Source organism: Hoplias malabaricus, chromosome Y, assembly GCF_029633855.1.
Source record: "Hoplias malabaricus isolate fHopMal1 chromosome Y, fHopMal1.hap1, whole genome shotgun sequence".
In the NCBI taxonomy this organism is placed as follows: Eukaryota; Metazoa; Chordata; class Actinopteri; order Characiformes; family Erythrinidae; genus Hoplias; species Hoplias malabaricus.
Genome location: NC_089820.1, coordinates 29467781 through 29591087, shown reverse-complemented (window position 1 = coordinate 29591087; position 123307 = coordinate 29467781). Strand labels below are relative to the sequence as shown.

Here is a 123307-nt window from a genome sequence, read left to right as displayed (position 1 = left end):
ACCGCCTGCTACTGCAGGAAAGATGTTGAGTGACACACAAACGGACCAATCACAAGCCTGCTATTTTGGCATGATGAGGAGGAGGAGGAGGTAGATAGCCAATCAGAACATAACTGCCAGAATCCCTCAGAGGCCAGATAAGTGCACTAAATTTATCAGACTCTCCGTTAACTTCTGAGCAGGGCGTCTGTGGCTGAGACTCGACTGGACTCCTATCGACCATAACATTGAAACCACCAGATTTTGTTTCACCAAATGGACTGTGGCCCCTCACATTTCCTCCAGTTTTGATGGAAACAAAGGATACGTCACCAGCGGGGGGCGCTGTGGGGGCTGAGGTCCAGCGTGGCTGTGTCTGAATTCAGCTCCAGAGCCAGAGATAAACAGACAGCGTCAGGACAGAGTCATGGCTAATCCACTGTTTACAGCGCGGTCAGATCACAGTGAGATATGATACACATGTGGAAATGATGCAGAGTTCGGAGGCGTCCTGAGGAGCTCGTGAACAGTGGAGAAAAGTAGCTGGCGCTCCTCGAGTCGCTCTAAACTCAGCCCTGAAGGACGTACTGTTCTTTGGTCAGAGCTAGGAGTGAACGTTTCTGGTTTGTAAACCAATTTATGTTGGTGGAAACGCTCTAAATGGTTCCAAAAGATTTGCAAATGGGATCCAAACCAGTTCGACATTGGTGGACAAGGGCTGAATAATAATAATAGTAATTACTTCAGGGCAGCACGGTGGTGCTGCAGGTAGTGTCACAGTCACACAGCTCTAGGGTTCAAGCTCCACTGACTGTCTGTGAGGAGTGTGGTGTGTTCTCCCTGTGTCTGCGTGGGTTTCCTCCGGGTGACTGTCTGTGAGGAGTGTGGTGTGTTCTCCCTGTGTCTGCGTGGGTTTCCTCCAGGTGACTGTCTGTGAGGAGTGTGGTGTGTTCTCTCTGTGTCTGCGTGGGTTTCCTCGGGTGACTGTCTGTGAGGAGTGTGGTGTGTTCTCTCTGTGTCTGTGTGGGATTTCTCCGGGTGACTGTCTGTGAGGAGTGTGGTGTGTTCTCCCTGTGTCTGCGTGGGTTTCCTCCAGGTGACTGTCTGTGAGGAGTGTGGTGTGTTCTCTCTGTGTCTGCGTGGGTTTCCTCCGGGTGACCGTCTGTGAGGAGTGTGGTGTGTTCTCCCTGTGTCTGCGTGGGTTTCCTCCAGGTGACTGTCTGTGAGGAGTGTGGTGTGTTCTCTCTGTGTCTGCGTGGGTTTCCTCGGGTGACTGTCTGTGAGGAGTGTGGTGTGTTCTCTCTGTGTCTGTGTGGGATTTCTCCGGGTGACTGTCTGTGAGGAGTGTGGTGTGTTCTCCCTGTGTCTGCGTGGGTTTCCTCCAGGTGACTGTCTGTGAGGAGTGTGGTGTGTTCTCTCTGTGTCTGCGTGGGTTTCCTCCGGGTGACCGTCTGTGAGGAGTGTGGTGTGTTCTCCCTGTGTCTGCGTGGGTTTCCTCCGGGTGCTCCGGTTTCCTCCCACGCTCCAAAAACACACGTTGGTAGGTGGATTGGAGACTTAAAAGTGTCCGTAGGTGTGAGTGTGTGAGTGAATGTGTGAGTGTGTGTTGACCTGCGCAGCACTGGCGCCCCCTCCAGGGTGTATTCCTGCCTTGTTCCTAATGGTTCCAGGTAGGCTCCGGACCCAGCGAGACCCTGAACTGGATAAGGGTTAGAGACAATGAATGAATAAATATTAGTTAGAACTCATATAGGGCCTTTCACAAATACAATCACAGAGGAGGAAAAAAAATTCTAGACACAAAGAAGGAAAGAGAGAAATTTTGAGCAGAAATTTGAAGATGAACTGAAATGAAGGGCAGGAGGACAGTTTGGGGACAGCAGCGCTGAAAAATCTACCAGCCGTTGTAGAAAGTCTAAAAGAAGGCACAGTAAGAAGTCCAGAGTTAGAAGATCTAAGACAATGAGAGGGATGATGTGAAGAAATAAGATCAGAGAGACGTGTAGGAGCCAGACGGTGTAGAGCCTTAAAGCTTAGAGCAAGACATTTGTACCTAATACAAAATACACTAGAGGAAGGCAATGCAATTGTTGAAGAACAGGAGAGATACAAGCTCTAGACTTGGTGAAAGGAAGAGCCCCAGCTGCTGAATTCTTGACGTACTGGAGACGGCTGGTCAGTTTTAATTGGTAGACCAATAAAAAAGTGAAGTACAATGATGATGTTTTAACATTTAGGCTGTAGGCCTCCTGTGATTTCCTGCACCAGGACGTTAGCAGCAACCCTTTAAACTCTGTAAGGTGTGGGCCTCTATGGACTGCACTGGTTTTCCAGCACGTCCCACAGATGCTGGATCAGACTGGAGATCTGTGGAATGTGGAGCACAAGTCAATGGCAGAACCTCTTTCTCGTGGTCCTCCTGCAGAAAGAGGCTGTAAAGGTATGCACTGTTTAGGGGGGTGGTCTTTGTCAAAGTAACATCCAGATGAATGCCAGAGCCCATGATTTCCCAGCAGAACATCCACCAGAACATCACACTGCCTTCCCCGGCTGACCTTCTACCCACAGAGCGCTCTGGAGCCATTTCTTCCCTAGGTCACGTGTGTTTTGACTGTAGGAGAAGCCGCGTTCTCCCCCTGTGTAAACAGCACCTGTTCCTTTAAATGATAATGAGCCGCTCGCTGTTCACCCCGACCCCGAGCGCACAGCAGTGAGGAGCGAGGAGCAGAAGCTCTGGTTTTTAGCCGTTTTCACTCTGTTCTCTTTCTTCTCCGTTTTTACGCAGTGCCCAAATTATGGCTTTTGAAATCTCTGCATATCTGACCTTAAAGTAACAGTATGTATGTAAAATCAAAATTATCAAAGTCATTGTGATGCTCCAATTAGTAACTGTATTTTAGTATTAGTAATTGTAACTGTAGCAGGAGGATAGGTAAACACCCCCCCCCCCCTTTATCTCAGGACAGTGCTGTAAAAGTGAATTAACCTGCTGTTCATTGCTTTTAGAATTTCAATCATCCTCCCAAACAGGACTTTTCTGTATTCACACACACACACAGACACACACTCACTCACTACTGACTTAACCCTATCTTAGAACATGTCTTCCCCTTAAAATATAATGATGTACCAGCTGGTGGTCCCCACAACGAAGACAAGTCCCCACAATATGAGTGTGTAAACACACACACACACAATTTGTCTGCTAATTATCCTCTTCAGAAGAAAACCAGCACTTACGCTCTGCTTTCAGGAAATGTCTGTCTTGATGTGTTTCTCAGTGTGTGTCCTGAGCCCCCGGAGGCCGGATGCAGGGGGCCTACTGCGCCGAGGGGGCAACTTCAACCCAGGACCCACAGAGACATGTGACTCCCTCACTAGATTTGTCCCTGTTGTACTCTGGATGAGAAACACCTGGAAAAGATGCGCTGCCAGGTATCGAGGGCTGAAGAGAGTTGGGGAGGTGGGAGATCTACAAAGAGAGAGAGACTCTGTTAATTGGAAAAAGCGCTGAAAGGCTGTTGGGGTTAGTTTTCATGTGTGTTTTGTGAGTGTTAATAAACAGCCAGGTGCCAGGGCCATCGTGTGTTTTAAGAGGAATGAGATAAGCTGCATTATTATTTCACACTGAAGTTGATAACATCATCAAGCTTTCATCAAAACCCCACAGCAGTGTTCTCCGCCCATTTAACAGCGTCTGTTCCTTTAAATGATAATGAACCGCTCACTGTTCACCCCGACCCCGAGCGCACAGCAGTGAGGAGCGAGGAGCAGAAGCTCTGGTTTTTAGCCGTTTTCACTCTGTTCTCTTTCTTCTCCGTTTTTACTCAGTGCTCTTATTTCTCCGCGCTCGTTGTGTCTGTTTTGCTTAGTTTAACCTCGTCTTTGCGCTCTCACATAAACACGGGTCCAGCGCTGTGATTGGACAGACTCAGACGAGGGGGCGGGGCCATTCTAAAGTCTCTGCACTTGACGGCTCGTTTTAGCCCGTGTTTTTTTACTTAGGCAGCACACAGAGAACTGACTGGTGGTCTGTGCTAATATTGGTGATGCTAATGAAACACCTACAATTGACACACACATTCATCAGGGGATGGAAACACACAGTTATTACTTTCCTAACAATTTCTTTAGGAACATATCCATCGAATGGCTGCACATTTATGACTTTTATTATGGTTTCACTTCACTGAGAATCTGCATCAGAAGCAGGAACTGCTGAGACTCTTACACAGCGGCATCTAGTGGAGGTGTAGCCACAGTACAGCAGACACACACCACTCGTATCTGTTCTTTAACTCTCCCTCACACACACACACACACACACCTGTAGACAATTTTACACATTCACCAAGTCACTCACACGGTAACTCACGCTCTCACACCTGTGGAAAATCTCACACACTCACCCGGTCACGTACACACTCACAGTTTGGACAAATTCACACATTCACCCACACTTCATTTCGAGCTGAACAGGAGGGAAAGTTCTTTTTCCGTGTTGTGAGCTTTTTAAAAGGTTGAGGTTGAAAGGACGCTCTGTGAAGGAAGAGTTAGGCTCCTCCAACTTTATACGACCACTGCGTCTGTGTCCAAGACCTCAGACACCCTGCGACAGCGCGGAGGGAGGAAACATGGCGAGGTGGATTTAGCTCGGCTCATTAAAGGTGGACTGAAAACGACTCACCCACTCCGTCGAGACCAGGCACAATATTCCATTCATGTCCTTCCTAAACAGCAGGAACGTTTTAGGGGCAATTGAGCAATTTATCTGCATATAGCCTCCGCGAACAGTGGTGGCACTATGAGCTATTATATCATTCTGGTCTGGGGAACAGAGAACTACACGCAGTTTGCTGAGAGAGGCCTTTCCTGAGTGTTATCTTTAGCCTCATTTACGTCAGTCCTCGCGAATTACTCCCAAACTGCAATTAACAGTGTTTTGAGATGTAGGTCAACCTTGAATTTCAGGCCTGTGTTACGCAGGATCCTGTAAATCATGGACACGTTTCTTCAGAAATATTAGCACCTGAACTCTCCTGATTCATTCACATTCACTGATTCATCCCTTCACACAATCGGACGTGTTCATTTCCTGCCTGTCTCTCTGTAAGCCCTTACACAGCCATAACATTATGACTACCTCCTTGTTTCAACACTCACTGTCCATTCTCTCAGCTCCACTGACCACACAGGAGCACTTTGTGGTTCTACAGTCCGTCTGTGGCTCCGCATACTTTGTTAGCCCCCTTCTCAAAGTTCTTCAGTGCCGAGGACCCCTACAGGGCAGGTACGGTGCTGCAGTGGTGGCTGTGTGTTAGTGTGTATTGTGCTGGTGTAGAGTGGATCAGACACAGCAGTGCTGCTGGAGTTTTTAAAGCCTTCAGTGCCTCTGCTGGACTGGAAATTGCCCACTAAGACGACTTTGTCCTGTGTTCAATGATGAAGGACTAAAGGATGACACATCTGCATTTACTTCTACTGTGATTTATCTGTACTTTACTCTCTGGAGGTCGACACTAGTCTCAAATGAACAGCTCTTCTCTTTATGCATAAATATTCTGTTTATCTATCATCGCTGTCCACTGAAAAACACGTCTCCATGTTTGTGGATGTTATTTTACTACATACTTTAAACACTGCTGCTGTCCGTCACACTGTAGGAAGAATTCCATGACGAATGAACCAATGGAAATGTTCCCAAATTACTTAGAACTTGGAATAAAATCATTTTACATTGACTTCTATTGAAAGTCTACTGAAATCTATCTGTCTGTGTATCCACACTTTTTCCTCTAAACAGAGGTTGTTAGGACTGACCAATCTAAATGACCCCCTGCCCTTAAAGCTCCAAACCTATTGTGGCCGTAATCTATCAGATCCTCACAGCGGTTCTCCATCAGGGAGTGTAAATTCATCCCTGTTGATGAAGCCAGCCCTGGTGGTGATGTAGTGTATACTCCTGTGAGGGAGAAGCTGAACTCGGCTGTGGCCCACATTGTGTCGAAGCCTCTGACCTGCTGCTGACCTGAGTGTTCCAGGTGTGTTCCTGATGCCACCTGCTGGTCGCTTCCATGAAACACACTCTGAGAGATGAGCTGTTGTACAGTGAAGCCATAAGAGTCTCTCACAGATCCTGTGATTCTGGGGAAGCTTCAGACTTGAGGTTAAATGTTTATTTATGGTGTGGCATCGTGGTACTGTAGATGGTGAACGGGTGAGTGTGTGACACTGTCCATAGGTGTGTGTGTGTGTGTGTGTGTGTGAGTGACTGGGTGAGTGTGTGACACTGTCCACAGGTGTGTGTGTGTGAGTGACTGGGTGAGTGTGTGATACTGTCCACAGGTGTGTGTGTGTGTGCGTGTGTGTGTGTGTGACTGACTGGGTGAGTGTGTGACACTGTCCACAGGCGTGAGTGTGTGAGTGACTGTGTGAGTGTGTGACACTGTCCACAGGCGTGAGTGTGTGAGTGACTGTGTGAGTGTGTGACACTGTCAACAAGTGTGAGTGTGTGAGTGACTGTGTGAGTGTGTGACACTGTCCACAAGTGTGAGTGTGTGAGTGACTGTGTGAGTGTGTGACACTGTCCACAAGTGTGAGTGTGTAAGTGACTGGGTGAGAGTGTGAAACTGTCCACAGGTGTGAGTGTGTGTGAGTGACTGGGTGAGTGTGTGACACTGTCCACAGGCATGTGTGTGTGTTGTGGTTGTCATTTACCCTGTGTTTCATAATAATACCCCAATAAAAAAATAAAAAAAATAAAGTTATAATTTCTGGAAAAAGGGTGACCATAAAGGAGCACATATTAGACTCTACACCAGCACAACACACACTAACACACCACCACCACGTCAGTGTCACTGCAGCGCTGAGAATGATCAACCACCACATCTCACCTGCTCTGTGGGGGTCCTGAGCGCTGATAAAGGGCTGTGGTGTGTGTAATGTGTATCGTAGCATTGTTTTACGAGGGCGAGTCAACGAACGTGCTGCACTCAGAATCGACGTGGGGTCTCATTTATTATCATACGCTTAATTCCAGTCCTGTTAACCCGAGCTGACTAATGTTTTTAGACAAAAGCTGTTTCCATTTCTGCAGGCGGATCAATATCCCTGATCAATATTGATTTCCTCATCTGCTGTCCTTTTCCTTTCCTCCGTCAATTGCTCCTCCCTTGGCTGAGCACTCTATCTTCTGGCCTGAGTGAATAGGTTGATATCATCCATCAAAAACACATCCACCAGTTTTCTAGCAGAGCTGCAGATTTAAAGGCACCGTATATGATTCTGGAGAACTAAGTCCCACCTAATGCTTGTGTTCATTCAAACGTGCAGCATCTTTTAAGGTGGAACGATGTGTTTGACCAAGAAGCCGATTGAATCTTGTTGGTGTCTGAGGTGTAAGTTTTTGTTCAGTGTTTGAATTATCACAGAAATTTGAGCGGTTTAGTTTTGTAGCACGTTTACACTGTGTTTACTTTCATTTACTGTCTACCGAAATTTAAGTCATTTCCACCTTAAATAATGTCACTGTATCAGCAAAAAAAGTCAGTGTTACCCACCTATGCACCAGGACTAGAGCAACATCCTCTTCCATTTTCAAGCTTTTCAAGGTTCTGAGGTCTCTCCACCAAACAAACACATCCAGATTCTATTTCTTCAGACCATCTTCACACTTCATTCATTATCTGTAACCCTTATCCAATTCAGGGTCGCGGTGGGTCCAGAGCCTACCTGGAATCATTGGGCGCAAGGCGGGAATACACCCTGGAGGGGGCGCCAGTCCTTCACAGGGCAACACACACACTCACACATTCACTCACACCTACAGACACTTTTTGAGTCGCCAATCCACCTGCAACGTGTGTTTTTGGACTGTGGGAGGAAACCGGAGCACCCAGAGGAAACCCACGCGGACACGGGGAGAACACACCAACTCCTCACAGACAGTCACCCGGAGTGGGAATCGAACCCACAACCTCCAGGCCCCTGGAGCTGTGTGACTGCGACACCTACCTGCTGCGCCACCGTGCCGCCGATCTTCACACTTCAGACCAAGCTATTACTTTATGTCCCTTTAACAGAGCCAGGGCTGTGTACAACCAACAGACATTTTTCTAGAGCACAAACAGAGCCAAGAGCAAATGGTGAGGGAACATTCTTTGAATTTTATATAAAAAAAAAGGTGCATTGGATTAAAATTGTGTACATCACCTTTAAGCAGCTGGAAGAGTGTATTGCCAAACGTTTGTGAACACCAGCCCATCCAACATTTCTTCTGAAACGAAAGGCATTAACATAAAAAGACTAAACATAGGCGTGCCTTTAATGTCTTGTACGACTCAAAATAAAACTGTACCTCCGCATTTAAAGTAGCAAGAAACACCCTCACACACTCACTGGTGTGTTCTCTCTGTGTCTGCGTGGGTTTCTTCCAGGTGACTGTCTGTGAGGAGTGTGGTGTGTTCTCCCTGTGTCTGCGTGGGTTTCCTCCGGGTCACTGTCTGTGAGAAGTGTGGTGTGTTCTCCCTGTGTCTGCGTGGGTTTCCTCCGGGTGACTGTCTGTGAGGAGTGTGGTGTGTTCTCCCTGTGTCTGCGTGGGTTTCCTCCGGGTCACTGTCTGTGAGGAGTGTGGTGTGTTCTCCCTGTGTCTGCGTGGGTTTCCTCCGGGTGACTGTCTGTGAGGAGTGTGGTATGTTCTCCCTGTGTCTGCGTGGGTTTCCTCCGGGTGACTGTCTGTGAGGAGTGTGGTGTGTTCTACCTGTGTCTGCGTGGGTTTTCTCCGGGTGACTGTCTGTGAGGAGTGTAGTGTGTTCTCCCTGTGTCTGCGTGGGTTTCCTCCGGGTGACTGTCTGTGAGGAGTGTGGTGTGTTCTCCCTGTGTCTGCGTGGGTTTCCTCCGGGTGACTGTCTGTGAGGAGTGTGGTGTGTTCTCCCTGTGTCTGCGTGGGTTTCCTCCGGGTGACTGTCTGTGAGGAGTGTGGTGTGTTCTCCCTGTGTCTGCGTGGGTTTTCTCCGGGTGACTGTCTGTGAGGAGTGTGGTGTGTTCTCCCTGTGTCTGTGTGGGTTTCCTCCGGGTGACTGTCTGTGAGGAGTGTGGTGTGTTCTCCCTGTGTCTGCGTGGGTTTCCTCCGGGTGACCGTCTGTGAGGAGTGTGGTGTCTTCTCCCTGTGTCTGCGTGGGTTTCCTCCGGGTGGCAAAATTGGAGATCCAATGGCGTTTTGCCCAAGTACTTCTCACTCTGTAGAACCAGAAATCCACTGGGTGAAGTCAGATCACATCCAGCTCCTTCTTCATGGGTGTTTGGAGTTAGGGTTAGGGTAAGGGTAAGGTTTAGGTCGTACTGGAAAGAGCCGGTTGTAATCCAATGAAAACACAATGAGGGAGGAGTTGGATCACACCCAACCTCTCCCTGTGGATTTCTGGTTCTGCATTTTAGCACTTTTCCATTCATAGTTCAATTTACTAACGTTTCCTTTATTGGGTTGATTTGTTATCCTTTATAAATAAGATTAGTAAACAAATGTATTCCAGCACAGTCTCAACATTTTCAGCATTTAATCATTTTATATCAGGCTTATACTCATTCTTATAGTTGTTGGTAATATTTGTATTTGTTTGTTTGAGTCTTGGTGTCTCAGTGAATTTAAAATCTCCTTTAAAAAAGGAGTTATGGTCCACTAGTAGTGGATGGGAGTGGACCGATAAATGCTCGCTGTCTGGGTTTGTACACTGAAATAAAACTATGCAGTGTGTGTGTGGTTTGTTACAGGACTGAGCAAAGACTCTTTATGACTTTTATCCTCACCGTAAAGTGAACTAAATAAAAGAAAAATTGTATTATTTCAGCCATTCAACACTAGCCAAGCACTGCATGTAATGACTAGGAACAATAGATGGCGCTCTTGGAGCATTAAACATTACACCTTCATTTTGCCAGTGACTGTGTGTCTTTTATTACTTTAGGATTTTGGCTGCTGTTGTGTATGAGCTGCAGTATGAAATATTCCATTGCACACAGTTGTGTGTCAGCTGATGTGACAGATATGGGCAGTTTGCATTCTCTGCCGACACAAAACTATAGCATTGCATTAGTGGCAGTTTGAAAAGAAGCAGTTGACTGGCCTCATGCGTTTTAGAGGAAACATAAGATACTCATCGCTCTCTTGAGGCCCGTGGTACGGAGTGATATTGGGGGAGATCCTGTGACATGGACATTATAGAGGACTAATTACAAGTAAAACTTGAACTAAATAATTAATCGATAAATAAATATGTTTCAATTCCTTAGAAACCAATCTGATTGAGGTTGGACATATTTCAGGGATCATAAATATTTAGAAACCACAGTTTAGATGCATTTTGTGCTGATCACACATTGATATCCAGTCACTTCAACCTAATCACAGCGTCAAAACCTTAGCCCCACGGACACATCTGTGTGTAATTGATAAGGAACTGAATAATAGCCTAAGGTAGCTCTTGTGATTTTAGACCACATACTAAAGCAAGAGTGATTTTAGTTTGGAAAATAATTTCTATAACAAAATCTGTTTGACAGAGTGAAGTTTCAAATGTCAGGAGTTTCCAATTGTAGCCTGAATTATCAAAAAACAAAAAAATGTCGTAAACAGTTTTAAAATGGAACTTTAAAATAGTTGCTACCAATCAGAGGCAGCCGGAGCTGTGCTGTGTACACTCTCTGACTCTCTGCCTCCATGCGTTGGTACGTGTTTACCACTGAATATAGACTTTATGAATTATTTCAAGACAACAAATGTGTTAAGGGATTTTTACTTATTTGCTGCCTGTCTGTTTCTGCCTATCATCACTCTAATTCATATCTAATATTACAGCAAGACTGTAATCACATGAGCGTGGCTGCGAAATCCTCACAGCTCATATCTGATCTCTGGGATGGTGATTAATTCGCTTCCCTAAATTACCCCAGGCTCTGAAATGGCTTCATAATTACAAATCTGCTGTAATTGAAAGGCACACAGCAATTATACACTCTGTAAATAGTAGGGTGTATTCAAAGAAAGCCACTGCTCATTGTGATTTCATATTTCAGCAAGTTGTCCACTTCCCAAGCAGAGACGCACGTAAAGACCTCCACTACATATTTAAGCACTTCTCTTGGGACTGTTCATTAATTATTACAAAACATGACAAATCACGGCTGAGCAGTAGAAGAACCACGTATGAAAACTTTCAGAGACACAGCTTAAGCTTGAAATGACATTGTTTGATCCCCTCTGTTTAAAATAAAACAGTTGTTTTAAGCTTTTCTATTTTATTATTCTGTATTTTTCTGTTTAATAACATGTCCGTGTTTACCTCCACTGCTAGGACCGGACAAACAAGCGGTGCTGAAAATGGACATGGCTGATATGTGGTTCTTAGTTGCAAGGGTTCAGTAAAAGTAATAAGAAACAGCAGACAAGCTTTGTGTTATTATATTTTAATCTTAGGATTTGACGTAGTTTGCTGGTTGAAAAATACGTCTTATTACTCTACAGACCACACTCTCAAACTAAAAGAAATATTCTCTAAAGTCTACATCAAGCAAAAAGACTCAGGACTCAGGAGTTAATTTATCATGATGTTTATTGTCTGTGCAGGAATTCTCAGTTACACTGCTCAAGGAAACTCTTATTGCTGCTGTCCAATGAAAATCCCTCTTATCTTTCAATGGAAGCCAAATTTAAAAAGATTTTATTCCAAGTCATTTTGGAGCATCTTTATTGGTCCATTCATTATGAAAATTTCACACAGTGTGAAGGACGAATTACATTTAAAAACGTAGTAAACGAAACATCCACAAAAATGGAGAGATGTCATTCCTTTCTTGAGTTATTCTGTATTATTCTGTTATGGCCAAGAAATTAATAAATAGGAAAATATTAAAAAGGAGAAACAGAAAAATGAGAGAAGCAAATGAATGAATGTATCATGTACGGTGTGCAGTGAAGACACTGAAGTGTGCATTATGAAACATGTAGGGTTCTCCTGAAATGACTAAGAGCTTTTAACCACAAAAAACAAAAGTCCAGAGTAAGGTGTCATATACATAGAGTGCATGATACAGTCCAGGGTTCTCTCTCTCTCTCTCTTTCTCTCTCTCTATGTGTGTGTGTGTGTATGTGTGTATGTGTGTGTGTGTGTGTGTGTGTGTGCTGGAGCTTATCACAGACAGTCCCTGTGCCAAAGCTATTTCTGAACCTTGTTGTTCTTGAATTCACACCCTGATGCAAGGACTGTGCAGAAGCTCACATCTTTCAAATGTTTGTGGAATTCAGGAAACGTCTGAATATGGCGGGTTTAATGCTAGATCACCTGAAACCCCTTTTAAAATAACAACAGTGCAGAGTCTTTTTTGATGTAAACAATAAAACATGAGATATTCAATGATATATATGACTTTTAATATGACACCTGCTCATTCAGCATTTCTTCTGAATAGAAGTGTAAAGAAATAATGTGTACATTTGCTTCAGCATCAGCTCCCACTTGTCTTGGAAGGCTTTATAATAGATGTTAAAAATGTAAAATGTAAGTTCACAGCATTGCCACCTCCTGTTTGGGAAGCTGATATAGACATTAATGATATAATAATCAATATTATAATTGTACAGTACATATTTTTAAGAATACCTGTGCTGAATTAGCAAAGTTTCAATGTGATTTGTATTTCTTTTGCATGGTTTATTGCACTGTACACCCATGCTGTAAATTTAATAAGTCTGGATCTGTGTTGTGAGTGGTGTAGACTATATACAGTGTGTGTAAGTCTGCATCTGTGTTGTGAGTGGTATACACTGTATATACAGTGTGTGTAAGTCTGGATCTGTGTTGTGAGTAGTGTAGACTGTATATACAGTGTGTGTAAGTCTGCATCTGTGTTGTGAGTGGTATACACGGTATATACAGTGTATGTGAGTCTGGAGCAGTGTTGTGGGTGGTGTAGACTGTATATACAGTGTGTGTAAGTCTGGATCTGTGTTGTGAGTGGTGTAGACTGTATATACAGTCTGTGTAAGTCTGGAGCTGTGTTGTGAGTGGTGTAGACTGTATATACAGTGTGTGTAAGTCTGGATCTGTGTTGTGGGTGGTGTAGACTGTATATACAGTGTGTGTAAGTCTGGAGCTGTGTTGTTAGTGGTGTAGACTGTATATACAGTGTGTGTAAGTCTGGAGCTGTATTGTGAGTGGTGTAGACTGTATATACAGTGTGTGTAAGTCTGGAGCTGTATTGTGAGTGGTGTAGACTGTATATACAGTGTGTGTAAGTCTGGATCTGTGTTGTGAGTGGTGTAGACTGTATATACAGTGTGTGTAAGTCTAGAGCTGTGTTGTGAGTGGTGTAGACTGTATATACAGTGTGTGTAAGTCTAGAGCTGTGTTGTGAGTGGTGTAGACTGTATATACAGTGTGTGTAAGTCTGGATCTGTGTTGTGGGTGGTGTAGACTGTATATACAGTGTGTGTAAGTCTGGATCTGTGTTGTGGGTGGTGTAGACTGTATATACAGTGTGTGTAAGTCTGGAGCTGTGTTGTTAGTGGTGTAGACTGTATATACAGTGTGTGTAAGTCTGGAGCTGTATTGTGAGTGGTGTAGACTGTATATACAGTGTGTGTAAGTCTGGAGCTGTATTGTGAGTGGTGTAGACTGTATATACAGTGTGTGTAAGTCTGGAGCTATGTTGTGAGTTGTGTAGACTGTATATACAGTGTGTGTAAGTCTGGAGCTGTATTGTGAGTGGTGTAGACTGTATATACAGTGTGTGTAAATCTGGAGCTGCATTGTGAGTGGTGTAGACTGTATATACAGTGTGTGTAAGTCTGGATCTGTGTTGTGAGTGGTGTAGACTGTATATACAGTGTGTGTAAGTCTGGATCTGTGTTGTGAGTGGTGTAGACTGTATATACAGTGTGTGTAAGTCTGGATCTGTGTTGTGGGTGGTGTAGACTGTATATACAGCGTGTGTAAGTCTGGAGCTGTGTTGTGGGTGGTGTATACTGTATATACAGTGTGTGTAAGTCTGGATCTGTGTTGTGAGTGGTGTAGACTGTATATACAGTGTGTGTAAGTCTGGAGCTGTGTTGTGAGTGGTGTAGACTGTATATACAGTGTGTGTAAGTCTGGATCTGTGTTGTGGGTGATGTAGACTGTATATACAGTGTGTGTAAGTCTGGAGCTGTGTTGTGGGTGGTGTAGACTGTATATACAGTGTGTGTAAGTCTGGAGCTGTGTTGTGGGTGGTGTATACTGTATATACAGTGTGTGTAAGTCTGGATCTGTGTTGTGAGTGGTGTATACTGTATATACAGTGCGTGTAAATCTGGAGCTGTGTTGTGAGTGGTGTAGACTGTATACACAGTCTGTGTACGTCTGGATCTGTGTTGTGAGTGGTGTAGACTGTATATACAGTGTGTGTAAGTCTGGATCTGTGTTGTGGGTGGTGTAGACTGTATATACAGTGTGTGTAAGTCTGGATCTGTGTTGTGGGTGGTGTATACTGTATATACAGTGCGTGTAAGTCTGGATCTGTGTTGTGAGTGGTGTAGACTGTATATACAGTGCGTGTAAGTCTGGAGCTGTGTTGTGAGTGGTGTAGACTGTATATACAGTCTGTGTACGTCTGGATCTGTGTTGTGAGTGATGTAGACTGTATATACAGTGTGTGTAAGTCTGGAGCTGTGTTGTGAGTGGTGTAGACTGTATATACAGTGTGTGTAAGTCTGGAGCTGTATTGTGAGTGGTGTAGACTGTATATACAGTGTGTGTAAGTCTGGAGCTGTGTTGTGAGTGGTGTAGACTGTATATACAGTGTGTGTAAGTCTAGAGCTGTGTTGTGAGTGGTGTAGACTGTATATACAGTGTGTGTAAGTCTGGATCTGTGTTGTGGGTGGTGTAGACTGTATATACAGTGTGTGTAAGTCTGGATCTGTGTTGTGGGTGGTGTAGACTGTATATACAGTGTGTGTAAGTCTGGAGCTGTGTTGTTAGTGGTGTAGACTGTATATACAGTGTGTGTAAGTCTGGAGCTATGTTGTGAGTTGTGTAGACTGTATATACAGTGTGTGTAAGTCTGGAGCTGTATTGTGAGTGGTGTAGACTGTATATACAGTGTGTGTAAGTCTGGAGCTGTATTGTGAGTGGTGTAGACTGTATATACAGTGTGTGTAAGTCTGGAGCTATGTTGTGAGTTGTGTAGACTGTATATACAGTGTGTGTAAGTCTGGAGCTGTATTGTGAGTGGTGTAGACTGTATATACAGTGTGTGTAAATCTGGAGCTGCATTGTGAGTGGTGTAGACTGTATATACAGTGTGTGTAAGTCTGGATCTGTGTTGTGAGTGGTGTAGACTGTATATACAGTGTGTGTAAGTCTGGGTCTGTGTTGTGAGTGGTGTAGACTGTATATACAGTGTGTGTAAGTCTGCATCTGTGTTGTGAGTGGTATACACTGTATATACAGTGTGTGTAAATCTGGAGCAGTGTTGTGGGTGGTGTAGACTGTATATACAGTGTGTGTAAGTCTGGATCTGTGTTGTGAGTGGTGTAGACTGTATATACAGTGTGTGTAAGTCTGGATCTGTGTTGTGGGTGGTGTAGACTGTATATACAGCGTGTGTAAGTCTGGAGCTGTGTTGTGGGTGGTGTATACTGTATATACAGTGTGTGTAAGTCTGGATCTGTGTTGTGAGTGGTGTAGACTGTATATACAGTGTGTGTAAGTCTGGAGCTGTGTTGTGAGTGGTGTAGACTGTATATACAGTGTGTGTAAGTCTGGATCTGTGTTGTGGGTGATGTAGACTGTATATACAGTGTGTGTAAGTCTGGAGCTGTGTTGTGGGTGGTGTAGACTGTATATACAGTGTGTGTAAGTCTGGAGCTGTGTTGTGGGTGGTGTATACTGTATATACAGTGTGTGTAAGTCTGGATCTGTGTTGTGAGTGGTGTATACTGTATATACAGTGCGTGTAAATCTGGAGCTGTGTTGTGAGTGGTGTAGACTGTATATACAGTCTGTGTACGTCTGGATCTGTGTTGTGAGTGGTGTAGACTGTATATACAGTGTGTGTAAGTCTGGATCTGTGTTGTGGGTGGTGTAGACTGTATATACAGTGTGTGTAAGTCTGGATCTGTGTTGTGGGTGGTGTATACTGTATATACAGTGTGTGTAAGTCTGGATCTGTGTTGTGAGTGGTGTAGACTGTATATACAGTGCGTGTAAGTCTGGAGCTGTGTTGTGAGTGGTGTAGACTGTATATACAGTCTGTGTACGTCTGGATCTGTGTTGTGAGTGATGTAGACTGTATATACAGTGTGTGTAAGTCTGGAGCTGTGTTGTGAGTGGTGTAGACTGTATATACAGTGTGTGTAAGTCTGGAGCTGTATTGTGAGTGGTGTAGACTGTATATACAGTGTGTGTAAGTCTGGAGCTGTGTTGTGAGTGGTGTAGACTGTATATACAGTGTGTGTAAGTCTGGATCTGTGTTGTGAGTGGTGTAGACTGTATATACAGTGTGTGTAAGTCTGGAGCTGTGTTGTGAGTGGTGTAGACTGCATATACAGTGTGTGTAAGTCTAGAGCTGTGTTGTGAGTGGTGTAGACTGTATATAAAGTCTGTGTACGTCTGGATCTGTGTTGTGAGTGGTGTAGACTGTATATACAGTGTGTGTAAGTCTGGATCTGTGTTGTGGGTGGTGTAGACTGTATATACAGTGCGTGTAAGTCTGGAGCTTTGTTGTGAGTGGTGTAGACTGTATATACAGTCTGTGTAAGTCTGGATCTGTGTTGTGAGTGGTGTAGACTGTATATACAGTGTGTGTAAGTCTGGAGCTTTGTTGTGAGTGGTGTAGACTGTATATACAGTCTGTGTAAGTCTGGATCTGTGTTGTGAGTGGTGTAGACTGTATATACAGTCTGTGTAAGTCTGGATCTGTGTTGTGAGTGGTGTAGACTGTATATACAGTGTGTGTAAGTCTGGAGCTGTGTTGTGGGTGGTGTATACTGTATATACAGTGTGTGTAAGTCTGGATCTGTGTTGTGAGTGGTGTAGACTGTATATACAGTGTGTGTAAGTCTGGAGCTGTGTTGTGAGTGGTGTAGACTGTATATACAGTGTGTGTAAGTCTGGAGCTGTGTTGTGAGTGGTGTAGACTGTATATACAGTGTATGCTAAGCACTGTGAGCTGAGTAGAGCAGAGGAGACCCTGCCCTCGCTGTTTATCGCCTCATTGACGCGCTGAAGCGAATGGGAGCAAGAGGCTTGTCTCTCGCCTCCAGAGGTCATTCCGCCCACAGCTGCCACTTGTTGCCAAAAAAATCCGCGCACTCGCCGCGAAAACACACCTATATATAATTTTATTTATATTTCCACTTCTCTTTTTAATTTTTCAAAGCTGAATTTAATCGCAGTTCGTCACGTCCATGTTGAGACGGGAATCCATCGCTTTTTGACTTCTGTCCGAAAGAAGGGATCTTTTTTTTCCTTTTTTATTTTTTCGTAAAACAGATTAATTGCCTTTGACGGGAAAAGCATGGTGGACAACGCGAGCATAGCAACTAAATCTGCACTGGTAAGAACCTACTTTATAAGGCTGAAAGTCTTATTGGTGAAGAACGGTGTGTTTTATCCTTGTCTTTAAACTTTTCATCCGCACGTGTTGAGTGTTTTCAGTTGTGAAAGGACACCACTTGAAAAAGTGTTCAATTCACACGCTTCAAGTGTTGTACAGCCGTTTCAGACGGTTTTAATGGTCTTACATTAACTTACAGGATGTTTAAGCGAATATGTACACGTCTAAACGAGTTTAAATCAACGAATAACTTACTTTATCTTAATTTACCGTTACAATAGATGGAGAATAAGTTGCTCTCTACTGATCACTCTAGCAGCAATAAGCACTTTACATTACTTTTTACACGTTTTAAAGGGTGATATCTCAGTAGTTAAAGCGTGTCCCCGCGTTTCTGACCGTTAACGTGAACTATCCTCAACCACAACAAAACCACACTATACGGTTTCCAACTGATTTAAGTCACATATTACTCATTCTGAACATTATTCGCAGTGTGTGTCGACGTTTTACGTGAATACGTTTAAACAAGGCGTAAAAACAGACGCTTGTTGAGTTAATGTTCTTGTTTTAACTGTGACTCAACCCAACTCAATTTTTTGACGGTTATTTTTCTGCTCGCGCGCGCATGCCTTTAACCTGTAATTGTTTAAAACTCTGCTCTCTGATATAAAACTAACGCCCCGGTCTTTTATATTTTCTCTTTTTTTCTCCAGCAAGCGTCCTTTTCCTCCGCGGACAGCCTCCCGCTGCTAATCCAGTCTTCGGGCGCCTCTCACGGCCACTTTCCGAGCGCTTCACCCCAGCAGCAGCAGCAGCAGCCCCACGGTGGTGGTATGAAACTGGAGGCGGTTATGGAGAACCTTCAGCGGCAGCAGGCGGCGAGACTAGCCCTGGAGGAGAAGCTCCGGCAAGCGGAGAGAGACAGCGGCTTCAGGGCGGCGGTGGAGAGCCACATCCATCATCAGCAGGCGCTCGCCTTCCGCCGGTACCACGCTTCCGTCCGAGCCGCGGAGAGGCACCGAGCCAGCGGTGGAGCTCAGCGCTCCGACACGGACGAGGACCAGGACCCGGAGGACTTGGAGAACGGCGGCCAAGAGGAAGACGACGACGACGACGACCTCGGGGAAGGCGACAGCGCCAACGACGCTGATTTAGACGAAGAAATGGAAGGAGTGGACAGTGTCCTGGCGCATTATCCGCCTCGCCACAGCCTCCCGTCCCCGAAAAGCGCTCTCTCTCTCGCCCGAGTCCCGCAGCCTCCGTACGTCACCGCGCCCCGGCAGCCCACCTCTCCAAGCGGCCTCACCACCCACACCCACCCGCAGCAACAGCAGCACGAGTGGACCTACGAGGAGCAGTTCAAGCAGGTAAGCACCACAAACTGAGACTCAGAAGTAAGGAAAAGTAGGATGAGGGGCTCTTGGGTTGCGTTTAACATACAATTTCATTCTCCAACAAGAGTGGACACGGATGCTTTTCCAGGTTAGCCGGATACATGACATTTAAACAAACTTCTTTTCACTTCTGCTGCATTGTTTGGAGGCTAGTGATGCACAGACTTGCAGGGACAAAAAACCCCAGAAATAATGGAGAGGATCCAGTTATTTAGAACCCCAGAAACTTGCCTGTGCTGTAAAAAGCCATGGCACTTGGTCAGAAACACTGCTTTCCTCTATGACCATAATCACACTAACACTTTCCATAAACAGAGGATATACAGGTAGATATCAGGTAATAGGGGACGCTTGAGGAAACCTGCGCATTCCAGTTTCAACCCATGCATGCTGCTGCCTTCTCTGTAAACGGCCAACTCGGCCTGTACATGCACGAGGCTCTCTGTGAGAGTAGGTTGCCCTCGGTTGTCTTGTAAAAACATGGCTTAAAGAGATGAGGACGACCGTGAGGGTAAATTCAGGAATTGTGCAACACACAGTAGTAGAGTCCCAAATGCTGCCTTTAATCCACTTCTGCAGAGAGAGCGGTCATTTCCATAAGCAGTGTATACCCAGGTATTACTGGACATCAGGGGGCAGGGGGTCCTTGAGACCCAACTTCACCTTCTATAAACACAGTAATGTCCTAAACAAGAGTCAGAAATGCTATCTTTGTCCACGTCTATAGCGACAGATAGCTTAAATATAGCATCGTCAAAGTATTATAAGACATCAGGTAATGAGAAGAGGCTTTCATCCACAAGCACAAGACCAGCCAACCAAGTGGCATCAGGTATTTAAGACGTATGAGAAATAGCCCAGATATAGCACTCCCAGATAATGAAGGACACAGAGTAGAGCACACTATGGCATGTGTAGTCGGGATGTCTGTGTTTATTCACTGATCCAGAGACAGGGACGGTTTGGGATAAACGGGGAGAAATGATGGAGCATTAAGTAACAGAGAAAGCTTGGCCTAGTCCTTTATTTGATACGCGAGAGTCCGAAGACAGGTAAAGCGCAGGGACGGGTAACATGAGACCCTTTAATGATCTGGGGCCCATTTTCTATTCCCTCAATTCTCAGCCCTTTTCTGTTTGAAGGTTCTCTTTCTCTCTGCTGCAAAACATACAGTAAACTCCCACCCAACTCCCAAATAACACCAGACCCAGAGAAACACAGAAATAACGTTTAAAATTCGTGGAGTAGATCACTTTGGGGACAGCCAGTAAATGTATAATGTATAAATAATACCCCTTTTAATGTGGAGGAAAATACATACGGGATGGACATCTCAAATTGGACTCATGTGCTTTACTTTAATGGAGCAAGGCTGATCCTATAATAAACAAGTTATTTAAATAAATGCAGCATGCATCTTTCCTTTTTTTGCCGGCACATTAAAGTCTAGTTTATTTAACTGACTCTTACTGGTATCTTTACTTCTCAAATGAGCAGCCGTACGACGTGTCTGTCTCTTATTAACTGGTTCCTGTCCCTGTTCCTTACTAACTTACATAAACCCCCCCTCTGTCCTTTATCCCTTAGCCTTGAATTCAAGACACAGGAAACACCTCAGCCTTATTGAAGCTATGGACGTTGGGTTTATTTGGTGTATGCTGTACGCCTTAGACACGTCTCTGCATCTTTCTTTAGCCGCCTCACTCTTAGGAATGTTACCCAGGACACGCTCGACGTGGTGAAAGTGCTACAGCTGAAAACTATAGCATTGTTTCCGTGCGAGGCTCGCACAGCTCTCTTTATTGTGACTTTAACGCGCTTGAAATATACCTCAGCCGACAAACAGAAAGACGGAACATTTCCAGAATGTCACCGCACACTGGATCTACACGGAATAAAGTTAAATAGAAATGAAACCTCTGTCAGTGGTTGAGCTATTTCCACTGCGGAGGAACGTCCGATCTGAGAAACCCGAGGTAACTGTTACGTGGGACATGGCGGTAATGGCACAGCAGAGTTATGCACTTCAGTAGTGTTGGCATAGTGCTCCTGTAATCTCCCCCAGAAGATAGCTCAAGTGTATTCTCTGAGGATAATTTAGACTGATATAATGAGCTCTGAGCTCTTAAGCTAACACAGATCTATACAGAGTGGGCCTGGATGGACTTTTCATTCTTTATTTATGACAGATCATTCAGAGCCATGGCTAAATGAGATATGTACATTAGGGGGCTGCATTAGTGAATGCGCCGGTGTAATTTAAGGCGTGGAAATGCAATTCAAACAAGGGCTCGGGCCTTAATTGAGGCTCATAAAATGGAACAGGATGATAGAGGAGCCTTCTCTTTGATTCGCACATGAAGCCAACTCTCAGAGGAAAGTGGACAGCGGAGCCTCGTCTATTTACTCATTGAAGTAATGTATTAAAAACACAGGCAAAATGTTAACTACATAGGTATAATTTAACTTTAATCTCAAAACATGTCTAATCCGTCAGAACCAGGAGGAACTGAGGGACAGGGTTTTACATCGTAGTAGTGGGAGATCAGTGAAAGCCTGTTAACAAATGACAAAAAACTTAACAAAAAAGAAGACAGACGGCTGTTGCACAGAAGTGAAGTGGCATGGCCTCGTCTAATCAGCCTTAAGATATTTCCACAAATCAAGTCACACACAGGAACAATGAAAGGATGCTGCTGGCATTTGGCAGACTCCCTGGAGCCAGTATACTGCCTGTTTTGGACATTGCAAAAGAAAAGCACATTTAAAGGCTATAAATGCCTCTCTGAAATAAGAACAAGATGTGGCTTGAGGGGGGCTTTGGTGGGACACACTGCTCTGGACACTGCAGTCTCATCTTTGCGTTCGTGACGGTGAATATCTGTGTTTTTAGATCTGAAGGGTTCAGCTGCTGTTTCACAATTGCGTGAGATTTTAACTCTGTTTTTCTAATTAGTGAGTAACAAACACACATTATTCCTTTGCTCCCTTGTGTCTACATTCAGACTGTGTTACTGCTGTAGAGTGGTGCTGTGTACATTTTATTCCAATTCTTAATCTTCACAGTCCAAACAAAATAGTAACTTCACAGGAGGAGGGAAAAACCTTTAACTGTCAGTGGAAGTCAGTGTAAAAAGGTTTAATTCAGAGTCGTTTTGGAGCGTTTCGTCATGAAGTTCTCACACAGTGTGAAGGACAGTTGCTGTGTTCAGACGACGTAGTAAACTAAACATCCTCAAACATGGAGATATGTGTTTTCCTTAGGCCAAGTGGTATGTGTACATCTTAAACAATGTTTACCTCAGATATTGCCAAACAAAACAGAAAGGAAAAAAGAGAAAGTGTGAGGTGACGCGGGGGAAAATAAGTGAGAAGTTTGTGTGTAGTTTTGGCAGCAGCACAGAAAACTAGACCCGGTGGCATTCCAGTCTGGCTCCCGCCCAAAAACGCTGGGATCTCCCTCTCTGGCAGCACGTGTGTGTGTGTGTGTGTGTGTGTGTGTGTGTGTGTGTGTGTCGGCTCGCAGCCAAGCCATTACGAAACAAGAGCAAACTGCATACTTCAACACAATCCAGCCATACAAACGTGCACGAGTGTGTCCGCAAAGAGCCTCGTCCCCTGACACACTTTCCTCTTTAGTCTCAGGCTTTGGGAGGACACTGACGGCTAGGTTTCTTTAAGGATCACACTGTTCAGGTTTTGACTTAAACTCTGTGGTTTTATCATTAAATGAAAACAATGCCGTGTTGATTTGCCTTGACCCTGATGCATGTGTGAAAAATAAATCATTTAATTGTGAATTAAACATGTAGTGTCACTGCAGTCTGCTGCAGGTTTAAATAACACCCAGAAGGTCAGTGTGTGTTGGTGTATACTGCATTATCTGTGCATCTTAGTCTCATTGCATTATTCTGGAAGCCTTTAAAACCAGGTAAAATCGTCCAATCAGAGCCTAAATCTGGAGAGGAATGTGTACTTTTTCCCCTCAGTGAAGCAGACTAGCGTTTAACGGCTCAGTCCGGTCTGAACATTGGGTTTGATCCTCCTGCTGCTCCTGTCGTCCCAATGCCATGTTTTACAAACATGAAAAACTATCAGAATGGCTTTTCCCCCATAACCCAGTCTCTCTGTGGGCTGTGGAGGGGGCTGGGAGGAGGCGGAGGGAGGGGTGGAGGGGCAGGGAGCGTCGGTGTATGGTTTCACTACAGAAGCCTGCAGAGAGGAGGTTTGTGTTTCCCTCTTTTGTTTGCTTTGCTAGATCAGGGCTAATGGCTGGCTTCTTGACTCCGAAAGTGTTAACTCTGAAACGAGGGCAGCGCTTGTGCTAGGATTAACGAGGCTGTGCATGGGTTTTCTCCCAGGAGTAGAGTGAATTAATGAAGTATATGGGACATTGTGTATGTATATAACATATATAATATATATTAATAAATATTACTGCTGTCCAATAAGAACAGGAATAGCAAGTTTACTGCAGAAGGAAAAGACCTTGATTCTTTCAACTGAAGTCAATGTAGAGGCCAAAAAAAAATCTACAAAAATGAGAATTGTTGATAGTGGCGATATATAAACGTATGTTTGTAGATGAGTTGATATCTGATCCGAATCATCAAACGAATAATATATATTTACATTTTTTTATCTGGTTTGAAAACTCTTTGTTTTCACTTGACCTTTCCTTCTCCTGCGCAGGAGGATTATTTTATAATTCACCGAACTGTCCCAGATATAAACATTTTATTAAATAAATATTTTCCTAAAATATAAACACCATGGCTATTTTTATAACACACTGATCCCTCTCCTCTGTTATATATTCAACACGTAACCGCACACCAGATTACTCAGTACAGCAGCAGCCAGCAGTGACCTCACTCACACTGTGAGGAACTGGAGGTGAAGCTAAACATCTTCTGGACAAAAAGGGAAATGAGGCAATTGTGAAATCGCTGAAAGGAAGACAGAGTTCCTCCTCGGCCAGGAAGACCAACACGGGCTTTGTGATCAATTATGCCGTGTTATTGGGCTGGGGCTTGATGATACACTCTTCTTTGTTTTGATGAAGGAACATGAGTGAAAACAGAAGGCAGAGATGTGGTTTGTTTCCTTGACTCAAGAATCATGAATGAAATCAGAGCTGAATCAAAGGCAGCAGCATCCAATTTTTGACGTGACATTAAAGGGTTAAACGACCCGTCCATGACTGCTCTCAAGTAACACGCCTTGTGCCAATTTACACCCATTAATATCTTGATAAAGTACCCGCTGGCTGCCTTGGGCTTAGACACACACACACACACAAAGCTCAGCGTCAATACTAGAAATTCCTTCTTTTTTTATGGCGCTCCCCTCCACCCCGTGGTAGCCCCTCCTGGACGATTGTGGAGCTAAGGCTGTACCTTTTGAGTCCGGAGATCCATTAAGTCACTCAGCATGGAGCCTCTGTCAAGCTGAAACACATGCATGGAGCAGAAGCCTCCATATGGCGAGAAGGTGGTGATATTTTTTTCACCCTGCAGCAGTAGCGCTTTGGTATGAGCCACAGTTTCCCCCAACAGCTGTGGCAGTGCATTTTTGAATGTGTGCCATCACTAGAAATATTTAAAGGTACATATTTTGGAAAAATCCCTTGTTCATAGCAAGCTCACATTAGTATAGGAATCTAGAGCCCACCAATCCACACACTGTAAAATTAAACAACTCAGTCACTGTATAGTGTGGGCTGCGTAAGTCTAAAAACTAACTTTGTGTTGCTTTTTAAAGCAACAATATGTAGTATTTTTTACCTTAAAATTATTCATTCATTCATTATCTGTAACCCTTATCCAGTACAGGGGCGCGGTGGGTCCAGAGCCAACCTGGAATCATTGGGCGCAAGGCAGGAATACACCCTGGAGGGGGCGCCAGTCCTTCACAGGGCAACACACACACTCACACATTCACTCACACACTCACACTTACGGACAATTTTGAGTCGCCAATCCACCTACCAACATGTTTTTTTGGACTGTGGGAGGAAACCGGAGCACCCGGAGGAAACCCACACGGACACGGGGAGAACACACCAACTCCTCACAGACCTTAAAATTACAGCTTCAAAATCATTATGATGCTCCACTGGTGAAACTGCACTATGTAACTGAAGGAGGAGGGTAGCCCCGCCCCTTCCTCTCTTATCCCTTGATTTTTACGGCATGATGCTTTAAAAAGTAATTACACTCTGCAACTGGAGGGACAGCCTAGTGTGGCTTTAAGCACTGTCCCTGCCTTCTTGTCTGATTCTGTCCAATCACAGAGCTGGACCCACATTTATGTGAGAGCACAAATACGAGCGCGGAGAAATAAGAGCACTGAGTAAAAATGGAGAAGAAAGAGAACAGATTGAAAACGGCTAAAAACCAGAGCTTCTGCTCCTCGCTCCTCACTGCTGTGCGCTCGGGGTCGGGGTGAACAGCGAGCGGCTCATTATCATTTAAAGGAACAGGTGCTGAAAGCGGGCGTTCTGAACAGGGCTGTTTACACAGGGGGGATAACACTGCTGTGGGGTTTGATCCTTGTGGTGTTTTGACAAAGCAGGTCATAGACTTTTCAGAACTGTGTTGCACTGTGGAGAAAGGGCAGAATGTGTCTTCTTTAATAGCATTTCTGCTAAGCTTACCGTTTCAGTTTTGTAAAAGCAGGGTTTCTAAAGAAACCAGCCATTGTGAGGAAACCTTCCACACCGTTCTCAGATCAGCAACAGGAGCAGCGTTTAAAAACACCACCTGAAGAAAGTGCCCTCGTCACTGCTCACTCTGTTCTGTTTTAAGTGTGTGTTTGTCAAGGCCTGGCTCTTCGAGCTCTGTCAGTGAAAGTATGCATGGAACTTTTTTCACCATACCTCAAGCAAGGAGTGCCAATAAAATGCCTGTGGCCATACAATGTGCCATTGAAGCTCTTGTGTTTTGTCAGTAAAGGGCTCCTTATTCATGTAAACATGCGGAGGCTGGCTTGTTTGAACAGTCTTACTCAGAGCGCTCGATTTTATTGGTGTGAGCCCTGGATTTCTGCAGCTTCTTAAGATGACTGTGTGTTGGCCAGCTCAGAATCTGTGCAGATGGACAGTGACTGTAGTTCCGTATAAAGGTTTTGACTTAATTAAAGAGGTGTTGTGGTAGCTAGTCTGAATTTACCAAGGAATGCTAACAGTGGTTGAATAATTTGTCTTCTGTCGTAGCCACAAAGCCACAGTGCTTTATCTTTCGAAATGCAAAAATGTATTGTGTGATTAGTTGTATTTCACTGCCAACTCTGTTGTTGCTTCTCTGGCCTCAGCACTTGCAGAAACTGCACTATGTAACTTGAGAGAAACCACTCTACCTTCCTCTCACCTCCCTCTGGATTTCAGTACAGTGCTGTAAAAGTCAATTACACCCTGCAGCTGTAGGGGGAGCTCAGGAGCAAAAGAAATACCAACTTTTACCTAGTGTTCCTTTAATTCTTGAGTGGTCTTGATCAAAAGCACATATCGGTCAGAGACATTTTTTGAAGCTACAGTGGGATTGCTTTCCCATGTCTAACTTTGTTGAATAAAGTGAACATTTTCATATTTAATACTATGTTACCATAGTTACCATAAAATGAAGAGGAAGAATATTTGAATTTTGAATTACAGTTATATGACAGACAAAAGGGCTTTGAAACTTATTACAGAAAGGTGACACTTTGATTACCCACAGTATACAGTATGTTTCCACTCCTCCTCACAGCAGCAGTGTGTTTTACATTGTGCACTGTAACCCTTACCTACAGCTAATGGTGTCCAGTGCTTTTTACTTTTCTTTTTTTTTGTTTGTAACACGTTTCCAGATCTCTACCTTTATTTGGAGAATGAGGTGTGATTCTGAACAGCTCATGGGCCACATGGCATCATTAGCTGGAGTTTAACAGCGTGAGAAGCTGCGTGGTTTCCTTTAAAGTTCTTTACTATGAATCACGGGTGTTGTAGCGTGATACAGATTTGTACAAGGCATGTCATTAAGCTCATAATGAATTACCGTGCCCACTGCGCAGCTATGGCTCAGCGTTTTTTAGAGTGAGGTAACACCCAAGGCAAGGTTTTATAGCTTCAGAGTAGGGCACCTGTGATTACAGTCATTTTGAAAGATGTAATGTTCATGTAATGACACACAGCGTAGGGCTCATGTTTTGAAAGGTATGCGGTTCCTGAATGGGAGTACAATAAAAACAGTTTGTATTTGAAGGCCAGGTCTTACAGTGGAAGGGATGCTGCTGTTGTTTCTCTGTGATGTTTGAAAAGGGCTGGAGCGCAGGCGAAGTGAACGAATGTTTTTTTTTCAAACCTGTTTCTGTTGACTGTGACATTGTTTTGTTTTGTATTTGTTAGATCCCTCTTACAGTGAGTCTTTAATGCACTTTAGCCTCTACTTGTACATAAACAGTTACATGTATATAGGGGCAGTCGTGGGTTAATGGTTAGTTCGATCCCCTCAACTGACAAAAGGACTGGGGGCTTGGGAGTGAAGGAACAGCACTGTGTCCTCCCTCAACATCCACAGCTGAGGTGTCCTTGCCCAAAAACCCCCACTACTCTCCAGGTGCTGGGACAGATGCCCACTGCTCTGGGTGCGTTATATTTAAATGTACAGTACTCTGCAAAACCAGAGAGACCAGCCTTTATTTATTTAATTTACACTCAAAATGACCATTAAAGTATCAGCAGAATAAAAAAAGAAAATTACACAGAAGCATTAGGAACGTCCACTCTGCTTTATTTACGGCGGCTAGGGCCTTAGAGAAAATGGATAATCTGCAGCGCTGGGTTGTCTTCTCACAGTGGACGGATGGAGAGATTTAACCCTCTGTGTTTCTCCTGATGAAGAAAGCTTGTGGTCTTTATTTTTCATTTATTTTTATTTCTGTTTTCTTCTTCTGTTTTAATGGAAATAAATGATTTCTCAGAAATGTCTCCTGAAAATGAGCGATTTTTTAGTGGAAATTAAACAAACAATGACTGCTGTGTGTTTTGCACCGTGTCGTATCGTATGTTTAGAGGTGAATATTTTACTCAGTCAGTGTTTGTCCTTTTTTTAAGCCACAGCAGTGTTTTCCACCCTTCACCCGACGTGACCAGTGTGGTGTATTCTGAGTAACGTTAAGGAATAATATTTCAGTGTTTAATCCTCAGTTTGGACTGAATTGATTTGCTCACAGTAGAGATATAAACAGCCCCTCAGTGCGGCATGCTGCGGTCAGGACGCTGGAGCAGCTGAGGCTGCATGTCATTGGTCTCGCTCCATATGGCCTCGGTGTCAGCATTCATTAAGGCCACGAGGAGTAACGTAAGATAGACAGGAATCAAGCATTGAGTGTCTTAGGTTTAGGGTCAGCATCAGATATTCACATTTCCAGGATTAGCTTCTTCTGGGCTTCCACAAAAACACACACACACTCACACACACGTCACATATGCACGCACTTACACCTAAAAATCATCACGTCTTTTGTAGTTCCATAGAAAGACATTTACACCTAATGAACATTCTCTTGGATATTTTCGCCTCTGAACTTTAACTTTTGTTTTCAAAAATTTCAATTTCAAAAATTTCAAGAAGTTTTCCTCTTTATTAAATCAATCCAGAGACATGATAATAAACTTGTTTATATTAAGATAAAATTCACTTAGAAGCACGTTGACAAATAATCTATAACTAACCTTTGAACAGGTCTTTCCACTTGTTTTAATAAGCTACATGTGAGAAATAACTGTGCAGGTTTGGTGAAGTTTGAGTGGACGGTACGTCGCTGTGAGAAACTCTATCCCCAAGGTAGCCTTTGCTCCAATTCCTCTGCTACTAAATAATGTAAGAGATTTAGGGTAATCTCAGCCTGGGCCATTCACTGTGCTTCAGAGGAACAGTCGTTGTAAAGATCAGATGTAACATAAGTCAATTACCTCTGCTAATCCCACTGGCGGAGCAGGTCTGTTTGTTTTGATGATGGAGCAGTCGGATGAATCACTTTAGCATCTGGTCCCTTCGCACTGTGTAGAGAAACAAAGACCAGGGAGGAGGGGATAGAAATAGAGAAACACAGAGCGGAGAGGAAGAGAGACAGGAGGAAGTGTTATTATTTTTGTCTCTGAGAGCGTGGCCTCTTTGCACAGGTTTCAGGAGATAGATGTGTAATGAGCAGTGGAAATGTTCTTAAACGTCACGTCGGCTCATGTTTTCTACTTTTACCCGTCCTGTCCTTTGAGCTTGAGATACAGAGCATGTTCAGCTCCAGGTTTCTGCACAATTTCAGTTCTGATTCTGATCAGAAAAATAACAGACAAATAGCTAACATTAACAAGCTTTGCATTTATTCACCAACAAAACAAATGCATCACGCTTGTTTCAAATGTATTTTGTTGTTTTTTAGTGTCTTCATGGTGCTTCATGGTGATTGAGACCGATGATAAAATGAAAGTGTGTTCTATGATTTATGAACAGTACTCAAAAGACAACAGTAAAATCTGGCACATGGTCTGTTTATTTCAGTGAAGATAGTTACGTCTCATGTAATAATTCAAATTCTTAATCTTTTAAAAAGGACATATTCTCATTTTCCATATTGCAGGGTCTTAATATAATATCTGTGACCACAAGGATCAAACCCCACAGCAGTGTTCTCCCCCTGTGTAAACAGCCCTGTTCAGAATGCCCGCTTTCAGCACCTGTTCCTTTAAATGATAATGAGCCGCTCGCTGTTCACCCCGACCCCGAGCGCACAGCAGTGAGGAGCGAGGAGCAGAAGCTCTGGTTTTTAGCCGTTTTCACTCTGTTCTCTTTGTTCTCCGTTTTTACTCAGTGCTCTTATTTCTCCGCGCTCATTGTGTCTGTTTTGCTGAGTTTAACCTCGTCTTTGTGCTCTCACATAAACACGGGTCCAGCGCTGTGATTGGACAGACTCAGGCGAGGGGGCGGGGCCATTCTAAAGTCTCTGTACTTGACATCAGAAGCGGAGCAGTATCAGAACGACTCGTTTTAGCCCGTGTTTATAAACAGATCACAAAAACTGATTTAAAAAAAAAATGAAATGTCCCTTTCACTTGAATTAAAATGGGAGCGCTGGTTATAATTGCTATTGAATGTTGGTAAAGTCAGGTATTTTCTCACCTACACCTTGTCAGACTGTGAATATTGTTGCCTCTGTGTCCACTACTGCCTGTGATTCGGACTGTGCCCTTGACATGTGTTCAGTCAGGGAGAGACAGCAGGCCGGAGAGGAAGCTGGGAAATTCAAGTGACGGTGGCAGCTCCTCATCTCTGATTCAGAAGGTCAGTAGTACACCTTCCCAACCCTCTTCCGTCACTTATTTCTGACTAACACTCCCTCGACCCGAACCCTCCCCCCTCTGCTTCACAAAGAGAAACCTCTCAGTGTCACCCCCCACCCGAAGCGATGACAGTCAAGAGGACTAACAATAGCCCAAATCCTGTGTCTCTCTTGTTCTGATGAGATGGTGAAAGACGATACACCCTTCTGATGCGCTCCAGTGTCTCCTGCTGCACTTCAAGCACTTCCCAATATTTAAGCATAAATCCAAATAAAACCATGGCTTATCTGTGGTTATCTCAGCTTATCTCTGGACAGTGCCGCTGATCATGTTACTGAGCGGTGAGGCTGCATAAACAGGTAGCGCAGATAAACAGGGCTGCTTTTTTTTTTGCATGCAAATACATTAAACACTGGAAGAAGGCTATTGTTCCGCATGTTCTGCTGTAAAAGGATTTAACCCAGTCCTCTAACCTTTCTGTTAACTCTAATCCCTCACTCTGACCGTGTACGCTTTAGTTTCAGGTGATAAAAGGCTGGTTCTGGGTTCAGTTTCCATGTATTTTTTATTGTGGAATGTCTAAAGGCATATTGAACACATGGTGTCGAATTAATGATGCTACATGATTCATTATTGGTCTGCTTCCTGAGTGAGTGTGTGGAATCGTCCCCAGGTCTGTGTGTGTGTGTGTGTGTGAGAGAGAGAGTGACAGAGTGAGTGAGTGTGTGAGTGACTGGGTGAGTGCCTTGTGAGTGAATGGAGCCCTAACCAGGGTGTGTTCCTGTTACTGTCATTGCTCAGTGATTTGATCCCACCACGACGCTGATCACGATGACGCAGTTACTGCAGATGAATGAATGAATGAATGAATAAACTTTTGTTGGATCACATTCATTAAAATATTCACAGATACAGCCCCTCGGCACACAGTGATATAACATTGTGACTGGACACAGATCCTCTTTGCTTCATACAGCATTCTGTGAGAGAACAGAGCCACTCTAGTGGACATCATCTAATGTGCAGATGAATATATTAGGCATTTATACACCTTATTAATAACAGAACAACACCCCCTCAGTGTCAGGCTGTGAGGGGTTCATTTAAATTTCTCTCTTAATCTTTTGAAAAGTGAATACAGCGCTCTGTTAGCGCTCTGTCTAATAGACGTTCTCTCAGAACGCAGACAGACTAATGCCTCCGTGCTAAAAGATTTGCAGGTCAGTGAAAGAAATGGAAAAAAGGGAGGGGGACAGTACCTCGGCAGCAAAGAAACGGAGCACAATTAATAGTGAAAACAGCGACCAGCCGGCCGAACCCCAGAGGCTGTTTGTTTAACAGATTTTCACCCCGCACCCCGTTCCTCTCCAGCAGCTGTAGAGAAGATTTATCAGGTCTGAGGGGAGCGATGAAGCATTTGGAACGAAAAACAAGCGCATGTTACCCTTGGCACGATGGACGCTGCTTAGTTTTGTTGTTTGGCTGATCACAGCTGACAAAGACAAGTCACTTACTCGAAAGAATCATGATCACAGCAAACACAAACAAACAAAACAAAAAGTGAGGAAGTCTGTGTTTTAATGTCTGCTTCTAGAGAGAAACATCTACACCTCTGTGGGTTTTCCTGTGGGGACAATTCCTCAAGTGCACGTCCGGAGAGGCAGGAATGTTTGATTTCTCCAGAACACGGCCGCAGTCTCGCTGAGCGCATTGTTTCACATTCTGTCTGTGAAAATAAACAGAGCCGGGCACGGTCATTTATTTTTGATGCTGTCATTACCACAGACACAAACGTCTATTGTCTGTGCCTCAGCGAATGCAGTAAGGATATTTGTTTTTTAGATGATGGTTTACATCGGCGACAATGCAAAGTGAATTATAGCAAGTGCTTTTGTTTTTTGAAAGAAAATAAACGAGATTTCTTCTCAAAAGTAGAAGAAGAGCATGTTGGGAAATGAGACGTCTGCTTATCGTTTACCTGTTGTCTGCTTAAAGTCCCATTTTCTCAAACTGATATTCTATGTATGTGTTATTTATTTCTTACCTTCCCCTTCTTTATTCAGGGCAATGATGTCATATCTTTCATTTGATCTTCCAGCTGATGGATTATTTGAGTTGGGATCGAAGTAAAGGAGGGTTTATGACTTCAGGTGTCAGAGATTTTGAGCTCTTATTTTAAACCAGTTGCAAGGCTTGTGTCCTCTGGGACTGTCTTGGCTCACTGTTAACAAGAGTCTGTGTCTTAAAAGGAGGAGGACTCACTTGGTTTAATTGAGTTAAAACCCATATCCGTGGACATTGTATCAGTAATACACCCAGCTCACGGCTGGTATCCAGCAGCCTGCAACAAGGGCAGGGAAGCAATCAGTAAATTTAGATTGAAGTCCACTGAAAATCAATACAAACTAGATACATCTCCTAATGTTGTAGATCTTTGACCAATTAAGACAAGGCAGTTGTATTTCCTCACGTTTTCTTTTTTTAGCTGTCTTCCCGGAACCGTACGAAAGAGACCGGGTGGCCCATGTGTTAGAACCCAGTTCTATAAGAACTCAAATTAAACTGGCAACAAGTTAAAAGGCCTTACATTAAAAACAGACTGTCATCTATTGTTGATCATGACATTGGCCTTGGCAATTTGCAAACAATCCCACTAACTAATACATTTATTAGAATAGAATTGCACTTCTGCTCCTCGCTCCTCACTGCTGTGCGCTCGGGGTCGGGGTGAACAGCGAGCGGCTCATTATCATTTAAAGGAACAGGTGCTGAAAGCGGGCGTTCTGAACAGGGCTGTTTACACAGAGGGAGAACACTGCTGTGGGGTTTTGTCTTTGTCATTTCATTAAGACCCAGAGCTGTGATCACTTGAGCCACATTTACAGATGAAGTTATTGATGGGTGTTTTGATGAATCAAGGTTGTTTTGCAAACCGTCAAAAAAAAGGAAATGCTTTTTGTCACATGAGGACAGTCCGGTCTTTAACATGCTGCAGTGTTGGTTCATTCAGTAATGCGTCTTTAACATACTGCAAGTCATATCATACGTTGTCATTTGCAGCCTGTCCGTATTAAACTGCCTAAAACTGCAGCATCTCTCTGTGAAACTTTCAGCCACCCTCAGAGATAAATATTTCAGACGTCGGGAGCCGAACATGTCTGATCATGATTGACTACGCTGCTGAAAAGCAGGCGGTTCTATCAACAGAGGACATTATCCCCATCTCCTAGGATAAGGCCTAATGACGTTAAATAGAAATTTGACAAGGTAATGGATTTGTTTTTCCTTCCTCCATCCCCTTCTCTTCCCTTCGGTGCCCATGACAAACGTATTTGTGCAGAAAGGAACTTAGCAGGAAAAGGATTACTCAAGGTTACTCTCAAGGGGGATGAAAGATCAATATTGACCCTTTTGCCCAAAAAAAAACAGAAAAGGAAAAGAAATGAGAGAAATCCAATGGAGGCTTTATAATTTGGCAACGAGTCAGCACTTACGCAGAAGACGTGGGTTCTCGGACAGCACTGAGTGGATCGTAAGGACAGGCCCCTCTTTAGGGGGTGATCCCTGACCAATAAAACTTTATAACAGATAGGAGAGAGGAAGTCGTTTGTGGAGGAACCCCACTGAACGAGCAGGAGCTGAGGTCCTTTTAGCCATCATCAGGAATATATATTTTTATGTGGCCTGAAGTGAGACTTGATTAAAAGAGGGCAGTAAAGTTGAAAAACTGCTATTATTTAAACGCTTGTCCACGCTAATGGTGGGCATCGTGGTCTAAAGTAAACACAACTTGGGAAACATTAAAGATATTATCAATATTTTTATAGTCCTTAAGTTCTTCTCCTGCCTGTAGATTAGTAACAAACGACTGTCAGCGTAACCACAAAACACTCAGAAGGTTTCGTTGATATAATTTTCCCCAGTAACATCAGTGTATCTTCATGTTACTGTCCACACTTTGAGTTGAGACCATTTCAAGAAACACCTTGAAGTATTTTTGGAAACTTTTTGACTTTCCTCAGTCCTGAATAAGTGCATTTACTAGAGCAGGGTTAACTCTTCAGACGTAGCCCACCACCGTGAACACTCTGAGAAATGGCGCTCCTGTCCCTTTAAGACAGCAGAGCAACATGATCCTCTTTAATCAGCATTTGCCTCTGTGAAATCTAACATGGGCTTGCTGACACTTTGTTTCTGTTTAGCATAAGCAGAATCTGATGACCTTTGACCTACTCAAAGCCCCCTCCCCCTCTTCCAGTTCGCCATAAAACAACGTCCACAGCTCATAGATTCCTCACTAGGTCAGAGATCATTAGCAGGATCAAAGCGTCAGAAGGAAAAGAAGGTCAGGGATGGCACACACATGGCCACGGTGGCGGGCGCAAATCTGTTATAGCGCCTCATGACAAAAGCATGTGTAATGTACGTTGAAAGACTTTATCTACTGAGGCAGGAAGATGAGAACGAGAGCCTGCTTTCCATGAGGCCAGCATGTCCGTCACTCTCAGCTACACCGCTGATCAAGTTAGGGGGTAATTTTAACGTATTTAACAAGGAGAAGATGTTGGATAATAAAAAACAAACACGATTGAAAGGTAAAAACCGTATATTGTTAAAACAGTATATTATGAGCACGTTACATTGCTGAGTAGTTTATTAAGCAGGTTACAGCACAATCTACATGGCAGCTCTAGTATTGTCATCGCACTTCTTTTGTTAACTCCAAGAGAAAATGTTTTGTCCACTCAGAAAACCTGGACTCACGTTCCCCTTCTTCAATTATTTAGGGCCAGAGCCATAAAGCTCTTATTTAAGGGCTTCTTCAGTCAGGTTTCATTATGTAGGCTTAGTTGCGGTCCCACAACAGTGCGTCGTCATGGTGGAGGGGTGTTTTATTATCAACACTACAACAAAGACTGGGCAGTCTGGTGATCAACAGAACAGTGTCCACCGATTCACTGATAAACACAGACTGAGTTATTCTCACTAACGAACTTCACGGCTTTGTTGCAGACCGGCACTTACTGTTTTCTGGGTGCTGCATCTTCCTTGAAAAGTAAAAACCATGTGTTTAAGTGATTTCAGATTCTAATTTCTGAGCTTAGATGAGAGATGCTTTAAAAAAACACATGAAAAGAGATAAGAACTGAGTTTTCATTTGTTTCAAGTAGAGCTCAGTTCTTTCCTAATTGTCCTATAACTCCTCAAAACCAAAACAAGCCGTGTTCCTGTTTATATAACGCCCTTCATAATCACTCTGAGCCAAATTCTTTACGCATGCACGACAGTGCAGTGTTTCAACCAACAACACGGAGAAGATCCTCCATCTGGGCGCGGGCCGAGGGCGGATTAGATGGCAATCACTGTGTTCTTTCTCCGTGTGCCTCGAGTGGAACTGCTGGTGGAAGGTATAATTTGTGGTGATATATCCACCGTCGGCTTACACAATGCTGGACAGACTCGTCCTCTGGCAGGAAGGAAGTGGCAACCCCCCAGCTGATGATGTGGCAGTCTGAGCCATAAATGTAATAGCTTGCCCTCCCTTTCCTTGCTCCTCCTTTCCCATCTCCTCCTCCTTTTTTTCGACCCCCTCCTCTCAGGATATCTGACCTCCTTCCTTCAATTATTTGGCCTCCTAATTTTTTGTGCGTTCCTCCAATTTGTTTAGAGCATCGGAAAGTGGCCACAAGGGATGCGTTCGTGGGCTGAGCCTCACTCCCCTCCCCCTCCCCGTGTTTATGTTATGATATGCAGATTCTCCGCTCCACGCGGCTCGGCTCCTTCAACCTTTGTGAGCGGCAACAGGAGGAGAGAATTGATGAGAGGAATCCAGCGATTTCCTGTCATTTAAACTCCCGCTGCCGTGCTCCTGCTGATTTATGGCCTGATTTATGGTCATCTATTATATATATTAGGTTATCATAACGAAGTTAGAGGTCCTGGAGCTATGGCGGAGGTGGAGGGGGGCAGGGGTATTAATGCAGAAAATGGTTTTGTACGTATTTAGAAACTAGATGTGTATCTGTGGCCTACCTTTCTGTTGGAAACGGCTGAATAAGATGGATGTTTTTATTCGTTTGGTGAAAAGCAGAGACATTTTATTAGGGTGCTTTTTAATGTGAGTTTTTTTGGAGTAGTTTTACAAAATCTTTTAATGGATGATTACAAATCTATTTGTTAATGCAATGGAGCCTTTACGTTTATTGAATGTATTTTATTATTATTACTATGCTATATGTTTCTCTACTAATAAATATTTTTAGGGAAGAATAAAACCAATGAAATGATATTTTAAAATGTGACTGAAAAAAATGCAACTCAAATATTAAAAAAAAAATTGCCTAGACGTCAAACCCAGACCCATGACCTCCACAGAACCGCAGAGTGCCTTTAGTAAAGCTGACTGCACTGCTGTGTTACATATGCATAATGTCATTTCCATCTCATGAATAATGCAAACAAACACAGGCCAAGAACAGTGTTTTGTCAATAAGATTATCACTGAATTTTGTGGTTTTTTAAAAACATGAAAAAACAATAGCTGTGGTGTGTTTTCTCTTTGAGACTCAACATTGTTAGAAGTGCCACAAACCCACAAGAACACACGTGTCACGAGCGGAGAGCAGAACGTCAGAACAAACACAGATTAGAATGATACCTATGTGACGAAGGCGAAAGAACAACCGTTCCTTTTTTTAAACCATGCTCTGCTTCATCAGCAGTTGTTTGGACATGTTTAGTATTTGCATATCTGAGATCAGTGCCATTAGAAGTCTCTAACTGCGGCTCTAGGCAACAGTGATAACAGCCAGGTGTTATTTCATATCAGTTTCACACTTGTACACAGAAAAAAGTCTGAACTGGATTTCTAAACATTTAGTGGCTACTACATTTGTGTGTTGAAGTAGAAAAGGAGTTGTTTATCGTGATGAATTTCATGACTTTGAAGCCATCACAGCACGCTCTTCATACCCTAGGCCCAGAGGAATAAAGCCCCCACGTGAAGCGCTGAGGCATAGTTGTCCTGCCTCCTCTAAAGAGACTTTTGGGATGAGTTGTAGTGGTTTCACTGATCAACATCTCCCAGCATCAATGCCATAATCGCATCCTCACACCAATGTTCCAACCCTCATTCTGAAAGCGTAGGAAAAGAGTTGAGACTTGTACTGCGGTGACGGTGGGACAGGATCCCTGTCGAATTTGAAAGCAGAAAGACAGTAATGACTCGACACTTCAGGAAAAGCCAAAAAACTTTTTTTCCCAAATAGCCACTGACTACAGGACGTCACGCACCGTTCAAGCCACTCCCAGCGACCGCCGTACAGAATAATCCCTGTGGCTATTGATTTAAAGGTTTTATAAGGATCACAGAGAGTGGCCTAAAGAACAGGGAGTGTGAAATGTGCCCGTGCAATGATATAAACATGAGAAGAGTGGTAAGAGCATCGGACGGTTGTTAATTGGCCAGATAAGGATAGGAGGGCTGTATTGCTGGTGGAGGTCGGTTATAGGTCCACTCATGGAGGCATGGTAACCATCTCGAGCCCTGCTGTCAAAGCCATAAAAGGCTGCCTCACACAGGAGCCAGATTGTTGATATGTCAGGGTAGACACTCCTCTGTATATGCACATCTTCAACTGGAGCCTTCACACACACACACACACACACACTCACAGAGCTTACATTTTACATGCCACAGCACCAGACAGTGAACTTTAACTCATCCAAAACTGGACACAGGGATATAAAGGCCTCAGAGAAGGCAGCCACAGTTTGTTGTGATTTAAAGCAGCATTAAAATGGCTCTGTTTCAGTGGGTGGTTTAACTCTTAAATACATAAATATTATTATTTGTTCTTTATTAATTATTTTTAAAAGTGATTAAGAACATGCGCTCGGGGGCAGAAAGAAAAATCAAACTTACATCACAACATCGAAAAGATTTCAACAATGCAGTGTTCAAATGGCAAGAGCTGACTTTAATTTTAATTCTAGCCACTGTTTTAAACAGGGTTTTACATCAAATATAGGTTTTATGACACAGAGAGAGAGAGAGAACAATCAGGCAGCTGGACCCTGCGATGTGTACATCACAATAACCACCACAGCACTCAGTCTGGAGCTCTATATTCTGTATTTAAAATGAAAAGCAGGTTTATTTCATCTGTTTAGTTATGCGTACAGGCTGCAGTGGATTGGAGTGGAGTGTGCAATTGTTTAATAAAAGAGGATTCCTCAATTTAGCGAGCTAACTTAAGCCACAATTCAAGGTCATTACCTGGACTTTAATTTTTTTAATTGAAAATAATTGCAGTGTTTATCACAATCTCAGTTAGATATTTCCCCCCGAACTGTTCAGCGCTAGTGCTGTTAAAGATGCTACTAAATAGTTTTGTTTTCCCGGGTACAGATCATCACAGGTTCACTTTACTACTACATCAGTCTGTCTTCTTCCTCTGTTCTTCCCTTCTTTTAGAGCCCAACAAATTCAGACTCTCAGTCAGCCGTTGAACTGCAGCTACAGGATGAACATTTATTTTTAAAGGCATTGCCTGACAGGAATTCACCACTCAACACAGCAAGCTTTTAGAGCAGGAACACCTGGACAACTGATCTCTATTTTTTCTTTTGACAAAAATGTCACGAGGCTGTATTCTGACACTCGGATTAACTGTGCGTTTACCCACGAGAATAAAGGCAGGAAGAGAGAAGATGAGCAAATGACTAATCCAGCCTCCGCTCCTGCTATTTCCACATCGGAGTTGTAAATTACCGTTAAAAATATGAGTTCACTGATTATCCTCAGATATCAAGGCTTTACGAGATTTACGATGTTCGTTACTCGAAAGCACATCTGTGAGGAAATGTATTTCCAAGTTGTGTTTGATACTGACTGAATTTGATTCCACAAAGTTCTTGATCAGAGTTTCAGTCTGACACTCAGGAGTACACACGAATGAACCTCATAGAGTAGTTGTGGTGTCAGTGGAGGAGCAGATGAATAGAGGCCAGAAAATCAAAAACATTTCTTAAAACTAGCTCCACACACAATTATGGACAGCGTACCAGAATCACAGTAATATTGCTGCATATTGCCTTACAGAATGTCAAAGGGGACAACCCCAACCCCCACATTGTGAAACAAGACCACCCAGTTAGTTTTCTGTGTGAAAACATGGGATAAACGAGCCGTTCTGATTCTGAAAACAAGAAGACAAATGAAAGAGAACAGAGTGAAAACGGCTAAAAAGCAGAGCTTCTGCTCCTCGCTCCTCACTGCTGTGCGCTCGGGGTCGGGGTCAGGTGGAGGACACTGCTCAAGGGTTTGATCCTTGTGGTATTTTTACCAAAGCAGGTCACAGATGTTTAATTAAGAACCAGAATTGTTCTCTTTCAAGAATGGGGTGTATATTTTCCCTTTAAACAGCACTTTATGACGTTAGAATGTACCCCATTTAGCAGTCGCTGTGATGCGGACAGATTGCAGAAAGTGCTGTGTCATTTATTCAGCTTGTACACATAGGTTTAATGTGGTTATTTAGCTGTGTTTACATAAACGCCTGTGTTTGTCCAGCTATAAAAACACTGCTATTTTTTAAAGGTTTGTGTACGATCAGATGCTCAGAACATTCAGAGAAAATCTGTTGAAACTGCTTGATTTATTCATATCTTTAGAGATTAATAATTGCACAGAGCTGCTCTGAACCTTGTTTACAGTTGTTTGTGAGTTGTCTGCAGTGCCGTGTCACCACACATCACCACGGCCAAAGCCCTGTTCTCTTACATAATGTGATCGAATCCCTGCTCTGCCCCGCCCCACCCATGTTTCTACTCCTCTTATGTAAACCTAGTGTAGTGAGGAGTTTGTACCACGTCAACATCTTTCCTATAAACAAACAGTCCATTTTAAATGTAACATCACACAGCTGTTTGGCGTAAAAAAGTAACTCGATGTGTGTGTTCTTCTTTAGTTTTACACTGGGGTCATGAGACTAATGTAGGGGATGTAGATTATCACCAGCTCAGGCTCCATGAATTAGCATTGTACCCACTACACAGTGTGTGTTATTGTGTCACCGCAGTCTCTGAGTTCGTGGCTGTTGTAGGACCTCCAGCCCTTATTTGACCATTAGGTGCGAATGTATCAATCAAACTGATTAGAACGACATCAGTTATGACCTTGTTCTGAGTTTAATGTTGTTGTCTTGGACTTTTCTATTCAGCAGCTAGCCCTGTTTGCACAGCACCTTTAAAAGCAGCTGCAGCTGCTCCAGTCTGAACCAGCCATCCGTCAAAACTGGCTTCCAGAGACGGCCCACACCGAGACCACCCCCCTCCCCGCTTTCCTAATCCCCAGCTTTTGCCAAGGTCTGCGTCACGCAACACTTTGTTTGACCTCTCCCCACAGTGTTTGCTCACACTTGTGGCCTGCTGACTTATCTGGCAGCGTTTGGTTGGCCTGGCTCCAGCTGGCTGCTGCTGTTACCACTGCAGTGGGCAGGCGGTCCACTACAGATGCCTGACGGCAGGGAGTGAGATTTACGCTCCACGGCAGAGGGAAGCAGAGGTTGAGGGAACGAAACGTTGCAGCGGGAGCCAAGAGTTCAGCTGATTCTCTGCTCAACTACGCAGCTGACTCAGATTATGTGCAGGACTCCTTCTGAGAATTCCTCTTGTGCTTCAAATCTCTGCAGCCACCAATTTTTAACCAGCACTTACATAGAACATGATCTGCATTGGGGTACATAATGAATTCATATGGTCTAGGGCTGCAGAGGTAATTGCTAATTATTGATTGTTGAAATTATAATTAGTTGTAATTGCAAATATTATGCCTCCAATATCAGCACGGCAGAATTCTGCAGAAGTAGAGTGGTGAAGTCTGTAAATAACGAAAGATAAACAGTGAAATTATGAGGCTGCCTGCTGGTGTAACAGGTATAGTCACTGCTGCACAGCTCCAGGGCCTGTCTGTGAGGAGTGTGGTGTGTTTTCCTTGTGTCTGTGTGGGGTTCCTCTGGGTGCTCTGGTGTGCTCTCACAGTCCAAACACTTGTTGGCAAGTGTCTGTCAGTTTTAGAATGTGAGTGATTGGGTAAGTGTGTATAATTGTCCACAGGTGTGAGTGACTGGGTGAGTGTCTGTGAGTGACTGGGTGAGTGTGTGAGTGACTGGGTGAGGGTATGAGTGACTGGGTGAGTGTGTGAGTGACTGGGTGAGTGTGTGAGTGACTGGGTGAATGTGTGAGTAACTGGGTGAGTGTGTGAGTTACTGGGTGAGTGTGTGAGTAACTGGGTGAGGGTATGAGTGACTGGGTGAGTGTATGAGTGACTGGGTGAGTGTGTGAGTGTCTGGGTTAATGTGTGGATGACTGGGTGAGTGTATGAGTGACTGGGTGAGTATGTGAGTGACTGGGTGAGTGTATGAGTGACTGGGTGAATGTGTGAGTAACTGGGTGAGTGTATGAGTGACTGGGTGAATGTGTGAGTAACTGGGTGAGTGTGTGAGTTACTGGGTGAGTGTGTGAGTAACTGGGTGAGGGTATGAGTGACTGGGTGAGTGTATGAGTGACTGGGTGAGTGAGTGAGTGTCTGGGTGAATTTGTGAGTGACTGGGTGAGTGTATGAGTGACTGGGTGAGTGTATGAGTGACTGGGTGAATGTGTATGAGTGACTGGGTGAGTGTGTGAGTGTCTGGGTGAATGTGTGAGTGACTGGGTGAATGTGTGAGTGACTGGGTGAGTGTGTGAGTGTCTGGGTGAGTGTGTGAGTGACTGGGTGAATGTGTGAGTGATTGGGTGAGTGTGTGAGTAACTGGGTGAGGGTATGAGTGACTGGGTGAGTGTGTGAGTGACTGGGTGAGTGTGTGAGTGACTGGGTGAATGTGAGTAACTGGGTGAGTGTGTGAGTTACTGGGTGAGTGTGTGAGTAACTGGGTGAGGGTATGAGTGACTGGGTGAGTGTATGAGTGACTGGGTGAGTGTGTGAGTGTCTGGGAGAATGTGTGGATGACTGGGTGAGTGTATGAGTGACTGGGTGAGTATGTGAATGACTGGGTGAGTATATGAATGACTGGGTGAATGTGTGAGTTACTGGGTGAGTGTGTGAGTTACTGGGTGAGTGTGTGAGTAACTGGGTGAGGGTATGAGTGACTGGGTGAGTGTATGAGTGACTGGGTGAGTGAGTGTCTGGGTGAATGTGTGGATGACTTGGTGAGTGTATGAGTGACTGGGTGAGTGTATGAGTGACTGAGTGAGTGTATGAGTGTCTGGGTGAGTGTGTGAGTGACTGGGTGAATGTGTGAGTGACTGGGTGAGTGTGTGAGTGTCTGGGTGAGTGTGTGAGTGACTGGGTGAATGTGTGAGTGACTGGGTGAGTGTGTGAGTGTCTGGGTGAGTATGTGAGTGACTGGGTGAGTGTGTGAGTGACTGGGTGAATGTGTGAGTAACTGGGTGAGGGTGTGAGTGACTGGGTGAGTGTGTGAGTGACTGGGTGAGGGTATGAGTGACTGGGTGAGGGTGTGAGTGACAGGGTGAGTGTGTGAGTGACTGGGTGAGGGTGTGAGTGACTGGGTGAGTGTCTGAGTGACTGGGTGAGGGTGTGAGTGACTGGGTGAATGTGTGAGTGACTGGGTGAGGGTGTGAGTGACTGGGTGAATGTGTGAGTAACTGGGTGAGGGTGTGAGTGACTGGGTGAGATTTGTGAGTGACTGGGTGAATGTGTGAGTAACTGGGTGAGGGTATGAGTGACTGGGTGAATGTGTGTGAGTGACTGGGTGAGGGTGTGAGTGACTGGGTGAGGGTGTGAGTGACTGGGTGAATGTGTGAGTGACTGGGTGAGTGTGTGAAGCTTTGAGCATGTTGACATTTAGGGCCATTTTTATAAGGAGAGCGTTTGACGGGAGCCCTTTTGATTCGTCAGCTGTAGCGTGTCCTGTGTCTGTAACATACTTTATTCTCATGAAAATGAATTAAAGCTTGTTCCTGATTCAGTTTCCCCACTGGTCCACGGCCCTCATCCATCTCTAAACCTTCGGTAAAGACATTGCCCTGCTCCCCAAAGCTTTGCCATCTTTATCTTGGTGCATCTCTATCCTTTCTCCTCTCTACTCACTCTCTGTCTCGCTCCCCTTTCTTCTGCTCAATCTTGCTCTAAAAGGCTTCTTAGCACGGAGGGGAGGGGTCCGGCTGACAGATTGAGGGGGCCGGGCCAGGGTCAGAGGGGTTAAATTGAACAAATCTGCCCATTGACGTCCTGTCTCCTCCACCTTCCACTAATATCATTATTGCTGGGTGTCAGGGGGCCAGCGGGCACGTCGCCAAGACTGACAACACGAGGCCTGAGTGGCCACTTACCCAGAGAGGACCTCCCACCATGACAGGCTCCTTTTGTCCCGGGATGTGTCAGCAGAGGCAGTAAAGGAAAAACATTGAGTCCTCCCTGTTCTTCGGGGTAAATATATTACGAGGCAGACAGGACCTGGGCTGCAGAGGACTGAGCGTGAGCAGCGGGTTGATTTAGAAACTCAGATTGTGTAGTAACATTGTAACAAAGAACCATTTCCTGTGTCCTCTTGTGAATCCACACTCAACAGTAAAGAGGATTTATTATAAAAACATCATCATTTCAGTGCATGTGCACATTAGTGTGGAGATCTGGGGGCCACCAACCCACATGCTGTGAAACTAGACCCCCTCGCCCGAGTCTGTCCTAACGAGAACAGAGAAGAAAGAGAACAAAGTGAAAATGGCTAAAAACCAGAGCTTCTGCTCCTCGCTCCTCACTGCTGTGCGCTCGGGGTCGGGGTGAACAGTGAGCGGCTCATTATCATTTAAAGGAACAGGTGCTGAAAACGGGCGTTCTGAACAGGGCTGTTTACACAGGGGGAGAACACTGCTGTGGGGCTCGTGGGGTTTGGACCAAAGCAGGTCACAGACGCTTCAGTTTGGATTTTGTCCACTTTAAGGATAAGGATTCATACACATTTGACTGAGGGTTTTACAATAAGAAACATGCCTTAATCATTTCTTCAGAATGTTCAGATGATTACATCCATGCTGTTAAGAGAACTGAAAAATGCTTGTGATTGGACACTCCTCTGTTAACGCTCTGGAAAAACAAAGACCCTCGATCACCCTCAGGTTTACAGCAGCCACAGACACAAGCAGACGGCATCTCTTTGAATTGAGGCTAAGGTAGGGCTCAGTGCTGAGTGTTTTAACCTGTGGATGATGGGAGTCTAAGGTGTCAGGGCCCAGCTAAGGCTCGGTTAATGTAGGCTTTGTTGTTTTCCTTAGCGTTTTCTCCAAACTCACCAGCCCCCACCGACATTTTTTTTCTTTACAAATGAGGCAGTAGCTCAACTTCTTTCGCAACAGTGGAGCATCAAAGTGCAAGACCCAATTATCTGGCTTTGAGTGCTTTTTAGGCTCAAGCAGCGACCTCCCATACCATTCAAGCCATATACTGTGTTCTAATAAGGAGCAGTGGAAGCGTGTTCAAACATGCAAGGCCTGGAACTCAAAGCCAGTGGTTGCACAGTGTCTTCAAGACCCTCTGAACGGCTCCTGGATGCGTCTGCCATTTTGTAAACTTTTGTAACCGTCTTAAAGTGGAGCTCCTACCTAAAGCTTGATGTGGCATATTTACCAAGTTTTGCTCAAGGCACGTTCCCCCGCTTTGTTTAGAAAAAGCCAGACTGCACATAAGGAAGGTTCTGCTTTAGCAACAGCCTGGAAAATAGAAGTGTGAAAGGGGTTTGCTGTTGTTTATTTGGTTGCTAAAAGCACAAGTCTAGATTGAGCAGGAACGACACCGGAAGGTGTTTCTCTAACCATTGTTTAAATCTCTTCAACCATGAATACGTTGGACATGCACTGAAAACACTCAATGTGTTTTAATAAATTAAAACGGATGCCATAGTCACAGAGATTCCTGCTGGCTTTTCCCCTGTACGTACACGTATATACAAATACACCATCCCTAGGCTAGACACCTTCATTATCGTTGCTGGAGCAAGCCTTCATTGAGGAGCAGTCAAGCATGTGGAATGGGTTTAGGGTTTATGCCTCTCTTGCACGGAGCATTTGACTTGTCTGTCTCGATGGCTGGGTGTGGTTCTGTGTATGGTGTGGAGGTGGTTGAGAGGGTGGGTGGTGGTGTGGAGGTGGTGCTGGCTCCTTTTGTCTCCTCCATTTGGTTGATGGAGGTTACCGTGGAAGTTAGTGCACGGTTCTGTATATAGTTCTGTAATAGTTCTGTATTAGCAGTACAACAGATACTGCAGATCTGTGTTATATGCATAGGCATTGTGGGTGATTTGTGGGTGAATCAAATACTCTGACAAAGTAAATAAAAATAGTCTTTTTCTATGAAGACCATAGGATTCTGTAAAAACTCCACCCAATCATTTCACCGGGACCGAACGACATGATTCGACAGCTTACCTTACTGACTACTTACTTACGTCAGCCTGCCTACATTCACACATTCACAAACACAGGCAAACACACACGGCTTAAATACATGTCTGTAAATTGGCTTTAGTCAAAATACCACAGGGATCAAACCCCACAGCAGTGTTCTCCCCCTGTGTAAACAGCCCTGTTCAGAACGCCCGCTTTCAGCACCTGTGCCTTTAAATGATAATGAGCCGCTCGCTGTTCACCCCGACCCCGAGCGCACAGCAGTGAGGAGCGAGGAGCAGAAGCTCTGGTTTTTAGCTGTTTTCACTCTGTTCTCGTTTTCTCAGTGCTCTTATTTCTCCGCGCTCGTTGTGTCTGTTTTTTTTGTGCTGTTTTGCGGCATTTAAACTCGTATTTGCGCTCTCACATAAACGTGGGTCCAGCGCTGTGATTGGACAGAGTCAGACATGGGGGCGGAGCTATTCTAAAGTCTCTGCTTTTGACATGTTTTTTGAAGGAAGCAGCACACAGGAAGCTGACTGGGTGGTCTCCAGATCCCCACATTAATGTAAACATTCACTGAAGTGTGGTTTTCATATTGTGTCTCATTTAAGGGATGAATAAATGTAATTTGTTATTGAATATTTAGAATATTTAATGGAGCTGTTTAATTATGAAAATGGAGTCACAGATAAAAGAGCTGGGTCAGAGACTTAATAATAGAATAGAAGCCCTCCCACTCATAACTCCCATCACACACTGTTCACAGAGAGCCCACCGCCCACTCAGACAGGGTGATCTCCCATATTGCACCTCTCCTACTACACCAGCACAGGGCTAGAGAGCAGTCAGCAATACAACATTCAGCACCATCTCTGCAGTTAGAATCATGAGAAAGGCATCGTCAGAACAGAACCAACGCCGTCTGTAAATTGTGAAGATAGCAACTGAGATAAAATAGAAATAATCGTCTCTGTAAGTTCACTGTTGTTTATCTCAGGGAGATCAGGAGCGGAAGTCTAAGGATTGGATTTCACTTCACATTTTAGTTATGTATACAGTCTCCACTAAAACTACAATAACCCATGTCCACAGGGACTTTTGTTTTGTATATTCCATGGACAGAAAATGAATGTTGTTAGAGTTTGGATGTTACTTCATGAGGTAAAAACATTACGTTTCATCTTTCCTTCTGTTTCTGAGATAGTAAATAATCAGAGGTACGATGGTGGACGGCTCTTGAGGAATTTCCCAGCAGCTACCCACCATTTCGAGGGCTAGCGCGGCCAGCATAGTCCCAGGCTGTGAGTAAATTACTGCTGCTCACATTCCGGTGTTGACAGGAACCTATCGACTGGCTTCCATCTCCTGCACAGCAGCAGAAGACATTATCTCAGCTCTTGATAAGGCATTTGTATGTGCAGCTATTCCAGTATAAACATGCATGGTAAACAGTTTAAGCTCATGCACGTGACTCCGACCACAGCTCTGTCATTCACAGGGTCACGGACTCATCTTTTCCCCTTTAAACATGAGGTATGTTGTTATTAAATTATGATTTGGTATCCGAAGGTTTGCTGGATTCATCAGAGTATCAGATCTAGGACGTCCTGTTGGGTGTTACTGTTCCTAGGCTTTAAAAAAAGCACGGCGTGGCTCTCCGAAGCCAAGGGTGTAAAATGATATAAACACATTTGAGCGAATGGAAACACCATGTGCTTCGTGGGACACTGGCATTGTTTAAAAAAGCTTTGTGTTTGTTGCGTGCCACGGTGCTATCGCTTTGGCTCGGTGTAGAGGTCAGATAGCATTGATTATCAGAATAAATAAAATGTTTAGTTACATATTTAAGGTCGGACGGGGCACTAATGCAGTGGAGCTTGTTTAGGTGCAGGGTGAGAACTGGTCTGACCGGTGCGTTCATTTGAACCTATCAGATTTTATTTAGAGCATAAAAACACGCAGAACAGATGCTCAGTCATTTCACGGGTTTTACGTGGTATTTATTTATACTACATTTAACTCTATTATAAATACATTTACTTTTTTTGAATGCCATCAGTGAGTGTGTTCCTAATGCAAGTTCTTGCTTTTGAAGTGAGTCTAGACGCCTTAAAGAAATGGCCTACAGAAGACGCAGATGTCCCTTCCGTTTTTGTACTGGTCTCTGTTTGTTATTCAAAGGCCTGATTCACAAAGCAGTGCTCGTTATGTGTTATTTCAGGGCATGGATTCCACACGTGTGACTAGCGCCAACATGGGACAAGGACATGTTATTGTTTTTTCTTTTGATTTGTTGTGCCTTTTCTACGATGTGATTTCAGGTTAATGTTTGAATCGCCGTGAGTGAGTGGTGGAGGTCACAGAGTACTTTGGATAAACATGCTGCTCTTTTGGTGGAGCTTAATGGACTGTTTCTATTAATAAACATATAAATGAATGCTTTATCACTGTACATTAAACCAGCCTCTCAATTGGAACAGTTAAACATTAGACACTGTGTGACCTCGCAAGCTCCACTCTTAAACAACAGGCCGTTTAGCGCCAAGGCAGCCGTCCTCGGCTTTTAATTTGACTAGATTTAGCTTTCAGAATAAGACGCCGGGATGTTTTGGATCAGCACTGGACACAAATTCAAATGAACATCTGCACCTTGTGGATGATTACATCAGATACATCAGGGTTGGCTTGACTTCTCATTTGAAATTTGAGAAAGAACTGCAGACCCTTCCTTGTATGATATTGGCGTTGGAGAGGTGGGGGATTTGTGTTGACTGCCCCCGAACCCAAAGTACATTGTGCAGAAAGCTTTGATGTGGCTAGTCACCCTCTGTGTCACTGGGTTTAAGTAGCAATGAATAACTTTTGATGTTTGGTTCTCACAGGTAGAAAATTAATCCAAAGTCCAACGCAAACACAGTACCCTCTCTGAATTGAACTTTTATCAGTACCTCGGTGGAGTGAGATGAAACAGGAATGGTATTAATATTTAATAAAACCTTATAAATGTAAATAAAAATGATGTGCGTGAGGAATGAGTTGTTCATTTCTAAAAGTGTAGGACACTACAGTCTCCATCAGGTTCACAATAACATTTCAAAATTACTTTGCAATATTCAGTTATTTTAATAAGAGCCTCACATTAATTGTGTTTGAAAAGAAGGGGTGGTTTTCCAGAGAAATCACAGTGGATTAGGGCTGGAAAATATGGACAAATTTTATATCACAATATAATTCTGGTATCGATAAAAATAACAAAAATAACACAGAAAAAAGCTTCTAAGAACAAACAAGAACCATGACCTCACCCTCAGACGGCTTTGTCAATATTAATGTATTAAAAGTAAATTTAAAATTGAATGCAGTGAACTGACGGCTGCTCCCTGTAATGACTGCTGTGAAGGATGTGTATGGAAATATTGAAAATGTTATTGAAATGTGTTATTGAAGCATTTTATATTGTGATATATATTGATATTGAAGTATTGTCGAGTCCTAAAGATTATTCATGCTGCTACTGTAATGTACCCACTACACAGGCCCCATGTCAGAACTTAACCATTTATTGTAGGGTGAACACATCGGACACAGAACATCTCCAGCTGTACGCTACATGTGTGAAAGAGCAGCTCCGGACCTGATCCTTCAGGAGTTTGTGTTTCAGAACAGCTTCTCAAGTTAGATAAAGGATATAACGGTGCATGCTCTGATGTCACAAACCAAAACCTGAAAATGAATACCATCCTTCTGGATAGAGCTTTCCAAAAGACAGTCTGAGTGTGGACCACAGGCCAACACACACACCACCAGCCAACGTTAAAACAGTTCCTGTGTGGACAAGGCCTTAGGCACCATCTAGAAAGTGATTTGGTCATTAAACCCAAACAGCTGCATTCCTCTGGTCGTGCAGGCAGCAGTTCTTTGTTTATCTGACTCTCAGACGTCGTTGTTGATAGCGCTCGCTCAGTAGAGGGTTTTATCACGTACGAAAGGCTTCCAGTCTCTCGTTTTTTACAGTGTGTAGTCACCACTGGAGCTGGCAGAAAAAGGAAGCTGCTCCGTCAGAGGACTGCAGCGGGGGATGGGATCATCACAGTTAGAACTAACGTTTACGCTGTTCGGGGGTGGTCTGATGATCAAGCTCTTACCTGATGTGTGCTTCACCCAAAAAGAGTCTTTTGATCTTTTATTGCAAACTGCTTTACAGCGTTTAGACACGGGTTCAGATGAAGTCCATTGTTCTGATTGGACACAAACACCATCTCTTAACAAATATCTTCAGAGCAGTGTGTAGCTTGTGTTTGTTGACCATCTGGACTCCAGATTGTTTAAATATGACCATGTAATAATGAAAATAAAACCGCTCTAGTCTCTAAATTCCCATCAGCACACGCAGAATGCTTTTTGTTGAGCCGAATGCCTGGGAGCCGTAATCATAAAATGCCAGTGTGTTAACACCAGAAGAAAGTGTCATCTCCTTATCAACAGAAGCATATGATGTTCCAGAAGCTGTGATGCCACATTCCTGCCCACTTCTTCATTTCACAGCCATTATTTAAAGCTTTGTGCTATCATCGTTTCATTGAGTGAGGTGTCTGTGGTCATAAATGTTGAAAAATAGGTCCGTTTTTGAGTTAATGTTCACACATGCAACATAGAGACTCTTGAGTAATCAAAACTACTGACCACAGCCATGAAAACAGTGAGATATGTCTTTCTCACGTATACAGTATTAATAGCCGTTTTGGTGGACTGTTTGCAAATTTGATGACTCCAGTGACACGTCGTAAAACAGAAAAAATGCAGAAGCAAACAGTTGGTATTTGTGCAGATCGTACCTCTCTCTGTTCTTTTTAATTGTCGAAGTAAATAATTAATACATACTTGTTTTTTATTCACTGTTATACTCTTATAGCGCTTTTCTACACACCCAAGGACTCTTTACGATCAACACTTCAACACACACACACACACACTGGAGAAAAGGGACCGACACAAACATCAAACACAAACATTCAGAAACAGACTCATTCACTACAGAAAACCATTACATTATTATTTTTATTATTTATTTATTTACAGACAACATCAAGATTTGGCTAATCTTCAAGTTTCCAACCTGAAGTTCAAGTTATGGTCTTCACAGCTCTGTAGCAGTGGGACTGCATTCTGTGGAGTGATGAAGCGTTTTTCATTTCATTTGTAGTTGGAGTTACAGAGTGGCATTTGTAATTCGAAGCTCTTTTCAGAACAGACTCATTAACAATAACATACCTTTGGTTTTAAAAACAGTGTTGAATGGATGAACGTTCAAAAACACTTGTCCCTATGGTTTGTACCAGACTGGGTTTCTAAAGCGGTCCTCTGTTGGCTGGTGGTTTAAATATAAAATAGGTTTATCCTGTAAACAACAGAGATGTCAGTGTTTGTGCCCCTGCTCCTGCTGTTTAATGCAGAGATACAGTGCTGTAGTTAATTGGCTAAAACACAAACAGGGAGGTTTTGACAGTTTGACATGAGGCGGCTTATTTTAGCGTCCTCCGTGTTCTTGGAAACCCATTAACACTAACTACGCATTTTCTGTACTTGTCCAGACATCACATGCTTTTCATTTAGCTTTAACTCCTAAACATTAATCCAGCCCAGGAAGCAGTCTGAGGGAAAACAGGACAATTAGAAAACATTAAACTAAACCCGGGCTCTCACGCAGCCAGCCAGCGTGAAGCGGTGTCTCAATATCACATTCGGAACGGTTCATTCCCACTACTGATTAACACTGACATTTGGTCAAGGTGTTCTGTGTGACTCTTGTGAACAAAGGAATGGCGGCTCATAGTTTGGTGATAAATGGGCTCAGTGTTTCCAAAGATATGGACTCACGCTCATCCAAATATTCTCCTGAAAACTAACGCACTAAAGGAGACACTTTCAGGGTCTTAACCAAACCTCCGTGACCTGCTTTGCTGAAAACACCACACGGATCAAACCCCACAGCAGCGTTCTCCCCCTGTCTCCCCCTGTTCAGAACCGCCACTTTCAGCCCCCGTTCCTTTAAATGATAATGAGCCGCTCGCTGATGAGGGGGTGTGGCAAATCTGAAGTCTCTGCACCTGACGTCAGAAGCGGAGCAGAATCAGAACGGATCGTTTTATTCCTGTCTTGATGATTTCTGTCTTCGCTCATCAACAAAACAATGGGCTCCAGATCCCCACATTAATGTGAACATGCACCGAAGTGTGGTTTATGTACTGTGTCCACTTTAAGGAATGAGTTACTGTGATTTATTATTGAATATATAATATAGCTAAAGTTATATCACAGATAAAAGTACAACTAAAATCTGCGAGAGGCGTTTAGAACAGTGATCCGTACCTCAAAGCTTTAAAAGCATAACCTTCTATGATCCGGGCTTCGGTGTCGTAAAGAGAAACGATCCGTGTTCTCACACAAAACTGACGTGATCTGGTGAAGTTTACAGCTGTAAGATAAGAATGATTTTAGCGTTTACTAAATAACACTGATACACTGGAGCACAACAAACGGATTCCTCCCGTGTTTATATTTTATATATATTTTAATCCTAGTTTATCACATTTCACATCGATATCACGATATCAGCAGTGGTGTGGCACATCATAGTTTTGAACCCCATTTCACTGCTGCACATCCCAGTGTGGCTTGGCTTTATAACTGTGTAGACCCTGCTTTAGGAAATGGTGAATATCAGCAGCTTCAGACCCATTTTATTTCATGATTTTCTGTGAAAATTCTTCAGTCTCTGCGTCCACTGTGGGGAAGTCATTCTTTATAAAGATCGGACACTGTGTATTTTAGAAAACAATGCTGTGACGTTATATGACACACACCGTTAACAGTCTCACTCCACGTCCATCTGCCGTTTTCCAGAGTCTAATGATTATACACTGAGCATTTACACATAATAAAACCTACACTGAATCAGATGAAAGCGTGTTGTACCAGCACTCGACTGAACGAGAGCTCCAGTGTGCTCTGCCCCCACTGTGCCCCCCACCCCCCGGCTGAATTAAATCGGACCTGTGAACGTCAGCAAAACCGAAATATGGAACAGCTTCCATGCAGTGGCGCCGGGCAGCTGCATTGTTGCGATCATTCAGAGTCCTGCTGAGACTGCGTTTACACTGTTCTCTGACCATGGCCCCATGCCGCCGCTCATGTGCACAGTAATGTTTGTGCATTAAACATTTGTGCGCTTTGTTCCACTTCACCACTCCGTGCAGAAAGAGCCCACACTCGTCAGCTGTCCCCTGGAAACTCCTGACCAAGACCTTGAGCTTAACATCTACCTTCTCAATGAAGCCGTTATTAGTGATGGGGATGATAGTGTACACTCCTGAGCAAGAACGGGACAGTTGTAATACATTAAGCTTTAATTTAGCGCGAATCTAGTAATAAATAACAGTTTTTAGGAAATGAATACAAATAGTAATGTTTAGTACATGCTTTTCTTAAACCTGAGGTTGATTTAATCCTTTTCTCTGAAATATTTTCTTAGATTACTTTAAATCTTAAAGGGTTTAAAGCTTTTCTCTACTCAGTTTGTTTTCTTAATACCACTACAAGCTTAATGTTTTGCCTCTGGGTTTTTATTTTGAATGGGAGTGTGTGTATTTTGAATCCTCTCACAGATCTCTCTCAGAATCATGACTCAGAGCTCTACTTCATTTCTTGTAATTTCTTCTAATTTTGTTTTTGATAAAGTGCTGTATCAGTTAAATAAACTCGAAACTTTCAGTAAAGGGCAGATCCTGGTGGTCAGGTCCGTCTATAGGGGTTTTTAATTTTATTTTATATATTATACACCACACAGTGGTGAAGCAGGACAGTGTCTCTGTCACAGCTCCAGGGTCCTGGAGGTTGTGGGTTTAAGTCCCGCTCTGGGTGACTGTCTATGAGGAGTGTGGTGTGTTCTCTCTGTGTCTGTGTGGGTTTCCTCCGGGTGACTGTCTGTGAGGAGTGTAGTGTGTTCTCCCTGTGTCTGCGTGGGTTTCCTCCCGGTCACTGTCTGTGAGGAGTGTAGTGTGTTCTCCCTGTGTCTGCGTGGGTTTCCTCCGGGTGACTGTCTGTGAGGAGTGTGGTGTGTTCTCCCTGTGTCTGCGTGGGTTTCCTCCGGGTGACTGTGTGTGAGGAGTGTGGTGTGTTCTCCCTGTGTCTGCGTGGGTTTCCTCCGGGTGCTCTGGTTTCCTCCCACAGTCCAAAAACACGTTGGTAGGTGGATTGGAGACTCAAAAGTGTTCGTAGGTGTGAGTGAATGTTGCCCTGTGAAGGACTGGCGCCCCCTCCAGGGTGTATTCCTGCCTTTCGCCCAATGATTCCAGGTAGGCTCTGGACCCACCGCGACCTTGAACTGGATAAGGGTTACAGACAATGAATGAATGAATGAATATTTAATGCCATGATTGTTCAAGTTTATTTTTAAATATTTGAAAAGCTAGCTGTCTACGCACTGATTTTCCTTTTTAATTCCTTATTGAAATCTCTGATAGCACAAGTATTTGTATGAAATATAAACACTATAATACTCACTAATATCACTAATTGTGACAGGCTACTCACAGCAGAGTCACGTGTAACATCGGACATGACAGATTTACTATACATCAACCATACAATAAGTGTTCCGGTGGCATTTATTGACTAATGGTGAGCAGGGATGTCTGGGATGTTTGGTATCTAATGAGATGCACCAGAATCTAATAATGATTACAATATTAGCATTAGCACATGGATTACTATTGATTCCCAAGCTGAGCAGGCTTAGCTGCTGTCCCCATAATAATGAAGTCTCAAGCTAAGTTTTGAGTTAAAGAAGAGAAGAAAAAGAAAACAGGTTTGGGATATAACGATCACACCTGTTTTTGCTGCTAGCTGGGCTTTGGGCATTAGCTCTATTTTTAATGACAGTGCTGGACATTCCAGTTTTCATGTGGGGATAATTAGAGACACGGCCTTGGGCTGAGAGGGTAAACATCATACAATTACAACAGGATGGAGGAGGGGCCCAAGGGCTGGACGAAAAATAGTGGAGGGGGTGGGGGGGTCAGGAAAAGAAAAAGCTTAATGATGGGATAGACTGTGACTGTACGTTATACGTTATACATATCGGCTCCAGTGGCAAACACACCGGCTTCAGAGGCTGGAAGGAGCCGCGTCATAACGCACGAAGCATGAAGCTGCTTTGTAGTTTCTGATGAACAGATAAACGTGGCCGAAAGGTTCTCAAAGCTCATTTGTATGTGGCATTCCTGCAGTTTTTAAGAGCCTTTATTAATGACAGCTGCAGGCCTGGGTGTGTTAGAGGTTCAGTACTGAGCTTAAAACATGGCTGCCACCCATATGGTGGACCCACTGTGTGGAGCATTAACTGGTTCTTTCAGGGGCTGCACAGCAGGTTGATGCTCTGTAGCTCAGACGATGATCCCATATGTGTTGTATAAAAAAAGACTTTGGTTCTAAGGAGTGACCGATTGCTCCTTTAGTTTGCACTTCAGAAATCAGAGATCTGGCCCAAATTTCTCAAGAGAAAGCTACTTCTGTGTGTGAAAGAGTGAATGTTAAACCTGTTTTATAACAGGTTTGTAGCTTGTGTTATCTCTGCAGTTACTCCACTGTATACACCACCTTTACTTACTACACCACCCTCAAGCACAGGGGCAAGATCCGTTTCTAAATGTGCTCTGTGGCAGTTTTGCTAAGTGACGTGGACTGGTGTGGTCACTGGAGACGGACGTGAGGTCAGCTGTAGTGGAGTGATGGTGCTGTGGATGTTTGTAACCTGGCTTCATTCTTATGAACTTTACCATAGCAGCTTCCCACTGTCAGACGAGTGAATGATTAGCGTTCTGAACTCTATCAACTTCTGTTTATTTGCAATTACATTATAATTAACAGGAAGTTTGTCTTGTTTCTCTCTCTCTCTCTCTCTCTCAAAGTAACACATTCCTTGCATAATCTTCCAAAAGAAGGAAAAATAATCCCATGTGCTCCCTACATCCAGGCGACTGCACAGTTTCCTACAGTGTCACTGTCTTTGTGTCAGTGAATACACACATATTTGTTTTTATACGTTGTCAGGACATGGGGTCATACATTAAATACTGTACTGGGGTCGCTGCCCAAGCTCCATTTGTTAGATTTTAAGTCAGTTTACACCATTAGAACAACTTTATTCTTGCTAACATTGTATTTTATTTATTTTTTAATATTTATTTTATATATTTATAAATATTATTATAATATTATATAAATATTTGTTTTTTTTTTTGCTTTATTAATCTTTTTTACAAATTTCTCTTCGGAAAATGTCCAAAAACAAACATGAGAACACACACACACACACACACATACTTGGCCACAGCCAGCAGGAGCCTTTCATTTCCCATGAGGACCCTGCAGCCTCCAACAGCCACATTATTATCACTACAGAGCTCTGGCTTCCTCCTAATGACCTGAGCTTGAAACACGGGGCCGAAGGGTTTAGGGAAGCCCTCGCCGTTCACACACACACCTCAGCAGAACATGGAGTTAATTTCCAAGGTTGCACTCGCTCCGTTTTCCCATACATTAATGATTGACAGTAAGGGGGAGTCAATATAAGGGTCCTGCCCAATGGCCATATGTTGAAGACCACCCTTTAGGCCTCTGCTTTGAGGTTATTTAAGGCATCATGAGGTGATTATTGATTGACATTTAAATGGTATACGCTGCGTTTTCTCCTACGTCTGCTTCATGAATCTGTTATTGAATTTGCGCCTCTGTACTTAGAGCTAATCATAGCTTATTTTTCCAGCTATAATCTGAAAATAATAACGCAGTCTGGACTTAGCAGTGTGATCATCACCAGCAGCTCCAGAATAAACATTACTTTGTTTCAAATTAAAGACACTGCTGTTTTTAGATCATTGCTTTTTAGTTTGTCTTTATTTAAAGGGACTGAGTGCAGCAGTAATCAGTGTCACTGTGTTTCTCCTCATGTTTTATTCGGTGAGATCATTGGTCACATGTTTGTAGCAATGGAAATGATGTTAATATAAAATAAACAAAGTAAATAAATGTAGTGGTGTGTTATAAAGGAGATAAGAGCTCAGTGAAACGGTGAAAATTATTCTCATTATTTTGGGAATATCTTACTAAAACCTTATAAATATTTAGTTGGAGCTGTGTGGGAGCTGCGTGGGGCACTGTGCTAAGCTTTAGGCCCCTGACAGAATGACATTTAACAATCTATTTATCTGTTAAAAACCCTATTATTAGAATAAAAATGAATAGCATTGTTCCAGTGAGTGTGATACTGTGTGTGAAGATGTTGGTTTTACCCTTTACACACCTCTCCTCAGGGCAGTCCAGTGTTATCTGAGGCTATCGTCCACTCCCGAGTGTTAGGGGTTAATAAACACTTCATTGTGTTAAATCAAGTGTGTGCTGTTGATTTAATGAATCCATACAAATCAGAAGAACATCTGAAACACACTGTTCTTCACTTTCTTCACACTTCTACTTACTACAGTGTTAATGTTTATGAGTTTATTGTAGTTATGTATAAATTATACAAGGCTTATTGAGGAGGTCCGTTATTTAAATAATAATAATAATAATAATAATAATAATAATAATAATAATAATGAGACGTTTTGCACAGTGCTGTGTATGAAATGAAATGTAAAGCTGTGAGAATAAACTACAGGAAGCCAGACGCTGTCTGGAAGCACATTCAAATTTAATGACTAAAAAATTCAAAGATCAATTTACATACGATTTCCTTAAACAAAGATTAAAGTTGCGTCGCGTGATCGTACGAATCACCCGTGTGTTTAATGGTCGTAGTGTAACTAGCTGTTACCTGTTCAACATGATGGAGACAAACAAAACAAAACAGGTACTTCAGCATTGTTACTCGTCCTGATCCTTCGCTTTTACTCTTTTCAGACGTCTGACTGTTTTCCGATAAAACCCTGTGACATTAACCTCTTGAACTTACACAATCACTGTCCTGAACTGTTTCGCTTACATCCTCACCGTCTCTCTCTCTCTCCCTCTCTCTCTTTCTCTCTCTCTCTCTCTCTTTCTCTCTCTCTCTCTCTTTGTCCTTCGAGACGTCATGAGTCATCCCACCACAAAGCCCAGGCAGAATGAAGGGTTCTGCTTTGCATAACTGGAAGCTTTTAGAGCAAACATGATCCATCAAACACACACCCAAGCCATTTGTCACATTAATTGTAGTTGGGAGGTGATCTGTGGCCTGCCTGGATCTACCTGGATGTTTGAAAATGTATGTCATGATTCAGCAAAATCGAATTAAAGACAGCACCGTTTACCAGAAGTCAGATTAAATGTCTGGGGGCTTGTTTATCTCTCAGAGATTAGACGTCCCACTCTATAGGTAATAGATGGCAGGTGGACTTATATGATACGTCAGCAGGAAGCCATCTTTAATTCTAAGGGCGTGGCCTGCGGTGACATGAGAAAGAGGCTTGTTTTGTGTCAAAACAGGGCCGACAGGCATCAGACAGGATATCTCCCACGATAAAAGGCTGACGGAGACAATGCGCCGATTGGACCGAGTGATTTACCGTGAGGTCCAATCTGTGTTATAGAGCCAGGGGGCACAGGGCTTTGAAGTGGCCAAGATTAAGGGAGGAGCTTCTGCGCTGCGACAGTGTGACGGCTTGTAATAACAGGACCGGGGGGCAGAGAGAGAACAGGGTGTGGGAGAGGATGGGTGTAATTTACTGACCTTTAACCTCTTCAGACACAGTATACAAGCTACTCGCTTACATTCAGATTATTAAAGGCCCTCTCCCAGGCTGAGTCTGGAGTTTCCATGGCTACAGTACAGTGAGAACACGTGGAATAAAATATCAGCCCCGATGCATGCACTCGTTCTGCCGTGACAGTCGGCTCCCTCTGTATCTACAGCCGCTCAGTCGTGAGTATTTCCTGATTGACAGGTGAAACTGTCTGTATTTTAGAGGAATGTAGATCATGAAAGGCCACTGGATTCTTTAAGGTCTTTACAATTTCCTACAGCAGTCAAACTTTAATAAACAGTGTAGCTGTTCAAACGGTGTGGAGCTCTGGAGCCCACCAACACACACACTGTGAAACAAGACCACCCAGTCAACAGGCCGTAATGATTTTGTGATGCACTTTACAAGAGACTTTAGGATCGTTCAGACAGGAGGTGAACGCTGCTGTGGGGTTAGATCCTTGTGGTTTTTTTAACCAACGTATATCACAGATGTTTCATTTAGACCCAGAGGAAAAGGGGAGAATGTGTCCTCTTTAAGGCTCAGTGTATAGAGTCAAATACAGTACGCAAATAACGTCTTGGGTCACTTCTGTCAACCATTGTTTGTGTTAAAGAGCGAGCGCCAGTGAATTTAAACACAACAGGAACACAATCTGGTTTTAATCTTGTCTTTTGACACGAGAAACATCTCTTTTCCATCTCAGTTTAGCGTGTAGTTAAAGTCACATGGTCTGATGACACTGAGTCTCAGGGGCATGGCTAAAAACATGTGAGACACACACACACACACACACTGAGTTTTACATCACAGCGACCAACGGACTTAACACAGACTCTCAGCGTCTTTAAATGATCTTGATTAAAGTTATGTATTAATGCATCATACTCTCGTTTCATACTCTGGAGGAGTGTGCGTGTGTGTGTGTGTGTGGCTCAGTGTGTGGCTCAGTGTGTGGCTGATGGTGCTGTGATGGCGCTTGGGAAGCGGACAGTAAGGGGCTTGATAAACCTATCCGTTTAGCACCTGTCTGCGCAGGCCTTTATATGCCCCATTAGTGACTCAAAGGTCAGGCTTGATAAGGGGCTTAGAATTCTCTAACACCCACCGTAAGAGGTCTTTCTGAGGCCTGATTCCTCGCTCTAGAGCCGTGTGTGATTGTGGATAATTGGCTGATGATTTAAGACTCTAACGAAATATAAAAACAGTGAAAGGCAACATCTAGAAACAGAAGGACAGAGGTCAAATCCCTCGTAAAGGTTCATCTGTGTGCGTCTGATGTTAAGGTCAGTCAGAAAACAAAACACAGACATGACCTCGGGGTCTGAGGCAGGAATGTTTATATTTCAGAGGGTGGGACTACTACAAAAATGATTAACCAACATCAAACCTTCACCCGAGCGCTCTTTGTTCACTTTCTGTTCTTTCAGTTATAACACAGTTGAATATTAGCCGTTTATGTTCTGAGCCTCAGTGCCTTCAGGAGCAGCGGAAAGTCATCGGACGCATCAGCGGAATGGCCGTACAAGCTATAACCCTGAATTATTGATAGAAAACAGACATAAAGAAACGGTCCCCAATCAGACGATGTATAATTCATGACGCGCTGCTCGACTGGCTCTGAATGATTTGCTGCTTCTTCTGCCCCTGCCTTAATTAAAGGGCAAAGCGCGAGAGCGCAGCACAGTTTAAGGTTTAATCCCTAAATTACGCCACGGGGACGCACTATTAAAGTGTCGCAGTTTTTGTCAAATGACCTGCTTTCTGTTTTTTAATGAATGAGGTCAAAGTGGAGCTCTTGCACACGGAATCTGATTCACATTAAACCGAGGTAAAAGTGAGCTTATCGGAGCCAGATGTGGAGTGCGTCTGTGCAGGGGGCAGAAAGGGGCCTGTGCCTTCTTTAAGCAGAGGTTGCTCTAACGAGAACGACGGGGTTTGCTCCTTGCGTCCGTGAACCGTAAATGTTTCTGGCGTCGTCACCAGCGCTTTTTCACAGAGAAACCACATCCTCATGTGTGAGCACACGGGAAAATGGCCAGGCTGGCACTTCTGAAAAATGAAGGGGAATATGAGAAAAGGCTAGAGTTGATGTATTTTATTGCGCTCTGACCTTTTCAGGCTTCTGCTGATTGCACTACTTTCCCAATGATGGAGGTGCTCCTGACTGTAATCTTCACTTCTGACCGTCGCACCCTCGGTGGATTTGTATATCGTCGCTGTCCGAAGGAAAACACGTATCTCCAAAATAGAGGCTCTACAGGAGAATTAAAAAAAACCCTTCTCATCTTTTATTTGGAGCGTTTCTATTGGTCGATTCGTCATGAAATGTTCACACAGCTGCTGTGTTCAGACGATGTAGTAAAGTAAACGTAAACAAACACGGAGATACATGTTTTTCTCCGGACAGCAGCACTATTTTTTAACAGACAGTTTAAAGTCCTCAATTACTTTCACACTAATCGTTTTTAAAGGAACACTAGGAGGTGTTTTTACATTAAATTTACAGCTTCAGAATAATGGTGACGCTCCACAGGGAGAATAGAGAGCATCTCAACTGTGGAGACGACACAGATCCTTCTCCCCCTCATCCATTTCCCTGCTGTTCCTCGGGATCATACCAGAGACCTTCCAGTCCCCGGCCTGTGTCTCTGACCTTAAGGCCACGGCTGCCCCCACAAAGCCCTGATATGAGAGTCGTGGCCCAGTGCAGGTCAGGGTTTATGTCTTTATCTGATTATGAGGCTGATGCCCATTAATTCATGTTTTTAAAAATGGTATGGTCCTGGATCAACGGCACAAAGACACGGTTCATTTGTGTAGCGTCAGAGAACCACAGACGGACGAATAAAGTGCAGACATCTCAACACAAGAAGCTCACCGTGACGTAGACTTACCTCTTTCAGTTTAACCCTTTGGTTCCGCTCAGGGTCAGTTCGACACAATTCAAAGTCTAACGTCTGTAAATAAATGACAGGCATTTTTTCCTGATTCCTGAGGAAACGACGCTTTATGAAACGCATCAGAAATATCAACGGTTTACACGTTTGTGTTGGTTTTTATGGACAACAGAAGGGTCACTGTATCATTCATTCATTCATTCATTCATTGCCTGGGAGCGTTTATTCAGTTCAGGGTCGTGGGTCACTATGACACACAGCTTTAGAATCTTTAAAATGCTGCTTTAGGGCCAAGGCCTGCTTTATTTAAAGTGTATTTAAAGACTCCAAATACAAAAACAATCAGAATTTACCCGGAGAGCTGCAGTTCTGATCAAATCTAAAGGACGGTGAAACATCGTCGTGTACAAATTTAAAAATGGATCTAATTTATGTAGTTCCTTTTAAAGGTGAAGTAGATCCTTTTACATTCTGACATTCTGAGTCCCTTGTGAGTGTCTCACTGTCCCCTGGCTTTGATTAAAACCTGCTCTATTTATCTCTGTGGAAATCACACTCAGGGACAGAGCAGACACTTCTAAATGTTGATATCTTAAGCAAAGACAGATGACGTTAACCTAAGCTTCCATGTGCCTTCCCTGACCTTGTAACGTATGCATGAGAAGGTATTTGTATATTCAAAATACCTTATCTGTTGTTCATTCAATCGAGGTCAAACTTCCGTGTGATTAAACCCACTTTTCTCTTTATTTACACAGTGGTGCCACATAAACTCTGCTCGGCGTCTGTCATAACTTCACGATGGGGAGATAAGGCCCACTCCAAACGGTTACGTTTTGTTCAACGTCCGATCGTTGGTGATTTCTGTGATTGGCTTCTCTCTCTCTCCTCGAAAAACAAACAAATCCAGCGCCTCTTGCGTTCTCCTGGGACGTTCAGGCTCGTCGGGCTCGGGCCACGGCAGCGGGCCTCTGGCTGTAAACGGACAGATAAATGAGTGCGGCGCTCGACTTTGATCCGCGCTCTGAAATACAGCGCGGGGTTAAAGGGGATCAGTTTTCAGCAGCAGACAGAAGACAGCCGGTCTGTATCGAGAGAGACTTTATGAGATAAAGTGGTGGAGTCTGGAGAAAAGGTTCAGGTGGCCGTGTTTGATGTGATTCACTGTTGATAGGGAGGGTGAGCTCTGCTGAAGGGCTCCTGTCGAGATACGACTCTATCTGGGGTTCTGTCTACAGCACGCTGTGATGGAGCTGTAGGACGCACTTATCTAGTTACGCTGATTTGCTGCGTGGTAGGATTTACGTGACAGGATGAATCATTTCCTCCATGAATTCCAGCGGGATGCGACTGCGCTTTGGCTTTCACGGATTCAGGAAACTTGGACGTTTGTCTTTTTAGTGCGTCAATAAAAGCCTTATTATTATGTATGAGCACATGACTGAGCCCAGGCCTGAAGCATGTACATAAACCTCTGAATGTGTTGTGTGTTTCAGCGGCTGTGTTTCGGGGAAATCACAGTGCAGCGGCGCAGAATTGAGACATTAATTCATTTCCAGTGGACGTTTGATTTCTAGTTGAGGAAAGTTATTTATTGTGTGTCCAAATAAGCTTTAAAGCCTTTTATTTTATGAAATCAGTCATTGTCTCCTGCTCTTTTGTCATGTTCTGGTCGCTGTGGCGTCGTAGTAAACATGACAACTGTCACTTTATTCAAGGAAAAATAATCTAAAAATGAAGAATTAACATGTTACATTTACAATCGCTAACATCGAGATCTCCATCTGTAACTGGTCTAAACCCAAACTCACACAGACTTTTGGACACAGTATTGTCCCCAAGAACAGAACAAACCCATCACAGTCTTCTGCAGCTTTTTCCTGATGGAGCTCAGAACCAACGCAGCGCCCAATAAACTCTTCACTCTCCACACAGCTTTGTTTTAGGTTCTTTTCTGTTGAATGAGAAGAGAGCGGGATGAAGTCTGAATTCTGAATTACAATTAAAAACCCTTTAAGACTAAATTAAATGAGTAAATGAAAAGGAAAGCGCTGCCGACAGCTCCGTGATCCTCAGGGTTGTGTGGTTTAGTGTGGAGCTGTACATCATTCTATAGAACTGCTGTGGTATGGAACACAAACTATTGTCTGAACTCTAATAAGCAGTGAAACGATGAAAGTGTGTATGTATTTGTGTGTGTGTGTGTGTGTGTGTGTGTGTGTGTGTATATCGGTCTGTCTCAGATCTACAGGGAGAACTGCTGGATGTGGCGGATGTGTGTGTGAGGCGCTCTGGTGTAAGGGAGCAGGAGTTAATTAGAGAACAGTGCGCCTGGTCATGATGGCACCAGGCCAAGTGGCTCTGTGCCAGCACTACTCCCATTCCTACACACACACACACTGCCGGCCCTCCTCAGAGCAGCGTGCTGACATAATGAGATGTCTAAGCTAATGTGAAGCGGTGATCTTTGTCTCTCGTTGGTCGGCGGAGCTCCTCCTAATGGGATTTGTCCGAGTGCTTGAGCTGATGGACTGGATTACACAGCTGAGCGTGTATTGGCAGCGCTAAGTGTTGCTTTACTGGGCCAGGGACTTACTCAGTACCCTGGCACCATTCCTCTCTGGAAGGGAGTGAGATTGGTCACAACAGCAATGTCTCTGTCAACTGTTAAAGCAATGAAATAAAGTAATAACTAAGAGATTGTGGAGGGTTTTAAACCTGAGAGAAATCTAACTTCAAAACCATGTATTTCCTTTATTTTAGTTCATTATAACTAACGAAAATCACCTTAAATTGGAATTCAGTCAAATCCCATGGTTCCAGTGAGTGTGATATGGTGAGTGTTGGTTTAACACACCTCTCCTCGTGACAGTCCAGTGTCCAGTTATCTGAGGCTATCGTCCACTCCCGAGTGTTAGGGGTTAATAAACACTTCATTGTGTTAAATCAAGTGTGTGCTGTTGATTTAATGAATCCATACGAATCAGAAGAACATATGAAACACACTATTCTTCCCTCGCACTCAACACGTTTTAGAAAAAATATATTATTTTATTTTTACACTTTTTATGTTTTTGTAATTGTCCATTGTTTTATACATGCACCACACTTACAGAAAGTTCATTCATTCATTCATTCATTATCTGAAACCCTTATCCAGTTCAGGGTTGCAGTGGGTCCAGAGCCTACCTGGAATCATGGGGCGCAAGGCGGGAATACACCCTGGAGGGGGCGCCAGTTCTCACAGGGCAACACACACACTCACACCTACGGACACTTTTGAGTCACCAATCCACGTCCCAACGTGTGTTTTTGGAGTGTGGGAGGAAACCGGAGCACCCGGAGGAAACCCACACAGACACAGAGAGAACACACCACACTCCTCACAGACAGTCACCTAGAGCAAACCCACGCAGACACAGAGAGAACATACCACACTCCTCACAGACAGTCACCTGGAGGAAACCCACACAGACACAGAGAGAACACACCACACTCCTCACAGACAGTCACCCGGAGGAAACCCACGCAGACACAGGGAGAACACACCACACTCCTCACAGACAGTCACCCGGAGGAAACCCACGCAGACACAGGGAGAACACACCACACTCCTCACAGACAGTCACCCGGAGGAAACCCACACAGACACAGAGAGAACACACCACACTCCTCACAGACAGTCACCCGGAGGAAACCCACGCAGACACAGAGAGAACATACCACACTCTCACAGACAGTCACCTGGAGGAAACCCACACAGACACAGAGAGAACACACCACACTCCTCACAGACAGTCACCCGGAGGAAACCCACGCAGACACAGGGAGAACACACCACACTCCTCACAGACAGTCACCCGGAGGAAACCCACGCAGACACAGAGAGAACACACCACACTCCTCACAGACAGTCACCCGGAGGAAACCCACGCAGACACAGAGAGAACACACCACACTCCTCACAGACAGTCTTAGGTGGTCAACGCTGTATGTTAAACCCAGAGGCCAGTGTGAATAAGCCCAGAGCATTTTTCACCGTACAGCGCTAATGTCAAATGTTATCATTCAAATGATTTGCTCCATTCCTTTGTGATTCATTGCTGTCCATTCCAATGCTTAAAGCGCACTACACAAAACTAACAGAGTCATCAGAAAGTTTTGTTCTTTTTCCTGTCCATTTTTAGCACTGTACGAATGCCCGGCACTGACCTGTCAGTGTTATTCATGCTTACTCTTAATAACCCGACTCCCATCTCCTGCTTTATTTAGACTGTGCCCACGAGTTCACGTGGGAGAGTGCTGTCTTTGTTTGTTCCGTGATGAAGTGACCAGCATGTGCCAAAGTAAACAAAGCCAGTTTACTCAATCCTATCCGATAACAGTTCTATTCAAAGTACGGCAATAAAAAACTATTTTAACAAAGTCAGACCAGCGCCGGGCAGTGACAGTAAACAGCACAGAGTCGCTTAAATAAACCAGAGATCTGACTGAGGACTTTTTTTTTGTTTGCCGTCTCTGGAGATAGTTGTTTAGACGAGTCACACACACAGTTACAGACTGTGCAATATTTGCAGTGTCACGGAGGTCACCGTGTGATGGAATCAAAAGCATTTCCAAATTTCTGTGTCAACAAGCTGTCCATGTATCGACCCGCCAGGCTCCAGCGTGATGTGTTGCAGGACCAGCTCAGCGCCTGAAGCTTCACTTGAACTTCGGTTTAAAGTCATATCCGAGGTTTCGCTCACTGCTGACTTTGACAATGAAAAAACAAATCAGGTCCCAGGCGTTTCAGAGCGGAAGAATGGCACACAGTCACTTTCTGCACTCCCACCGGCACTGGATCTTAAAAAAATTTAATTCAGGTAAAATTCTGCATCCACGCATTTATTGCTGGGTCATAAAAGGGATGTGTTTTCCACCTTGTTCACAAGTGATCACAGTTCTGGTTCCTAATGAAACATCTGTTACCTGCTTTATTCAAAACCACAAGGACCAAAACCCCACAGCAGTGTTCTCCCCCTGTGTAAACAGCCCTGTTCAGAACGCCCACTTTCAGCACCTGTTCCTTTAAATGATAATGAGCCGCTCGCTGTTCACCCCGACCCCGAGCTCTGGTTTTTAGCCGTTTTCACTCTGTTCTTTCTTCTCCGTTTTTACTCAGTGCTCTTATTTCTCTTCTTTGCACTCTCACATAAACGTGGGTCCAGTGCTGTGATTGGACAGACTCAGACGAGGGGGCGGGGCTATTCTAGACTTGACGTCAGAAGCAGAGCAGAATCAGAACGGCCTTTAAATATCTGCCCTCACTTCCATTGCCTGCTCTGAAGAAATATGTGTTCATATAAACACAAAGAGTGTGTTCTCAGTAGATTTAGGAATCAGTGGCTGTTTTCTGAACATTCTGGTTTCTAATCTTTTATATGAACTGTCTAACTGAGCACATGGATTTATTTTATTGTGAATAGCTCCCTCTACTGAAACCTGGCAGATGGGAAGAGCACTCGAGAAATGATACTAATGAAGCGCCATCAGCGCCGTGGCCGAGCATCTCCTCTTTGATTCAGCCAGGGTTTCATAGGTCATACATTAACGGAACCAGTCTCTTCAGCTGGCGTAGGGGAAGGTGGAGATAAAGGTGTATCTACACACACGGAATGAAGGTGACACCGTCTTCTCGTCCGTAACTTCTACATCTCTCCGTCTGACCTGAGATTTGAGGGGTTTAATCGATGACCAGAGGAGCAGTTTATCAGAGATTCTACCGAGGTTTCGTACGTTTGGAGTCATCACGTCTTTACAGGGGACAGTTCACAACAGTGGAGGTGATTATAATAAAGAGGGAGTTAGAAAGGGAACATAACACCATTGAATAGATACAGCATCATATACCAGGCCTCAACTGATGGTGGACCATGGTCTGGACCTGGGAGGAGTGATGATTCTCTCCGTCTGAGCCCACTTTGTTTTTGATAAATGAATGAGAATTGATAAAAATGTTCACAGAGATCTTTTTATTTTTAAAGGTCACAGTAATAGACGCAGCTAATCCATGTAATACAGTAATAGCTTTACTGAATTACACTAATCTCATTGTTTACTCTGCGTGGTCAGTTCATGTGAGAGAGAGGGAGAGAGGGAGGACTGCATGACTCTCTCCAGCGTAAGAACCGATTCAGAGCACCAAACTGAAAAAACTGTTAAAAGTGAAGAGAAAGGGAGCCATTTAATGCTGTTTTTGTTTTCATTCTAAATATTTGGGCAAGATTTCTATTAATTTTAATGTTGGTCTTGAGTTCATTGGTCAGGGCAGATTTTATGTGTGTGTTACTCTGTGCCAGACAAGTTCAGTGTGTGTTAAATGTGTCCAGCGTGAAACTGATGTAAAGGTAGTTGATGATCACTGACGGATGGAGGTGTAGCTGTCAGATGCTGTTTAAATTGTATAAGGTGTGTACCTTTGATGGGAGGAATATTTAGGAACTGCACCTCACTTAATTTTACAGAAACACTACATAGTCTTAAAGTGGACAGAAGCTTTGAGTTTAACCCGTTCCTTCTTTAGTTAATGTTTCATTAGAAATAAGTGGCCCACAAAAACATGTAATTGAACTGACGCAGTTTCTTCGCGGCGCTGGGTTTTTCTGCGTCTACAAGCGCCAACAGGACACCATTCAAGGTCAAGTCCAAGCATGATCACTGAGGAACATGACATTCAAGACTGGGAGAAATAATTTAGAAGCCTTGTAGTCAACACACTCATACACATACATACACACAGAGAGCAGCTGACTAGCTGTTAAAGTCAAAGACTGGGTCACTGCACACACACGTGACCTACTGCCCTCAAGCGTTACTCAGACGTGAGCCCCGGTGGGTCCTGGGTAAAGTCAGCTTTGACTGAAAGAACGGTGCATTCGCTCTAAACCTGATCTTTCTCTGGACAGGAGCCTCTTTTACAAAGTTCATTTATTTATACACGGTGCCCTCAGTTTCACAGTGTTACTGTAATGTTGTAAAACACAGATGTGGCTGTGTAAATCTAATGAAATTGTGTCCTTTTAAATTACGCCAAAGTCCGAAACCTTAATGAATTGATTAATGTCCAGTTAAAGAGTCCAATAGTTCATCTCATTAATAATTCATTGACAGGAAAGCAGCTGAAATAAAGTATTAAAAAGAAACTAGTAGAAGACACTGAGTTCCTCAGCAGCTGAATACTGCATTAAATGAAACTGCTCTGAGACTGTGTCACAGCAGAGGGAACGTTTGACGTAAAGGGGGAGTTTTGGTGGTGAGTTGTAAGGCTTTGTCTGATTTTGACTTTATTGTCTTCCCTGTGTTTTGAGGCGTATCACACAAACATCTGTAAAGTCAATTTATTTAGTCATTTATTAAAGGTGTGGTAAAGGTTGGTTACGAACAGTTTGTGGCGTATTTATAAAAGCACTTTAAACAGCGTGATTTTGAAAAACTCAAGACTGGGGGGAAATATCTAATGGTAGTGTTTCTGACCAGTTTTGGTGATTGTGATTAAAATGACAGTTGTGTTCTGTAAATGAAGGTTCAGGCCTGTTTTTTATAAACGAGAAGATCTAGAAGATCTGGCTTTAATTCAGAGCTCTGAATGTAGAGAGCCACACTGTCGTTCTGTTGTTGTAGCTATGTACACAGCACGGTATTTGGCTGCGTCTGATTGGTCTCACTCCGTCAGAGATGCTAACTGTGTTAAGACATAGCTCTTGATGTGGACTAAAGAGTTAAACCTGCAGCTCTTGTGATTTGAAAACTGCCCTCTTTCAAACTGTAGTTTTGACATAAAACAACGACTCGTCTCGCAGCGCCGCTGACCCCGGGTCCTCCATGTGCTCTCACACTGATTAGAACAGGGCTAATATCAATGTAAAGAAGTCCCTGAAAGAGGAAGCAGAAGCCTAATGTACAGTATTTTCCTTTGGTTAATATTTAATGAAACGTTGTGGAGGTGGTGGGGTAAGATTATTGTGACTTATGGATTGAAAGCTTGTGGCGTAATTACTCCATCTCCCTCTGCCCCAGCTTTCTGTGGCCTGTCTGGAGCATAGCGTCACTCTTACATCACATCTATCCTAATTAATCTGTAATTCACTCTGTCAGTGTGTAATAAATTGTAATTAACAGAATTAATAAAAAATAAACAAATTGATTGCACTACTTTATTTCAAGACCCCTGAAAATAAAGGGGACATATTATGAATAATTTCCTTGTTCTGTGCTTGTGCACATTAATGTGTGAATCTGGAGCCCACCAACCCACACACTGTGAAACAAGACCCACCCAGTCAGTTTCCTGTGCGCTGCCTGAGTCAGAAACACATAAGGTAAATCGAGTTGTTCTGATTCTGCTCAGCTTCTGACGTCAAGTGCAGAGACTTTAGAATGGCCCCGCCCCCTCGTCTGAGTCTGTCCAATCACAGCGCTGGACCCGTGTTTATGTGAGAGCACAAAGACGAGGTTAAACTCAGCAAAACAGACACAACGAGCGCGGAGAAATAAGAGCACTGAGTAAAAACGGAGAAGAAAGATAACAGAGTGAAAACGGCTAAAAACCAGAGCTTCTGCTCCTCGCTCCTCACTGCTGTGGGGTTTGATCCTTCTGGTATTTTGACCAAAGCAGTTGAAAGATGTTTTATTTAGACCCAGGACAGTGTTTCCTTGTGAAAAAGGGGGAGAATAAAAACAGCATAATTCACTTCATAGAAGATGTCCTAGACGTCCCGTTTAAACTGTTCGTATTTATTTCGTTATTGTTTTTCGGTGCTTATTCGTGTTATAAAGACGCTACATGCGCAGCCTTTTTTTCTGTGGCTAATTTAGCATCAGAGGCAGTGTAAATATAGACTTGCATTTTGTCATAATATTTGTGTTTTTTTGTCAAGAACTCTTTCCGGTTCCACACCAACACACTTCATTTAAGCCTTACATCGCTGGCATTGCTCCACAGATATGACCTTTCACATGTTTGTTTTCTTCATCAGGACGAGCAGGATTATCAAGTTACACATTCTGTAACATCATGCTCCGATGATTGTGTCCCCTTTGTCGACAGTTTTGGCGGTTGCTTGATTGTGTGGCACTCTGGGTTTGTGTGACACTGCTGTGTGAAGCCCACCCTTCTGCTGTTTTCCTCATAGATTCATTTCACTGAATTTAACTCCGGTGAAAGACAAAGATCAGATGCAGTTTTAAAGGTAACTCGAGAGTGAACTTGCCTCTGTGCTACGAGTGAATGGCTTTTATGCCACAATGTGCAAGAGTGAGCTTTTTAAAATGACAAGGACTGCATTTTTATGATACGCCTGCATCATCAACACTGATGTGTTCACAAGTTTAACCCAATATCACACCGTTGGTCAACTGCCTGTAGATAAGCAATCAGACACTCAACCACAGCCTCAGAGAAACAGGCCTGGACATAAACCTATAGAAAATAAACATACATTCCAGCTGCAGTTTTATACGATCAGAAATGCCAGTGTTCTCTGGTTATTTTTCCTCACCTTTAAAATGTCACTCATGATTCAGAGCCTGTTGTGCCTACACACTTCCTCCCCCCACTGTAGCTTTTTATTTTTTTCTTCCCGAGGCATTGATTGCATTGGTCCTTTAATATTGGTGACAGCTAATACACTTCTAAATGATCAGTTATTATCTCTGGGGCCTCGTTCCATGTGCCCCGCTGTTTCCAAAGGTCATCCTTCTGTCTTCCTGTATCGACCGCTCGCTCGGTAACACGGACTGGGCCTTATTGAAAGTGAAGGCTGAGGAACACATTTCCATCAGGTTGCAGTCCTCTCTTTCACTGGGCGACTTTTAAAAGCCTCTTTGACGCCGCGTCCATTCAGAGAATAGGGCAGAATCGGAGGTAATAATGGAAACGCCGATCGAGGGGCAAGTCACTTCAAATACGATGGGTGTGAGTGCAGTGTCAGAATATCAGAGTCGTCTCTTATTGTGTACATCATGGTTTACATGAAGGTGAATGAGATTAAACTGGCGGTCTCACGCGGTGTGTTGGCGGACAGTAGGCTGCGTGTAGACGAGGACACCACCCCCCGAATAAAAGCCAAGTGACACAAAATACTAAAGACATCTTCACAGTCCTCAGATGATATTTTTTTCATCAAATGTTTGAAAAGTTGAAGTGGAAGTGACACGTTTTAAACATTTTTCAAGTGTTTCACAGAGGGGGGGGGGGTGATTTATCCAAATGTAAGCGACATGGAGCATGACCATAATTCACTTTCCCATCCAAAATGTGCATAAAAGAAGTGTATCAATGAGTAGCCCAGCAGTCTAAGAGTTAACTCTTACCCCTAAACAGTTTCCCTCAGGGATTAGTAAAGCTGTCTCTCTATGTATTTATCTATGTATCTAACCCTACATCCACACGCCCATAAATTATCAGGAGATCACTGGTTCGATCGCTGATGAAGCCTCAGTCGTCCACCGGGTCTGTCCTCTCTCCGTCCTCAGCTGATGTGACGGACCTGGGCAGTCTTTGCTCTCAGTTCGGCTAAACTTCAACAGTGTGGATCAGGGAATGACTAATGACTGGAAGATAAAGGTATTTTTTTAAAAAAGATGTATTTCTACAACTTAGCTCTTGTTTTCTCTCTCCCCTGCAGCTGTATGAGCTCGACGACGACGAGAAAAGGAAAGAGTTCCTGGACGACCTCTTCAGTTTCATGCAGAAAAGAGGTAAGACACGTTCGTCTCTACAGACTGCGCCACCTTCAGGTCACTCCAGTGTAAGAACAGCAAAAGGGAGAGTTCCAGTTCTGCAGCACGTCTCTTTCCAGCAGCTCTCTGATGATAACATAAGCACATTACACACAGAGGCAGAGTGTTTCTTGAATCTGTAAAAAGGCATCTACAATATATTTGCCTTAAAGCACAGCGAGAAAGTTAGCCCAGAAACAAACAGTCGTAAACACAGCCGCGTCCACAATCGTCGTCTGAACTCTATTGTTGGGGAAAAATGCCAGATTGTGTTGAAGGTATTGTGATAGTGTGGGTTTCCTGCTCAACGCTCAGTTCCAGCTCTGTGAAGCGTGGTTGCCATCGCAGTGGAAAGGCTCGCTCGTGATGTTATCAGAAACAAAGAGCTGGCTGCTGTTTGTTTTATAATTATGTGAAGATTATGTGAAAACGGCCCAGAGGGGAAGACCCTGCCACAGTGGGGAGGATAACATCCTGGTATTATGTTGGTCTGCCATGGTGTAATGAACGTGCAGTTTCACCAAGCCGAGCTACACAGTCAGCGTGCTCTCTTTTACCAGACAGCAGCCTTTTTAAAAACGCTGGTGAAACATTAGGACTGTTTAATACCACTGTCTGTAGTCACTGTACAAAACGTAGGGCTATGAATCCTAATATCACACGAGCCTAAGGTCAAAATCCTCAATGCCAAGTGCTAGCTAAAAGGTTATAAAGACCCTACCCTCTGGAGGGATGAAGCACCATTCAGTAGCTTTGGTATAAATTTTGGATGGCATTTCTGATTCAGAAATAATCACCTGATATCAGTATCGTATATGAAGGGTGTATAATGGGATATATTTACACTTCATTGAAATTTAATTTAAAAGGGACTTATTCACCCTCTACCACGACCCTGAGCTGGATTAACTGTTACAGATAATGCATGAATGAATGAATAATCACCCTCTTCTTCACAGTGGAAAACAGTTCTGGTTCTTAATGACACATCTGTGACCTGCTTTGCTTAAAACACCACAAGGATCAAGACCCCACAGCAGCGTTCTCCCCCTGTCTAAACAGACCTGTTCCTTTAAATGATAATGAGCCGCTCGCTGTTCACCCCGACCCCGAGCGCACAGCAGTGAGGAGCGAGGAGCAGAAGCTCTGGTTTTTAGCCGTTTTCACTCCGTTCTCTTTCTTTTTTTTTTTGCTTGGTTTTCTTATCCCTCACATAAACGCATTCCCTTTAAGGTCCAAACTAAATGAAAGGTCATAGAGGCCGTTTTGATTGATTCTACAGAGGCTTATGTGGTACATATGTATAAAGCAATGTAGGTTCTTGATGACGCAGGGACATCTCTGATGTAATTAACAGACAATCTCCGCATTGCTGTCGAGTAGAATAATTGATAGAAGTGTTCAGCTGAAGGAAAACAAGAACCTTCACGTCGTATGTTTTTCTCTCTCAGTCGTAACCTACAGACAGACGTCATAAAATGCAGAAGGATCTATGCATTAGTTGGAACATGCTCATGTAAAACATGCATGCCTCGCATCTGACAGGGCTTGCTCAGTAATCTGTAAGCATTTAGTAAGTGCACTCAGACACAGTCCGGCAAATTCCTTCAGGTGAAGTCGGGGGGCGGGGGGTGGGGGGTGGTTAGAGGGAAACCAGCACCTAATCCATTAATGACAGCCTTGTGTCCCTAAGAGTCTGCAGCATTAACCCTTCTGTCTGAACCGTTCTATAACGTTATGTTGACGACGGGGACACTCCTCGGTCTGTACAAGGATCTACAGTCGTGAATCGAGTCACAGAACCTTTACAGTGAACCTGAGAAGTGTCGCAACACATCTGTAAATTCTTCAGAGTTAATTAACTGGAAACGAGACAGATACAATGTTGATAGAAATAACATTCCTTGAAATGTACTATTTCACAATGCTTTGTACTTTATCCATGTGTTGTTTCTAGGACGTTGTGTTTATAACCCCCTGAAAACACAAGCATAAAGTTGTTCTGCGTTCATTTCTCTGATTTTGAGAGAAAATATTCTACTCCTTTTCCACAAGTGAACAGTTCTGGGTCTTAATTAAACATCTGTGACCTGCTATGGTCCAAACACCACAAGGATCAAACCCCACAGCAGCACTGTACCCCTTCTAAACAAGCGCTTTTCCTTTAAATGATTTTATTTCTTTGCACTTGTCATGTGTGTTTTATATCATTCTTGTAGTCCTGCGCTGTGATTGGAGATACTCAGATAAGGGGCGGTACACTTCTAATGCCTTGTAATACTTTAATGTCACCCTTTTGCACATAATAATTGAAGCTAAATCTGAAATCTGTTTTACCTCACGTTTTTTGATGTGGGCAGCCCACGAATCCTGACTGGGAGGAGGTCCTGGTTCACAGTTTGTTTGTTGGGTGACAGACTCCAGATAGAAATATTAATATGTTCCCGTTAAGGGTTAATTTAAACTTTGAGTGCTGAAAAACTCCCACTTTAACATCTCCCTCAAGATATTTTATGTAGGAAATCCTTCATAAGAGAAAACTCAAAGGCAAAATTCACTTATGATGTTTTTCTGTGATGTGTCTTCTGCTCAGAAATGTCCTGCTGTGGACTTTTTTTTCAGTCCTGAGCAGAGCTGCTGTCTGCTGTTTATCCTGAATATTTACCATAGTTTTCCACCCAGGTCGGTGTTGTTGTCGTATGAGTGTGTTAGGTTCCTTTGGCCCGGGGCTGTCTGATTTATTGACAGTGAGAAACAGTGAGAAAGTGCGGTTCAGGGAGTGGCTCATGATCAGATTTCTGATGACTGGAATGTGGAGGTCATTTTTATCGAGACTCGCGCTGTTGTTTTTGGCTAATCCCAGTGAGTCGGACAGCCAGGAGTCGCTCTGTCTACTGATGCCATGCTGTAAAAATGTGGGAGTGCGTTAATCTTTTTCAGTTCAGCTGAAGCATAAAGACACGGTTTAATTAAAAACTCTGACATCACGTAATGTACAGGCCACTCTCAGCAAACCCCAGATTAGACTCACAGCAGCTCTGCTTTTCTGTAGCTGTTCTGTATTCGTTCCAAGGCTAGTTTGTGTTGTTTAATTTGGATGCAGTTTTCCACTCTTTGGAAAAACAGGTCTGACACCATACTGTTTGATTTTGGAGAAAAATATTTTAGCATACATGTCTCATTTGAACTCATTTATATATATATAATGCATAATACATTTTATGAATGTTTAATGCTAAGTGTAGAAAATAGTAAAATTAGTAAACAGTGAACAAAGACTAAATTAACAGTACTGAAATATTCATTCATTCATTGTCTGTAACCCTTATCCAGTTCAGGGTCTCGGTGGGTCTGGAGCCTACCTGGAATCACTGAGTACAAGGCGGGAACACACCCTGGAGGGGGTGCCAGTCCTTCACAGTGTGACACACACTCACACATTCACTCACACACTCACACCTACGGACACTTTTAAGTCTCCAATCCACCTACCAATGTGTATTTTTGGACTGTGGGAAGAAACCGGAGCACCCGGAGGAAACCCACGCAGACACAGGGAGAACACACCACACTCCTCACAGACAGTCACCCGGAGGAAACCCACGCAGACACAGAGAGAACACACCACACTCCTCACAGACAGTCACCCGGAGAAAACCCACGCAGACACAGGGAGAACACACCACACTCCTCACAGACAGTCACCCGGAGGAAACCCACACAGACACAGAGAGAACACACCACACTCCTCACAGACAGTCACCCGGAGGAAACACACGCAGACACAGAGAGAACACACCACACTCCTCACAGACAGTCACCCGGAGGAAACCCACGCAGACACAGGGAGAACACACCACACTCCTCACAGACAGTCACCCGGAGGAAACCCACACAGACACAGAGAGAACACACCACACTCCTCAGAGACAGTCACCCGGAGGAAACCCACGCAGACACAGAGAGAACACAGCACACTTCTCACAGACAGTCACCCGGAGGAAACCCACGCAGACACAGGGAGAACACACCACACTCCTCACAGACAGTCACCCGGAGGAAACCCACGCAGACACAAGGAGAACACACCACACTCCTCACAGACAGTCACCCGGAGGAAACCCACGCAGACACAGGGAGAACACACCACACTCCTCACAGACAGTCACCCGGAGGAAACCCACGCAGACACAGGGAGAACACACCACACTCCTCACAGACAGTCACCCGGAGGAAACCCACGCAGACACAGAGAGAACACAGCACACTCCTCACAGACAGTCACCCGGAGGAAACACGCAGACACAGAGAGAACACACCACACTCCTCACAGACAGTCACCCGGAGGAAACCCACGCAGACACAAGGAGAATACACCACAGTCAAGAATTATTAATCAACAATGTAAATATAATATAAACATTCAGTGGAGTGTAATTCAGTCAGAGTGGCAGCAGTAGAATCATGAGGGAAACTCAGTAAATTATTTAGTTTTGGCTTTTTATAAACTGCTAATTACACTTACATTTAATGACATCTGCTGTAAAGTTACTTTTTGGAAGAAATGAGGTTTTAAACCTTTAGAAATAATCCTAAATTACTTTTTGAATTCCATTGGAATTGCCTTTTTAAAAAACTCATTCATCAAAATGATCAATAAAAGAGTTGATTACTGTTTTAATCAATACTCACAGCCCGAGCTGCATGACTGTAGTGGTTTCGAATGTAAGTCCATTACTGTCTAGGAATTGCCTTAGAAAGTACACATGAAGCATTACTACTTACAGATTACTTCATCCTGGTGCTTCACTTTAGGAATATCAGGGATTAAATATTCAACACAATGTCCATTTATGTTATTGATTTTCTACACAAACCTCTACAAGAAATGATACGTCGGACTGATGTAGGTTCAGTGTGGTGTGGTGTTGGACTGTCACTGTACATTAACTCTGCTGTTCTCTTTGGGGTCAGTTTGACTGTTCAAACTTTAACGTCTGTAAATAAACAACTGACGTCATTTGCCCTGCTTCACACTTAATGTCGGCTCCTGATTTAACAGAAAAACTGGGCAAACGTGAAATTAACTGGAGGGTGTGTTTTCAGTTTCCTATTCACATTTACTGTGTGCCCTGTACACACCGGTGTGCTTTGGGGTCAGTTTGAGGCTGTTTTTAGCTCTTTATAGAACACATCAGGAATATCAGCAGTTTAACGTGTTTGTTTTGGTTGTTGTGGACTACAATGAGATCATTGTAACATGAAGTTTTATTCATCCATTCATTCATTCTCTGTAACCCTTATCCAGTTCAGGGTCGCGGTGGGTCCAGAGCCTACCTGGAATCATTGGGCGCAAGGCAAGAATACACCCTGGAGGGGACGCCAGTCCTTCACAGGGTGACACCCACACTCACACATTCACTCACACACTCACACCAACGGACACTTTTGAGTCTCCAATCCACCTACCAACATGTGTTTTTGGAGCACCCGGAGGAAACCCACGCAGACACAGAGAGAACACACCACACTCCTCACAGACAGTCACCCGGAGGAAACCCACGCAGACACAGGGAGAACACACCACACTCCTCACAGACAGTCACCCGGAGGAAACCCACGCAGACACAGGAAGAACACACCACACTTCTCACAGACAGTCACCCGGAGGAAACCCACGCAGACACAGAGAGAACACACCACACTCCTCACAGACAGTCACCCGGAGGAAACCCACGCAGACACAGAGAGAACACACCACACTCCTCACAGACAGTCACCCGGAGGAAACCCACGCAGACACAGAGAGAACACACCACACTCCTCACTGACAGTCACCCGGAGGAAACCCATGCAGACACAGATCTCAACCCTAACCTTATGCTTTTTGGCTCTGTTCTGCTTTATTTAAGAAATGCACAAAGAAACATAAAGAACTATTTCAATTCTAATCAGTTTCTGTAGATTAAAATGTTTGGGGTCTAATTGAGGAAGTTTGTGCCTGAAATAAACCTCATTAATCTATTTGATGATTCAGCAGTGGACAAAGACGGAACGTAACTGAAATAATGAACTTTACTTGTGTCATGAATGCAGAAAATAACAGCTCTGCAGATTTATCAAGAAGGCGAAGGTCAATAAAGGGTTCGGTGGGGTCCAATCGAGTAAATGGTGTTGGTCTGAGGTGACGTGTTCGTTGTCACGGTTGAATAATATCGTCAGCCTTCCATTAGATTACAAGCAGATTACACATGTCTCTGTGTGTGGTTTAATGGATGAGTACATCGCATGCTACACTCTGTACTCTGTTTGAGTTTCCCCGTCCCAAACAAGCTCGGCGAAGCTGAGTGACGACTGCTGACTCGTTCGAGAAAGATGTTATTTACTGACAAACTCTTTAATATTCTCCTGATGAACCGTCTGACCTTTTCTTCCCATGTGAACACACACCTTTGTGTATTTTGACACTGACAGGTGATACGGTGAGATAAATGATAATGAAAGTGTATCAACATCACATCACTCCACAGCCACCAGAGATTTTCAAATATGTGGCACACCCATCGAAATGCAGAGTCACTCTGACACGTACTAAGTTTTATTTAGAAGCTAAAACGTAACCATTGGCCTTTTAGAAAGATCCCACTCATGATTAGTGATATCAGATTACCTCTTTTATTTAAAGGTGTTCTTACGTAATTTCTCCAATTATGTGGGGTGGTACAGCTCTGATTCCAGTAAGGGCACATTCAAGAGCATGGGTCACTAGCCTCATCCACAAAGAGCCGGTGTGGCTGCAGGTTTTCATTCCTATTAAACAGGAGCACACCTGACTCTGTTTGTTTAATCAACTGCCCTCGGTCTGTAACAGTTATACAGGGTGTGCTCCTGTTTGTGTGGAATGAAAACCTGCAGCCACACCCTCCCTTTGTGAATAAGATTGGTGACCCCTACATTAGAGGTGAAACAAGACTGGGTCCGTGTAGCTTTCGTTAACTGGGTTTCCGTTTCTAATCCTGCAACAGTCCCCTGTTTGGAACAATATAAATATCATTGATTTAAGAAAAGCTAAATAACGAGTTGTTTTTCATTGCTGCTTGTGGCTGATTATGGGATGGGCTGTGGATTTTAGCCAGAACCAGACGTTTTTAACACTAATAGAGACATGTGTTTTGAACTGGAGGACCTGATTGTGCTGGTAGATTAAAGATGAACGTATCGCACCCATTTCACCACTTCATTAGAAACATGGGCGAGGACGGGGAACATATGCTGAGATCTCTGTGCACGTTGGGGACGCGGGTGTCCGTAGGAGTATGTGACACGTCTGTTATCTTCCTGTTAGGTCTGAGGATCCAAATATAAACTTATTGTGAGCTACAATAAAAATATATCAGATTCTCGTATTCACTGTGTTTGTGTTTTAAAGCGTTGGAAGAAAAGAAAAAAACTAATCAAATCTACATTCTCTGGTCCTGCTGCGTCCTTCTCCATTGTTCTACTGCAGGATTAGAAACGGAAAACCAATTAACGAAAGGTACACGGACCCAGATTCCTGTAAAAAATGGGTAATTTGTTATCTGTTTACTAGCAAACCCAAAATAAAGCTATGGTGAGTAGTCAACCGTAGAATTCAACCAAACCAGCAATGATCTTTCAAAAAGAACTTAAACCCTTGTTTTGTGTGGATGGTACACAGTGTCTTCATCAGCTTTTATCCCGTAAAATACTGTCATATACGCTCAGAGACTACAGCATTTTAACATTGTCACTTATTTCCCTCATTAAGGCCAGCATTAAAAAGACCTCTGCTAATGTCCTAATATTATCCACCTGGTAAATCCAGCATGTGTCTGTCTGGTCTGTGGATATCAGACCGTTTAAAGGGCACATATTATGAAAAACATCCCTTCAGTTCAGTGCATGTTCAGATTAATGTGGGGATCTGGAGCCCACCAACCCACACACTGTGAAACAAGAACACCCCCCCCCCCCCAAAAATGGCTAAAAGCAGACTGGCTCCTCCCTGCTGTGCGCTCGGGGTCGGGGTGAACAGCAAACGGCTCATTATCATTTAAACATTAAAAGTTCTGAACAGAGCAGAACAGTTTAGACCTCGGGAGAATGCTGCTGCTGTGGGGTTTGATCCTTGCGGGGTTTTAACCAAAGCAGGTCGAGGGTGTTTTATTAAGACCCAGAACTGAATGAAAGGGAGAATGGGTCGCCTTTAAAGAAAAATGCAGTGTGGTATATTTTGATTTCACTGAAGTTCCCTGAGTGTTTATATGATTCATCTGTGTAAATGTATTTTTAATGTAAACACCTTGTTGCCGGCAGGTGACCGAGCAACATTATACATCTAGCTCTTCGTGCCAATGGTCAGATTACTATATCTAAATTCAGCCATATGCTTTTCCAGGAAGGTCACTGATCAATGATTGGCTGCCACCACTGTATTTATAACTGTGGCCACAGTTGGTTACGGTCTGAGCTTTAACCAAGTGGATATTTTTGAGTGTAATTAATATATACACTATATCTTGTGTGTGTGTGTGTGTAGGTGTGTGTGTGCCTGTGTTTGTGTGTGTGTGTGTGTGTGTGTGTGTGTGTGTGTGTGTTTGTGTGTGTGTATGTGTGTCTGTGTAGGTGTGTGTTGACCTGTGCTGTGGATTCCATATATTTAAACCTTCCACATATTTAGGCACATTTCTATAGCGGCGTTCATGCTTTAAATAGCTGGGATGTTTGCTAAGTGTCATAGGTTCTTAAACATTTCATTTATCACGGCCCTCAGTTTATTCACAGTCTTATTTCTGTGCTAAATGGAAAAATGTCCAATGTTGTTTCAGACTGTTGAAACTTAAAACATGTCACTGGTCACTGGTTACCAACAGGATCAAGGCATTAATTCGGAGCGATGAATGTAGAATCAGACTGAAGTCAGCTGTGGCTGTTGTGATTTGTCTTTGGCCATTTTTGATTTGTCTCACACTGTGGTAGAGACTAAATGCACTCATTAAATCATTATGATGCTGTGGTTAAATGAAAACAGCAGCTTTTGTGATGTGAAATTTGCACTCATTGACTTCCAGCACTAATCTGAATTATCCTCTGATGGGCTGTGGTTCCCGAATGCTCTGTGATACTTTAAAAGAAACTTGATTCATTCAAACACTCAGAAAGCATTAGTCAGACATTTTCATTGTTTATTTAAAGACATTTTTGAAGTTCTGTGATTTAGTTGGGCGGCACGGTGGCGCAGCAGGTAGTGTCGCAGTCACACAGCTCCAGGGGCCTGGAGGTTGTGGGTTCGATTCCCGCTCCGGGTGACTGTCTGTGAGGAGTTGGTGTGTTCTCCCTGTGTCCGCGTGGGTTTCCTCCAGGTGCTCCGGTTTCCTCCCACAGTCCAAAAAACACACGTTGCAGGTGGATTGGCGACTCGAAAGTGTCCGTAGGTGTGAATGTGTGTGTGTCTGTGTTGCCCTGTGAAGGACTGGCGTCCCCTCCAGGGTGTATTCCTGCCTTGCGCCCGATGATTCCAGGTAGGCTCTGGACCCCCCCGCGACCCTAAATTGGATAAGCGGTTACAGACCACTTCACTCCTAATTCTCGCGTCTAAAATCTTTCAGGTTAAAACTAAGTGTAAATAAGGTCTGTTTTACCTCGACCTTCCTGGGAACCCCATAACTCTCCACATGTGTAACTCTCTGGGGTCAAAGAACGCGCCGGCGACCATTCGCGATGTTTCTATTAATATCTCAGTGATAACAGCGCAGAAATACAGTTCAAACACTCTGTGAATGTGCAGAAACCGCTCTGTCGATCGTATGTTATCACCACTGTACTGATACTGTACATCCCGACTTACCAGCCTGTGTATGAGCCTCAGACAAGCCTCCTCTGACTCTGATCAAACTATTTCAATCACCAACACACTTCATCCACACGAGGAAAGGGATGTTTTCACAAGAAATATAAAGACTTTCTAAATTCGGATTTAAGTTTTTCAGGGTTAGAGAGAGAGTATCTCTTTAGGAAATGCTGTAGGTCACATGGGCCTCTCTTAAAGAGAGATTGTTCCGAACGTTTTGATATAAAGCATGTGTGTAATATATTATAATACAAGTTATAATTTCAGAAAATTGAGAAAATGTCCTTTGACCCCAAAGGGTTAATACAGCCACAAGCCTAATGGAAGGTGAACCTATATTTAGCATCTATTTATAGCGCTGTATTAGAAACGCAGTGCTCAGTGGTCTTTTAAAAAATGTTTCATTCTGAATATAATGTGGTGCTCTGGTGTTTCCACAACTGCTGTCTGCAGCCCCCCACTACTCCTCTCTTGAGCTACGGCTATTAAAAGCTTCCTGAGCAGAACCAGGGACAAGACTCAGGTCCTGTTTCATCCTCATGCCACCTCTCCACTGCAGCGGTCAGCTCTGCCCTTTAGTTCAATAGAAACAGGTTGTCCGGACCGTGTCTGAATCTCGGGACGGCACCTGAAGCTGAAGAGGTTTACAGAAGCCTGCTGAAAGACAGACATGTGAAAATACACACACTCAGCCGGAGTCCCTGAAAGAAACAGTTAGGCTTTCATGAACGTAAACAGAGAACTGTCTCGAGCGGATCCTGCTTTCTCCTTCTAAAATTCCTCCTGCAAAGTGCTGCGTTTACGAGGCCTTAGATCAACTTAGATCACCATCTCCTCCCTCAACATCCACGGCTGAGGTGCTCTTGAGCAAGGTGTGTGTGTGTGTGTGTGTGTTTTCTCTGCCACAGATGTGTTAAATGCGATGGCACCGATGCTTGCGTGCTGTCCACTGATGGTATAAAGCACATTTAATGATGAGTAATTGATTGTAATAAACTAAAGGACAGCTGTGGCCTAATGGTTAGAGAAGAGGGCTTAGGACTGAATAATAACATTAATAATACATCATGCAGTTTTTTTAAAATACCAGAATACTTAAAGACTCTGGGAGGCCTTTATAAAATGAGCCACAACATTATAACCACTGTGGCATGAACTGGATCACGCTGTATGTCATTAAAGGGGCACCTGTTGAGGGGTGGGATATATTAAGCAAGAGAACGGTCAGTCCTTGAAGTTGATTTGTAAGTAAGATGCATTGCAGTTGCGATATGAAAAGCCAGTCTGGTCCCATCACATGTAAGAGATACTGCAGCACACAGCGCCAAAAGAGTTAATGCCGGCCCTGATAGAAAGGGGTCAGAACGCCCGGTGGGACCAGGTCCTTCACGGCAGTAGTGCGCCCTGATGGCAGTGGCCTCTTTCAGAGATAATGCACCTCAGATCTTAGGTCAGTCAAGTACCAGAAAAACAAGTCTTTACAGAACTTAAAGGATCTGCTGCTAACGGCTTGGTGCCTGATACTTACCTCAGGACACCTTCAGAGGTCTCGTGGAGTCCGTGCCTCAACAGGTCAGAGCTGTTTTGGCGGCAGGAGGGAGGCCTACACCTTGTTAGTCAGGTGGTTGTACAGTTAAGTCTGTGTGAATACACACACACACACACACCACTCACACATATAGAATACGGACACACCCAGTAACATACAGTACACAAGAATATCACACTGAATAGTAAGAGATTGTTTTACACAAAGAAACAAAATAAATGACCCCAAATATTATAATAAACACACACCCCGTTATTCCACTGTGACTCTGTGTGTGTGAATCTCTCCTCGTGACAGTCCAGTGTTATATGAGGTTATAGTCCCAACATACACACCTGTTACATTTAGAAATACATTTCCATGAGCGCTGTTGTCCACAGAGGAGACGTCACTAGGCTGTGGAGGTTTGAGTTGGGTCTCCTTGTGCCTCATGGCCTCCTCTGATCCTCCAATTCACTCCTTTCATGGCAGTGTTCCCGGGTTATCCTTAAGTGTCCTGGTATTAAAGCCCGCTCGTAAAGACGTGGCTGCGGGTAAAAAGGGGAGGAAAGGAGCCGATGGTGTTTCTATGAAACGAGAGGAAGGTACAGCAAAGGTGTTTCATCCGTATTCATCACAACTCTCCAGGTAGTTTGATTTTGCACATTTACATAATGCCTTTATTAGCTTCCCAAGAAACGGAGGTTAATAAAGAGGGCCAACTCTTCTTTAAGAAGGAGACATTCTACCACTCAGGATATTGTTTACCCACTCGTTTATTGTCCCGCCGTCTGAAACGGACCTGAAACCTAGACACTACCCTTCTGTGGTTCCAGCTTTCTTTTACATACAGATTTCTTTCATTAGCTGAGAATGACACGGCTTCATTACGGGGAGCTGAAGTATGAAAATGAAAACCTTTGATGAAAATCTCTTCAGCTTCAGGTTGTCAAACCGCCGTCAGAAACCTCCACATTTAGGAGGTCTCCCCGCTGCGTGGAACTTGAAAGTGAATTTGTGTCTCCAACTCTACCGTCCCCTGTAGGCCTGACCTGAGCTTAAAGGTCACTCGCCTTCCCAGCATCTCTTGGCCCCTGCCATCATCAATCATAATCTGCCAAGCACCATTGGTTTGTCGCTGGGCCCCTGTGGATTAAAATGGCCGTATCTCTTTTCAAATCAAAATGGCCACCGCTGCTCTGGAGCCCAGCACACACAGGCTTGTGTATAAGCACTGCCCAGAGAGGCGTATGGATGTGTGTGTGTGTGTGTGTGTGTGTGTGTGTGTGTGTGTGTGTGTGTTGTTTGTGTGTGTTTTCACACTGTGCGCCGTAAGCCTGTCACAATAGCTTTATTGTGATACTTAATGTCATTTTAGGACTGTTTTATGCCATGAATATTATGATAATATAGAATCATAACAATGCACTTACACCCTTCGAAAAAATAATGAACTTTAAGCAAAACCTTAATTATTAAAAATACCTAAACATTGGAATTGAAATATGTCTTTTATTTATGTTATAAATAAAAATAATGATATAATTATATATTTCAATTTCAATGTCTAAGCATTTAAGAAAATAAATTATATTCATTCATTCATTCATTCATTCATTATCTGTAACCCTTATCCAGTTCAGGGTGGCGGTGAGTCCAGAGCCTACCTGGAATCATTGGGCGCAAGGCGGGAATACACCCTGGAGGGGGCATCAGTCCTTCACAGGGCAACACACACACACACACACACACACACATTCACTTTTGAGTCACCAATCCACCTACCAACGTGTGTTTTTGGACTGTGGGAGGAAACTGTAGCACCCGGAGGAAACCCACACAGACACAGAGAGAACACGCCACACTCCTCACAGACAGTCACCCGGAGGAAACCCACGCAGACACAGGGAGAACACACCACACTCCTCACAGACAGTCACCCGGAGGAAACCCACACAGACACAGGGAGAACACGCCACACTCCTCACAGACAGTCACCCGGAGGAAACCCACGCAGACACAGAGAGAACACACCACACTCCTCACAGACAGTCACCCAGAGCAGGAATCGAACCCACAACCTCCAGGCCCCTGGAGCTGTGTGACTGCGACACTAACCTGCTGCGCCACCCTAAATTATATATTTATTTTTGTAAAATATCCTAAATGAATAAAACAATAAACCTACAAACAAATAAACAGAACATCACCAAAACAGAGCGAGTGGATAAAATATTGGTGATGTTTATTCTTATGTGAGGCATTTTTGAGGAAATATCCATGTGTTGTACAATGAGTCGATAGCGTAATTACTGTGAAGGCCTAGTGTACCAAGAGATACCCTTTTACTTTAATGTTTAAATGAAGCCTTTATAGTGATTACAGCTGTAGAGAAGCTGATGTCCTGAGTGTGTGCCGTGATGTGGTCTGGGTGCAGTTCAGTTAAAGTCTCTTCTAAATGAGACCAGCTTTAAACAAACATCGATGCTGTCAGAGAAGTTGGGAAGTTGAGGAATGAGGTGTGTGAACTGCGTGTGTAAATCCTTGTATTGGGACTTGTCTTGAAGGTATCTTAGGGATGAAATCTAAAGAATGCATTATGCACCACGTCAGCAGCTTGAAGCAACGGACCCATTTACAACTTCTGATCTTTAAGCAACAGGAACAATGCAGGTGTTATAGCCCATTGTGTACTGATAAATACTCGGTGTGATTCATGATTTCCACCGGGGCCCAGCCATAAATTCACCACATCACGGGCTGCCTCAGCACTTTCTGTAAAGCGCAGGCTTTTTTTTCCCTCGGCAGAACAACCTGAGACGCTGAGGGGAGAATAAAAGGCCAGTTGAGAGCTAATTCTAATGAAAGACTGAATCCTCAAACAGTGGCACTAAAATGTTCAGGAAAGTCACTGGTGTTCCTGTATTTGTCAAAGTCCTCCCCTTATTTCCTTCCTTCCTCTGAGCCTTTCTCACATCACAGCATTAATACTTTAGACACACACACCTGAAATACTTCAGTGGAAAAGTGCTGTGATTTGAAGGTGTTTTGGCACGTGTTCAGTGGCTGTTGTGTCACAAGGTAAAGTTGTGGTCCAAGAGATTTAAGAGCTAGTCTTGACATGGTCCATTTTATGAAAGTTTTCTCTCATATTTCAGTCCTTAAAAATGATGTTTTAAAAATCTAAAACCGATAAATATCATGACGTGTCAAATACAATCAACCCTTTTATTCTTTATGTAAAGATCAGACGGTTTGGGCTCGTTTTGGGCTGATGTTTGTTTCCAGTCGATGCTCTGTTTGAGGCGTCTGCTGAAGAGGAGGAGAATACCATGTTAATAATAAAAGATAATAAACTATTTATAAATGAAATGCAGCTCTAACTGATTTATAGTGCAATTAAAAACGAGCAAGAAAAAGTATTTTGTGCCTAATTTAAATAATCAAAATAAAAATGATCATAAATGAATACATTCAGATGCACCATAAATATTAGGAACCTGTAAAAATAAGGGCAATAAATATTAAAATACACCAGTAAATGTAGGGTCAAAGATGAAATCTTTTTAATTAAATCAGTGTTAAAACACACAATAGAAATATTAAAGGAATAAAACAGTAAAATAAGGGAAATAGGGACAGGAATAAATAAAGTTAAAGACTAAAGCAAAGATCTGTTTTTTAAATCAGTGACAGAGGGAACCTGAGGAATGTGTGTGTGTGTGTGTGTGTGTGTGTGTGTGTGTGTGAATTTCATATATGAAATCTAGCATTAAATGATTTTAAAATCACAGGCCCTCAGAGATGAATGAAGGTGCTGCATCAATAACATATTTAAAAACTAACTTAAAGCGCTGTAACTGGTCCTAAAAGAAACAAATGCCCAGTGGAGGGTAGCTAACACTGCTCTAATGTGATCTTCCTGGTTTATGGTTAGAATTCTTGCTGCTGCATGATGTACTTGTTATAGCTTTTTTATGGCAGTGGCAGGAAGTCCTCTGAGCGGTGATTTGCAGTAATCCATCTGCACGGAAACAAAAGCATGGCTAACTGCCATTATTATTATTATTATTATTATTATTATTATTATTATTATTATTTGCAGCTTCTAAATCATTGTAATGCTTCACTGTGCTGTAATAGGGAGAACAGAATATCTGTCACTGCTACTCTGGGCTCAGCACTATAGAAACTGCACTATGTAACTTTCAGAGGAGGGTAGGAAACCATTCCCCTCCCTCCTCCTCCTCCTTCTTCTTGATTTCAGGGCAATGCTCTAAATCTGAGAAAGTAATAGGAGCTCAGGTGTGAAAATACCAGATTTACCTAAAAATACCTAGTGTTCTTTAAATCTGTGCACAACCTGAAAACCTGCTTCATCTGCACTGCTACCAACAGACAAGCAGTGCTTCTGACCAATGGAGATGCCTGATACTGTGTAAGGGCACAGTTTATGGCACAGATCAGATTCACTCCCCTTCGTTTCTAAATACAGAACACACACACATATATCATTTTTTATTTATCTTTTTTTAAAACCATTCATATTTGCCCAAAAATAACAGCAGGCGGTGGACTATGTGAACTGTGTGTTTGTCCATTTTAGAACGGTAACAGATGGATGCTCTGCCTGCAACACGGTGAGCTCACAGGCCGTTCGGCTGTTCCAGCTGTAGCGTCCGTGCTGTGTGTGTCTGTGTATTTGACAACACAGGACTGAACAGATGAAAAGAAATCTTTTTAGTGTCTTCTATACCTCTGTGTACGGTCCGCTGCAGTTATCCCCGCGTCTCTGTCCTGAGACTGATTGCATTCCACCTCACAGAGAGGATACTGCGGTTCTTTACACTCAACTGCAAAGGATGCAGACAAACCACCCCTCTGTCTCTGACAAACGCATCAGACGAGACTTACTCAAGCAAGTTAGCGCCATTTCCTGTTTATACACGTGAATGAAGTCAGGTTTGGTTATTCTTATGTCTCACGCTCTAGAGGAGAGATGTAGAGTACAGACACGCTCCTGTTCCATTATCTGCCTGAAGAGAGTGAAGGAAACACATCACCAATGAAGCCAGCCATGGAGATGATTGGCTCCCAGCAGCTTATTCCCTTCACCACTTTGTCAATTACGCACTTTTAGCGAGGAAGCAATTAAAGGGCGGACGGTTCGGTGGGGTCGGCCTAACGTGTGTGTGTGTGTGTGTGTGTGTGTGTGTGCTTACCCCCACCTCATGATCTACCATCGCTCATTGTCATAATGATGCATGGCTGCATCAGGTTCTTGAGGTTGACAAAAGCTCGTTCTGGCTTTTATTCGCTGTATCTCTTTCAGGGAATCAGAGGGGGCAAATGCATCACCTCAGCCATCGAGCACACATAAATCTCATTGTAAAAAGGGCTTGTCCCAGGTCAGATTCCACCCGACACTGGCTTTTGTCAAGCCGCCTTTTATTTATTGCCCTGAGCTCTTTTGGCTTAGCCTTTTGTGTATGTGGATAAATAATTGTTTTATAGATTATCTTTGGGGAGCTGTGTATTATGAAGCCTATTGTTTCAAATCTGGGCTGAGGAGGACGCATGTGGTATTCTCTCCTTTTGATTGTTAAGTTACTCTTAAATTAGGAGGTGTAATTAACCCTTAAATGAGAGGAGAACATTGGGCGGAGGATTATAGACCAGTCACTGGATAACTTTACAGTACTCCAATAATTCAGGAAAATATTACAATAAAGCAGCCCTAAACACCTCTAGAAATTGTGTACAAAATTTGCCAGATCTGTCAGGTATTGCTTCAGTGCATGTGCACATTAATGTATGAATCTGGAGCCCATGGGGGAAAGAGAAAAAAAAGAGAACCGAGCCAAAACGACTAAAACCAGAGCTTTTGCTCCTCACTGCTGTGCGCTCGGGGGCGGGGTGAACGGCGAGCGGCTCGTTATCATTTAAAGGAACAGCGGGGCTGTTTACACGGAGGGAGAACGCGGCTGTGTCAGGTCAGAGACATTTAATTAGGATCCAGAACTGTGTTCCACTGCGGAGAAGAGGCAGAACGTGTCCTCTTTAACTGTTAATGTTAGTTAATGTGATTTTGCAGCATTTGACACTGTAACATCCGTAGCGTAAAGATGAATATCATTTTTTTTCACATGAACATATATCTAAGTAAAGCCAAGCCGCCTGCCCTTATTAATGTGGTTAATATCATTAGCACACACACTTACCTTCACACCCACTGTGAGTTTGAAAAATCAATGAGAAACTTCTAGAAATCAGCTGAAACGCCTGCTCTGTTTTTTCTGTTAATGCTTGTGTGATATATGGACAGTTTAGGGGAAGTTAGAAATAGCAATTGATTGTTGTAGATGGTGGCGCTAGTTAAATGTAATTCCATCATTGTCCTGTTTCAGGTGGGCAGATAAATCTTTTGTTTTAATAGTGTCTCTTAGTTCACATGCCAGGGAGGCAAAATGAAGCCGTAATTACAAGGCTTAATTGATGTGTTTTTACTATTATGGACTAGCCCTCCACTCCTGGCTCTCTTTTCACAGCCCAAGCCCTGCGTGCCGTTGTTTGCACTATATTTCTCCCAGTATTGATTGCTATTATGGTAAATCCGATGGGCACAATGGAATTCTATCAGCAAAATACAGGTTAATTATCTTGAGGTCAGCCGGCCTGTGATTCGCACAAAGGACTGGTCTTCTCCTTTCTTTATGACCTAGCATTAAATTGTGAGCACAAATTATTGCCACAGATTCAGGGAAATTAGGAGGTTAAAAAAAGGCCAGCTTTACAGAATGTTTTCTTTTTTTGTTTATCCACCATTTCTCTTCAGTAATGAGTTTTCATTTGCAGGTCACACGAGGAATCTCAGACACATCCTGTGTGTTTTAATCAAAATCACTTTAATGATAAGCACTGCGTGGTGGTGTTACTGTGTGAGGGGGTGTGACCACACCGGCCACATTTAGGTACCTCTGACCTCTAAATAAATAAAATCAACACGATTATTAAAAGTGAACATATTCTCTCCTGTTTCCACGGGGAACACACTTCTGGATCTTAATGAAAAATCTGTGACCTGCTTTGGTCAAAACACCACAAGGATCAAACACCACAGCAGCATGTTCCCTCTCACTCTCACAAAAGCGCTGTGATTGTACAGATTCAGATGAGGGGGCGGGGCAATTCTAATGTGTCTGAAATCTGAGCAAGATGCAGGAAACCAACTGGGTGGCCTTGTTTCACCGTGTGGGGGTTGGTGGGCTCTAGATCCCCATGTGAACGTGGACATTCATCAGTTTTGCGACAAAATCTGTTGTAAAAAAGCGCTGTATATATACATTTGGATTTGATTTGATGATATACACTGAAACACTGGATTTATTTCATAATATGACCTCGTTAAACACGCACACGTCCCTGTACCACGGAGAGAAGGCGGGGCTGAAGCCTGACCTGTTTGACAGATTCTGAGTATTCAGGCACATGTTCAGAAATACCACTGAGTGTTTAAAGCCTGTATAATGCTGTAAACTTGCCATTTCAGAGACACAAAAACAGTTTATTATTATAATTTCAGATTGACTTCTTTTTAAATCATAAAAAAACACATAATAAACTTTTCTGTAGAAATGTATTATCAGTCAATCTCCAGCCTACAATAGAGACTTTTGATTGAGCATCTGAGAAGGGTTCCGTGAGAGGGAGGATGTCGGACATTTTACTCATGCCAGACTGATTGGCCTTATAAGCAGTGGTGAGACCCATCGACGAGGTAGAGTTAATGGCATTGATTGTGGATATTGTGTGTGTGCGCGTGTGTGTCTCCCCCACTCCTGCAGGGACTCCAGTGAATCGGATTCCTATCATGGCCAAGCAGGTGTTGGATCTCTACACTCTCTACAAGCTTGTCACCGAAAAAGGCGGCTTAGTGGAAGTCATCAATAAGAAAATATGGCGCGAGATTACCAAAGGCCTGAACCTCCCTACCTCCATCACCAGTGCAGCTTTCACTCTTCGGACCCAGTGAGTGTGATAACCTCTCACACCTTCAACCTGTTGATAACCTCCAGCTGCTTCTTGGCCATCAATTCAATTATCTGCTTTTAAAGTACAGACTGTGTGTGTGATGTGTGTGTGCGTGTGTGTGTGTGTGTGTGCGTGTGTGTGTGTGTGTGTGTGTGTGTGTGTGTGTGTGTGTGTGTGTGTGAGACTCAAACAGAGAGTGAGATTTGACTGTAAACATGTAGAAGTTAGTCACTGTGTTGGAAAATAGAAATTACCCAGATATCAGTTATTTTTATGAACCTGTGCCCTTTTTTATGGAGGAAGAGGAATTACATAATCATAAATAAATATGTACAAATAAATCATTTAAAACAAAGGGATTAATGAAAGCACTTTTGTCTGATCTTAAAGCACATAAATAAGTAAAAGTCTTTTATTGATTATTTAATGTGGGATATTTCTGTATCTGTTTATTTCTATGTTTATTTATTTCTGTATTTTTACATTTATTAATTTACTAATTAATTATTCATTACTCATTCAATGTTTGTTTATTTCCACATTTATTCATTTCTGTATTACGACATTTCAGTGTGAAAATGGTGCAGAAATTAATAAATGTGGAAATACAGCCCACATTAAAGCTGTTGTAATGGGAATGCAGAATTAAATGGAAGGTTATTTACATAGTTATCCTTGTAATTTACAAAATGTGATTCCAGATCCACCATGACACCATGACGTTTACAATCCATATTTACCTAATTACACCCGTTCTCACGACAAAAAAAGGTTTATTTCTTCATTTATTTCTATTTTAATTTGTGTATCGTCCACTTATTTATTAATACTTATATCAGTTATTTAATATCGACTGCAGTTGTGTGATTTATTTATAAAGTTAAAGTACTCAGACATCAGCAGTGACAGGCCGTTACCAGCGCTGAACTCTGGAGACTGGAGGTCTTCCCTTTCATAGGTGACCCGTTTAATTCCCAGCTCCACTAGGAGTCCTTGGGCAATACTCCTAACATTATGTATCATTCCCACAACCACAGAACACACACGCACTGTTCCTCCACCATATGGTTTTGTTCACATCTCACCCCTCCACGTTCTATAAATAATACTACAGAAATAGCTATGATGTTTACTCCGTGTAGTGTGTTTTGAAAGATTGATGACGGTTCCGGTCGGCTCCATATGCAACATCTTGACCCCTTGAGTTGAAGCAGAGCTTGTTTGTGCAAGTTCGTTCTCTAAACCATCAATTAAAGCAATTACATCACCCTCAAAGAAGCCAAATTCTCCAGTATCCCCATTGCAGAGCACCATAAACATACACAATGGCATTCAAAGAACTCATGTGCAATCAGCTTCACCTGGTCATGAACCCATCTCATAGAACGAAGGTGTTCTTTCATGTGGTCTTTAAAACAGATGTCCTTCAACCAGAGCCACTTAGATCAAGGGAAAGCGGGAGACCCCGAGGTATTACACAGATACTGAGAGGGAAAGCACAGTAACTTTCTATTTGTCTTTAATTTGTTTTATCTTTGAGATGTTATAGCTTTCATTTCCTTTCGTAGGAAAAATAGGCGCAGCAGGTAGTGTCGCAGTCACACAGCTCCAGGGGCCTGGAGGTTGTGGGTTCGATTCCCGCTCCGGGTGACTGTCTGTGAGGAGTTGGTGTGTTCTCTCTGTGTCCGTGTGGGTTTCCTCCGGGTGCTCCGGTTTCCTCCCACAGTCCAAAAACACGCGTTGCAGGTGAATTGGCGACTCAAAAGTGTCCGTAGGTGTGAGTGAATGTGTGTGTGTCTGTGTTGCCCTGTGAAGGACTGGCATCCCCTCCAGGGTGTATTCCCGCCTTGCGCCCGATGATTCCAGGTAGGCTCTAGACCCCCCGCGACCCTAAATTGGATAAGCGGTTACAGATAATGGAAAAATATCTAACAGAAGGTGAAAGTTTACAAAATTCACTGCCTGTTTTTCTCCTCAGTGTCCTCCCTCTGTCCCTGCTTTTTTTTAGGTGAAATGAATCTTTTAACAGTGCGACTAAAGTGTTTCTGAATGTAATTGACCCTAATCTGACCATTCATGGGGGGGTTGACCATGAATCTGAAAAATGAAAATGCTTTTTTCAGTTTATTTTAATGCATTTATGTTTATATATTTACTACAGACAAAAATATGGAACAAAGGCTGTGAGGTTTAAAAATGTAAAAAAAGCTCAAATTATCGGTGCATTAGTTTGCGGTGATGTATTGTAATTATGGATTGTAAGGGAGAGCCTTTCAGGGAACTCTTTAAATCAAGCTGATTGACCCAAAGTCAAAGTGAGCTTTACTTCTAATCATATTAAGATTGCTTCTGAAAGTGAGTGTATCAGAATAAAACTCTCCAGTGTTTCCTCGACCCCAATCTATACAGAAAATAGGCCACAAATAACCGTAACGCCCAAATGCGCTTCTCAAAGAATCCCCTCCCTCTCTCTCCTCAGGTATATGAAGTACCTATACCCCTACGAATGTGAAAAGCGTGGACTCAGCTCTCCCGGGGAACTGCAAGCAGCGATTGACAGCAACCGTCGCGAGGGCCGGCGCCAGAGCTACGGCTCAGCGCTCTTCAACTACTCTCCTGTAGGAACTCCCACCCTGCTGCCCTCCCCCAAACTCACCATGCCTCACATCAGCATGCCCAGCCCCAACGGAGCTCAGCTAACACACACACCTATCATCAAGAAAGGTCAGAAAAATTCTCTGTTACCGAGTAGAAAAAAGAATGATTATCACCCCTTAAAAAATGTACTGCTGCCCCTTCTGCATCACCACTTTCCCATCGCGGGTTTGGTTTTGCTGGAGTAGACCACGCTCAGAGAAGCATTAGAGAGGGGGTTGAACTCTGAAGGTTTGGGCTGGAGTTCGAGGTGGCGTAGAGCCGTGCCCCCCTACCCCCAGAAGCTTCAGATGATGACAGGCAAAGGCTAGCAGACAACACAAAAGATGTTTAGAAACTCAGAAATGCATAAAATATAGGTAGAGTTTTGTATAATTTCAACATATATTTAATCTTCTCATACAATAAATATGCCCTGTTTTTTAAAAAATATATATTAATTCATTCATTGTCTTTAAGCGCTTATCCACTTCAGGGTCATGGTGGGTCCGGAGCCTACTCGGACTCTACAGTCCTTCACAGGGTGACACACACTCACACCTACAGACACTTTTGAGTCTCCAATCCACCTACCAACGTGTGTGTTTGGAGCGTGGGAGGAAACCAGAGCACCTGAAGACCCACGCAGACACAGGGAGAACACACCACACTCCTCACAGACAGTCACCCGGAGGAAACCCACGCAGACACAGGGAGAACCCACCACACTCCTCACAGACAGTCACCCGGAGGAAACCCATGCAGACACAGGGAGAACACACCACACTCCTCACAGACAGTCACCCAGAGGAAACCCACGCAGACACAGGGAGAACACACCACACTCTTCACAGACAGTCACCCGAAGGAAACCCACGCAGACACAGAGAGAACACACCACACTCCTCACAGACAGTCACCCAGAGGAAACCCACGCAGATACAGGGAGAACCCACCACACTCCTCACAGACAGTCACCGGGAGGAAATCCACGCAGACACAGGGAGAACACACCACACTCCTCACAGACAGTCACCCGGAGGAAACCCACGCAGACACAGGGAGAACACACCACACTCTTCACAGACAGTCACCCGGAGGAAACCCACGCAGACACAGAGAGAACACACCACACTCCTCACAGACAGTCACCCAGAGGAAACCCACGCAGACACAGGGAGAACCCACCACATTCCTCACAGACAGTCACCGGGAGGAAACCCACGCAGACACAGGGAGAACACACCACACTCCTCACAGACAGTCACCCGGAGGAAACCCACACAGACACAGGGAGAACACACCACACTCCTCACAGACAGTCACCCGGAGGAGACCCACGCAGACACAGGGAGAACACACCACACTCCTCACAGACAGTCACCCGGAGGAAACCCACACAGACACAGGGAGAACACACCACACTCCTCACAGACAGTCACCCGGAGGAAACCCACACAGACACAGGGAGAACACACCACACTCCTCACAGACAGTCACCTGGAGGAAACCCATGCAGACACAGGGAGAACACACCACACTCCTCACAGACAGTCACCCGGAGGAGACCCACGCAGACACAGGGAGAACACACCACACTCCTCACAGACAGTCACCCGGAGGAAACCAACACAGACACAGGGAGAACACACCACACTCCTCACAGACAGTCACCCGGAGGAAACCCACACAGACACCGGGAGAACACACCACACTAGCTCACAGACAGTCACCCGGAGGAAACCCACGGAGACACAGGGAGAACACACCACATAATAATGTAATAAACTAAAAATGTAGTAAACCAGTCCAGTGTGTGCTCCAGATAGGCTCTGGACCCACTACGACCCGAACAAATCCAAGCGTTTAGGTTTTAGGCATGTGATGAAGGAACCACTGGACTCTGAGGACCTTAAACTCAACAAATAGGCACTCCCCTGACAACGGACAGCTTTTACCTCCAACCTGGAGGAGTAGAGCGGACCTGGAGTGGAGAGAGAGACAGTCCTCGCTCTCTGGAGGGCATAGGGCAACCAAGGGGACATCCTTCAGCCCCTAGGGCAGTGAATCCCGAACTTATTCTGTAAAACAAAATAAATTGTGCCCCCCACTTCGGGAGCCACGGCTCTAGGGATCATGCAGCCTCTAGCTCAGTGCCTCTGAGTCCCTCAGTGTGTGAGGTTTGTCCTCTCACTTAAGAGTGTGACCATCCTGCTCCTTCAGGCTGGAGTTTAAAGTCGGATCGTGCCTCAGAACCCGGGGACTGGGCAAAACAAAGGAGCATTTAAAAAGACCATTGTCTTCACTTCAAGGATTCACTGGCGATTCATAGAGAAGTTCAGTTTTAAAATAATGTTTATAATGGATAGTTAGGACAGTGATCCTGGCGCGTATAACACTGGACTGCAGTTTGACCCAAGTTGGAGTTCATTCAAACTCATATCTCAGGTTTTAAGGAGAAGTCATTTCTCTTGAGCAATGGCACGGTGCTTGTTTACTCACGCTCACTGCTCATTGTGGCTTGGATGTTGGTAACTGCAGACAGGAAACAGCTTGCAGGACTTCCTCTTGCCCTGGCTGCCAGTTTCCGCATTAAGGCAGTGGGAGCACTGGAGCACAGTGAGAATGATTCACTTCGGCTCCTTATGGAAAAAGAAGCAGTCACGCAAAGCTTCCTACTTAAAGGATCAATGGCTTTTTTAAGGTCTGATGGTATTCAGGGTGGTCACCAAAGTGATTAAAATAGATCAGAGTGTGTATGACATGAATGACATGATTTAGTGTTTCACTCACATGACCACAGCACAGGACTCGTTCAGCACAGCAATAGGCATTTACATATATTCACAATGTAAAGACAGGTTAGTTAGGAAGGGATATGAACCAGTGATTTAATCCAAATTAAGGCTTTATACCTTTATAGAGTGTCAGTAAAGGAGCGGTCCTGCCTGATGCTGAGGTTAGTCTGCGGACTGAGAAGTGGCCAGTGACATAACTGTAGTCTGTAATATGTAGGACACGCAAACTGTGCCCCCGTGACATTGGACTGATAACCTGTGTTCTAAGCTGCCCCAATACACCCATTTCTGGGCAGAAAGAAGTGTCGTTTCTGGCTGAAAGAAACCCATCAGCGGCGGTCAGTTGCAGAGCCAGCATGCACCTCGTAGATGATCAAGTGCCACCGTGGCACCTCCAAGAAGATTGTGGGAAACCCACACGTCCTGTGGTCATTTTAATGCAGTCTATTTAATGCAGTCTAGACGTGCGAAGTAGGGCTGCACGATATATGGTTTTAGCATCGTCATCACGGTCGCTGTGTGCTCGAGAGTCGCATTGCAGGACATTTCTGACACTCTGTGATTTAAATAATTGTATTTATTTTCCTCCGGGTGACTGTCTGTGAGGAGTGTGGTGTGTTCTCCCTGTGTCTGCGTGGGTTTCCTCCGGGTGACTGTCTGTGAGGAGTGTGGTGTATTCTCTCTGTGTCTGCGCTGGTTTCCTCCGGGTGACTTTGAGGAGTGTGGTGTGTTCTCCCTGTGTCTGTGTCAGTTTCCTCCAGGTGACTGTCTGTGAGGAGTGTGGTGTGTTCTCCCTGTGTCTGTGTCAGTTTCCTCTGGGTGACTGTCTGTGAGGAGTGTGGTGTGTTCTCCCTGTGTCTGCGTGGGTTTCCTCCGGCTGACTGTCTGTGAGGAGTGTGGTGTGTTCTCTCTGTGTCTGTGTGGGTTTCCTCCGGGTGACTGTCTGTGAGGAGTGTGGTGTGTTCTCCCTGTGTCTGCGTGGGTTTCCTCCAGGTGACTGTCTGTGAGGAGTGTGGTGTGTTCTTTCTGTGTCTGTGTGGGTTTCCTCCAGGTGACTGTCTGTGAGGAGTGTGGTGTGTTCTCTCTGTGTCTGCGTAGGTTTCCTCCGGGTGACTGTCTGTGAGGAGTGTGGTGTGTTCTCCCTGTGTCTGCGTGGGTTTCCTCCGGGTGACTGTCTGCGAGGAGTGTGGTGTGTTCTCTCTGTGTCTGCGTGGGTTTCCTCCGGGTGACTGTCTGCGAGGAGTGTGGTGTGTTCTCCCTGTGTCTGCGTGGGTTTCCTCCGGGTGACTGTCTGCGAGGAGTGTGGTGTGTTCTCCCGGTGTCTGTGTGGGTTTCCTCCGGGTGACTGTCTGTGAGGAGTGTGGTGTGTTCTCCCTGTGTCTGCGTGGGTTTCCTCCGGGTGCTCCGGTTTCCTCCCACAGTCCAAAAACACACGTTGGTAGGTGGATTGGCGACTCAAAAGTGTCTGTAGGTGTGTGTGTGTGTGTGTGTTGCCCTGTGAAGGACTGGCGCCCCCTCCAGAGTGTATTCCCGCCTTGCACCCAATGATTCCAGGTAGGCTCTGGACCCACCGCGACCCTGAACTGGATAAGGGTTACAGATAATGAATGAATGAACATACAGCTTCATCAACAACTCATGCTCAACACAAAAGAAACGTTTTCATTCGTCTCATTTCCCATTTCCTACCAGGGACAGATCATGTCTTTTTTCCGTACGGTGTAAACGCCTACCTGATCATCTCTGAGCTTCTTTAATGTTCTTTCATTTTAATTAGTGCTCTCAAAATTGAGAGGTAATGTAACTCACATGGGAAGTTCATTTTTTTAACACTAATTTGTCATTTCACCAAATTTGGCCACAACTTCCTCCTATGATTAACCCTTTTTACAGTCTAGTGACGTATCAGCAGTTTTATTTAGACACTAATTATATAATTCCTTTGTGTTGATCTTACATTGATTTGTTTATTTTACATTTAAATGTCCATTAATAAACACTTCAGTTGTAAAAAAAAACACAAAGCATTTAATTGTAATTGTTTTTTTATCGAAATCTATTTTTCAAACAGCACTAGTTTTAATCTGATGTAGATCCTGAGAAAAGCACGGACAAGGCCAGGTCCTGCCCTGGTCAGTTCAGTGTTTCTCACCGTGTCCCTGTCCCCTGTTTCTTCAGAAGACCCGATGGTGGCCGGGTGTCTGAGCGGCCGGGTGGGTCTCCCAGTGTCGGTGGGTGGACACCATGGGGCGGCGGCGGCTCAGGCTGCAGCGGCTGCGGCGGTGCAGGCAGCTGCGCTGGAGCAACTGCGCGAGAAGCTGGAGTCCGGGGAGCCGCCGGAGAAGAAGGTGATGCTGATGGCCGAAGAGCAGCAGAGGATCATGCAGCACGCCCTTCAGCAGAACCTCTTCGCCATGGCAACCCAGCTGCCAATGAACATCAAGCTCAACAACAGAGGTGTGTGTGTGTGTGTGTGTGTGTGTGTGTGTAAGGGGTGTTTACCACTGTACAGAAGAATATATATGATGCTTCTATTCCTGCTGGAGTATACCATAGTTTAATTATAGCTCAGTACACTGTGGCCTTTTAACACGATGGCGTTTAATCCAAGATTCTCATTAAACATCTAATGATATTGAAGTGATGATGAGAAAAACAACACCTACCATTAAAACGTATATATTTGACTGTAATTACAGTATTCACAGTGGAGTAATAATAGATGTCTGGTTTATGCTATGGCTCTGTAATTTTAGAGCTGAGATGGTCCCCATCATCGCTACATGTATCATTTTTAATGTCATCAATGGAAAACTTCATCCATCTCACGCCATAAAACACAGCAGCTCATAGCAGCTAGAAATACCCTGGAGTCCTCAACGTCTTATATACACCCAGGAGTCGTCTTTAAATCAGATCACAGTCACAATTTGCTTTTACAAAACATCGTATAGGGATGGTTTTCTCATTCAGGAGCCACCTGTGGTTCAAACCCCTCTTTAACTCGTAGAAATGGGTCATTTTATTGGTCAACAAAAGCATGGTGTAACTCTATATCAGTGATTTCTCACACTGCTCATTGAAAAATGAAGAAATATTAAGTCAAAAGTGCAGAACCACAGGCAGAAGGGTTAATATATTATTTATGATTGGGTTTATTTTGGTGTTGTGTTTTTTTGTGGAAAGACCTCCTTTGGGTTGCAGATGTCTGAGACCGATGAGTGAGTGACAGTAAGGCAAAGTGTTTCATTACAAACAAAAAATGAGTGAGAAGTAGTAACTGTGTACATGTACAGCACCAGTCAAAGGTTTGGACACACCTTCTCATCAGTGATTGGTGGAATAGAGAACTGTAGAGAACCCCTACCTCTGCACAGCCCCAGTTACAGTCTCAGACACATTCAGAAGGGAGCGGTTCTACAGATTAACTCTCGACGAGGCCACGGCCGTTCACTGAAAACCGTTCCAGGTGACGACCTCACGAAGCCGACTGAGAGAACGGAGAGAGTGTGTGAAGCTGTCATCAAAGCAACAGGGGGCTACTGTGAAGAGTCTAAAGAATAAAACATAGTCTGCTTTCTTTAACACTTCTCTGTTTACTACATCACTCCATATGTGTTCCTTCATAGTTTTAATGTCCTCCACATTCATTTACAATGGAGAAAATAATAAAAAACAAAGAAAAAACATTGACTGAGGCTGTATCCAAACTTTTGACTGGAGCTGTACATTCTCAACATGTGGAAAACGGCCCAAAACAAAGGAAACCCCCCCCTGAGTGGAGTGTCCAAACATTTTTTTTTTTTGCTTTTCTGACCACAGCTGGGTTCATGGATTCATTTCAGAAATCGTCCTGAGCCTGTGCTTCATTAAAAAAGACAAAACCCAAAAACGTCTTTTACAAAAGCCATGACATGGATTTGCAATTCATTTTATAATCGGTTTTAAACAGCAGTGGCGTCTACTGTGTTATAATTCACTGTAAAATTAAACAACTCTCTACATCTAGGGGTTAATTTTGTAAAAGTTAAAGTGATTTAAGGTGAAAATATTGTTGTGTTTTAAAGGCTTTATTAGCGGTTGTGACATTCCCAGCTGTTTCCACTGGACTGTGACACCCAGAGGGTCACTATAACATTCACACAGACAGAGGAATAACTCCTTTAACTGTAAATAAGGCACAAAGAGTCTGTGACACACTTTCTCTTAGCGATTGAACTCGGGTCAGAATGAGTTTCCAATCATCTATCACATTTAATCCGAGTATCTGAAGTGCTGAGAGAATAATTGCTATTGAGCAACAACTCCCATAAATTGGGGTCAAACAGGAGCAGTTCCCAAATGAATAAAAATGCTGCTGTCTGGCCGCTAGTAAAATGATAATGACTCCACTACACCTGGCTGGGAGATGAGCTATAAGTCATGCATTGGATAATGACAGAGTCGTGAGAAGATTGCGGGGTCTATCTCTCTATGAGCAATATGTTATTTCTGCATGAGTGTTAGTCTCGTATCAGTCGTAATGACAGACCGGGCTTTATATACTGCACCATGGGAAAATGAAGCGTAATTCCGCGGCGCTGGGCAGGGCCTTGATGTAATACGCTCAAACACTCTGCAATTTAAAGATTATTTTAAATGTTATTTGCTTTAACCACGTCTGGAAATACATTGAGGCGTCCCTAGTAATGACACATGAGATAGAAATGATAGACATTAAAGCTCTCTTTATTGTAGCTGCAGCCCCAAAAATGATGCAACAAATAATTTAGCCTCCATCAGGACCTGCAGGCCTCGGTGTAATGTTTTCCCTCAAGAAGGGAATCACACGTAACGATGCACAACAATCCTCACATTGTCTTTCAGTGAAGGAAAGTGTCCCGGCGAAAACTAATACTTTGCTTTATTTTGACCGAATAAAACTGTATTAAAGTCTGGGCTCATGCCTCACGTCTTTATCCGTTAACTTCAGAGAGTCACTGGAAGTTACTCTAAAATGTGCAGAAATACAGTGAGAAATTAGGAAGCTCTTATTTTACCAGATGTCATTGAAATGTCCGACTTATTTTGATACGTAGTCTGTTTCTGAGGCTTTGACTCCTACAGCGCCGTTCTCCGTCCTTAACCCCAACACAGAGTGAACCAACGTAATCATTAATAGGAACCGTGAACCAGGTGAACCCTGGCTGAGGGACATCTGTTTAAATGTGATACACAACAACATACACTTTATATATTTAGATAGATAGATAGATAGATAGATAGATAGAGAGAGAGAGAGAGTTAGAGTCAAATATAAAAATAAGACAGACAACAAAAATAGAAATGTAGAACTGAATGGAGATTAACGAAATAAACTAAATATAGATTATAAAAGGGCGGCACGGTGGCGCAGCAGGTAGTGTCGCAGTCACACAGCTCCAGGAACCTGGAGGTTGTGGGTTCGATTCCCGCTCCGGGTGACTGTCTGTGAGGAGTTGGTGTGTTCTCCCCGTGTCCGCGTGGGTTTCCTCCGGGTGCTCCGGTTTCCTCCCACAGTCCAAAAACACACGTTGCAGGTGGATTGGCGACTCGAAAGTGTCCGTAGGTGTGAGTGAATGTGTGTGTGTGTCTGTGTTGCCCTGTGAAGGACTGGCGCCCCCTCCAGGGTGTATACCCGCCTTGCGCCCGATGATTCCAGGTAGGCTCTGGACCCCCCGCGACCCTAAATTGGATAAGCGGTTACAGATAATGGATGGATGGATGGATAGATTATAAAATAAAATATGAAATTGCACGTAGAAGTATAAATATAATAAAATATAAAAATAGGGGATCAAGTCAAATTAATGTGTTTATTGTTTTTTACACCCTTAGTCCAGCCGTAGGTGACAGTGGCAAGAAAAACTCCCTCGAAGCTTGAAAGCTTCCTGGAAAGGAACCAAGACTCACAGGGGACCCATCCTCCTCTGGTCAAATAAATACTAAATAATAGAGTTTTAATGTTAAACTGCAGACAGAAGCAGCCTGGGGTCATTTCACAACCAACCAATCAGACACGAGACCTTTTACAAACACATATTACAACATATTTTACAACAAACCTCAAAAGTATACACAATGGTGTCAAAATAGGTTCTAAAGGTCCGAGAACCAAAACCCAATCCATAATCTATAAATGAGTAATTGAGAAAATGGTCATTAATATTGAGAGTTAATAAAAACAGGTTTGTAAACTGAATATTTCTGTATATAATCCTCTATTTAGAGTTTAATGTCCTTGAAGAATCCGTTTTCACTTTCATTCCGCCTTTTCTCAGTTGCGCTTCTCTCCGTCTCGCTGTCGGCTCCAGAAGTTTCTCACTTTTGACAGGTGGCAGGATCTAGCAGCTTAATTTGCTTTAAAACTGACAATTTTATTAAATTGACGGAAAAACCAGAGCTCTCTACGGAAATTCTTGAACGCGACCGTGACGTCACTGGTGGACAACAGCTGAACAACGCCGCGGTAAAACACTGTTATGACTGACTGTTATGACAGTATCTAGCTAGCTAAATAACCAACATTATTCATGACAATAGCCTAGCAATAAGCTAAACTCAAATTTAGAGGTACCGTTATTCTTGTAAATGTGATCGAAGTCGAACTCGAATTCATCCGACACTATAAACCTCCGTAATGCAGCTACGTAGCCGAGTATAATCTGAGCCACCGAGTTTAGCAAGTCAAGCTAACGTTAACTAACACCAACTAAAACAGGCGAAGTGAGTGTCCTTACCCTGTTTACCTCCATGTTACAGAGGCTCTTGAACACCTTTCGTTGGTGTCCTTACATGCCCATATTGTTGGAAAAGCGCCAGTGAAATGAGCTACAGATAACGGAGTGAGCGGAGGGTCCTTTCCAAAGTGCCCGTTTAAGGTGGACAAATTTAGTTCATGTTCTGGATATTTTGGGATCTTTGGGCCATTTGTGCACAGATGTCCCACTGTACATTGAATGATTGCAGCCAAAAACAACACACCTTTTCATCATTTTGCATTAAATTAAGTGCAGCTTCTAGAGTTGTTGTCCACCATCTACGTCACAGATAAGACGCCTATTAGAGTTTCCCAACATCGGGAAGGGGGGGACCAACAGTCTTTTAACTTCAATTAGTAAGAAATAACATGTTTTCTGACTATCAATAAACACAAGTTAGGAACTCAAACTCCACTGTATTTATTTCTTTGACTCTTTCACAGAGCTGCTGCTTAGCCTTTAAAGACAGTTTTCTCAATTACAAAAATGTCATTTATTGATTATGGATTCTGTAGTTTGGCTCCCAGAACTTTAGATTTTATATAGATTTCATTTGCATTCTCCAGTGGGTTCGAGTCTGCACTTCTGACTTTATTTCTATGAACAATACCCAGCAAAAAATTTACAGCAAAAACAGATATTGAGAGTTTATAAATGTTTAACAGTTGATATCACACGCTCATGTAGGTGTCCTTTAGTCTCATGAGCCCTGTCCTAGTACAATGTGTTATTAAATGTCTAACCTTCCAGAAATGTCATACCAGCTGCACGTATTTCATTCGGCAGAATTTTCCACTTGTTTCAGACCCAGTGTGAGAGGAAACCATGCTTTTGTTATTTGTGACTAAACCAAAATGCCATTCCTGAATGTATTAACGTATGTCTCCATGCCATAAAAACCTCTGTGTTATAATACAGCCCCTGTGTGTAGGAGCTCCTCCGGAGAGAAGAGCAGAAAGTTCAAATAGATGCGACACGGTTCTGACAGGCCTTTCTCCCCCAGCCCACTTCCTCTCCCTCCTTCTGAACTCTTTTAATAAACTGCTCCTTATCCTGTCACTCATGAGTTATCGCCGATAGTCAGCGGCGCTCCTCTTGCTTCTTGTGTTCCTTTTATAAATGCTCATATTGAGTTTTTCTCTCCCTCGCTCTCCGGCTCCTCTCCTGACAGATGATAGACAAGAGACCGCATTGAACCTGTCTACCAACGGCATTAGCAGCATCAACATGTCAATAGAAATAAATGGAGTTGTCTACACAGGTAAATAGAGCGGCCGTTTGCTGATGTAATTGCAGGCAGGAAATTCAATAAGTTATAGCAGCACCCCCTGCGCTTAGTCCTCCACACAATTTGATGTCTTTGCTATAAAATCCATTGTAATGAAGTGGCAAGTCCAATAGAGTTAAAAAAGTTAAATATCTCGAAATTGGGCCCCGGCGCCGAGAGGTCGATGAGGCTTATTGTCTTTCGTGCCTGAGAGGAAAGGGCTCCTGCTCAAGGTGGATACAGTGCTTGTGCCTGGCGAGCAAGTGACTGTAATTACCTGAAGATGGCCCATCGCAGCGGCCTCCGTCACGGCGCCAGGAAACTTTTTCTCACAACGAGATCAAGTCGAAGTGCTTTTCTTTCACGGAAGATTCATTTTTCTCTCGGCAGAACTGCACGTCCAAAACCTTATCTCGGTGTCTTCATCCATAAAAGACCGATCGGAATGTTTCTCCGCCACTGCGATATCACACCACGTCCTGGGGGGCAGCTGCTAGTGCTTTTTGGATTTCTGCTGAAAGCTAGAGGTTGTTTCACCATCAGAGACATCACACTGTGGTTCGATGAAAGTTTACTTCATTCTGCCACTTTAACGGATTCAAAGGAGCTGAGACATGTCTGTGTTTATTGCAACAGGTTGTTTCTATAGTAGCAGTCAGTCTGTTATTTCATCCTCAGGCACGTTTACAACATTTATAGAAGTGTTTTGTGACTTACAGATGACACTGAGTCTGTCACACAGCTGGGGTTATTAATGTTTATCCTATGGGAAGGTGGTCATGAAGCATATCAAAAAAGACCAGAATTGTCTCTAAACCTGATTTCCACAATCAGATTTGCAATATCTCTTATGGTTCAAGAGTAAACAACACAGATATATATATATAGCCCTGGCAAAAAAAATTATAGCTCTATTACTAAAATAAAACAAATAAGTAATTATTCATTTGGACCAAATCCAAGAGAAAAATGGAATTTCAAAACATTTGTGGCTCATTACAGTTTCACTACAGGCTCAGCCACACTCTTAATGCTCAGCGCTACCTAGCATTGCTACAGAAAACAATGTTCCCATCCATTCTGACCAAAGATGGTGCTGAGCATTTAGCGTCTGCTCGAGCCTGTAATGAACCTGTAACGAACAACAGAAGGTTTTAATTTCTGTGTTGATAACTTTTGAACCGAATCTGACTGCGGCAATCGATTTCTGAGACAATTCTGATCTTCTTTGATATGCTACATGACTAAATTCCCATTGGACAAAAACTTGCCCTTGATCCAATATGGCGGCTTTCAAGATGGCTGCCATGTTCTGGACATAGTCTAAAAGATAGGCCCCTCACCCGTTACTTGCTGTGGTATTCAGATAAAAGGGTGTCTCGCAACTTTTGACTCACCCTGTTTTATCCTCACTCCCCAAATAAAAACATGTGTCTCCAAAAGTGAATGTAAAAAGATTTTATTCCAAATTATTTTGGAGCATTTCTATTGGTCGTTCATGAAATTTTCCCACAGTGTGAAGGACACCTGCTGTGTTCAAATGAAGTAGTAACTAAACATCCACAAACACGGAGATACATGGTTTTAATTAGAGAGCAATGTTATATAAAAATGTGCAGGATCAGATAGCACTGTTTAATATGTTTAACCCTTTAGAATCTAAGCTTATTGATAATCAGAGGTTTAGTTTATAGCTCACCTATTAACAGCAGTGAATCTGATGGTGGGCAACTTGATGAAACAGCTACAGATTTATCAGCTAACAGCTTAGAACCTGAGCTAGCTACACATTTCACATCTGTGTCACATTTGTGTTTAATGGAATATCCACAGCTCACAAAAAAACTGAAACCAATATTTCATTAATTAAGTGTCATTTTCATCAGGTTTCTTATAAATATGTTGTGAATCAATAATTAATCCAATACTGATCCATTAAAACACGCCTTGATTGGCTCCAGTACCGATCTTTGAGACGTCCCGAAACGGGACGTCTCTGATTTAAACGATAAGTCCTGATCGTAACACATTTAAATGACTCAGTAACTGCTCAGGAATTTTATGATTCAGATCTTTTCAGCTGAAATTATTAATAGTGCATGTAGCTGGTCAGTGTGTGTTATTTAAGCTGAATGGCCATGTCCCTGACGTTGTTTTGTCCTGTGCTGACCTCAGGGGTGCTGTTTGCTCGTAAACCGGCCATCTCTGTCCTGCCGGCCAGCCAGCGAGTCCAGCAGCACGTCGGCTCTCAGGGAAAGAGCAGCAGCCCCGGGCTCAACCACCTCCAGCCGTCCTCTTCTTCATCCTCCTCCTCTTCCTCCCAGCACGGACCAGCCACCTCGCCTTGAGTCTCTCTCTCTCTCTGTCTCTCTCTGTGTCTCTCTCTCTGTCTCTCTCTGTCTCTCTCTCTGTCTCTCTCTCTTTCTCTCTCTCTCTCTCTCCCTTCCCTGACGCCACCGGACCTGCTACACTTCTCTCCGAGACAGACACAGACTGCCGTACTAATGTCTCACCCTCTTCACATCCTCCCCCCGGTGGCTCCCTGCTCTTTTGTTTTTTCTTTTTTGTTTTGTCCTCCCATGATCCTCGTGGCTGAGCCAGACGGCTTTCTCTCCTGCAAAGTACGACCACGAGAGGATAAAAGGTTCCCTCTCTGCCCTAGCGACTCACGGCAGCACGTGTGTGAAGTGCATTAAACAAACGTACGAGACAAGCTCTTACTTTACCTCCGAGGACGTGTTTTTATTTAAGTGTGAACTCCTCCGCGAGGCAGTGCCACCATCACGAGCGGCCGTGAGATGAGGACAACCCCCCCGCGCCCCACCCCCAAGCAGGGTCTTCCACTTAAGAAACCCGCTCTTACGGCCACTGAGCACGAACAAACACTCTGTCCTTCTTTTAAAACTGTTTTGATGATCTTTTCACGTGGATCTTCAGTTCGAACAAGAGACTCGCGCAACTCTCAGCTGATACCAAAGAGCACACGGGTGACATTGTGATGGTGTTCGTGACGTCCTTTGCTTATGCACCGCTTCTCTCCCGTTGTCGTCATGTCTAGATCATGTCAATTCAGAAACTGAAGATAATATATATCTGTATCTCTATATGAGCGATGATGAGGACGGTCAGACTCAGAGACAGGTGTTTGTTGGTGATTAAGCACATCCCACTTAACTGAGGACGTCAACAGTCAGGGAGATGCTTTAGAACCGAACACCGCTGTCAAGGTCTGTCCACATGGTCCTTTATAGACAGAGGGCAATCACCAGAATCATGACGACGGCGGTTAGCGTCCTACAGGAGATGCAGGAAGGTATTTAAATCTGTTTTTCAGGAGGAGAATTATCACTAACCCACTGCATCAGCCTCAAATCAATGGCACGTTTTCATTAAATAAAATATTCCGTAATCAATCAAAGCAGCGTTAAAGGCTCTCAAAGCTACTCAGTGTATTACATTACGTTTTTTGGATTATGTATTTTAAAATCAATTACAGAAACATACCGTCGAGCATCTCCCCGATGAACGTCTGTGGTGCCGAAGGAAACAGCGTCTGCGTCTGAAAAGGGACCGGGAGGATGTCGTTTCCTTATTTTTTAGAAGTCTGTAAACATGATTTCAAATCCTATTTATTATTATCACTTTCATCTTGTTTTTAATCCCGAGCAGCAGCTTCACGCTCCTTTATTTTCCTTCTTCTTCTTTTTTTTATTATTGAAAAACCCCTAAAGTTATTTTACATACAGCCAGATACCTCACAGATGTCTGTACATACATATGTTAGAGGATGAAGACAAGATATACCTCATTTTATTTCATTTCTATTATTTTGTGTGACGCCACTTGAAAATTAATGCTTTTATTTCAACCGATCACTGGATTTTATTTTGTTTTCCTATTTTGTATTGTTCTACCAAAGAAGGGAATATATTGTTAACACACATCTACCTCATTTGTTAAAGACTGTGCCAACAAACACCACCACGATTGCCAGTTTCTACGTGTAACCTTTTCTTTCGTGTCCAGGCATCGCTTAAAGCCGGACCTCCTTTGCATCGCTTGGTGTTTTTTATTTTTGTGTGTGTGTGTGTGTGTGTGTGTGTGTGTGGCAGCAAATGCCAGAAGGATGTTATTGTATATACACAATCTATTTAATATAGATGTGAGATGCCGCTCCTAAAAGATCTGCACCAAAAACTTAAACAGAGCTCCACCCACTGAGACCTCTTCTGGATTTCAGGTGTCAGATGATGTGCAGTGGTGTGGAGCGGATATTTTATCAATCCCGGTGTTTACTTGAATCACTGTTTTTTAGGCTTCAGGAGAGTGAGGGCTAGGTTTATTAAAGCTTTTCTTCACAGTCGTATCAAATCCTCCTTTCTCTCCGTTTGAATATTTCATTCTGAACCCGAGAGAAATGGTCCACAGCGACGTGGAGTAAAACCACGCTACACCCTCCTACCGTCACCAGCTCTGAAGGTTACCCTGCCCCTGTAGAGTTACCGTTTCAGAGACGGGAGGTTTTGTTATGACTGAGAACGGCACATGAAAGTCTTTTGCTCACTCTCTGACTGAGTTCAGTGGTTTTGAGAACTCTAGGAAATGATGCACTTCAAATGTCTGCAGTAAACCTGGCCCTTTAAACAACACCAAAAACGCTTCGTCTTTTCCTACGTGGAGTTTCTTCACAGAAATGAGGTCTGAATGTTGAAATGTTCTGGAAATGTTAAACTAATCAGGGGTCGTGGGCCTTAAAGCTGCACTGTGTAAGAGTTGGGGTAGAAGTGGGATCATTGAGTCAGGATTTGAGTCCCCTGTAGTTTTCTGAAAGACCTGAGTTCAGAGCGGGATTTGGAATGTTTTTTTTTTTTTTTTTTTTCAGTTCTTTGGAATGTCTGTGTATTAATGTCACACTCACAGATCTGAACCGTGACCTCAAATGGGTACAAAAACAATGAAGAGAGCCACCAAATCAAAGTTTTACTGATGGAGCCAGTTACAAAACATTCTACCGCACTCTTTCTGACCAGAGGGGGCTCCAAATCCCATTTGCTGTGTGTTACATAATGCAGCTTTAACCTATTAACCATTCACCTCAGCAACCAAATATATGTCTGTATTGATCTTTTCCTAGTTCCGTTTCTTAAAACGTAAACAATCTTGATATTTAAATGGGATTAAATAGCGACTGGGCCCTGAGATGCTACTCTGCGTGTTCACTCCATGCCTGACTTTAGAAGTGAGTTGAAATGTTTCAGTGACGTAGAGCACAGTGAATCACAGCTTGACGATCATTGTTCTCATTGTAAAGGCAAAAACTAAAGGAAATATATGAATATATTTATGTGGAAAACCAAAAATGGAGCACAATCACCGCACAACCGTCACGTTTCCCTGTGTTTGTCCTTGTTTTCTGTTTGACATATCAAAGGGTGTGCTGTTGTTCTTTTTTTCCCCACAGACGAGGCACAGTCTCCTCTCTCACTCAGCCTTCAGCTCCCTCATAACCCCCGTATATCTCAGAGCTGTGGAGATTTGTGTCCAGATCTGCAGCGTTTATCGACTGTGAAGCGAGAACAGCTCCTGTAACCAAAGCTCTTTTTCCAACAAAACCAAGCAAACTATGTTCCTCCGATTCTCGAAGAACGAGGAGAGCTTCCGGAAGCTCTTCATCAGAGAACGATGTCGTTTTTTCTGACGATTGAGGGGAAAAAACATGGATTCTCTCATGTGCTTATGAAAGAAAAAATAATAGGTTTACTTTGTTAGATATGTAAACAATGCTATGCTGGTAGATTTTAGATCCTATTCGCTGTGTATGAAGCTTCAAAACATTTCTTTAACTTCTCTTTTATTTACTTTGGATAAATCCAGTGCATTATGGGAAAGCTGGATTGTGGTGCTCAGGGGTTTAAAAAAAAAGTACAAAAAAAAACAGGTGAAAGAGATTTTTTGTTTGTTTGTTTGTTTGTTTGTTTTGCCATTACCTTGTAGCATAAATAGAAATAAAGTACTGCTTTCAACTACCAACCAAACCTCTGCAATCATTACTTCAGCAAAGAAATATAACCACGGTGGCGCAGCAGGTAGTGTCGCAGTCACACAGCTCCAGGGGCCTGGAGGTTGTGGGTTCGATTCCCGCTCCGGGTGACTGTCTGTGAGTAAAAACGGAGAAGAAAGAGAACGGAGCGAAAACGGCTAAAAAACAGAACGGGGAGAATGCTGCTGTGGGGTTTGATCCTTATGGGGTTTTGATCAAAGCAGGTCACAGATTTTCCATTAAGATCCAGGACTGTGTTCCACTGTGGAGAAGAGGGAGTAAGTGTCAGCTTTAAGAAAGAACAGCAAAATATAAACACTGAGCATTACAGAGGGACAAAGTCAAAATCAACCATTAGCTGACACTGCTACAACAAAGACCAAGAAAAAAAAAGATGACTGGGCAGGACAAAGGTCAGAGCCCTACTCTGCAAGCGCAGGTAATTAAACTAATGATGCCAGGGGTGTGTGCAGCATTAAGCAGCTAAAATGGAGTAAAGATTGGTTAATTAAGGGCTGAGAACCTGATGTAATTAGGAGCCGGGGCCAAGATTAGTGGCTGTCAATGGCCCAGCCTGGGATTCGCAGGTAATAGAGTTATCATCGCGGGGCTCAAGCAGTGTTACATTACACTTCAGAATAAACAAAAACAAATTAGCGGCGCCGGGCCGTAATGGGTTATCTTGTCAGGTCCTGACAGAAATCCATGCTCTATAACACAGTGTTAATTTTATGCACCACTGACAACCGCCGTCACAATCAATATAGCTGCTATAAATTAAGGAGCCCATCAATCCGACCGCAGGACAGGTGCAGGAGGAGATTTTTTTCCTCTTCTTCTTGCCTCACTGCTGTTTTTCCTTGGAGTTCACTGTTAGCACATTATTCCCCGAGGAAGAGTCTACTCTGAACTACAACACCGCACTGGTTCAGGAAGCTGTGGTCAGCAGAACTCAAGATCGGCCTCTGTCTCGTCTCAATCGCGACATCATTTCCATCATTTAGTCTTCGTCTCTCATCACATTCACACAGCTATAAACAGAGTCACTTTACATCGTGACTTTTAGTCTTTTAAAGGAACACTGTGTAATGTTTTTACCTTAGAATTACAGCTTCTAAATCATTGTGATGCTTCCCTGATCTGTAACTACAAGAACAGAGCCTCTGTGGCTGCTATTCTGGGCTCAGTGCACTAAAGAAACTGCACTATGTAATGTTTGTAGCAGGGCAGGAAACCACACTTTCTCGCCCTCTCCTTCCCCACTGATTTCAGTACAGTGCTGTAAAAATAAATTACACTAGGGGGAGCTGCAGGAGAGAGAAACCCAAATCTTACCTAGTGTACCTTTAAAGTTTATTATTTTTGAAAAACATTATTCATTCAGTTCGGCGTGGCGGTGGGTCCGGAGCCTACCCTGAGTCACAGGGCATAAGGTGGGAACACACCCAGGACGGGCACCAACCCACAGAGCACCACACACTCACACATTCACTTACACTTAGGGACACTTAGTGTTCTCTCTGTGTCTGCGTGGGTTTCCTCCAGGTGACTGTCTGTGAGGAGTGTGGTGTGTTCTCCCTGTGTCTGTGTGGGTTTCCTCCGGGTGCTCCGGTTTCCTCTCACGGTCCAAAAACACACGTTGGTAGGTGGGTTGGAGACTCAAAAGTGTCCGTAGGTGTGAGTGTGTGTGTGTGTGTCTGTGTTGCCCTGTGAAGGACTGGCGCCCCCTCCAGGGTGTATTCCCACATTGCACCCAGTGATTCCAGGTAGGCACTGGACCCTCCGCGACCCTGAACTGGATAAGGATTACAGATAATGAATGAATGTATGTTTGTTCACAGTCTTGTAATCAGTAATCTATGTTCATTTAACTTGATGTAGAACAATGACATTTCTGCTACTATCCAATCCAAACAGACAGCTCTGCTAGCATAGAGCAAGTTATTAAAGTTAAATTAGCTGACATTAGCTGCTTATGTTTGCGATGTGATCCTTGTTCACAGCTTTACTCAATTGAACATGACTTGCTTGTAACTCCAACTTCACCAATGGCAAGTTAAACCTCCAGATCCTGTCTGTGAGCAGAGAGAGAGAAAGCCAAGCATAACAGACCGAGACACTTTGTTTTTTTACACATTTACAGACACCGGTGCTTTATAAACACATTAGACACCAGCACAAACCGACTGCAGAGCAGCACATGGAGAGGAAACCTTTTATAAACTTTACAAAAAGTGTTTTCAGTTTTCATTAAAATCATGAATATCACCTTTAACTCAGGTAACTTTTCTTTTACTCGCGAATGGATCAAGGCTCGTCTGCCCTCCTCTGTGTATGGCAGTGTGAATATGATCTGATTGTGGACTGACCCAAGACCGTGCTGCGCCACTATCGTCATCGCAAATAGAGCATTAAAGCCCCCACGTGAGCCCAGGGTCAGATTACTGCGCCCGGGGTCGTCTGAGCTCTGCTAATCCAATCACATATTTACACGTAACAACTTGTGGACCAGGTTGATTTTCATGCTCTTCTCTGACTTCAGGGAGTGAGCAGTACATTGGCCTCCTTTCTACTACTTCCCTGAGGTCAATTTTATTTCTCATAGGTTGCTCTGTAATAGCTCAGGAGACATAATTGTGATTCTCCTAAAATTCATTAAGAGAACGGATGGAGATCTTTTTAATATCTCAGTCATTTCTCTTAGACATCAATGAGATCTGACGGAAAGACAAAGGAAACTTTAGCATAAGTCTCCTGCTGCTCAAATGTGTCTCCTGAGATAAAGACCTCAGTGTCTCACACGTATCTCCTCTCGCCAGATGAACTAAACCCTACTCTCTCCTTTATCTCTCTCGTGTCTCATGTCTCCTTTATGTCTCAGTTTCTCCTAAGGAATTTTAGGTGATTTACCATTGTGTCTCCTGAACTATTCAAAGCATGAAACACAAAGGGTCGGGGTGGGGGGGGCTCTCTTCAGCATTTTTCATTGCTCATTGGTTGCTCTGTAATGGCTCAGGAGACAATGGTGAATCTGCTGAAATTCTTTAGGACAAAAAAAGCAAGAGACACTAGAGAGATTTAAAGAAGATAAATGAGACATAAAGGAGAGAGGGTTCAACAAGGAAATCTGAGCACAATCTGCGACTTTACTGAGATCTCCACTAAAACTCAAGATGAGACTCGTGAGACACTGAGCTCTTTATCTCAGGAGACACATTTGAGCATCAGGAGACTTATGTTAAAGTTTCCTTTGTCTTTCCATCAGATCTCATTGATGTCTAAGAGAAACTACAGAGACATTAAGGAGATCTTGTTGATGTTGAGAAGCTGTCCACAGTGAATGTCACTTTAAGTTGTTAAATTAAATTCAGGAATTATAAAGTGTCTACAAACCTTTGGACATAAACAGTGTCATATATTTAAAGCAACATTAGGGAAGATTTGGTTTTTTTTGGTCCTGGGCTCCCCCTACAGTTGCAGAGTGTAACTGACTTTTACAGCCTGAAATCAAGAGGAAGGGGAGAAGGAAAGGGGTGTGGTTTCCTATCCTCTTCCAAAAGTTACATAGTGTAGTTTCTGCAGCACTGAGCCCAGAGTAGCAACGACAGAGGCTCCATTCTCCTGTTACAGCTCAGTGGGTCATTACAATGATTCTGAAGCTGTAATTTTAAGATAAAAATACTCCCTAGTGTTGCTTTAACCTTTGTGTTCACACAGTGATGCAATACATATGTGTGCACCCCTCGCTTCCATTCACTGATGAACCAATCCTTACCAGAGAAAGCACAAAGGCAGTGTGTCCTCACTGTGTTTTCCCAGGAGTCATCGATTAGCTGATGAACTTTCACCCCGGGAGTAAAATTCCACACCAAAATCACCTAATAGCTGTCAGGGGTGATTAGCTCAGCTGATCTGAAACGTCGGGTCCTGCTCTGTCAATACCAATTAGCAGCTTCAGCATATACCTGCTGTAATAAGGAAGCACTAGCAATTAATTGGCCTCTCCATTCATTACGGATACAGCATACAGCCGTTAACGCGGTCTCGTCCACAAGGGCTTAGAGCCGGGCTCGAAAATGAACATACGCTGAAAATATAATGATACACGAAGACTTCTTTTCCCCTGGTGCAGATGCAGACACTAATGCTCCTTTGTTGTTATTGTTCATGAAAAGGCATTAGCAGAGGCTAAAGCATGTATTTGATAGTGCGGATCACACCTGTAAAGGCTGAAACAGGGAGGTGACCTCAGATGTAGTTTGGGCAGGAATTCAGTACGGCTTCTGAATGCGTACGAAGCCAAGCTCCTCGCTGGAGATGAATAAAGGGTGGAGACGGGGTGGATGTGAGATGCCTTTGTTTTTATTTACTGTTTTATGTTTTTAAGAATGATGTTTGTAGGAAGGACGACACGGTGGCGCAACATGTAGTGTCGCTGTCACACAGTCTCTGAGAAGTGTGGTGTGTTCTCCCTGTGTCTGCGTGGGTTTCCTCCAGGTGACTGTCTGTGAGGAGTGTGGTGTGTTCTCCCTGTGTCTGCATGGGTTTCCTCCTGGTGAATGTCTGTGAGGAGTGTGGTGTTTTCTCTCTGTGTCTGCGTGGGTTTCCTCCGGGTGACTGTCTGTGAGGAGTGTGGTGTGTTCTCTCTGTGTCTGCATGGGTTTCCTCCGGGTGACTGTCTGTGAGGAGTGTGGTGTGTTCTCTCTGTGTCTGTGTGGGTTTCCTCCGGGTGACTGTCTGTGAGGAGTGTGGTGTGTTCTCCCTGTGTCTGCGTGGGTTTCCTCCGATTGACTGTCTGTGAGGAGTGTGGTGTGTTCTCCCTGTGTCTGCGTGGGTTTCCTCCGGGTGACTGTCTGTGAGGAGTGTGGTGTGTTCTCCCTGTGTCTGCGTGGGTTTCCTCCAGGTGACTGTCTGTGAGGAGTGTGGTGTGTTCTCCCTGTGTCTGTGTGGGTTTCCTCCGGGTGACGGTCTGTGAGGAGTGTGGTGTGTTCTCTCTGTGTCTGCGTGGGTTTCCTCCGGGTGACTGTCTGTGAGGAGTGTGGTGTGTTCTCCCTGTGTCTGCGTGGGTTTCCTCCGGGTGACTGTCTGTGAGGAGTGTGGTGTGTTCTCCCTGTGTCTGCGTGGGTTTCCTCCGGGTGACTGTCTGTGAGGAGTGTGGTGTGTTCTCCCTGTGTCTGCGTGGGTTTCCTCCGGGTGCTCCGGTTTCCTCCCATGCTCCAAAAACACATGGTTGGAAGGTGGATTGACTCAAAAGTGTCCGTAGGTGTGAGTGTGTGTTGCCCCGTGAAGGACTGGTGCCCCATCCAGGGTGTGTTCCCGCCTTGTACCCAGTGATTCAGGGTAGGCTCCCAACCCACCAGGTTACAGACAATGAGTGAATGAACGAAAGTCTGTAGGAATTTTATACCAAAGTATCATTTAGAACAATCAGAGTCATATTTTATTCTCTTCCAAAACAATAATTCGTGAAGAAAATATTATTTAAAACTTGAAAGTATTGAAATAAAACATGTCTGATGCAGCTTTTTCCCTAACTGTACGAGTTTTAAAAAGATCAAATGTGGAACTTCCCCTTTAAAGCAACACTAGGAAGTATTTTTAACTTAAAGTTACAGCTTTAAAATCTTGGTGATGCTCCACTGAGCTGTAACAGAGAAAGTAGAGAGAAGGCTACTCCAAACTAAGCACTGCAGAAACTGCACTATGTAACGTTTGGAGGAACCACCTTCCTCCCCCTCCCTCTTGATTTCAAAATAGAAAAATATACACGGTACAACTTCCAGTGAAATGCTTTGATGGCTGTCCGACACGTGCTATGGAATACAGATGTGGATTAAAGACATAATGTGCAAATTAATGCAGTGAGAAATTAAATACAAATGAAGGAGTATATGCAGTAAAAGCAGTTAAAAGTCCTGTATGTGGTGTGAAGTGTGAGCTGGATGAAGGACAGTGCTGTAAAACTAAATTACATTCTGCACCTGTAGGGGGAGCCCATGAGCACAAACACCAAATCTTACCTAGAGTTGCTTTAACTGATGTAAATATGTAGAAAAAAATGATTATGAGACAGACGTGAGGAGGTCGATGGACTGTTCACCATTTTACCAGTGAATTCCTCAGCACCAAGAACCCAAAGAATGGACTTCACCTCACAGGAGCACATCTGTGATGCCACGGTGAATGATGGGAAGTTCAGGGCGTTCTTGTTCGCAAGTCACACCGATGCATCCTCATCCTTGTGGGCGGATTGAGGACAACATCTGGGTACGCATCTGAGTATCTGGGTGACTGTGGCAGCGGGAGATGACGTGGAGGAAGAACAGGAGAATGGAAGAAACATACACTGGGACACAGCCATTGTCTCCTGTGAAAGTGGCAAGTAATTTTCCTTGTTTTGAGCATCATTTCCAGAAACAATCTGGCAATGAATTAAGACATTTTCCTCCAATAATCACTTAAAACAAGCAGAAGTGATCGTTGAACTGCTGAAGAGTAATCTATGGATGTTCTGTTATAACACGGGTCTCACAAAGAGAAAGGGTAGATGTGTGGATTAGATTCAACGTGTGTTTGTTAAGGGCTCATCTTCCCATTTCTGTGGTGAGACGTGATGTCGTCAGGTTCAGGGGCTTTCATCTGCCGGACCTGCCTTGGAGGGGGAGTGGTCAGATGAGGATGATCTCATCGCTGAGATTTATGGGGCCACAGAGACTCCAAAGGAAGCAGCACTTCAAAGGGAACCAAGAAGACGATTCGTCAGCGGCCGAACGCCGGGTCTTTGCTGGCACTGCTGTGATGCTCAGAGTTATGAAGTGTATCTGTTCCAGGTGAAAACTGACAGGGTACGACACCTCTAATAATCCATTAACTCACCTTAAGGTGGTCCCATGGTGGATAGCTTCAGTCAATCAAAGTAAAAACGGTTGTTCTCCATAGAAAAGTGTAGAATGCTGTAATATGCCCTGGAGTAAGCTTACGGTCACTGTATCCAATGTCAAGTGTGGACTACAGTCGTTTAAAGTCCCCCAGCCCTGGAGCAGTAGAGGAACCACCTCATTCTCAAATCAAAACCTCCAGAAACTACCTATAAGTCATATCCCAGGGCCACCCCATACACACACACACACTCACACACACAGTACGTATACAAATGTATTTAGCGCTTACCGTTTTTGTGAAAGGGCTGTGACATTCATCAGTGAACTTTAATTAATGGAACACTAGGTAAAATGTGTTTTTTTTTTGTGTCTCCTTCTAGTGGAATTCATATGTACAGCACTTTACTAAAATAAAGTGGGAAGAAGGAAAGCTACATAATGCAGTTTCTTCAGTGCTGAGCCCAGTGCGGCAAAGTGTAGCATTTTTACAGCTCAGTGAAAATGATTTTGAAGCTGTAATTGTAAGGTAAATATATGACATAATGTTCCTTTAAAAGCCGATCTGCCTCAGCTTCCATTTTGCTCTGGTGCTTGGTCGTGTTCGTCTCTTTGGCAAATGGTAAACAATTGCGCGTAGCTTACCGGCTTTAGCAGTCCACAAACTGACATCGTACGGTGTATCGTGGAGTCTGTAAACTGAGGCGGCAGTGTTCTTCGTTCTGGATGTGAGCTGCAGATCCTGAGGTCATTTGCCCTCTTTGTCTGGGAGCAGAGTTGAAGTTGACTGACGTTGAGTGGGCACTGATGGGATGTGCTCATGTATTCATCCTGTTGGTGCTGGGAGTGTGAAGGATGAGTGGAGGGGGAATGGCTGTATAATTCTAAATATTAAGCGAGGGACTAAGGCAATGTGATGGGATTATTTTCTTCTAGGCCACAGTCCATCAGGCTTCAGTCTTCTGAGACTAGTGGATTCCCTCCATCACACCACGAACCACCCTTAGATTTCCTCTGAGAAGAAGCTGAAGTGAAGGGGTTTGCTTTTCTTCAGCATTTGGTTTTTGTGAATAATGAACTGAAGGATGGAGGTAAATGGATTATGGACATTTCAGTTCTGTGATTTCGCCAGTTTGTCTGGCGTGGTTCTGGACGCCACATCGAGGCAATTTGTGACAATCGAGATCAGCGCAAGGCGAAGGCGATCGTTTAAACAGTAACCCGTCTGTAATGGACGACTTCATCGAACTGGAAAATTGCCAGTGATCAACTCGTTCCCATTGTCTTCCCAACAATGAAGTTAGCTTTTTGTCGTCCATGTCACTCGAAACAGCATTGCAATCATCACCAGCGGTTGCTATGGTGACAAATACCATAGTAACAGGATATGTAATCAATGAACAAATCAGTCATTGATCACTTCAGATTCACTGTAAATTGCCCCTGGCCCAGATTTCATCGAGTGGCCATAAATCGAACTTAACCTGCCATAAGGCATCGGTCCGGAAGCGGCGTTAAAATGAGGCACCTGTTTGTTCACGGGGAAAAATAAACACTGCAGCATTGCTTCAGCCTCAAACTCAAAGGTAGGATGGCTCTCTAACGGACGTGGCCTACACTGGCTTTAGTTTTGCTACGTTTGTAGACACCCTGATTATCTGTGGGTTCTGTGGAGACACACAGGAGCTTACTTTCCTATCCCCCCCTCTCCCCCTGTTCCTCAGCGCTCAGGACCCCCACAGAGCAGGTGAGATGTGGTGGTGGATCATTCTCAGTGCTGCAGTGACATTGACGTGGTGGTGGTGTGTTAGTGTGTGTTGTGCTGGTGTAGAGTGGATCAGACACAGCAGTGCTGCTGGAGTTTTTAAACCCCTCAGTGTCTGGACTGAGAACAGTCCACCAACCAAAAACATCCAGCCGACAGCGTCCTGTGTCACTGATGAAGGACTAGAGGACGAGCGACACACACTGTGCAGCGACAGATGAGCTACTGTCTCTGACTCTACATCTACAAGGTGGACATATACATTTATTTACACTTTATATGTTCATTGTAGGTTCCCTCCCACAGTCCAAAAACACATGTTGGTAGGTCGATTGGCGACTCAAAAAAGTGTCCGTAGGTGTGAGTGTGTGAGTGAATGTGTGAGTGTGTGTGTGTTGCCCTGTGAAGGACTGGCGCCCCCTACAGGGTGTATTCCCGCCGTGCACCCAATGATTCCAGGTTGGCTCTTGACACACTGCAACCCTGAACTGGATAAGGGTTACAGATGATGAATGAATGTTCATTGTATTTAGCATATTTATTTATGACAACAACAACAACAACAACAACAATAATAATAATAATAATAATAATGATGATTTGTACAGTTCATGTCACTGTAGATCCAGCATCAATTTGTTGACGAATTTTCATGTGTCTCTGGCTTATGTTTTGGTTTGTGTGAGGCATGTTATTAAACATGTTCAGTGCATGTGCACATTATTTAAATAAACTGGAGCCCACCAATAAATAAATAAATAAATCAGCCAACACTTCACAACGAGGCCCATTGTGGGTCTCTTTTTCCAGGCTCTCTCTCTCTGTCCCAACACCACACGGACTCTGTCCCCACCATTGTGTGGATGATATGAAACATTTAGAATGCAAATTCACCAAAACACACAAAGCCAGGGCTGTAGCTATGAAGCAACGTGATGAATGCATCGCTACAAACATGCTGATGTCCTAACAAACACAGCTGGCCTGTGCTAGCCTTTGCTTATGTTTCTGTTTTGCCTTACAAATGGAGGGCCTTGTTCATGATCGCGGCTCTCCTCATCACAAAGGGACATGGTAGCGCCACATGAATGGAGGTCTGATCACTGGCTGACGGGCTGCTTCTAGCTTTTCACACAACAAAACAGGCTACTAATGGAAATAAATATGGGAGGGCAACTTAAATAATTTCCATGATTTAAACCAAGGGAATCCGCCCCCTGCCGTTCTGCAGAAACAGCTACTACACGTCTGAGGCAGCTTTAGACTGTTGCAGCAATATTGGAACATAGCTGTTAGGATTTGATGGCTTTCAGGCACATAAACATCAGTGAAGTCAGGTACTGAGTTTGAATGATTAGCACCACTCCAGCTCCCGTAATCCAGAGATGGGAGGAGGGGCTTGTCAATGAGCACGGTTACCATAGGCTCATGTGCAGCTGCTCCAGAGCATCCTACCAAGCTTTTCCAGTGTGATTGTGCAAACTGTGCATGCACAAAGGAGCACATGTCCACAGTGCGTGCCCCTTAAACTAGTTCACTTCACTCACTCAGAGAGAGGCTCCACAAACCTTTGGATGTACGGAGACTTGAGCAAGAAGACCACTGTTATCCCATGCAAGGCAGGGACTGCTCAGTTTATCAGTCCATCAAATACAGTAAATAGAGTCTGTCATTAAATTAATTAGTGCTAGTGATAATGCTCTCGACCTTAAACAATCAATGTGTCAGCGGTAACGAATTAGTGGTGGACTTCCCAGTGAGCTGATATTTCATCTAGAGCTGGAAATGGGATACGCCAAGCAAATTGCTGCTAGCCCTCAAGAACCAGGCGGCTCGCACTTGACAAAAATGGCTTGAGGAACGTCCAGCCGTTCGATTTCACGCTGGAATAACAACGCTGCGAGAGACAGGAGCTGGAGAGAGAGAGTCCCAGCGGACTCAACACTAAGCGGCCTAACAAGCCACTCCAGCTCTGCGAGCTTCTACATGCTTCTGCCTCAGCTTAGCAGCAGCTGCTTTGATTCCTACAATAATTGGGGTCTTGCTTCTGTCAAAGTACTGCCAATACCACCAGTGAAGGTTAATAAAGGCAAGGTCTCAGGTGTGTGTGTGTGTGTGTGTGTATGTGTATGTGTATGTTCCTTTGGCAGATTGTTCAGGTGAGAGAGGCTTGGTAATTAGATGCCATCGGCACTTCAGCTCGACTACAGGCTTAAACGGCTACACCGTGTGCCCTTATCAATCACTCCCACCATAGCCCTGCAACACGGCAAAACAACACTTTACTTCAGCCTTAACCTGCAGTCACTCACACAGAGCACTCTTTATGAGGAAAACAATTGTAAAAGAACTTTTACTGACTGCACCTTTAAATAAAATATCTCACATTCACTGCATATTTTACTGGTGGTAACAGCTCCAACATTCATTCATTCATTGTGTGTAACCCTTATCCGGTTCAGGGCCGCAGTGTGTCCAGAGCCTACCCAGAATCATTGGATGCAAGGCAGGAACACACCCTGCAGGGCAACACACACACACACATTCACTCACACCTACCGTCAGTTTTGAGTCTCCAATCCACCTACCAAAGTGTGTTTTTGGACAGAGGGAGGAAACTAAAGCACCTGGAGGGAAACCCACACAGACACAGAGAGAACACACTACACTCCTCACAGACAGTCACCCGGAGGAAACCCACGCAGACACAGGGAGAACACACCATACTCCTCACAGACAGTCACCCGGAGGAAACCCACACAGACACAGAGAGAACACACCACACTCCTCACAGACACTCAGCCAGAGGAAACCCACACAGACACAGAGAGAACACACAACACTCCTCACAGACAGTCACCTGGAGGAAACCCACACAGACACAGAGAGAACACACTACACTCTTCACAGACAGTCACCTGGAGGAAACCCACACAGACACAGAGAGAACACACTACACTCTTCACAGATAGTCACCCGGAGAAAACCCACGCAGACACAGGGAGAACACACCATACTCCTCACAGACAGTCACCCGGAGGAAACCCACACAGACACAGAGAGAACACAACACACTCCTCACAGACACTCAGCCAGAGGAAACCCACACAGACACATAGAGAACACACAACACTCCTCACAGACAGTCACCTGGAGGAAACCCACACAGACACAGGGAGAACACACCACACTCCTCACAGACAGTCACCCGGAGGAAACCCACACAGACACAGAGAGAACACACTACACTCCTCACAGACAGTCACCCGGAGGCCATCCACGCAGACACAGGGAGAACACACCACACTCCTCACAGACAGTCACCCGGAGGAAACCCACACAGACACAGAGAGAACACACCACACTCCTCATAGACACTCAGCCAGAGGAAACCCACGCAGACACAGAGAGAACACACCACACTCCTCACAGACAGTCACCTGGAGGAAACCCACGCAGACACAGGGAGAACACACCACACTCCTCACAGACAGTCACCCGGAGGAAACCCATGCAGACACAGAGAGAGCACACCACACTCCTCACAGACATTCACCCGGAGGAAACCACGCAGACACAGGGA

General features: G+C 43.8%; 1 protein-coding gene across 1 annotated transcript; it reads left to right on the top strand.

Moving 5' to 3' along the window:
• Positions 1-18242: 18242 nt before the first annotated feature.
• Positions 18243-111054, top strand: LOC136678424 (AT-rich interactive domain-containing protein 3A-like; the record flags this gene model as incomplete). Its single annotated transcript, XM_066656479.1, has 8 exons — positions 18243-18938; positions 30209-30286; positions 72040-72112; positions 91377-91560; positions 94043-94287; positions 99174-99452; positions 104946-105035; positions 107217-111054. Coding segments are annotated over 8 exons (1818 nt in total), but the record flags the coding sequence as incomplete, so codon positions are not given.
• Positions 111055-123307: the final 12253 nt, after the last annotated feature.